General features: G+C 39.4%; 3 protein-coding genes and 2 long non-coding RNA genes across 11 annotated transcripts in view; 2 read left to right on the top strand and 3 right to left on the bottom strand.

Annotated features, from left to right (window-relative positions):
- Positions 1-21,677, bottom strand: part of LOC124861683 (gamma-aminobutyric acid receptor subunit gamma-3-like) — a 190,925-nt gene extending 169,248 nt beyond the window's left edge. Inside the window, exons 1-2 of one of the 3 annotated variants that reach the window (XM_047355593.1) lie at positions 21,051-21,677; positions 20,607-20,761 (exon numbers count right to left, since the gene is read on the bottom strand). In XM_047355593.1, coding sequence (XP_047211549.1) covers positions 20,607-20,761; positions 21,051-21,214 — 319 coding nt within the window. In that variant the 5' untranslated portion in view covers positions 21,215-21,677. The remainder of the gene's footprint in view (positions 1-20,606; positions 20,762-21,050) is intronic. The other 2 variants (XM_047355595.1, XM_047355592.1) reach the window with 2 other exon arrangements.
- Positions 21,678-26,264: 4,587 nt separating this feature from the next.
- LOC124861345 (gamma-aminobutyric acid receptor subunit alpha-5-like) lies at positions 26,265-58,807 on the bottom strand. Of its 2 annotated transcripts, none has more exons than XM_047354973.1 (10): positions 58,459-58,807; positions 57,939-57,999; positions 57,226-57,350; positions 56,341-56,408; positions 53,843-54,063; positions 49,211-49,293; positions 44,875-45,018; positions 30,217-30,369; positions 29,886-30,097; positions 26,265-29,739 (listed from the first exon to the last, which is right to left on the bottom strand). In XM_047354973.1, the coding sequence occupies exons 1-10, from the start codon at positions 58,472-58,474 to the stop codon at positions 29,440-29,442; spliced, it is 1,383 nt and encodes a 460-aa protein (XP_047210929.1). In that variant the 5' UTR covers positions 58,475-58,807; the 3' UTR covers positions 26,265-29,439. The 2 variants fall into 2 exon arrangements, with proteins under 2 accessions (XP_047210929.1, XP_047210930.1); XM_047354974.1 differs by having other exon boundaries at positions 58,559-58,807.
- Positions 32,236-127,615, top strand: LOC124861343 (gamma-aminobutyric acid receptor subunit beta-3-like). Of its 4 annotated transcripts, XM_047354969.1 has the most exons (11): positions 32,236-32,952; positions 64,640-64,687; positions 66,917-67,008; positions 67,103-67,170; positions 88,282-88,502; positions 95,208-95,290; positions 96,487-96,624; positions 109,758-109,910; positions 114,887-115,134; positions 116,121-116,189; positions 122,178-127,615. In XM_047354969.1, exons 1-11 carry the CDS (start codon positions 32,801-32,803, stop codon positions 122,547-122,549), a joined length of 1,644 nt encoding a protein of 547 aa, XP_047210925.1. In that variant the 5' UTR covers positions 32,236-32,800; the 3' UTR covers positions 122,550-127,615. The 4 variants fall into 4 exon arrangements, with proteins under 4 accessions (XP_047210925.1, XP_047210926.1, XP_047210927.1 ...); XM_047354970.1 differs by lacking the exon at positions 116,121-116,189 and having other exon boundaries at positions 32,280-32,952; XM_047354971.1 differs by lacking the exons at positions 32,236-32,952; positions 64,640-64,687 and adding an exon at positions 66,281-66,798.
- Positions 125,391-129,011, bottom strand: LOC124861346. The gene is made up of 3 exons (XR_007036600.1): positions 128,905-129,011; positions 125,911-126,000; positions 125,391-125,613 (listed from the first exon to the last, which is right to left on the bottom strand). It is a non-coding gene; the product is annotated as an uncharacterized LOC124861346 (long non-coding RNA).
- Positions 129,012-135,736: 6,725 nt separating this feature from the next.
- On the top strand, positions 135,737-136,163 carry LOC124861258. Its single transcript, XR_007036571.1, has 2 exons — positions 135,737-136,028; positions 136,100-136,163. It is a non-coding gene; the product is annotated as an uncharacterized LOC124861258 (long non-coding RNA).
- Positions 136,164-144,179: the final 8,016 nt, after the last annotated feature.

Raw genomic sequence — 144,179 nt, 5'->3', positions numbered from 1 at the left:
AACGATTTATATGAATTAATTTCCTCCAGGGACCACACACTTCCGGAAACTTGTTTGCAGCAAAGAGCTCATAAAAGGTTATGTTTGCTGACTTGTGTGTGCGCAGGATAAGTGCCGCTTCACGTGTGCAGTGTTTATACATTTGCATCTTGTGTAAAGCTCCCGCCAGTAGGACACCGTCGGCTCTGCTAACCTGGCCGCCTCAGATGTGAGGAGAAGCATTTGCCAGGACTCTAAACTCCTTTTCATCTAATAAAATGTCACTGGACTTAAAAAAATGAGGAGGCTTGTGTGTGGTTTGTCCTTTAAGCTGGTGAAGTGACACCATTGTGCCAAATGTCAGGTCTGTGAAGATCAAGGAGAGGAGCCCAGCCGGGAAGAAGTTTCTTCAAAAAAACCAAGAGAAACATCTGAGTGGGAGATGCAGAGGGCGCCTCTTTAACTATGTCCGAAGTCTTGTTATTTTCTCAGATTATTCCATAATGCAGCTGGTAAATGTTAGCTGGCTCTTGAAAAAGCTGCCGACACAGCAGGATCACATGAACAACCAGTAACAGCTAATTTTTTAAAATAGCAAATATTGTGGAAACACAGAAGTGCCAAAGTCAAAAACATAAATCAAGTTTATTGTCATTATTTAACGTCAAACAAATAGATGAAATAAAATTAGAAATTTAGAAATGCATCAATTACATAACACATTTAAATCTTAAATTTACATAAAAAACTTATTGACCTTATTGATTCTTTTTTAGAACATTTCCTGTCCGGCAGAGTAGTACTCAGAATTGTTGTCCGAGTGCCAAGAAGGAGCCCAATAGATTTATTTTCACAAGAAAGAAAAAACAAAAAGGACAAACAACAAACATATATATAACGACAACAAAGTTACTGAAAAGTGCACAGTACTAACTAATACAAGATGTATTTAGTGGCAACTGCAGCTAAATATAGAGTATATCTGTGTATCTGTAAAAACCTGAATTGAAACACCTGTGGGTGTATGTGTAAGCGTGCTTATGTAAATAAAGTTTCTCCATAAGAACACTCAATAAAAGGCCTGAAATGCCACAAACCAACCCCCCAGGACCCGAGGCAGACACTGAGTAGATTAGAGCCACAGACATCCAAGCTCCCCCCCAGAGCACGGGAGCCACAGGATGAACACCGCTGGGACTACTGCACCCCCTTCCCGGGGGAGCCCCTAGGAGCTGCAGCGACAAGCCCACAGGCCTTGCGGGAAGCCGGCTACGGCAGAGCGGACCCAGAGACCCGAGACTAAAGGGATCACCACCCCCCAGCAGAGGCTCCACAGAGCCAGGGGGACCAGGCCCCGCCAAGCAGCCACTGGGTATGAGCCAGCACACACCTGAGAACACAGCCCTCAACAACCACCAGCGCACCGGCAGGCAGAGACACCAGCCACCCACAGGGAGTGTGACAGGGGGGAAATAGGCCCGACATTTGATGGGGGTCCTAAGATGATCCAGGAGAGGGGACAGCCCAAGATCCAACCGAACAGAAAAACAAGCGCTCCGAATCACACATTCCCACCCTCATGCGCATACACATACACCCACACACCCAGTGTAAACAAACACAAGAATGAAGAAGAAGAAACCGTATATTCACTCTTACTCCCTATACACACTCCATTCTCCCAGGTCCAGGTACTAATGCCCCAGAGGGGCAACCAACCCCTGGACCCCGGAGGTTGTCCCCCCTGATTCTGGGGCGAAGATAGGCAGACCACCCAAGCCAACACTCTAGGCACCACCCGAACCCGAGCAACCCTGTCCAGAACCCTTACCCCTCAAATGTGGTGTTGATCTGTGTTGTTGTAGAGTGCATTTAAATCAACCAGAATCCTCAATGTTTCCATGCAATTTAACATTTAGAGCTGGGTGCAGGCACCAGAGATGAGGCTAATTAATTAGATACTCCCTGGATGCCATTAGGTGTGCACACCCCCAAGGTTTTAATTGTGCATGTCATAAAAATGTTATAAGTGAGAGTGTCTAGGTTGTACAATAAAACCGGACCGAGAACCCCAAAGAACTGAAAGCACCAGTGCCAGCCAGGGTGCCACCCTGCCCACCACCTTGGCCAGGGGAAAGACGCTGGCCCAGCAAACCAAAGAGTGCCACAGCCCACACTGCAAAAAGGCAGCACCACCTTTCAGATACGGAATCATCATCATCCAGGCCAGCCAAGAAATACCTCCCACCGAGCCAGTGCCACACCAACAGAGACACCACACATGTATAGATATTTCTCTTATTATAAATCTACCCTCTGAATCTGTAACTGTATCTATTAGAGTGAATTTAACATTTTGTTGAATTAAAACTGCTACTCCCCTTTGACTAGAGTTATAGCAGGCAAAAAACAAATTAGAAAACTCAACTGATTAAAGATCATTTGCAGCTGTGGCAGACTTATGGATTTCCTGTAATAAGAGAAACGTCTTTAAACATCTTTAAATGTTTCCTTCTGGTGTCGGCTCTATGCACATTCCATGTGACAAACCTTAATGTGCCAATAGTGTGTGTGTAGTTAAAGTTGGACAGTGCATGTCACCACGGAAACAGATAGACCCAAGGGAAATCAGAAGCAGAGATTTAGGAAAGAGACAAAAAATTAAGAAGGTGGTGTGGGTAAGATGGGGTGAGAAGATATAAGGTTATTATATGAAATGTTCGTGTGATTGGATATGTGTGAGTTTACATGTTTTTGTGTGACAGAAAGAAAAAAGACTGACAAAGGGATATCTCTATTTCACAAACAAGCTTGGGCAGATCCATAAAGTGAGTCTTTTTAGATCGAAGCAATCATCTCAAGTGGATCAACCAACTTTGATGGAGAAGGCTGACAGAAAAAAATTACTTATTGAAATGCAGCTCAAAGCTATGAATGAATTCATTTAAATTGAAACATGTATAAATTCATACATGCTTCTAGTAAAGGGGAAACATTTATTGGTATTGGAAATGTTAAAATGTATTAAATAATTATTTGTCTAAACTTGTGTATTATTATAGTCACCAAAGAAAACACTTAAATGGATCTTTCCTCCTTTTTTAACTGTTCCCTTTAACTACCTTGAAAATATCTTTGACAAGACTGTTAGATTAGTCAAATACCTCATATCCTATCCCAAAGGCAGCCTATATCTTGAAAATGCAAAAATTATTACTATGATGTTATTTTGACCCAAAAGTGTTTTGCTTAAAGGAGGTTTTGTCTGAATCTCTTGTATGAATGTCCTTATTTTATAATTTAGGAATGCTGAAAAGACTGCTTGTTAAAATCCATTATTTAATTTTAAACGATTAACGTATTGAATCCTGAAATGTAAGCCTGTCTTTTTATTCCACGTATTTGGACTCCCTGCATGAAAACAGCACCAAATGATAGCATATTTTTTCAAGCAGTGATTGCTTACATGTTTGGATCTCTCTAGCGATTGAACAATGTGGCAAAAACAGATACTTCCATCAGTTTCCCCATTGGCTGTGCAACGCAATGAGACCACATGTTGTCCAAAGCCTATACATGATTGGGCTGATCAGGCTGGTGTCATACAACTTGATTTTTAGCTTAAATAGAGTCAAAACAGTAAACAGAATTAGCATAAAATATCGGCTTGTCCAAGTTGAACCTAGCCTGATCAACTTGCCAGATTTTGTATGCAATTCCTGCAACACTTTCCTCTCCTTATGCCGTAATGTGTTCAGCATCTCTGGAGATTTCATTAGCATCACAGAGCAGTTTTCTTCATATCCAATTTTGTTCTAGAGTGACCCAAAGTGAGGAGATACCCAAGGTATACAATGAACCTCAGGGTTTTAATATAGACTGACATATCCAACCTGAACAGCAGCTGTTGTGCTGAAATCTGCTTCCATCTGGCTTGTTCTAGTCAAATCAAATCAAGACATAATGATAACATACTGTAATAATTTTGATCAAAACTCCAGTTTCCTATTAGCAGCATCTGCCTATACAGTGCTATTGCTTTACCTGAAATTTCAGGTCACTTAAGAGAAGGGATCGTTATCTATTCAGTTTCACTCAGTTGCTACCGAACATTGACGCAACAAGGCGCGTAATTTACAGAATCAAGTCACTTCAAGGCTCAACTTAACCAATGATGTAACATAAATCAATGCCAATTTAATGTCAAAACTCTCCTGTAAAGAGCAGTAAATAACAGAAATAAGAAACGAACAAGCAAAATCAAAAAATCACTACATATACTTAAGAGTTTTCAGTTCAAATCGTCCCAACTTAAAATAAACCAATGAAATTTTTACAACAGTTCATACAGATGGAATTCCTTACAAAGATTGTGTTGATAGCCTGGATCAATGATAAACCTGATATAAGGGGGGGGGGTGGGGGGGTGGGGGGGGGGTGGGGGGGGGGGGGGGGGGTATTTTAAGTCTACTCTCATTTACTTGTTTTAAACAATATTTGTAAATTATGCATGCCTAAGAAGGTTTTTCACTGACTCCCAAGCAGGGGGTACAGGTAATGGCTGAATACAGACTGTAAATATTTCATTCAAACGAAAAGCCTGAGGAGCATTTACAGCCTGTCTTATTACAGCTGCTGGTTTCCTGCCAGAACCTGCTGTTTTAGACTGCATATGTTCTATGCCAAATTCTGCAGGAACAGAGTATGTTCTGTACAATAGGCTAGTATTAACAGCAGACACCATTTTAAAATGATTTTAAGATGGATTTCTGTAACTGTTTCCTTTTTTTAGAAGCCAGAAGATATATTTAAATTTAATTATTACAGCTATTAGTGAGTTTTTAATTCCTCCCACATTTTCTTGCCTGTACTGATCAAGCTGGATCGTCACAATGATGAGACCGACACCCTGTTAAGAAAATAGTAAATCAATTCATTAACTGTGTAATTATTTGAATGTGAGACGGTTAAAAGACATTTCAATCGGAAAATTGGTAATTACCAAAGAGGACTGCATACAGTTTTTCAAAACGAGAGCATGCATACTTTTACATCTTTAATGAGGTTCACGGTTACTTCATGTGGTTAATTGAATCTGTCTTCAGAAGGTTGTTGATCGTATCACTGTTACAAACAGAAAACAAAGCAGAAAAGAAAGAACCACACAGATGCCACGTATCCCAAGGGATTTATAAGCATTCTCTGGGTATTTCTTCACACTGTAATGGAAACTATTTGACGATATGAGTTTTAAACCACATTCAAAAAGTATTTGCTCTAAACTCAGTTATTCTGTAGGCAGGATTGCTAGTAAGTGTCTTAGCTGCTTACTTTTCCACAACCAAAATCAGAGCTGTTAGCTTAAAATCAGACAGTATCAGCTACCATCTACTCTTTTTGAATGCTGCCCATCAAAATATAGTGATTTGCTTCATAGTGAAAGTTGTATGTTAAGATCTTGTATTTTAAGCTAGAGAAATTATTTTAACATTTAAGCTACATGTAACTGTAAGTATTTAACATGACTCAATGCTAAGTCTATATGATGCCCTACTTTAAAGTAATTCTCCCTTTAGAAATTTATATTGTTTTTGCTTTTTTGTCATACTTACATAGGATCGGATTTAAGTCTAGACTTTGACTAGGCCACTCCAAGACCTATATTCTGTTTTTTTTAGCCATTTAGAGTGGGCTTGCGGGTGTGCTTTGGATAATTCTTCTGCTGTATAACTCATTTGCAATTAAAGTTAGGGTAAAACCTGGATTCCCAATATTCACCTCCAGTATTTTCTGATAGAAAGTAGAATTTATGGTTCCGGCAAGTTGTCCAGGTCCTGAAACAGCAAAACAGCGCCGGACCATTTCACTACCAAAATGGAATGGGACATAAAACTTAAAAAGGGATTTTGTCTCCACTCTCCACAGAATATTTTCCCCAAAGTCCTAAGGGCTCATCAAGATGTTTTTTTTTTTTTTTAATGAGATGGCCGTTTGTATTTGTGTTGCTCAGCAGTACTCATTTGACCTTACGACTCTCCTATAGATGCCATTTTTCCCAGTCTCTCTCTCATTATTTAATCATGAACACCTTAGCTGAGGTAAATGAGGCCAGAAGATCTTTAGATGTCGCCAGGTTCGTTTGTGACATCTTGAATGAGTCACTGACGCGCTCTTGGAGTAATTTTGGTCGGCTGGCTATTCTTGGGAAGGTTCAACACGGTTCCACTTGTGGAAAACTGTTCTCACTGTGGTTTGCTGGAATCCACAGCCTTAGAAATGGCTGGGAGACAGTGACTGAAAACCTGGCCCAAATCATCCGTTCTAACAGTTAGTATGAGGTGTTGCTGCTTATATGCTCGGTTTGATGCTATGCTCCAAATTTCATTTTTGGACCCATCTGTCCAAAGGATGTTGTGGTGAGCTCAGATGCAACATGGCGAACCCAAATTCTGCCGTCATATTTCTTTTCTCTTTTTTTCGAGAGAAGAGGTGTTCTACTGACAACCCTTTCGAAGACTTTTTCTAATTGTCAGATCACGAACTTTAACCTTCAACAAGCTAACTGAGGTCTGTAGAGTCTAAGATGGAGCTCATGGGTTTCTTGCAGTTTCTCTGAGCTTTGCATGATCTTAACTCATGGGGGCTGTCTCATAAGTATTCTCTTGTCTTCAAACACTTCCCACATTGATGGGTATCAACAACATATTGCTGATATTTGTCCAACTTGGCAGCGTGATAACAAGCTGCCAAATTTCCTGATTTTTATAGAGATAGTCACTCAAATGATGATCAAATATTCAACTGTATTTGATTTGGAGTACCTGGCTGCAACTTTCCCTACTAAATCAGACTGAAGTAGCATGATGGTACTTTCAATGACTGTACTGACAAACATATATAAAATATGACAGCTTATTAGTATGTTATGTGCAGTATCTTCAAAAAATTACCACACTGTGTTCCACCAAAAAATGATCAATTCAAACATGACTTCTGACTCGGATATATGAGATTTTAATACGCGATCAAAAAGTAGGTCAAACCTTCACTCAGTTTTTGAAAACTGTAAATCGCAAGCATTAATATGCACATAACTTATATAGCTAGACACAGACATTGATGGCAAGCAGAGGGGAGGTTTATTGGATGAAAAAAAATGGCAAGATGATAGAGGGAGTAAGAGATGGGCTAAAAGAGGAAGGTGATTGAATGAGATGCAGAGAGTGAACCAGATGGAAATGGAGCAAACGAGACAGGAAACAGCTGCAAAGTAACAATGTCTGAGCAGATTCAGGTTTCTATTTCTGCCTCACACCTGGCTTTCATCTGAATCCTTCTGAAGTCCTCTTTAGTGACACACACACACTCATTAAGTTATTCACAACCTTTGACAAGTGTACAGTAAACAATAAAATGTGATCATAAAATAATATATGAATAAAAGCACAGCACAAATAAAAACAGCTTCAGAAAGGCAAGTGATGTCTTATTTAAACACATCAAGTCCTTTCCTGCCCGCTCACAGATTTAATTGCTACTGTCAGACATATTTGACAAAGCAATAATGGCCGATATGATAGAGGAACCTGGTCACTCAGTGTAAATCAATAACTTGGTAGCTGCAAACAATTAGCACCTTCAGTTGCAGTCACCTTCTCTCATCCGACATAGAAAGGTTCTGGATCAGGTACGTGGCCAAGCTCAGAACCCATCAGGCTGGGTTTATTAGCATGCAGCCTTCTGCATTGTGTTTATCATCTAAATGTGAAATGGGAGGCAGACCTTTCAGTGAGGAATGCAAATGGATTTGGATACTGGAGAAATTATGTTTCTGGTTGTAAATGTGGAAAATGACAAGAAATCATTCAAGCGTAAATGTAAAATATTTTATTATCTCATTCATGAGTTATTATAGTGATTTCCCTTCAGGCCCCCATGATTTTTCTTGGAGCAAATGTCAGCTGCTTTAACAGATATCAGTTTCTGTAAGTCAGTCTCATTGGTTCTCAAAAAATCTAATCAGTCTCGTAATTTGTTAAAGAAAATTAATTCCATCTGAACTAAAATACCTCCAGAATATTTTTAGAGGAAGAGGAGATTCTTCTAGTTTTTAGGATTAACATTTATTGAAATAATCAACCTGCAAAAAGAATAATATATGGTTTGTAGAGGAAAAGATCACATCTAACACTAAACTGTAGATGAATGCCTCTCTTGTAAAAAAAATTAAATTGGGTTAAAGACCTAAATATGATCGAGAATCTGCTTGACTCAGGTTTCAAGAGGAAGGTTGTTTTAGTGGTTTACTTCCGCGTTTTATGAGGTATGTTAATCTAAGAGGGGAAATTAAAAGGGGAAATTGGGAGGGAAAAAAGGAAAGTTCCAACATCAAGATTCATCAGAGAATCTGCCAGAATTCAAATCAGAATCTGCTCAGAACAAAGACGATGTGCTTTTTGGGGTCTAATGCATGATGATGTTTTTAATGGTCGACTTTATTCCAAAAGATTCACATATTTGTTTTTCATTATGCCCGTCTCTTTGGCTTAGACATGCATCTGGACACATGGCAGCACAGCTTCTATAGCCCAGGGAGGTCCCATTAAAGGTAGGACAGCAGAGGTGGTCCATTTTGCTCCAAGTTCAGATATCTGGAGGGTTCTAACTTTGGATTCATAAGTAACATGCTTGGGAAAGGGTTCTGAATGTTCAGGTGGTGTCCACAGAAAGTGCTTAATGGCCATTAACCTGATCATTTCCTGTTTTAAAAAGCCTGATTCGAGAGATGGTTCATTACCAGGCCTCTGCAGAACCAGATATGTTGAGGAAATAATTCAACCATTAAAATCAGCTGTATTGAAGCAGAGAAACAGCCACAAACTGTAGGCCACTCGTCATTGAGGACTGGAGTTGGACAGCCCTGGTTTAAACAAATGCCTTTAATGGGAGAAACATTACAGAGTCTTGCAGACCATCTATCAAAAGTAGACAGCTTAACATAGCATAGGATGCAAACAACTATTTAACACAACTGCAGGACCCCAAAGATTGATCAAGTCTTGGTAGCTCAGTTGGGCAACTTTAACATTTTATCCACTGAATGACTTTCCACCAAACAAACTGTGTTGTTTTGCACATTCAAGGTATTTAAAAATATAACCATTCCACTGAAAAAAAGCAGTTTCACATTCAAGATTTTGTCACGAAGAACCTTCACTATTAAAACTTGACTGATAGTGTCCTTCAGACAACTACATTACTGTAGTTACTATAAAGTATAAGTATTCTGCTGACTAGGGTTGTCACGATATTAAAATTTCAAACTTGACCAAATACTAAGAACAAAACTCAATACCATTTTGCAATACCACAACAACATTTTCGAAGGCTCAGGCTTTTTTCTAGTTAAGAGAAAAAAATATGTTACAACATGACAATATTTTAAATTCTTTTATTAGAGCAAAACCAAGTATGGAACAATACAGCCCTCATAAAGAAATATATGTTTTAAGTGTCACTTCCATGTTTGGCAAAGCAACAGACAAAATAATTATTGTATACACAGTGTAAGTGTTAATATCATTTATGGAAGTTTGCACATTTGATTCCATTGTGTAATTTATGTATTTATTTATAATTGCTCATATTTAGTGTGCCACTGCGTGCTTCAATTTGCCTGTCAGTTTGCTGTTGATACAAATACATCGAGGGTTCAAATAAAGAATCACTCTATACTAAAATAAGTGATGTTTCAAAACAAACATGGATCTGGCACATTCAAAACACATTTTTTACAGTGTAAACAAAGATCTTGCAAATGTATTTTGCAGCACCCCTGTACAATTTCTGTTTTTCTGGTAGTTTTACAGAATATCTTCTTTAGTGATCAACTACAGCAGCAGGATAGGTGTACACGCCATGTTAGCAGAGTTAAAAACCTCCAGCAGCAGCTGATTGTTTTGGTCAATTGAGCGGCTGTAAGAGGGGAAGGGAATGAGTGTCTCTGTTACTGCAGAGCTGCTGCTGAAGGAAGTCTGACAATTTGGGCAAATGTGAATAGGTCAGTTTGTATTAGTTTTGATGCAAATGAGTGTCCTTAAATAATTCATTATTTTAGTACCGATTATATCAAAATATTGATTATTTTGACAACCCTACTTGTGACACAGTTGTTGGGGAAGAGATGATGTCTTTAAGCATCAATACAAGAATGCTGGTCAGAACTGGAGCAAAAATTTCAACAGCTATCTTAATGTTGGCTGAATGTTTTTTTTGTTTTATTCTAGTTTTTGTCACAAGCAGTTGTTGTCCACTGTGGCAAATTACAAGCAGGTTAGATTCACCACAGGGAACTTTTACATCTCTGGGTAAGCTGCCAATGTCTAAAGACTTCCTTCTCCTCTCTAGGTAAATTACTGCATAAATCTGGACTTGATGTATTCAGCTACGAGCCATAGACTTAGCTATCATTACTTTCGTCTTGAGTGACCATTTTATGATACATTGATGCCCAAGTTTAACATTCCAGACATACAGTAATATCATGACTCTTTAGCCACTTTAAGCTTCCTTGTCATTTTTACACATTTTCCAGTTTTGGACACTGTGGCAAATAGTATTGTTGCTAAACACAAGCCTGAACACAACTGAAAGGAAACGTAGTAAAAGTTATGATAGATGACCTTCAAATAGGTGTTTTATTAGTTTTACTAAAGCTTGGACTGCTGCATTGTTCTTTAATTTTGATTGTCAACTAGCTTGCTCCCTCTATTAAAAAAAAAGTTTCACAATCACTCAATCTATTGTCTACTGTATTTAATGGACCCAAAACAATTTGCGATTTGAAAAACAACAAAGGAGGAATTCAGGCATTTATTATTGTCTATCCAGCCTTATGGACTACTGGTGCTCGGGGAAAATTAATGCAAGCGGTATGATAGATGTGGCAGTGAATACGGTTTCCTTTCTGAGTTTTCTTTTTTTATAGTTTTTGAACACACACTTTTAAAGCTTCTCTTAAATGGTTCTCTGTGGCTTCAGTTCTCATGGGCACAAAGACTTAAATCTGCCTTAAACATATCTTTTAATGCACTAGGGGACTGCTGCATTTTCAGTCTTTAATTAAGCTCTTTGAATAAATCTGCCTCCCAAACGCTGGATGCGTGTCTTAAGAGCAGTTTGCATCTCACTCCAGCCCACTTTCCCCTTGATTCCCTAGTGAAGACACACACACATGCTCACACACATCTACACATCTAAGCACAGGATCACTAGATCTCCCACAGTGATCACACACTCTGAACCCAAAAGGAAAGCGACACAATAGGGACACAAAAGCGTCTCATCTCCATCCAGTCCGCACTGCTTCTTACTGGCTAAGGTACAACACAACACAACACAACACTAGTTCTGCTTGGGGGTAAATTTGGGTCACTGTTTCTTTTTCTTAAGTGGACCAGTCACCCACATCATATGAACATTAGGTTCACTGCTGACTTCACGAGACTGGAGGAGACAGGAGGAAAACAAGATAATAGTCCTGTTATGCTGTAGTATCTTGGATTACTGTAGTTTCACTTCAAGTCTGTTTAACCAATTTAAACCTTTTATTTTTTAGTAAAAGTCACAACTCACTTTAATTAGGTTTAATTAGGTCAGTTTACTCATCAAAACAATTTTAGGCCTTGTTCTCCATCAGTTAATCCTATTTGAACATCACTATATTTAGTTTTAAGTGACAATTAAATTCCATATAAGCTTTTTGTTGGTCAAACTACATCTTTTTATCTTCTTTCACTGCCATATGCTAATCCATTCAAGATAAAAAAAAAAGTGTACCTATGTGTAATGACAATTTGTAAAAGAGTTGCTAGAATAAGATTTTAGGCCTTAACTTGAAAGGTATATACCATAAAACCCTGAAAGAAATCACCCTGGCCTGAAGGTGACAATAAATTCAACAATAATAAAATGTTAGCATAGTTGGCAACCAAGAAAATGTCATTTTACTGTCATATTTATAAGAGTTGAGTGGCTCAAACAGAGATTGGAAGAACCAAAGGAAATAGGGCATATTCAGGAACAAGATTCTAAATTTATTAACTTGTACTTTAGATTTGATCATCTCTGTGATTATTCATCTCCATAAATAATCAAAATACGAAACTATCTGGTAAAATAAATTGATAAAATAAGTTTGTTTAGAGGTGCAGGATGGAAGCAGATTAAAAAGAAGAGGCAAGGCACAGATAAACTGGGAAAAGGGGCAAAATGTCCAAAGATATTATTTTATGTGGAATTTTGGAGGGATCTGTTAACTAACTATTATTGAATAGCAAAAGTAATACAAAGCAATTTAATAGTTTGTTTGAAGTTGCTAAGCTTGTTGAGTTGTAAAGTTACTTTTTCTTTAATGTATGTAACTGTCATCCAAATACAAAGAGCTTTTGGATGAAAAACAGTTTAAACACCTCAAAAAATTTCAAAAACACAATCCAGACTCAAACTCAATTCCTTTTTAGCAGAAGTATAATGGTAACAGGGTCAGAAGAGGAAGCTAAAAGGCTCAGGACAAAAAATGTGGGAAGAAAGGAGGCCTGTAAGTACCGTTGTTCCCAATCAACAAACTCAGTTTGTCAATTAATACTCTGGCATACACTAATCTCAGTTTTTCAAAATCTAGAATTTTGTAAAATATTAGTTATTTGCTGTTTTGGTAATGTCAGATAAGATTATAGTCTCTATTATGAAGCTAAAGCTAGCTAAACCTAGCTTTGCACGTAAAGCAAAAATATGAAACTGAGGAAAATGGCTTACTGTGATTTCAAAATAGATTTGTTTTATTTCATAAATAAATTACTCTAACTCTCTTCCTTAATAACAAGCTTACAGTATATAAAAACATTAAATTGACCAACAGCACTTTTAGTTAAAACGTTAAATTCCTTTTTACATTCACCAGTTCAGTTATTTCCAGCGTCCTCTGTTTGATTTTAACAAAGTGAAATAGGTTTTTGATGCAACATGAGTTCTGACCAGTAAACACAGATTGAACATGCTTGAACAGAAAGCACTCTGCTTCCACAGCAAGCAACTCACAAACAAAACAAGAAGGTTGCTCACATTGGCAAAAACTTACAAACAGAGAAGCCAGTTTGATTTAGTCTAAATCACTGTGTATTTGTGTGTTTGTATAGGTAGAGGGCTACTTTGATTTAGAATAAATCCAGGGAAATGAGCCGATACTTCAGTAGCTGCCTGTTTATGTGAACATCGTTGTTACTGTGTGTGCCTTTTTTCTCCCAGATTTGTTCTCAACTCCCCACTCCTTTTATGACGACTTTAATGTCCCAGATCTGTCGTTGACTCAGCACCATCTCCAAACAAGTTTTCTCGTTGCCTCACTTCATCCTTCCAAGGTTTTAACATTTCATGGGTGACACTGATGTTTGTTAACTGGATCTCATCAAATTCATCCTTAATTATGGAAGCAGAGCTGTGGGGAGGTTCCCCTCCTGAAAGGTGAGCTATAAGAAAATCCAAACTGAGGAAGCTGCCATGGGAAGCCAAAATGCAAAAAGTCAGATTCGGGTTAAGCTGGTACTTGGGCATTTTAAATGTCCCGAGAAACACAACAACAATCTGAAGATAAGCCCTCCTTAAAGATGGGAAAATTAACTTAGGGCTTTGGGGTGGTTTTATATCCTGTTAATTATCTTCAAGTACTGTATTTATTGCACTCTTTATTTTGCTATGGGTGTCTTTTTCATCAGTTTAGGACATTACATTAAAATGAATATAAACAAATGGCCTTTAAAAGTGCTATTGTACCATTTTGGCTCAATTTAATAAAGTCCATGCAATTTTTACTGTCTAAACCACTTGAACTGTGATGTTTTGGGAAAACTGCACAGCAAAAAGAAAGAAACTCTAAAAGCATAAAACTAGTATTTTTAAGGTTCTGATTTTATGATTTTGTGAATTTTAATTTTTATGTTTTTCACTTCAGCTAACCAGCAGAATTTTACCTAGGCATCCTAAAAACACCACGTTTTGCAAAGGAAAGCCTTCATGGGATCTTCGAAGCCGTTGTATCATTATCATCTGTTTATATAAAAGCCAAAACAAGAGATGATGAAGGTTATCCGCTGTTTATCCTTTTTCATTATTAATTATTGTAAGTTTCATTAGTGAATGTTTATTATGTCAAAATGCTTTTATCTGTATGAATTGCCTTGATTATGCACAATGGTGCTCAGCAGATGATTTGTTTTAGTTAAAAAATAAAGTCACACATCTGTGAAACTCTACGGCAACAGGGAGGAAGAGCTGTTAATTGGCTAATCTCAGACTCCCTTCAGCTCATTGGCTGTGAGACCTCACATCACTCTCATAGTGCCTTAAAACCCTTTCCTAATTGGCTGCCACCCCTATATGGGTGTATCAGACCATACTCCAGAACAGCAAAGCTTCCATCCAAGTAAAAATCCAGACCCAACCTGCAGTTGTTATAAAAGTTTGGTTGACATCGTACAGTGCACTTAGTTTCCTTAATTTTTGCTTGAAGAGTTTTTTCCATGCCTTTGACTTGCTAAGCACCCTTCAGTGACTTTCTTCAAGCCAGTCCCAGCAAACACCCACCCTACTTGTCTTTTTAGGAGCAGACGCTGCAATTGCTTCAGCCAAGAAAAGGATTTAGATTCCCTTCCTGTTTCCTCTCGCAACCCTTCCCTCAAATGTACCGTTAGGTCATGAGATCTCACGGTTAGACTGTTAAAAAGTGATCTTTCTCTTGACATCAAAGAGTCAAATATAGTCAAATATAAAAGTTATTTAAAGTAGATGATGCTCGCTACAAGGCTTTTCAGCAGTACACCTGAGAACCAAGCTGCCAGCTTCAAAATGGAGCTCTGGAAATGTTTCCTGCTTCTCTTGGTCCAAGTCCATTTATTTTAGTTTTATTTAATGAAAATGTAATGCGCTGCAGGGCTAAGGGGAGTAAGGACCACCGAGATTATGTCCACACAGTTAAAAAGCCAGCATCAACGATGATGAGCATGGTTAGCCGGAACCCTTGTGACGGCGTGCTTCATGCAGAATAATGTATGCTGGTTGTGGAACAATGTATGTCACCATCCAGATGATGTATTAGTCAAAAATAGATCAAAAACCATATTTTTCACATTAAAACACAGCATGGTTCACAGTAAGACATTTGGGTATTGTCGTTTTATTACCTATTAATGTTATGAAATGACAACAAAAGGCAAAAGCAAAAAAGAATTGAACAAAAGTGTTTACAGAAACCTCTTTTTTAAAACATTTCTCTATTAAAAACTACATAATTTGTAGTTTTGCTGCAGCGGCCATTGGATTAAAAAAACCCTGTCAGCAAATATGAAATGTCTACACAGATTTTTTTCCAAGGCAAGGAACATTTGTTTTAAGCCTTTATTTTTGCTGTGGTCTGCACCAAGGTGATTGTTTAAGTTTCACAGTGTCTCCTGACTTATTTTGGAAACAGAGCTCTTTGATAGTTGGCAGCAGCTCTTCTCAAACACATCTCCTCATTAATCAAGCCCATGGTTAGATTTAAATAGCATTTGCTAAAGCAAAAACTGGCAAGCAATGATAAATAAATGAAGTGCAAATATGAGAAAAGCTAAAGTAAACATAACTAAATCTAGCTTATAAGTCATTCAATTAACATTAGCCTTTTAATGGCAAACAATAACCTCAACCACCAAAATTACTTTCCCTTTATGGAATATGTAAGGATTTGTCAGGTATTCTGTATGCATTTTGCCTGTTTTTTATTTTTCTCATATACACCTTTAATATTAGTTGAAATGCCCTACCTCAACCACAACTATAATTCTCCCATAATTCTAGTTGGATTTTTTTTCTTGCCAGAACTGGTAGAGCTTGTTTAAATTAGTTGATTTCAGATCAGGTTTTAAGAATATTTGGCAAATTCTCTGAAGGTGACCTGCATTGTCCAGTCCATCGGTTTTGATGTATGTGGGATAATTGTCCTGTTGGGACACCCAACGGCATCCATGTTTCAATCGCCTAGCTGTTGATTTGAGGTCAAGTTGGAGATTTTGAAATATTCCACCCACTTTGTGTAATGCAATAGTACACTGGCAGCAAAACGATACCACAGCATCATGCTGCCATTAACAAGGTCATAGCAGTATTCTGGATGGATACTGGTCCACAGTTTTGGTAGAATTGGTAGGGTTCATTTAAATTAGGGGTCAGACACTTTTACAGCTCTGAGAACCACTTTTGCCCTCAGTCCAGCTAAATAAAAATTGCTCAGTGACAAAAGCTACATGAAACAAATCTACTATAGGTAATTTGTTGTTTTTAGGTTTTAATATAAAGAACATCATCAAACTTTGTAGATAAAGTGATTGAATACATGTTCATAAATAGAACATTCAGTTTATAAAGAAATTAAGTCAAAAGAGCATTTAAATTGCACATAAAGGACAAAAAAATTACTTCATAAAAAAGGGATATTCCTTACACTATTAGTGTCATTCTTTGCAAAAAAGCTAAACAAATGTTGCACAAAATGCCTAGGAAAAAGTGCTAAAGCCAGCCTTTATTTAATGCATTTACATTTTAAATGATGCTCAGTTCACTAGCCTTTTTGGCCAAAGTTATTAAGATCCTCACTGAAGACTCTAAAGAGCAGCATGTGGCTCTGGAGCAGCAAGTTGCTGACCCCTGATTTTAAATGATCTATTCCAACCAATGTGGGTGTCTTAGGATCCTGGTCTTGTTCAACCATCTAGCTTTTTATGGAGGCGAAGTTGAAAAATGTCTAGGTATTTTCATTATTATCCCGCAAACGTAAGTAACCCACTAATACCACTGGAACCAAAACAGCCCACAGCATAATACTACCACCTCCATGCTAGACAGTTGGTAGGGTGTTCTAAGCCTCACCATTGTGACCAAACAGCTCAATATTTTCTCCATCAGACCATAAAACCTTTCTTGAGAAGCATTTGGCTTCTAAGTTTAGTCAGGCACAAAGGTGTTGATTTTGGACCAAGTGCAACCTTTCAGTCCAGGTTGATATAAAAGAGAGTTCACTGTACAGGGACTCTGGTGTTCCAGCAGGTTCCAGTTTATGTTGAGCCTTGATGATTCCAGGTTTATTCCTCAGCACCCTGACCAATCTTTCTTGGTGGAATGATGATCTTGGACTTTTATAGAAATGTCTACAAAAGCCTTTCCTAACTTGTGTAAATCTTATTTCTCACTTTTAGATTTTAACAGAATATTCAGTCCAGTAAGTTCTGTCAAACAAATCATTTTAATTGTGTCAAAGAGAAACTACCAGCTATGTCGAACATGATCTCTAACAAGTTCTGGCCTCGTCAAGTTGAGATATTTTTGAACTTTCAGCACAAAGTTATATTTTAGCCTGGATTTTGACCCACTGTGTATCACAACTGGATATTTTAAGAAAAAAATTGGTTTATTTTAATGCATGACACAAATACATGTTTTGCCACTGTTGTTAGTCTGTCCTTCATTTAAAACTCATAGGAAACCCTGAAATCTGTTAAATAACCTTTTTACATAGAGGCTGTTCACTTAAGATCAGTATCTTCTCAGGAAGCTGCAGGATGCAAAGCAAGCAAACAAAGATGAAACAAAAACTGCATAATCCTAAATTTTAATGTAGGGCAGCTCCCAAATGGTTTCCATATCGGATTCTATTGATTCTGACTGCAAGCATAAAATAATGAGGCATAATAAAAGGGCTACCAGTGACAAGCCCAGCTGGAATGTAAGAAAAGTATTGTGACAATGCCTACATTTACAATTAAATGCCATACATATCTTGCAATCACACTAAAGCTGAGTCACCAGCAGCCACAACCTGCACTCAACACTCAGGAATCCATGTGACAAACTACTATGATTTCTGCTTTCTTAAAACGGAGCAGTAACAATATCCTTCATGGACGCTCATCACTGCCAGTTTTTCCAGACAGCGGCCCACCAGTGAGAACCCACCAGGTATCACCACCAGGTATCAAACCAGTAACTGGTTTTGATTAGAAGGCCTCCGAGAAGCTCAGAGCCGTGATTGCATTGTAAACATGGTAGAAATGATGGGAGCGCAATCAGCAAAGGATTTGAACTGGAGGTTACCAACTCTGCTTCTTTCTGTGAAAACAGCACAAAGCTATTTGATGAGTTTCAGACTCAGACTGGGGAAGAAAACCACCTGAAAAAGTTGGCCTGTTTTTCAAGAAGGTTTTTATGTTTTTATTTGTAAAGAAAATATGAAATTGCCCTTTGAGATAAAACGTCTGCCAGTGGTTAGTATCAGAGCTGATTAAAGCTAACTGGGTGGTCCTTTTGTTAAACCCTGTTTACAACAGATATTCTTCATTTTTTCAGACTTTCAATTTATTTTAATGTTCCTCTTCTAAAGTGGTTCTTTAATATGATATACCTGTGCATTTTTTCTAATACCATTTCACAGATTCATTGGCTTTCTCAGCTGCTACATTGGAGCCTTTTAGGCTCCCTGCAGGCTCTGCTAAAGGCAAAAGGAACACTGCAGATTCCTTTGAGTGAAATTTGGAAAAATTACTTTGTGTTGTAATTTGAAATTGAAGAACAAATACCGTATTATTAGTTATTAAGCCATATTTCTAAACTGAAATTATTCTAATTTTGGGTGATGGTACCACATTTTCTTCAGAATCTGTTATATCTAAGTGGGTGGGTCTGCTTCTTTTTTGTAATATAATACAGTTTCTATACATACATGAAATAACCTCCTCTACCCCCACCACTCCAAACTAGACGATCACATTGTACTCTTTCTTGTACTTGTTCAAACCTTCTGAAAAGTTTGAACATCTTACAGAGATATCTGTTTTCATTTAGACAGGAAGAATCTAATCTTCCTGTATGGGGAAGTCCTCGGACACTCACAGTATTACCCGCAATTAGTTCAAATTAATGCGCACAGCATAACCTATGCCGACCAGTCTTCCCCTCTCTCTCCACCCCTGTTTTCTGTCACTGAAAAAAGGCCGTTAGTGCCACAAAAAATAAATCGTTAAAAAACCCCACAGAAGAAGAAGATAGCAACAATAACAATGGCAGATGGCAGAGTACTGTTTGTTTTGCTGACTTTTGAATATATTGATGGATGTTGTGGGACTGTCGTGACACACCTCTACCATGTCACAACTATTGTGGAGTGGCGGGCCAAGGTGTTGTTCATCATTTTTACATAGGGGAAAAAAGAGACCAGTCTGTACCTATATAGGGATCACACTTCTCAGTCTCTTTGGGGATGTTCACTCTGTGGTGATGGACAAAATGCTCTCACCAATCATCAAACCTCACATCCAGAAAGAGTTGTGTGGCTTTTGTCCAGACCATGGAACAGATGGTTTTAAAGGCCTTACTGTTGTCGTATACCCAACGCAACAGCTCTGCCTGCCTTCTTGGAACAAAGTCAGGCTTGTTTCTAGTGCAGTTGGACTCTGCCAGCACAGTCCTTTGTCACCGATCCCTTTTGTGGTGTTAAAGGATAGGATCTCTGAGATATTGATCATGACCTTTAAGAGTAGGATCCAACATATAAGCGGCTCAACTGAGATTCGTCTGCAAGGTGGCTGGACTCAGTCTTAGAGACATGGTTTGAAGCTCAGCCATCTGGATGGAACTCGAAGTAGAACCCCTAGTCTTCTACATCTCAGAGTCAGTCGACATGGCTTGGGGTCCTGGGCACTTCTCAGAAGTTATTCAAGCATTTCCCACTGAAAGGAACAGGGCAGACCCAGAACTTTCTAGAGAGAGTATTTATCCCTGGTGGCCAAGGGACACCTTGGGATCCCCCAATAAGTGCTGGAGAGTGGAAGATGAATGTTAACAGGTCTAAGTTACACTTAGACATGTAGCCCCCCACTGCCAATCAGATAAGCGAAAGACAATAGATGGGTGGGAGTTGTATACACATAACTTCAGTCAAAGGGAAGTGGCTCAGTTCTGCACCTTGTGGCAGAAATACATTTTACAACAATAAAACAAATGATCTGGGTTGGTTGTTTTGTACCTCACTTTCAGAAATCAAACGAAGAAAGAATAAAAACAAAGTAGAAGGAATTAAAGTTTTTAATTGTTGTTTACTTTGACTAGACCAAACATAAAAATAGCAATGATAATATTTTTTTGTTTGTTTTGATTTGCTTACCTTGTTCTCAAGGCAACACACCACAAAAAGAAAAAAAAGGAATTTGGTTAATCAAAATTGTTTTCAACTGCTGAAAAGGCTTAAAGGTGAAGGACCAAATTGGTCATTTATTTTATTTTTTTCTTTCTCATTTTTTTTACCTGTCTTTCAGGACTTCCATGCAGCTGTTTGCAGATTTCAGAGTAAAAGATTTAAAAACAGGCTATAACCTAAATAATTTAAGGGCATTAAGTCCAGATTTGTCTTGGGGTCAACCACGAAGCCTTAGCATCTGGATCACTGAAGAGTAGCTATGCCCAAATGTAGATGGTAGTGGTGGAGGTGGGTGTGTGCTCCACCATCCGGCAACATCAGCATTCAACTTTTGCTTTTCTGCTCTTACCACCGATGTCCGGCCGCAGAGTCTTATCGTACTCCCTCAGCAGGTTGTTGAGGATGAGCGTCGCGTCCTCCTGGTGCGACCGGGGCACCAGCATCTGGTTGACTGTGGTGTCGTGGAGGTCCTCCTCGTCGTTGCCATATTCCAGTAAATCGGAACTGAAATGGGAGCAAACCAAAATAATAATAAAACAAATAACATCAATTGATAAAATAAAACGTGGGTGTTGATTTGTAATGAAAAGTTTTGTCGCAGTCGAAAAAACAGGGCCACCAGTGATGCGCGTATTTTGACTTTAACCAGGTGAAAAACGCTTGCCAGACCTATTTTTCCTCTTTGTTTATTTGGGGGAAGCCCTGATACACAAAAAACAAAATGCGCAATTGGCCTCATCTGGCCAACTTTTTAGACCCAGCTGTTGATCAGTTACAAGCAGAAAGGACTCACCGAGCAGCCTGGGCGAGCAGAAGAAGTGTGAAGAGGGTGACCGCAAGCCTGACTGTCATTTTTCCACGCGCGGATTGCAGCTCTGCTCGCGGGAACTGCTGGACGGGGACCCCGGCGCGTGCTGCTGCCACCGCTGCTGCCGCGTGCAGGAGGTGTGTGCCCATCAATCCCGCATCTGAATTCCCTCATTCGCCCACGTACTTTGTACCCCCACGCGCGGTCCTGCTCGCTCCTTGCAGGAGGGCTTCCTCCGGGAAGACACCCGACGATCAATCAGGACGGGTGATGAGTCCGGAGGGATGAGGTAGAAATAGGAGGTTGAAGAAGGGGACAACTCCCTCCTCCCTTTCCTCGGTAGAGACTGTGGGGGCCAACACACCGGTTGGGGGGAAGATTTTGTCTGCCGCCTGAGGACCTTTATCAGCGAATGCGTGACTCATATACACCGTGCGCACTACCTGGGTGTCACTATCCAGATGAAAACAGCAGGAGACGTCATAAGCGTGATTAATGTCCCCCCTCCTTAAACACCTCTGTGACCGGAGATTTTGCAGATTGCTGCCCCTTTTTACCTAAAACAGCGCTTTTCTCTAAACAAAACAATAAAAATAAAATAAAACCAAACACAGGTGCAGTTTTACTGAAGTTGCGGCAGTGATGTTCTCAGTTTGCTTGAAGTTGGACTTTATGAAGTCATGTCTGAACGGGCGCACTGCTCCAGCGCGAGTCGAGAGACTTTGTTGCCCCCTGGTGGGGAAAACATGAATGATACAGAGCAATGAGCAGGATTCATCACTGTGGCTATAGTACTATCTTCCTAACTGGCAAATAAATGTCTTATAGATAAATAATTTTTAAACAACTGATGCAGTTGTACATTATGTAGTCTAAAGTAACATGGTAAGGATGAGTAGTTGTGAAGTAATCCAATCATTTTGGGCTAAAATAGGATAGTTATAAATGGATGCATTTAGCATCCATTTATAACTATCCGGTACCTTGCACAAATACTCCACAACCCAGAAATGACTCCAGGTTTGTGACTTCTGAAATCAATTGGTTGCAGTGGATTTTATTACCTCTTCATTACAATGTTTGTGTTTCTCACATTAAATCCTAAATGCATGCATTGAACTTTGTTTCCACAATGTGAAAAAATGTGAATAAGTTAAGGAGAATGAATACTTCTGCAAAGCCCTCTAATTGGATATTGGATATAAATATCTACATCCCAAAGTGGTGTGGAGGACTTTTGACCTTAAATTCTATATGCACACATATTTTTTTTTAACGGGGATTTTTCATGTAATGGGGATGTTTTGCAAGACCAACGTGTGAACAGGAGCGTCGGAGCCTCATGGTGAGTAGCAAGATGTTTTAATAATAGAACTCGTAACTTACAGGAAGAAATAGGCCATTGAACGCAGGCAGAGTAACTGGTATGGAACAGGCAGGTAAACAGAGTAATGGAGGCAACGGATATGGAGATGGTGAACTAACAAGCTGGGCATGCCAACAGTGTCACTGAGATAACGGCAAGTAACCAACAGGAGGATTCAATGGCAAGCAATGAAAAACCGTACTGTATGGATACATAAGGAAGAGTGGAGAAGGGCAGGGCAAAACAGGTGGGAGCAATCAGGAGGAGATGAGACACAGTTAAGACCAATGAAGAAGAAGGAGAAAAAGCTGAGAGAGAAGAGAAAATGGTAGGAGCAGACAGGGATGAACACAGAGACACTAGAATACAGAAAGACATACAAGAAATGAGTAAACCATGGGGATGAATTAAAATAGTATCAGTGAAGAACATAAACAAGGAAAGAAACTGACATCTACAGAAATCCAAAAGTCAAACACCTAAGGATCATGACAGGGTTAGGATTTAACTACTAAAACATGTTCTTTTCACTTGGTTATTTTAAGCATTTAGATATATTTATATATGTATTAATGCTGTGTGACTATTTCACTGCCAGTGATAATCAACGTCTAGATTATGTGTGATCTGAGCATGACATCCTGAAAAAAATAACGGTTCAATAACCTGGAATAATATGGAATTAATGCCCATGATGAACAGATCTAAACTATGCTATTGGTCACAAGCTTTAGATACACTTTCTCACTTAATGGGTCTCTGTATTTTAATGACTATTTACATTGTAGATTCTCACCAAAGGCAACAAACCTGTGAATGAAAACGCATGGAATTATGTAGTAAACAAAAAAGTGTGAAATAACTAAACATTTTTATATTTTAGATTCTTCTTCAATATCCACCCTTTGCTTTGATTACTGCTTTGCTCCCTTAGCATTCCCTCCATGAGCTTCATGAGGTGGTCACCTAAAATGGTTTTCCAAAGAGTCTTGAAAGAACTTGAAAGATTAATATTTCAGTCATTACAGCAAAGGGTTGCTACTTTAAGGAATCGAAAATAAAAAACATCTAAAGTTCTTTAGCATTTTTGTGTTTTCCACATAATTCCATGAGTTCATTCACAGTTTTGATGCCTTCAATGAGAATTTATGTACAATGTAACTAGTCATAAACATAAAGAAAACCAGTAAATGAGAAAGTGTTTCTAAAACATTTGACCAGTGGTGTATAAAAACTCTGAAAAGTGTTACAGTCTAATTATTGTGAAAGATGTACGATGAAATCTAGTTTTACAGACAAGAAAAATCGCGTCTTGCTCTCATAAATTGAACAGTTTTTATTCATCAAATACAGCCTTGAAGCTAATCAGAGCTTTGGGAAAATCCACTCTTAATGGCAGGAGAAAACAAACGAAATCAATCGTCTTTGGAGACACTGATGGCAGATCCACAGTATGTAACAAGCAGCATACATCAGCAAAGAATAAAATCAATACCATTAACAAGTGCTAATGTCAGATTTCGTTCTTATATTAGCAGCTTTAATCAGGGTTTAATGAAGCCACATTTGAGCTACAGCAGTGCTTAAATATATGGTGATGTATTATACAGCGTATTTATTGATCTCTCCTTTTTTTTGTATAATACACTACAGAAGATAAAACAAGTATGTGGCACAGAATCAGCTACATTGCCTTTGCTGCGATTTTGTAAAATATACGGAAATATTTTCTAAACAAATGCCTCAGAAATGTAGTTTTGCATGCAGTTGAATGTCTGTTTTAAGTAGAGACAACTGTTGCAGTCATAACTGAGATTTCCAAACTTCAGTCTGCCTCACTACCCATGAGCTAGCATTGGATAAGTGTGCATAATCAATCCAGAGGTTGCCCCCGAACACGCACAAATCTGTCCAGACTCCAAATTGAGAAAAACAAGCAGTTGTCATCAGGCTTGGGTGCTGCTCGGGGCTTAAACTGTAGAAAAGTGCTTTGCTGTAAGGCCTCCCTCCCTGACCAAATGAAAGCAACTTAAGCGGAACTAAATCCTTTTTCTAGCAGATGTATGGCAGATGAGTCTGTGACAGGGGCTAAGGGAAGATGCTAGAGGCGGGCAGTTGTTTCTTGGCTGACAATAGGGAGGAGGAGAGTTGAAAGGCTGGATAGGTCCATAGGTGCACTTATTTTGGGTTGCCAAGAAAGCTCAGCTGTTGTGGGAATAAACTCTGCTATCCGGATGCCTTTTGAAAGGGCAGTTGGGAAGGAAACAATGGGAAGACAAAGGTTACTATCTGATATCATGAAAGAGATTAAAATATTAAATAAAATGCTTATTACAGTTCTACAGTTCAACCCAACAGTCTTAAGGACTCAGTACTGTGTGCAGAGATGCACACAGACAGTGGTTGTTACCCGGGAGCATGTCTGCTCTGCTAATCTTCTCTCGGCTGCCATGTCGACCCAGGCCAGACAGTCAGATGGACGTGTCAACCTTCAACTGCATTTCATTCCACTTCCATTCACCCTAACAAGCACAGAAACGTCAGCCCCGCATCACTTTTAGTATCCAGAAGCTGTGGCTCACCAGGATGGATCAGTCCTGCACAAATATCCTGCCACATATCATGTCATGAAAGGCCATCTTAGAAAGAACTTTAAACAAGAAGGTTTGATTTTGTTTACTTTAGGTCCACCTGAGGTTCACAAAGCCAAGATGATGCTGTAGGAGCTGATTGCCAAGCTAGTTATCGTATAGTTTCATCTTTTAGAATATCGTACAAAAGCCTGGTCTTTATTAAATGTTAAGTTTAGGTACAGATGCGGTGAGAAGTTGTCAATTAGAAGGAAGAAAACTAATTAGCATGTTCCCAGCCAATATTTACTTATACATTTAGTAAGGAAATGGGCTAAAAAATGGTCGCCAGATGAGTTTGCCCATGACTTACATAATGACCCTGTTAATTGCCTACATAGGTGTGATGCAGGAAAACCAGTGGTAAAAGTGGGATTCACAAGGGTCCTCAATGTGTTGTGCATTTCAAGCTGTTTTCCTAAAACCCATTTGAGTCCCAGTTAAGACCATCATCGACTCCTAACGGATTTTACTAATACGTTTCATTTAGTCAAACCAAATGAGTCCATCCACACTGAGCATAGACATGCCTGCTTGGTTCAGAAGCAGATAAGGTATTGACACAGCTCAGGAAATAGTGTGAGCCCTGTACCAAATGTCAAGCAAGATGGTGGTATCATTATGCTGTGGGGCTGCTTGGCTGTCAGTGATATAGGGGGGTTACACAAAGTGAATGAAACATTTCTTCAGCTGCCTTTCACACCAACAGCTTAATGATTTGAACGTTAGACAAAACTGGATATTCAAGCAAGGCAACAATCCCAATCACACATCAAACATGTTTTGGAATGCATGAAGCATGCTAACATTAGGCCTCTGGTATTGCCTTTTTCAAAGCCTGACCTCAACTGAAAATGGTGTGGACTATGCTTAAAAGCTGGGTCTGTCCCATGAAACCAACCAATTAGAAGGGGTTCTACACACTCTGCTAAGATAAGTCGTCAAACATTGAGGCAGAATTATGCCCAAAGCTTGGTGGCAAGAAAAAGCCTGATGTTGAGGTACAACTTCTTAAGCAATCCTTTTATCTAACATTTATATTTGGACCTGTATTTATATTTTTATACATTGAATTTATGTGCACCTAATTCCTATTTTTAAAATTCTTTGAATATGAATGTCATATATTTTTCAACTTGGTATTAAAATGGTTGAAATATATCAACCCAATAACACAATATGGTATTAATGCCCATCATGTTACAGACTGCTACTGTATAAACATACATAATTCATTCATAAAAACAACACATACCAAATGTTAGAATTTATAATAAGCCTAGAGCTTATAAAAATTCACTTCCTGATCTAAAATTTCCCTAATAAAAGTATTTTGCCTTAGATTTTCTTAAATACATTAACTAATTTGGCAAGTGTAGTTGTTCATCTGTATTCACCAACTTTTCACAGTTAGTGAAGACCAGATGTTTGGTCATTTATCTTCATATGTGAAGCCACAAAACTGAAACAAGCTGTTTTTACTTTGTCATGACCATATAAATGAACTCTGTTAAGTGCCCTGAAGTTCATTAAGAAAATGGCCTCAGCGGCAGGTGAAAGGGAACTACGGTTTTCAGTGTGATGTGATTCATAAAGCATAGACTGAGAGGCTTCTCTTCGGCTCCAAACATTGGTCCCTTTGATCCTGAGTATGTCCCAACACAGACTGTGGTCCTCGACCTTAATCCCAAATTTGTGCTGAAAACCTCGAGTTTGAATAAGTTAGAGGAGAGAAAAACACACAACAAGCTCAAATGTCCATTTTTGTAACCCAAACATTGAGAACAAAATAAAGTAAAAGCAAACAAATCTTCAGAAAAAGATCCAAGACAAGAACATTATCTTCATAAATCGAAAGTCAGCATTGGCTTGTCTCATTGGCTTTTTTTTTCTTGTGAATGCCTTAGAATGCTAGCTCAAAAATCTGAAAATTGTATCTACATGTTTCCTTTATACCACTTGAAATAATTGCTTAAAACATTAGGGAACATTTTCTTAAACATAAATTTGTCACAGTAAAAGTCTGTTCACTCAGAAATAAATGTATGCAAAAAGTATGCATGGACCTCATTTTTCTTGTTATTCCACTAGTTTTAACCCAATAGCTAGCAACCTTTAACATACTGAGCTCTGAAGAAACAATAAAAGCGGAAATAAAAAAATTGAGGATTATTGCTGGCTATGGTGTTCTTTGACTCCTAAATGTCAGAGGATAACCTACAAAATAAAAATATACTTAGTAAAAAGTTAGGCACAAAGAACCTCTTTAAAACCAAATTTGATTGACCTACTAGCAACTAAGCTAAAAAGCTTTCTAACTAAACAGCTAGTAGGAGGCCTGTTTGCCCTCTTCTGTAAACTTCTCTTTAATTGACATTTGTTTTAATTTTTAAAATAATTTTATGTACATTCCTAAATAGTTGGATGCTGGGAAAAATTAATAGCATAATAAAGAGAAAACAAAACGTTTGAGGTGGTCCAGGTTTATGTTAGCATGTTCTGTTCCCATGTATAAAACAGCTGGCCTTCTCTAGTAGACTGAGCTGTTAAGTAACAGTAAATCTAAAAATCCAAAGACTAAGGTGTTAAATTTTACTCATATGTCAGAGGATAACCTACAAAATAAAAAAAATGTTACAAGGTTCAAGAACCTCTTTATATAAACAGGTTTTATCAACCTTTTTGCTTCCTAACTTGCTATCTAGTAAGGAGGCTTTTTTTTAGTATCGTCTGTGTAACTTATTTAACAAAAGTTTTCAAAGTTGTTATTTTATGTACATTCATTAATAATTAGTTGCTAAAAGTACAAGGGCATATAAAGAAAGTAGATGAAGGGTGAAGCAGGCTAAAGTTGGCATATTATTGGCTATGGTGGTAACTTTTAGTCTAATTAAAGGATAGCCTACAAGATAAAAAAAAAATGGTTTGTAGAAGGTCAGGCACAAAGAACGTCTTTAAAAGCAGATTTCATTGACCTATTAGCAACTGAGCTAAGGAGTTTAAAAATTTGCTAGCTAGAAAGAAGGCCTGTTTTACTATAGATGTATAAGAGTAGCCACATTAGCTTCATTGATCCACAAAAACAAATTAAAGAAATACTAAAGAATGTGTTCAGCTAATTTTGAATCGCTTTTAAATACGATCTTTTTTTGTGGTAATGACATGATTATTGAGGCAGAAATGAACGATACTACAGAGCACTTGATATGAAATACAGTGCCTTCAAAATGGACTCTAAAGCTGACTCTAATTTCCCTCTAAAACAACCACTATATTTTATTCAGTTGTAGTTATTACAATAAAACCATTTTAGTTCCTTTTTTTTGTCAAATACATCACTTTAGGAGTGGATGCAAAACCTTTTAATGTTGCTGTTTTTAGATGCAAGTTTTTCTAATAATAATAATAGGAATAACATAAAGTATCTTCCAAACCCTGTTTTTTCTTAGCTGGAGTCAAGTTGAAGGTAAAACCAGCTCCTGGAGCTTTTATCGCTACAGTGTTTTGCTCAAGGATGCTTAAAAGGCACCTTGAATCCAGGTCACTTCACAGAATTACAGTCTTTGAACTCTCCACATCACTCTGCTGATTTGTATGTGACACACTGCTTTTCAGGTAAATGGCCTCTCAGGTGTGTATATTAGTTTCATGGCTGAGTTACCAAGGCTTCAATTTTAATTAAATCACATATATCTACTCCCAGATTTGTGCGAACACGTCACTCAATTCTATTTTTTCACCATTTAGGTCAAAGATTATCAAGGATTTCTTTTTCCATGTGTTGCTTTCCTATACTTTTATATAAATATTAATGACTTGTATTTTACTTTCAGGTTCTATATTGTGTTTTTTAACTTTTAGGATTCTAATTTGACATCTGAGTTTTTGAAGCAGTACAATGGAAAATACCTATATAAAGCAAAATTAATACTCTTGCAGCATTACCCTTTAAATTGAAGGTTTCAACTCAAACTAAGTAAGCCGCTGCACTTTAAGTGATGATTGACAATATACATGGTCAGTGTTCAAGACAAAGGAGTCCACGGTTTCCTGTTATGGAGAACATCATGCAAATTGCAGCAGGATAGACGAGAAAGAAGCAAAGCAGTCGCTCTCCTGTATCTTTGAAGCAGTTTCTTCAGTATCAAGCAGTTTTTTTAGGCCACGGGAAAAGGAAAGGAAATGTCGCAGCCTTGCATCAATTCAAAGTGCCTGAATTAGTTAGATGAGTATAGTTTCTTTGTTCTTCAAACGCCGATGTTTGTTTTTTTATCTTTTTTTCTAAAGCAGAAATTGATTAGGCTTAAGCCCCTTCTTCTTTTTCACAAATTCAGTTTCAGAAAGAAAAAAATCCCATAACAACAACAAAAGAAAGCGATTATGTTGAAGCGACAACTCCTTTCACCATTGGTTCTCTGTTCAGGTATGTGGCCCAGTAGACGAGGTTGAAGGTTCCGAAGAGGACAGGGAACACTATCCTCGACATCTTGTCGATCTTGCTGACACTGTTGTACGTTTTCTTGGGGTCCACCAGTTTGCTCTCTGAACCTCGTAGCTGCACTGACGTCGTGTTGGAGATGGTGGAGATGGACACGTCCTTGGTGAGGTTCGGGGTGTAGTTGACGCCAGCCGAGCAGACATTGTTGGCCTTTTTCGAGAGCACCATCGGGTCTCGTTTCTACAGCGGGAAGGAGTACAATAATTAGTTTCCACTGTTTACCAAGATGGTATGTTACTCTGTTACTAGTGTGAGATCACTGCATTTAAATCTGTGAGAAATAATTAGTGGTTGTACCACAATGAAAAGGGTCTGGCAGATGTTACCTTAGGGTGCTGAGCTTCCAGAGCTTTCTTGCCGTCCCAGGCCCAGCTCCTTTTGGTGAAGTAGTTCACTGTGGCAAACTCAATAAGAGCCGAAAAGACAAAAGCATAGCAGACAGCAATGAACCAGTCCATGGCTGTTGCATAGGCTACTTTGGGAAGAGAGTTTCTGGCACTGATGCTGAGTGTGGTCATAGTCAGCACCGTAGTTACCCCTGGAAGCAAACGAAAGGCATGTTAAGTCTAAACGCATCACTCAAAGTCACTACGAAACAACATGCTTTGATATGTGGAAGGGAAAAAAAAAAAAGTGTGGAGAAAATGTTTCACTCACCAAACACTGTCCGTGCAGGAACTGACTCTCTGTTAAGCCAAAACGACACCTGGGACAGGATTACAGTCATGAAACATGGCATGTACGTCTGGATGACAAAATATCCGATTTTCCTCTTCAAGTAGAAGTGCGCCATCATCACGGTGTACTGTCCTGAGTGTGAAGAAATAAATAAAAGGCGTCTAAAGTTAGTGAGCAACATTAAACATTGTCATAAAAAAGATAAGTGCCTTATAATAAACCACACGGGTTATTAGATACGGTACTTCATGGACAAAACAGTGTAATTCTTCTTTATGAAATGCAAGTATTTAAGGAGCACTGCTCAATACAACTTTTAATTTTAGGATAGGGAACACCAAAAGTTTTTTTATACTTTTTCAGTTACTGCATCCCAATATTATTTCTATCAAAGCCCATTTATCATGTGACATATAGTGAGAGACCATGGGACTTCTATTCATAGTCCCTTCGTCTTATTGTTTGTGTCTAGGCTATTTGTGTCTATCTCAGGGTAAATTAAATAGTTTTTTGAACAACTGAAGAATCAAAGTGCTGTTGCTTCTTAATTCACAGAACAAGCCACAAATAACAAATTTTCATTCTCCTTGTGTAATAACTTCATCTCTCCACGTGGGGGTGCTAAACAGAATGCTGACTTTTGAAGAAATTTCTCCACATCTGTCAAATTGTAAACACATCTGTTGTTCAAATCCATCATCACATTACCTCACTGACTTTCTGTAAGATGTAGTTGTGGACTTTTAAGTAGGTCACTGCAAAACTCAAACTTTCTTAAATATCAGTTTAAGACATGCCAATTACATCTGAGGAGAAGTAACCTCAGGTCATGAAACTGCTACCACCATGCTTCATTTTAAGTGTTGACAGTCACTTTTCAAATTTTTTTTGCTAAACATATCTTTTGAAACTGTGGCCCGAATATTTAAGTTTGCAACAAGCTGCCTCTGGGCTGCCTCTGTGGAGCTTGTTAATTAGATTTATAATAGCTTTAATAACTGATGGGAGTTGTGTAACAAAGATGACTTACTGATGAAGGTGCCTAAAACAAAGTATTATTTTAATTGCATGCAAACTTATCCAACCAGGTCATTGCAGCTAATTTTTCACGTTCTCCCTTCAGGTTTGTATGTTTTTCAGCTGTATTATACAGGGTAAAACGCACATTATAGCTAGAAATTATTTTAATATTTACTCAATTTTTACATCACACTTTTGATGTCCACTCTATGAACTAATCCAATTTGGAGTGAATTGTTCCACACTGACAACATATTTAAAGCAAGGTTTATAATTTGTGAAATTTTTTACTAAGTGTGAAAACAGACAATATCTTTATGACAACAAATCTATATGAGATAAGCGCTCTAATGTTGCTCTATCATTGTAAAAAAACATCAACTCTCATTCCCATAACTTTCTTTCTTCATCTTATTTCCACAGAGACATAATAAAGAGGCGCTAAAAAGTGCAGAATAGCAAAAAAGAAATAGATGGAGCAGGAATGAACAGGACATTTCATATTCAGTTGAACATAACTGTGAAATTAAACCCACTTTGAATTTACTATTGAAGTGAAAAATGAGCACAAGTGGAGTTAATTACCTCGAGTACAGATTATTATGCTGCTAATGCTAGACCTTTGATGGTGGGTGAGGACAGTGGGGGGTAAGTTGAGGGATAGACAAAGCATAGGAAAGAGAGAAGGAGATGGGACACAATATTGCTTTTGAGGCTTTAGAGACAGAAAAATCCTCTCGCCATCAGCTGTTTACGACTGCAGGCGCTGGGAAACTATAAAAAATCCAGTGCATCTCCTCTTTCACACACACACACACACACACACACACACACACACACACACACACACACACACACACACGCACACACACACACACACAGAGTAATACACAAGGCTTTCTCTGGGCAAAAATCTGATTTTTCAACCTCCCTAATCCCTGGTTACAATCTGCATCCTGCCATCAGTGAGAGGGAGCAAGGGGGTGGGGGTTAGGCTTCCTGTCCCGGGATCCTCAATGAAGCCCCGCCCAATCCAACCCTGCCAATCGAGGCACTGACACACACAGACACACACACAAACACACACCAAGCATGATTTCCAACTGTTGACACACACCTCGGCACAGACTTTAAGCTGCGGAAGGAGGAAGGACGATTGCTGCTGCTAATCACTGCTGTGATGGAGGGGGGGTAGCTTTGTGGGTATTCCCTGTCTTTTCCTTTCTATCCTGCTGGTTCTTCCCCCTCATATTAATTTGGCAGCTTTTGTGGATTAATGATTAAATGTTCTTGACGGGATTGGTTGGCATGCAAGGGAAAAAGGAAGCATTTGTTGCAGCTGTCAAGTGACAGAGCATGGTCATTTTGTGTCCATTACATCCATTCCTTAGCACCCTGGTTATTGCAATGCCTCAGTCAGGAGAACCCGAGGATCATTATCTGGGCCTTCCGACGCCCTCATGACCCCAGGCTGGCTTGCTTGCAACCCCCCATCGACCTCTGCAGCTGCTGTGAAGAGTCCTGGCACCTTCTTCGTTGATGCATGGATCTCTACCGGACCAGGTGCGAAGGGTTAAAAAGGAACATGTTCCACTGCTGGATGTTACTCCTTTTCTCCCATGGATTTGTTTTCAACAATGTCCAAGGGGAACTTCCTTTCATGTTGGGAAACAACGCTGCAATGCTGGTCAACTTGTAAGTCTCTTTGTTTTACCTCAAACATAGGTTGGGCTAAAAGATTCATAAAGAGCTTTTAGGTAGGGTTTATTGTCTAAAAATGGAGGTCAAGAGAAAAGTAAAGCAGTATTATCTTAGTGTTAGGGAGTTATTTGGGGAAAGATATTGCTATCTGAGACAGAACGCACAGCATCTTTAGAGATGTCAGCTATCTAAAGTAAAACACATGGACTAATCTCTTTCATGTCCTCAAATAGGTGCACTGTCTAAAATTAGATGTGCTACTTAAAGTCTAACGCCGTCACATCCATCCAAAGTACTAAGCTACAAACTTAAACAAGAATCCTTAGCAAACACATAATACTCCAGAACCAGAATATTTTGAGATTCTAAGGTTTTGAGATGATTTGAGGAGAAATAAAATATCAAATTGTTCTCAAAATGTCGTAGTGACACTCATTAGTCTACAAAAACAAATCTGGTCCAATGAAACAGTTATTAGCCCACCCCTTGCAGCTAGAGGTCAGGAAGTGAATTTGCGCAGTTAAGCTGTCAGGGTTATGAACATAGGAAAGTCCAGACAGTCATTAACTGACAGCGCTTGGAACTTCAGAAGAATAATTGACTTAGTGTCTTGTCAGGACTGAATGAAATAGCAGGTGGCCACATGGCTCCTTTTTAAAAGAGCAGAGCAGCATAGGTAAACTTTAGTCGATAGCACGCTTTCTTGGCAGCAGATTTATTAAACTCAGTTGCACCTTAATTTGCATTATTCATTCCCATTTACTGTTACAGCCTCTCTCATTGCTTTTGCAATGCTGGACCAAGTAAGCCAAAGTTCAAATAATTGCTTTGTAATACAATACGTTCGCTTGTTTTTTCTCTACAGACTCCAACACCTGTAAAAAATTTCAGCTTCAAAAATGCTCATTGTGTTTCATTTTGAACATCCATTACTTTCAAAGACAGAGCAAAATGCACGTTAGGTCGGGGAGGTCTAAAATGTCATATTAGGCTGTAAAAGTTATTCATAAACTCTGACCAGAATCAATTAACCTACTGGACTGAATATGACCCAAGAGTTCAAACCCACCGGCAATATCCACCACTGATTTGGATGACTTCCAGGCAGAAGCCTTGGGTTACATGAATGATGATTTTCTGCCTTTAGTCCCCATAAGTATCTGCTTCTGTGATATTGTTCAGCATTCTTGTCAAAACACCAGATAATGGTTCAATGATTGAGAAATCTAGTGAAACCAAAGTGAGAAAACATACTGTGCCGTAAAAAATTCCAAATATTAAAATCAATTAAATTACATAAAGGCATACTACAGTCTAGATAATGTCAAGTCAGCTGAATGTGCTTTAAAAGAAAATGTCAAAGTACAGATAACCAAAAACAACTAATGCAGACAATAAAAAAAGAATATTGTTGTCTAATAATCTAAATGCTGCATTCTGTTATAGTTTACATTTATTTTGTGTTTATTTTATCGGTTAGTTCTAAAACCAGACTTCAAATAAAATGTTTTCACATACAGTACAGACCAAAAGTTTGGACACACCTTCTCATTCAAAGAGTTGTCTTTATTTTCATGACTATGAATATTGTAGCTTCATATTGAAGGCATCAAAACTATGAATTAACACATCTGGAATTATATACTGAACAAAAAGTGTGAAACAACTGAAAATATGTCATATTCTAGGTTCTTCAAAGTAGCCACCTTTTGATTTGATTACTGCTCCGCACACTCTTGGTATTCTATTGATGAGCTTCAGAGGTAGTCACCTGAAATGGTTTTCACTTCACAGGTGTGCCCTGTCCGGTTTAATAAGTGGGATTTCAAGCCTTATAAATGGGGTTGGGACCATCAGTTGTGTTTTGCAGGAGGTGGATATAGTACACAGCTGATAGTCTTACTGAATAGACTGTTAGAATCTGTATTAAGGCAAGAAAAAAGCAGTTAAGTAAAGAAAAACGAGTGGCCATCATTACTTTAAGAAATGAAGGTCAGTCAGTCGGAACAATTGGGAAAGCTTTGAAAGTGTCCCCAAGTGCAGTCACAAAAACCATCAAGCGCTACAAAGAAACTGGCTCACATGAGGACCGCCCCAGGAAAGGAAGACCAAGAGTCACCTCTGCTGCGGACGATAAGTTCATCCGAGTCACCAGCCTCAGAAATCACAGGTTAACAGCAGCTCAGATTAGAGAACAGGTCAATGCCACACAGAGGTCTAGCAGCAGACACATCTCTAGAACAACTGTTAAGAGGAGACTTTGTGAATCAGGCCTTCATGGTAAAATAGCTGCTAGGAAATCACTGCTGAGGACAGGCAACAAGCAGAAGAGACTTGTTTGGGCTAAAGAACACAAGGAATGGACATTTGACCAGTGGAAATCTGTGCTTTGGTTTGATGAGTCCAAGTTTGAGATCTTTGGTTCCAACCACCGTGTCTTTGTGCGGCGCAGAAGAGGTGAACGGATGGACTCTACATGCCTGGTTCCCACCGTGAAGCAAGGAGGAGGAGGTGTGATGGTGTGGGGGTGCTTTGCTGGTGACACTGTTGGGGATTCATTCAAAATTGAAGGCATACTGAACCAGCATGGCTACCACAGCATCTTGCAGCGGCATGCTATTCCATCCTGTTTGCGTTTAGTTGGACCATCATTTATTTTTCAACAGGACAATGACCCCAAACACACCTCCAGGCTGTGTAAGGGCTATTTGACCAAGAAGGAGAGTGATGGGGTGCTGCGCCAGATGACCTGGCCTCCACAGTCACCGGACCTGAACCCAATCGAGATGGTTTGGGGTTAGCTGGACCGCAGAGTGATGGCAAAAGGGCCAACAAGTGCTAAGCATCTCTGGGAACTCCTTCAAGACTGTTGGAAAAACATTTCAAGTGACTATCTCTTGAAGCTCATCAACAGATTGCCAAGAGTGTGTGGAGCAGTAATCAAAGCAAAAGGTGGCTACTTTGATGAACCTAGAATATAAGACATATTTTCAGTTGTTTCACACTTTTTTGTTCAGTATATAATTCCACATGTGTTAATTTATAGTTTTGATGCCTTCAGTGTGAAGCTACAATATTCATAGTCATGAAAATAAAGAAAACTCTTTGAATGAGAAGGTGTGTCCAAACTTTTGGTCTGTACTGTATTTACCTGTCATCGTTTTTCTAGCTGCTTTGACCCACATGCAGAAATACACTCAGGAAAACAGGAAAAGTTTTAACAAGTTTATTAAGAAATATTTTGTTTGCTGGAGAAGCAGGAACTCACCACTGTATGGAGAAGGGAACAATGGTAAGTGACAGGTAATATTCTGGGTTGTTGATCTTGATATATTTTTGTTTACAGAGGGTTATTAGGAGATCAGACGGGGGGAGGAGTAGTGAGATGATGGAAAACGCCGGGAGCATGTCGGGTAAGTGAATGGTCCAGGTAATTCTGTTTTACTTGCACTTGAGGTGGAGGTGGCACCAGGTGGATGATCTTGGAGGGAAGCACGATGGAGGATGAGCCAGGTTTGTTCACAGGAAGCCTGAGGAGACTTGAAACCCGAATGCAGCCAACTGAGAAGATAATCCGTGAAGTTCTCTTGCGGAGAGAGAGTCTGGATCTTCTGCATACGCTGACTGGATAAGAAGCTCGGAACTGGAGGTAACCTGGGAAGGAGGACACGAGAAGGTAAGTACTCACAAAATAATCACAAGGAGACTTGTCTTGGCCAGCTAGAGTTACCACTGCAGGTTAACACTCAGGTGCCGGAGTGTTGGCAACGTTGGGTACTTAAGCTCCTCTCCTGATGAGGCTGATGGAGAACACCTGTGGACTCAGCTCCTACCATGCGTCTGGTGCCATCTAGAGGTTGGACGGGGTTAGTAGCAGGTAAAACAGGTGAACCGAAAGAAACTCTCAGAACTCCGACATTACCTATGTGATGACGTTGGATGAATGCGGAGGCTCGAAGGAAGCTTTCTTGCGGACAGCTGAAGGACTGATAACTGCTTCAATCTCATACGGGCCAATGAACCTGGGGGCGAGTTTCTTGGACATAGATTTTAGAAGGATGTCACGTGACGAGAGCCAAACCTTCTGACCAGGCGGGTACTGGGGAGCTGGAACCCTTTTCCTGTCAGCATACCTCTTGTTCTGTTCTGCGGTGCATTGAAGGGCTTGTGCGGTATCTGTCCAGATGTGTTTGCATCTACGGATGTGATGACGTACAGAAATGAAAGAGATCTCTTTCTCGTCCGCGGAAAACAATGGTGGTTGGTAGCCCAGAGAAGCTTCGAAAGAGGAGAAACCTGTGGCAGCAGAAGTGTGAGAATTATGAGCGTACTCGACCCATGGCAGGAATTGGCTCCAGTCTGTGGTGTTGGTTGATGTTAAACAATGGAGGATGGATTCCAGGGTCCGCGGTCTGAGAGGATCTCCAGAGGTATTCCATGGAGTCTGAAAACATGCTTTACCAGAAGTTGAGGTGTCTGAAGGGCAGAGGGTAGTTTTCTGAGGGGAATGAGATGACAGGTCTTAGAGAAACAGTCGATAATAGTGAGTATGGTGGTCATACCTCTTGAGGTGGGAAGTCCGGTGACGAAGTCGAGGGCTATATGTGACCAGGGCCGGTTAGGAACACAAAGGGGTTCAACAGTGTTACGGGTGGTTGGTTAGAGGACTTATTTCTAGCACAGATAGTACAGGCTCGTACATACGCTTTAACATCCCTATGAAGGGACGGCCACCAAAACCTTCTGGAGATGAGGGCGATGGTTCGACTAGAACCAGGATGGGCAGAGAACTTGGATGAATGGAACCAGTGGATCAGGCGGGACCGGACAGTTGATGGGATGTAAGTCCGATTTGGGGGTCCAGTTCCGGGATCTGGTTAATCTCTGAGCACCTGGGTTACCAAGGTTTCCACATCCCACGTGAGGGCTTCAACAACACAACTTTGCGGTAGGATGGGAGCAGGCTCCTTGTCAGAGTCGTCCAGGGAGAACTGTCGAGAGAGGCTCGTCAGGCTTGGTATTTTTGGAACCAGGTCTGTATGAGATCGAGACGTTAAAATGTGAAAAGAAAAGGGACCAACGAGACCGGCGAGGGTTAATGTGTTTGATTGCTTGAAGGTAGGCTAGGTTTTTATGATCTGTCAATACCACAACCGGGTGTTCAGCGCCCTCCAGCTAATGACGCCACTCCTCCAGGGCCAGTTTTATTGCCAGGAGTTCTCGGTCTCCCACATCATAATTTCTCTCAGCTGGATTGAATCTGCTGAAGAAAAAGGCACAAAGGTGAAGTTTACCATCAGAGCCAGAAACTTGGGATAGCACAGCCCCTGCTCCAATGTCAGATGCATCAACTTCTAGTGTGAATTGTTTTGACGGGTTTGGATGAATGAGAATGGGGGCTTGAGAGAAACTGTCCTTTAGCTTATGAAAAGTTGCATCTGCCTGTGGAGTCCACTCAAAAGGGTGTTTAGTAGAAGTCAGAGCGGTTAATGGGGATGCAGTTTGTCTGTAGTTTCTGATGAATCTTCTATAAAAATTGGCAAAGCCCAAAAACCGTTGAAGCTGTTTACATGAGTCAGGAGTGGGCCATTCGAGTACAGCCTTAATCTTGTCTGGGTCTGAATGAACCTGCCCACCCTCTAGGATGAATCCGAGGAAGGTAACGGAGGACTTGTGAAACTCACACTTTTCAGCTTTTACATATAGACAGTTCTCTAGGAGGCGTTGATGGACCAGGCGGATGTGCTGTTGATGCTCTGAGAGGTCTTTTGAGTAAATGAGGATGTCATCTAAATACCCAAAAACGAAATGATTGATGAAGTCCCTCAGGACATCATTCACTAGGGCCTGAAACACGGCCGGGGCGTTACAGAGGCCGAAAGGCATAACCACATACTCAGAATGTCCTAAAGGAGTCCTAAAGCTGTCTTCCATTCGTCCCCCTGGCAAATTTGGATGAGATGGTAAGCATTACGGAGGTAAAGTTCGGAAAATATGGTAGCATCTTGTATGGGTTCGAATGTGGAGGAGATGAGCGGAAGAGGATATTTGTTCTTTATTGTGATAATATTGAGTCCCCCTGTAGTCAATGCATGGACGAAGGGATCTATCTTTTTTCCCCACAAAGAAAAATCCCGCCCCTAGTGGCGACAATGAGAGACGAATGATTCCTGCAGCTAGGGACTCAGTGATATATTTTTCGAGGGTCTGTCGTTCTGGGCGTGAGACATTATAAAGTCGACGGGAGGGCAGAGGTGCCCCAGAGAGAAGGTCAATGGCGCAGTCGTATGGCCTGTGAGGGGGTAAGAACAGAGCCTTAGTCTTACTAAAGACCTGTTTTAGATCCATATACTCTTCGGGAACTGAAGTTAAGTCAGGATACTCTGCTGTTCCAGAATCAGGTTCTGGTTGTTTAGGTAGAATGGTTGAATGTAAACAGGAGGAGAGGCAGTTAGTGGACCAGGAACTAATTTGACAGTTTGACCAGTTAACGAGTGGATTGTGCTTCTGGAGCCAGGGAAAACCTAACACTAGGGGGTTCTGAGATACAGGAAACACGAAGAAGGCTATCAGTTCACAATGATTGCCAGAGATTATTAATTCCAAAGGCTTGGTCTTGTATGTGATGTGTTGAAGGTTCTTACCGTTAATGGCACAAACCAGGTGAGGGATAGGAAGGAATTCAGTGTCGATTTGAGCCTGTTCCACCAGAGGTTGGTCGATTACGTTTTGCTCGCTTCCTGAGTCAATGAGAGCTGATAAATGGAGTGAATCTTGGGAGAACAAGATGGTGGCTGGTATGGTGAATCGGTTATTGGTATGGGTGAAATGGTGGTCTGTCAGGTTCCCCGTTGCAACTGGCGGACCCTCTGTTTTGGTCACACTGAACAAGAGGCGATGAAATGTCAGTGTGTGCCACAGTATAGACGCTGTTTGGATTCCATTGTTCGTTGACGTTCCTCAGGGGAGAGCCGAGTCGACCAATTTGCTTGGGTTCTGGGGAAGGTGTAAGTGGTTCAGGGCGAGGTGCTGCAGCTGAGCTCTGAGGTGCTTGTGATCTCACAACAAACCTTTCAAAATGTGACTTTCTTCTATCTCCCAATCTATTATCAACTCGAGTAGCTAGAGCTATGAATTCATTTAGAGTCTTGGGTTCATCTAGCAAAACTGACTCAGCCTTCAAAGATTCGTCAAGGGACTGAGAAAAGGCTTTAAGAGCGCATGTATCCCAACCTGAAGCTGCAGCTAGTGTACGAAATTCTATAGAAAACTCAGAAATGTGTTTATTTCTTTGTTTTAACGCCCACAAGCGGCGGGCTGTATTGGTCTGGTCTAACTCAGTGTCAAAAATCTGCTTGAATTCACTTATAAAATCATTATAAGTGCAGCCGAAGTAATTATGATTGGTAAAGCAAGCGTCAGTCCATCTTAGTGCCTTTCCAGAAAGGAGTCCTGAAATAAAAGAGATTTTAATGTCATCATGGGGAAAAGATTGTGGAGAGCGATTAAACACTAGGGAGCACTGTAGGAGGAAACCTCCACAACTACCAACATCCCCGAAACACTTCTCCGGATTGGGGGAAATGACATCACAGGAATGAGGAAGTTGCTGTGAGACGGCAAACTCAGCGGCGCCCCCTGGTGCAGCGGGACTTAGACTGTTCAGGGCATGCTGGAGTAAAGAGGACATCTGTTCAATCTGTTGGTTTGTGTGGCGTTGTTATTCCAGGAGTGATCAAAGTGAGTTTCCATGGGACTGTATCTGGAGGCTATGATCTGAAAGAGTCCTCCTGAGTGTATCAGCTGGGTCAGATTGGCCTGAGTGTTCTGTCATTGTTTTTTTAGCTGCTTTGATCCACATGCAGAAATACACTCAGGAAAACAGGAAAAGTTTTAACAAGTTTATTAAGAAATATTTTGTTTGCTGGAGAAACAGGAACTCGCCGCTGTATTGAGAAGGGATCAATGGTAAGTGACAGGTAATATTCTGGGTTGTTGATCTTGATATATTTTTGCTTACAGAGGGTTATTAGGAGATCAGACAGGGGGGAGGAGTAGTGAGGTGATGGAAAACTCCGGGAGCATGTCGGATAAGTGAATGGTCCAGGTAATTCTGTTTTACTTGCACTTGAGGTGGAGGTGGCACCAGGTGGATGATCTTGGAGGGGAGCACGATGAAGGATGAGCCAGGTTCGTTCACAGGAAGCCTGAGGAGACTTGAAACCCGAATGCAGCCAACTGAGAAGATAATCCGTGAAGTTCTCTTGCGGAGAGAGAGTCTGGATCTTCTGCATACACAGACTGGATAAGAAGCTCAGAACTGGAGGTAACTTGGGAAGGAGGACACGAGAAGGTAAGTACTCACAAAATAATCACAAGGAGACTTGTCTTGGCCAGCTAGAGTTACCGCTGCAGGTTAACACTCAGGTGCCGGAGTGTTGGCAACGTTGGGTACGGAAGCTTCCCTCCTGATGAGGCTGATGGAGAACACCTGTGGACTCAGCTCCTACCGTGCGTCTGGTGCCATCTAGAGGTTGGATGGGGTTAGTAGCAGGTAAAACAGGTGAACCGAAAGAAACTCTCAGAACTCCGACATTACCTATGTAATTGGTAACACCTTCTCAATCAATTTTAATTAAGTTAAAATGAATGCAGAGTTCAAGATGAAAATTGATAGTCATTATATTGTTTATGGTATGCCTAGAGTAAAGTTAACAGTAAAGGTAACATTTCCTTACATTTTATGAAGAGTCCATCATAGGTTTAAATTATGTTAAATTATCAAACTTTTTTTTTTGCATGTTTTTATATTGTGGTTGTAAAAATACAATTTATATCTGTTGAAAAAAGTAGCTCAATGTGAAAAAATAATAATAATTTGAGCCTGCACCATGTTTTAGCCTTGTCGCTTTGAATTAAATTCTAGTCAGAAATTCAAGCTCCGTAGTTTGGCTTGAATCTTGCATTAATTCAAATGTGTCGAATTTGCGAACTAGGTATAAATAAAGCAAAATTAATCATTTTTGGGCCAAGACCTTTAGTGTTCAGTTATTGTGATGATTACATGATTTATGGTGGTGTTGATTAAACAATAAAATATTTAAAACAGGTCAGAGAGATGCTGCAGACTGGGAGGTTTATGAAGTTGTGGTATGCATGAAAAAGGTGTTTTTACACTAAGTTACTTCATACACAGATTCTCAGATAGCAACAGTTAATGACCATTCAGTACAAGGTATTCAACAGTCAAACATTCCTGGAAAAACGCACATTTTTCTATTTAGAAATAAGAAATTGAAACATTTAGATATGCTAATGCTAAGATATAGCATTTTTGCATAAACAATATAATTTCTGGTCTTTAGTAGGAAAAACAGCTTTGTGCTTAGCATTTTCTATTCCTATTCTAGATCTTTTTATCAGTGGTGTTTTTGCATTATGCTATTAGATTTATTAAACTATTATGTTTATGGTCGGGCATTTTTTGACTAAATCATTCGGACAAAAACGAATAAAATCCCTCAAATCTTACATTGAATGTAATTCAATTGTGTTTTTTTTTAATAAGACAGTATACTACATTGTATTTCATTTGACTATCCCTGTATGGACTAGCCGGTTCTTCTGACACTCAAGAAACCACATTCCTTAGAGTAGACTGAGCAGAAGTTCAAAAAGCTACAAAACACCTAGATTTCTGCATGGTCAATATGAAACATCCAGTGGGAAATAACTCTTTTTGAACCTTTTTTAACTTGAAACGTGGGTACAAAGTGAGAACAACTAAAGAAGTATGACATGATGGAGGGCTGAACCAACTGTTTTCCAGTATATTTTGACTAGCAAAACAAAATTGTATTATGTTGTTGGGAAAACACACATACAGGGGAAATCTAGACTTTTATTAAACCCTCTACTAGAACCTAAAGGGAAATGCGCAGTTCCGCTTTACATAAGAGTATTAAACAGCTGCCTCTAACCCCCCTCAACCTCCACATCGGTGCAAAGCTGTCCAATTCTAACACACAAACAGTCATGCTCCATCTTTATGAGGATCTAACCTATGTACGATTCAGCTTTTTCCTTTGTGAAACATGTCTCCGCTCATGATTATTTAAAAACGAACCGTACACGTCCCCCTGACTCTAGCTCTAAAACCAAAGAGTCTAGAGAAATACCCAGGTTCATGACCTCTTTTGTATGTTTCCATCTATCCCTGTGAGGACATTTGGTGTTCACAAAGATAAATTTACTCATGCAGATCCACTCAGTGACAGCCACCCAACCAATCTCTAACTGATTTGTGATGTCATCTTCTTATGCAAAGGCTGATGGGTGGTTGGATAGATGTTGGGGGAGGATTAACCCTTGGTCTCAGGTCTCTCCAGCTCAGTGTGTTCGTGTGCTCGCGCATCAGCTCATGTGTGGATAAGTGTTGTATGACAGGGCTGTCCGGGGGTGTAGACAGCTGGTTCTGTGACGGATAGGCTACTTTCCTCCACTGGCATCCACTCAGTGATTCTGATCCTCCTGGTAATGTTTGATTGCATTTATCATTCACTCCAAGCATCCACGTTAGTCACTGTACCACTCATCAAGAAGCACTATGTGCTTAAAAATGAGGCATACAGTAAAGTCAAGAAGAAAAGCAATTACAATTTACCATACTGATGAAAATATATTTGCCCCAGGACAGATTTCTGAAGTTTTTTTTTCCATCAAATTTAAATTTTTCAGACCATTAAACACGTTTTAATATTAGGCAAATGTAACATGAGTAAAGATAAAAATCAGTTTTCAAATGATGCTTTCATTTATGAAGGGAAAAAAAAACTATCCAAACCTGCCCAGCACTATCAAAAAGTCATTGCCTCTTTGTTAAATCATGAATTAACTGGGTTGAGCGTAATTTTTCAGAAGGATGAGTGTAATTTCACTGACTTGACTCAGGCCTGATTATAGCCAGAACTGTAGAATCAAGAATGAACTAAGAGAAAACCTGTCTGACAGCACTAAGTAGGGTAACTGATCTCAAATGTCTCTAAACGTCTGATCTAAAGACATTTAAAAACAGATGAAAAACAAAGTCAATGACATCTATCAGGGATAGAAAGCCATTTCTAAGGCTTTGGGACTCCAGTGAACTACAGTGAGAGCCATTATCTAAAAATAAAGAAAATATGAAACAGTGGCGAGCCTTCACAGAAGTGGCTAGTTAACCAAAATTACTCCAAGAGCATTTCCACCACATATCCAGGAGCTCGCTAAAGAACCCAGGACAATTTCAAAGCCCTACCTGTCTCATTTGCCTCAGTTAAGGTCAGAGTTGAAGGGAAAAAATGGAATCCGTTAAGGTTCCATGGCCAAAACTACCGCTGACCAGAAAGAACACAAAGGTCCACCTCACATATGTCAAAAACGATCTTGATGAGCCCCAAGACTTCTTGTAAAATATTCTGTTGACTGTCATATAGCAATATATATTGTATTATATTATCTTGTCATACTGCACTGTATCATAACCTATCAGCATTCCCCTGCACTGCCTTCAGCTGCTTCAAATTATATTACATTGAATTGGATTGTTTTGTATGTCATTGCGTCAAATTGATGACACTATTCATCATTGTATCGGTTTACATTTTATAGCAACGTAACAAATTCACTGCATTCCACTGTATTAAATTATATTTTATTACACTGCATGGAAACGCATCAAACAGGCTGCACTGCATTCCCTTATATTGTATTTTATATTGTCATATTGTATTATATTTTTGCGAATTGCATTGTTTGAATGTCATCATATTGAAAGATACAATATCTTACCAAACCATTTAGCATCATATCATTAAGTTTAGGTCTGTATTATCTTGCTATACAACAGTTACTTAATGTTTAAACATCCTCACCCACCTCTGCTGGTGTGTATGTCCTCTGTGTCGGCTGTTTGTCCAATTAGATGGTACTGGTTGAGCCTGGAACCATCTTCTGCCACCACAACAGACTTGGCAGCTCCTTGAGTCCATGTGTAGACCACCTCTGATACTGGATATGCATCTGAGAGACAGAGACAGGCTTTAAACATAAACCTGCTTAAATACTTGAATATCAAAAAAGAAACATTTCCACCTAATGGAAGCTTAAGGATTTCTAGTACATGTCTGTGATGTAAATGCGTGTGTTTGTGTGGAGGCAGATCTGATTGTGCCAATGCTCTTGGGGTCAGAGGGTTGGCTCCTGTGTCAGCAGAAACAACAATGTGTCAGATTCACCGAAATGTGTTACAATGCAGTTGTGATAAAATATAAGGAAGTCAATGAGACTTTCATTTGTATTTAGTTTATTTTTTTGCTTGATGATGCACCAGTACCAGACACTGATCTATTGTATGCTTTTGTGTAATAAAACGACAACAAAAACATCCCACATGGATAAGAAATCATTTCTGAATATGTAGTAAATCAAGAATGAAAGCATCTAACTCAGCAGTGCCTTTTTTCACTGTTGATGGGAATAAATTGTAACAGAGGAAAGCTGGGTCTGCCCTTTAAGTTTAAATTGATTTCCTGTAATATTCTTTATTCATTTGTTTGTTTGTTTATGTATTTATTACAGTCATTAAGGTTTAAATGCAGAATGATGTGGAGAGACAGCTAAAAATATCATGCTGTAGCAGGGTATCTTTTAGACAATGTCCTTGGTGAAATTTGTACTTGTCCTCCTTCATCATTTATTTGTCATATTTAAGAATGAAACAATGTACATTGTTTTAAAAACAAAACAAAACAAAAAACAAATAACAAGATAGTGCCTCTTACATTTTTTTGAAACCTTTGTAAAGATATAAAAACAACACATTTGTTTTTGTTTTTTTTTTAAAACAGTAGCATAATCACATTGTAATTCAAGTAAATGTAGAGAGGTGCAGACATCTAGGAGCCCTTATGTAACCGTAACAGCCTATAGATACTATCAACAGGCTAATGGCTGCTTGGAAAGCATGCTAGGAAAAGTCCGTTTCTGTCCCATCTCAAACAAACATTTAAATTTTGCGAAACATTTAATTGGAACAATGTGCTTTGGTCAGATGAGATAAAGAATGAGCTTGTTGGCCACAAACGCACCAGGTGGGTGGGAGGGGAACAATGGATGAATATGTGTAAAAGCACCTTGTGCCCAGTGCCAAGTACAGTGGAAGACCATTGATGCTGTGAGCCTGTTTATTTTCTGAAGATCCTGGGATCCTTGTTAGAGAGCATTGTGTTAGGAGCCATTTCAAATAGTAGGACATTGTCTATAAAAATCTATTGGCTTAAAAGAAACAAAAAATCATACAGACAGTCAAACATGGTGGTGGTGTGATGGTATTGGACTGTTTTGTTGATTCAGGACCTTAACAATGTGACACAATTGATAGAACCATGAAATCTGCTCTCTCCCATAAAATCCTTAAGGAGAATGAACTGTCATGTTTTGTGTTATATTAAGCTCAAGCACACTTAGGTTATGAAGCAGGGCAATGATTCAAAGTACTCCAGCAAATCCACCTCTGAATGACTTAAAAATACAACGTGAAGGTTTTAGAGTGGCCTAGTCTGTGACGGGGTCTAAATCTGATTCAGATGATGTGGTGATGCTGTTCATGCTGGAAAACCCTCCGATGTGGCTAAATTTAATGTGACATAAAAAGCAAAATCAGTAGAAATGTGTAAGGGGACATATTCCTTTCTGGGTGCTCATTTGGCAGCTAGATGCAGCTGTTGACTGTATGCTTAAATGTAATGACTGATGGGCTAAAGGCCACGGCCTTAACTGAAATGGGAGATTGCAAAAAGGGATTATTGGTGAATTTCATTATGCAAACGAAGAGCTAAAGACTTTGGCAGGCCACACAGTCAACCTCTGCCAACTTCTCAACACTTTGAGCTTAATGCGATGCTGCTCCTGCCTCGCTGAGTGAGGCAAAGGGAGCTAATACTCGGCCAAACTCATCACCTACAGTAGGTGAGTGCACTGAGTTTAGCTGTCGGGAACGTTTAATGAAGTGAAGGAGTGCAGCTCAAGGTTCAATCCTAGCTTTATGAACTGAAAGAAGAACAGAGTGAAAAAAAGGACATAAACGATATCTGCATGTAGGGTAATTTAGAAACACATGGAGAAGATTAATATAAGGCGAGTGACTTTAAATGTTTGCTCACTGCTATCACTATATATTTGTGTGTGTATATATATATATATATATATATATACACACATACATAATGCACATAGGAGCAAATCAGCAGTTTCAATTTTAGTACCAATAAATTGAGTCTGTAAATTAGTGTGTCGCTTTATAAGTTCCCCACATTGCTTTAGAGGAGTTTTGGCCCACCCTTCTTTATGACTTTGCTTCAGTTTTTTCTGGTTTGCAGAAAAAAAGGTTTTGCATGGCCCTCTTAAGGTCTACTACATCCTTTCAATTAGGTTGGGGTCTTAGCAGGGTTGATTTTTTTTCTATTTTCCATTCATTCTGTTGTAGATTTATTACAGTGTTTTTTAGAATATTGTCCTGCTGATGATCCAGTTTCAGTCAAACTTCAGTTGTTGGACAGATGACCTCAAACTTGCCTTTTTGATATTTTTGTGTAAAGATGTGTTCATGGTTGGATCAAATACTGCAAGGTGCTCAGGGTTCTGTGGTTGCAGAACAAACCCAAATCACCAGCCCTCCACCACCATGCTTGATGTATGACATATTTCTGCTTTTTATCAATCATGACATTGTGCATTATGATCAAACATATCTACATTGGTCTCATTTGTTCCAAAGCCATTGTTCCAAAAGTCTTGTTAGTCACTGAAAGGGAAATCTAAGTCGTACTGTCATATTTGTTTTAGAGAGAAGAAGCTTTTTCATGGAAACTTTTCTTAGAAGGCCATACTTATTCAGTTGTTTGTAATTGTTCTATCAGGAACTTTAAGACCTGACATACTAACTGAGGCCTGTAGAGCCTGAGATAGAGTTCCTGGGTTTCCTGTAATTTATCCGAGAATTTCACTATTATCTGTTTTTGATGAATTTGTTGGAAAATCCACACTTGGGGGCTTTATAACCTATCCCAGATTGATGGGTAGCAACAAATGCTTCTCACAGATCATTTCTGTTGTCATTCCACCATGGCACTGTCATAAAACACATCAGTGAACTCCAAACCGACAAATTACTATGATGGAAACTTTCTATACGTCGTCATGCGCTCCATCAAATCTAAATACAACTCATTTATGCTTCTAACTTGTCCGTGTATCTCTGACAACTGAGCCCTTACAGCCCAACAGTTAAGTATGTGAGGCAGAATAGGGGGATTAGCAGCCCTTCACCTGAGCTAACCTGCTTTAATTGCCACTCTGTCAATGAGGAGTAGGTGCATGGATTTCCACAAGATGGGTTTGCTAATGCAGACTAATTGTCACAGGAGGCAATCCCTTCTCCTTTAAAAAATATAAAAATATAGATGAGCCTTACCATCCGCTATCATATCCTCCACCTTTCCCCTGCATTGCTGCACTGGGGGTAATTAGGTTGATGCTGACCCCAGGACGGCACAGCAATTTCTCACAGTATAATTGGATTACGCTCCAAAGTGTAAGGTGACATAGTGAAGTTGGGCGGAGCACATCTCATTGAGATCTGGGGATAAAGAGCCTCATCCTTTAAGCCCAACAGACTCTCTAGGTGGGGGCCGGGCTGTCTTTAAGTACCACTGGGGGCCTCTTGTGTTTCTATCACAGGAAGGACACGTAACAGACCAGGCCCCTGGTCACTAATCTGCTTCAAAGGAAACCTGAGGAAATCTATTTTTTAGATATTTTTGGTTGTTGGAAGGAAAGTAGCACAAGTATTGACTGAGAAAGTTTGCAGTGTAACTTTATTCCAGCATGCCCTGGATAAAGTTTGGTTCATATTTAGCTTATGCCATTGATTTCCCCTGAATTAGCCAATAAACTTCTCTGGGAAGAATGGAGGGATAAAAGCCTCTTTTTGAGCCAGTTTATGACTCTAATTACTTAGCATTGCAAGGGCAGGCCTTAAAATTTACTCTACATGTGACAGACAAGCATTAATTAACACTAAACAGGGACTAAAGTTAATTGTAACTAGCTGCATTGGACTGTAAAGATGCAATTATGTCACAGTGATTGATCAGGGATTAGCAAGCACTGCAAGGGGATGGATATAGACGCTTGTTGCAGGGATTTTACTCACAGCTGCCAAACTTCAGCGGGCAGGCGTGAGCGTCCATGGGGAAGTCCTCCAGCTGCATGGGGCATTCTGCTGAGATCGTCAACCTTAGATGAAACACATTTATTTTTTAGGAAACGTTCTTTGATTGGATGATTTGAGCCAAAGATGCTTTCTTTTGCTTGATTTCATCAAATAATAAAAACATCTTTACAATGCTTCGTAATCATATTTGTAAGGTGCCAGATCTTGCAATGCAGCAGTGTTCAGTTTAAAAATGAAAATACCGCCGTCTAGTGGTCATAAAGTGTCTCTGCAGGTGTCTTTCCCAGTAAAGATAGAAAACCTCATTTCCTGAAGGAAATAATTGTTAGTGTCAGCTTTTACTTTTTTAAAGCCTCACAACTGCAACAAGAGCCTTTTCTTCGCAAATCTCATCTCCTGTTAGTGATATTCACAATCATTCTGAACCTGATCATTGTCCCTGTGCAGGATTAACTCGATCGAGCACTCGCACACCACCTTGTAATTCTGTCCTTTTTTTCCCCGGAAGCGATCTGTCCTAGATTGAATTAAATCCCTGAGGGTATTTCTGCTCTTTACATGATGATGAATAATACAACGTTATAGTGATGTGGGTTCACTAAAGCTAATGGGCTGGCTGACAGAGAATGAGCCACAACACAAAGACTCATTATATTAAAGGTTTTGTTTTTTGCTCCCAACATCAAGGCATACCTCTACGTTAGTTACAGAACATTTTTGTTCTTCTAAACCGTGCTCTTAATTATGCCTATCCTGCCTCGGTTGACACAAACCCCACTTGGGACATGTTTTTACGCTCTAATGGCACCTACATGTATATTCTGTAGGAGGTTTCCCCATTAAAACAATAAGGTGAACAAAGCACAATAAAGTGGGATGAGAAGCCAACTCTGGTTTCTGCAGAGTTGATGGTTTAGGGCCCTGACTTTGTTATTGTGTTGACACAACTCAAGGTTTCTCTTTGGAGGAGAGGAAAATTGCGTCTCTGGGATAAACTAATGAGAACATGGCTGGCGGCAGTTGTACAGTGTTCTAATTATTCATGGAGCAGTGTCATATTAATGTGGGGTTAGTAAAGAGAACAAATGTCTAAATCAGAGCCTTTAAGTTAACGTGGAACCCTGACAAAAAACACGAAGTCACTACTCAGTCAGTTGTTTTACTTTGGTGCAAAAAGGAAAAACCGTATGAATGTAAAACAAAATGGAATTACTTAATATTATTAAGAAAAATAATGGAATATATCAATGTAAAAAAAATATCAAATGGTTAATTGTTGCAAATTGAGTCCCTGAGCAGTAAATTATCCATTTGTTTCTTCTCAAAGTGTTTGTTATAACACGTTTTATTGTTGTTTTTCCTTCTTCTCATAATCTGACCTGTTGTTTACTTAATCTGCTGTGTTTTTGGCGACATTCTGTGACTGAGACTATGATGACCCTGCAGAGGTCGTTACACAGGCACCGGGGTCTCAGAAATCTGTTGCTGCATACAAACGTCTGCTGACGCCCCTAGTGGGCCAGTACAGATGCCGAAATTTACATCACACAGGCTTTGCTGCTTAGCAGCTAGCATCGTCTCCCTGGCCAGTGCCCATTTGGCCATTTAACTATAATTTATTTTGTGGTCAAACCAATTCATACTGGGTTGAATTATCTATCTTGTTTGTGTCTTCATTCGTCTACGTGAATGGGTCCAATGAGTGTTTTCCGGTTTAAAATTACACACATAGTTTAGAGGGAACAACCAATGTTCTTCTTGAAGGAGTTTCGTGAACCTTTCCATTGCTTCAACAAAGACCTTTCTTGCTGAGGTCATGCGTAATGCCAATTAGCCATGCACAACAACGTGTTAAGGTCTGCAAGCACTCTGCAGACTAATATCCTGAATTAGACTTGTGCAAGTAGGTGTTTTAGAGATTCAAATTGCAAGCTCAACTGTGAGTAATTCCATAACTTGTTTCCTCAAACTTGAATTTTTTTACTTTCTTTTCTCTGATTCTGTCAGTAAAGGCTGGGTGGATATCCTTTCATCATAGAGCACAAACTCCCTGAACATAACGGCAGACAGACAGATGTTCTTGTACCGATGGGAAAACTTGAAAAGACATTCTGATCTCACACAAAAGTAGAGAACTTGGCAAAAAAAAAAAAAAAAAGGCTAGAGCTTGTGCTTTGTTAGCCACCATCTGTCTTTTCACACGAACAACCCAATTTTTTAATAAATGTGTGAGTACAGGCTAATAGAAGAACTGTTAGAGCTTTTCAAGTGTTAGTTGATTAAAAAAAAACAGAAGTGTGAATGACTTTAGCGATTCTCTTCTGCCAAATGCTAAAGGCTTACATTGCTGTATATCTAGTGTTTGCATATATATTTCACCTACGAGTCTGTATGCATTAAGCTCGCAGTGTGTACCAAGAAGTGGCAACTCCTGAATTATCAATGGGGACAACTAGACACAGATTTGCTCAGTAAGTGCTTCTCCTGTGAGTAATGGTTTTAAGATGAGGCAGCGGCGCAGTTTCATTCTGGAGACGGAGGACATGAGCTGTCACCAACACTCGTGTGCTGTGGTGTTAGGAGAGTGTTTGTGCAAGACGGGTTGTGCTGATTGTAATGTGTAATGTGTGCTTGACTGTGAGTGTGTTTGACTGGCGCATGCTGGTGTTAGCCAAAACAGGGAGGAGCGCAGGAATTTTACAATGCCCTGCAAAAGTATTCATCCCCCTTGTCTCACCAATCATCAATATATTTTAATGGGATTTGATGCAACAGAGCGACACAATATAGTGCATAATTGTGAAGTAGAAGGAAATAATACAGGGTTTTGAACATTTTTACAAACAAAAATCTGAAAAGCAGGATTTTGTATTTAGCAGAGATGGGCTCAAATAATTCTTTTGCAAGTCACAAGTCAAGATCCAAGTAAACGCATGAAGGTCCCAAATCAAGTCAAATCCTAAATTAATTGCAAATAAACAAATAATTTAACCAAAAATGGAATTGATTAATACATTTAAGATTTTTAAATTATTTTAAAAAGTGTTTTTGTTTGCCAGAACAACCAATAAGAAGAACTGGACTTCTAAATCATCCTAAAATCAGTGCAGACGTTATTCCTTTTTTTTTTTTTAAATCAATGTTGCTCTTTTTCTTAAAACGTTATGTGCTGAGTCGACACAGCCACTCGCAGCGTTCGTGTCACTGTCTCCAGACTTGAAATTAAGACTCGGTGTGAGATATTTGCTCTTGTCTGGATTTAAAAACTTAGTCTAAACATTGTTGTTAAGAGTTTTGCTGCAAAGTATACTACCCGTTATTTAGGTGATGCCTCGCACAGCTTTTTTTTTTCCAACTGTGCGCACACTTCCATGATAGCGCTGGAAGACAGGACCGCCATCAGAGTATGTGGTGTCATTGTATGATGCAGAAGACAAGCAGGTTAACAGCAAAGTAGATTTAGCGTGCTTGTTATTAGCAAGAGGAGGAAATGTTGGCAAATGGCATAGGGGCGCGCCTGGCATGGGTCCATCATTGGACTTTTCCTTTGTAAATATCCAGTCTTTCAAAGTCAAAGGGTTCAAATCCAAATGAAGTCATAAGTCACTGGTGTAAAAGTCCAAGTCAAGGCCAAAGTCTTTTATAAAATCATCAAGTCAAGCCTTAATTCTGTAAATTTGTGACTTGAATCAGACTCGATTCTAAGTCAAATGACTCAAGTCTACATCTCTGGTATTTAGCTTTCTTTGGACAATACTTTGGACAATTGTTGCTGCAAGTCTTTTGGGTTAGAATGACTCTAAATATGCCTGTTTTTGTGATGATTTTTTTTAACTCTACTGTGACACACATTTTGTTCAACATAGCTGAAACAAACTACTTTGTGAAGAGAGGAAATGTAAAAAATTAAAAAAGGTGCAGACCCCCTAAGCAGCTATACACATTAAATCTGTTATAGTAAATCTGATGAATCAAAATTAATTCATGGTATGAATGTATGAGTCAGGAGAAGCACACTCAATGTTATGTTAAGCTCAGAAAAATTGAAAACCATGTGTTATATTCCTTCTATCTATCTATATCCCTTTAAAATACATTGGGGTTTGTAGTTGGAACATGAAAACATGTGAACAGGTTTAAGGAGAATAAATACTTTTGCAAGTCACTGTGTGTGGGTGAAGTAAGCTGTAAAAAACATGCTCTAATAGTGTCAGCAAAAGAACACACCCTTATTGAGATATGTGGATAGGCAGTTTTTTAATTCCTTCCTGTTAGTTGCTAAAAATTTGTAAATTTTAGTTATTTAAATAACTGCATTTTTATTTAGAGATTTGCTGGATGACCAGCGCAATAAAACACAATTTTCCAGGATTTCTGCAATTCATCAAAAACGCCACTAGGTGCTGCTAAGTTCATTCAGTCTGAGACAGCTTTCCAATTTGCTTTTCAATATTACAGGTGGATTCAGAATCCGTTGGTTTAATGTTTGTCCTTCTGCTTGCTTCATATAGCTACATCTTGAACACTTTCAAAGATAAACATTTTTCAAGATGCAAATATGCTGCAAACCAAAGAACATCCTTGTTTCTGTCATACCTTGAGGTGGCCTACCTCATTGTGTAGAGCAGGGTTCCGTCATCCTTCAGCCTCAGCAGCTTGTTGGGCGTGGTCATGTTATGAGCGATGGACTTCTTGCCGTTGAGGAAGAAGGTATCAGGAGTCCAGATGTTGCTTGCCAACAAGTTGTTTAAGGGCAGCATCTCCATGGGCCCTTTGAAGCAGAGACGCTCATCCTTCCAGCTTTGACGAAAGAACACATCTATGGTGTATTCCTGAGAAAAATGGCCATGGTGGAAAAAAGAAAAGTCAAAAGGTGAAGAAACTCCTAAAGCAAAAAAACCAAAATGTGATACAGGTGGACGTTCAGAATCTGCAATGCCTATTTCACTTTTAAGCTTCTAAATAGCTTTCAGAAACAGAGACTGGACAGTGCACTTCATAAATCTGTCATAAACTTGCTTGTGTGCAGTATACAGGCTCACTTCAAGCTCTGAAAAACAAAAGACCACGTTAGCCGACAGAATGATGACGCTGTTTGCGGGCTGACACATTGGCTTTAAGCGACTGAAGGGACGTTTAAGCTTCCTGCCATAATCTATAAATCAATCATCATACTGTGACAATACCTCTTTCAAGTTCATTACAGCAAAAAAGGCAAGTTTGATAAGTGCGGTGTCAAAACTGCAAGGATATGGGGGATGGTAATAGAAAATTCGCTGAAAGATAAGATTTAATGCTTTTCACTGTCCAGGTAGAACCTTATAGTTCATTAGAGAAAGTAATACTGAAAATGGCGAATCATTCAGAGCAAATTGGAATGGGGCAGCCAAACTGAAATAGGTCCCATTTCCTGAGGGCTGCACGGTGGCGCAGATGGTATCACTGTTGCCTTGCTCCAAGAAAGTCCTGGGTTTGACTCCCGGCTGGGGGCCTTACTGCATGGAGATGCATGTGTGGGTTCTCTCTGGCTACTCTGGCTTCCTCCCACAGTCCAAGTCACATGACTGTTTGATTAATTGGTCTCTCTAAATTGCCTTTAGGTGTGAATGGGTGTGTGCATGGTTGTTTGTCCTGTCTGTCTCTGTGTTGGCCTGCAATGGATTGGCAACCTGTTCATGGTGTACCCTGACTCTCTCCCGTAGACTGCTGGAGATAGGCACCAGCTCCCTTGTGACCCACTATGGAATAAGTGGTATAGGACATGAATGAATGAAAGTTACATTTCCATGATTTACAGGTATTCATAATGGAGCTAATCCTGAAATACACAGCCAAGACATGGTGCGATATGTAAGAAATACCCGGGGTGCCTCCAGAAGGTTATTTTACAGGGTGACCAGATGAGGTCCTAGGACGATCTTGCACACCAAAATTCAATAATACGGAAAATGTATCACTGTCATGATATACTTCCAATATGCATATCTTTCTACATGTCAGGTGAACTTGACATAGGTAGGTATTTTTTACTTTGTGGAGCGGAGTGGTGGACTGGTATTCAGAAGTAGCTCACGGAGGAGGAAAAAAATAACAGCAACTTACTAAAGCAGTCCTATCCTTAACCTCTCTTAAATTAATATTTAGAAAGAAAATATGCATATCAGACTCTCTAACTAGTCACTGGGATACCAGCCAATGTATCCTACAGTAGTAGGGGTGGTCACTGGCCCACATGAAGGTGATACTGATAGATGTTTTGATCTAAAACTAGTGACATACAGGTCCGGACAGACACTTACATACATTTAGCATGTGCATGAAAGTCACTCGCTTCTTGTAGCCATCAACAAGCTTCTGACATAATCCTGACTGGAAATTTGATCGCTCTTCAACTGAAAAAACTGGTAGAGTTTTTTCAGTTGTTTAATTTCAGCTTTTGAGGACACTCAACATATTTTTTTAACAGGAATAACATTGGGCTTATTCCAGAAGCATAATATTAGCTTCCTAGATCCATTCAAAAACCAGTACGGATGCGTGTTTGGGATAATTGTCATGTTGGAACACCCAATTATGTCCAAGTTTCTACCATCTAGCTGTTGATTTGAGGTGTTGAAAAATCCACTATGCTTCTCCGTAGTGAGCAAGAAGACCCAAACCGTCCCTTTTAGATGTCAGACGATTTGTTAGGATGTTCAGCAACAACCCTGAAATCATCAAGGTTTAACTTCAACTTTACTGATATGGTGCCAACCAAAAAGACAAACCCTTATTCTTGAACCAAAACCTTCATCTTGTCTGAAAATGACAAGAAGTATGTTTGGAAGAACTCAAGGCCATGCAAGTTTTTAGTCCTAAAAACACTTTACCAGCTGTCAAACTTGGTGGGGACAGCATCATGCTGCAGTGCTGTTTCTCTGTCAGTGATGCTTGTGCATTGCACAAATCGCCTTCCGAAGTTAGAAGACGATCTAGAACCTTCAGCACCCCATCACAAAATATTTAGATGAATTCTATATGTTCAAAATCATATGTAGACTTCTGACCCTGCTAGAACTGGAAGTATAAAAGGGATTTGGGTCTGCAGCGTTTGCTCTGGAAGAACTCACCATCTCTGTGTCGGACACGGGGCCGAAGCTGGTGACAAAGATGTTTGTCTTGATCTCTGTCACGTTCTCTGTGGAGGGAGCATGGATGGGAATGGATAGAATGGCAATGGAAATGAAACATGTCATTACACAAGTTCATACAGGAAGCATACACTTGTATTTACATGGCGATTGCCAGTTACTTACAGACCAAGGTGACAATTTAAAAAGACCAATGAGAAACAGTGAGAAAAGGCGCAGAACCTTTTTGTCTGGTATTTGAAAAAACAGCATGAATATGAATCTAGTCCTGGGTCACACAGTTTTTTAAGCAGCTTGTTGAATGCTGAATTGAAGGCCTGTGTTTTTCTGGTATGTATTTTTAGGCCCTCTTGTCGAGGATAGCAACCGTTACCAGGCTGTGAGAGCTGCCTTTCGCCGTGACACATCGCTGTTAAAAAAAAAAAAGGAAGAAAACATCGGCCTGGTTTTCTTTCCATTGTTGGACAACTTATGCATGCACATGGCAACAAGGTGAACGCTAACAGGGATGGAAGGGGTGCAACATGAAAAGCTCTGAGAAATTTAGAGGGAAAGTGCAATAAGCAGCAAGCTGTTAGGAGACGGAGTGAATAAAATGCTCTCATTTCCAAAGTCCCTCAGGAAAAAAAAGGAAGATCTCCATTTCTGAATGACAGTTTGCTGGCTCTCAAGGTTATCTCCTGTTGCCAGGGTAAGGACCATGAATAAAACACCTCATTCTGGTTGTGGTGACAATAGCTAGGTTGATGGAGACTGGCCACCCTATGTCAACTGGTACTGTTTATAACCCCCGAATCTGTACCCCGAAGAATAGCTCAGTCTGAATGGACACACTGGACATGACTGAACAATCAGCCGGCAAACCTCCGAGTCCCGGGCGGAGCCTGTTGTCGTAACCGTCCAGGAGGCCATCCAGGATCCTGGTGAAAACCGTGCTGTCTTCGTTGGCACCTGCCTCCTTCTGAGCTTCCGACGACTGCTGACAAAGACTAGGAGGAAGAGGAGAGATGAGGAAAGGAATCAAAAATGGAGTGGGGGAGAGAGAGATGATCCTGGCGTTAGTTAAAACTCAAATAGGACATGGTTATTGTGATTAAATAGCCAGCTGTATCGAGGCCAGACTTGTTGTGATTAATTATTGAGCATAAGTACTGCTTACAACTACCAGTAGGGATAATTAGGGCTTGGGTAAACAAACGAGCTCTCCCTATAAATAAAGCAAGAAGCAAGGCATTATGAGATGAAGAAGAGCCTTTTTTTGTTAATCAAGGAAACACAAAAAACTTTCTAAACAGGCAAATTTTAATGTCTCACAAGTTGCTTTGTAAAGGAATTTTGATTTGTTTCGCTTTTCTAAGCATTTAAGCAACACTGTAGCAGCTTGGATATGTGGTCAATTAACGGGAAAAGGGCAGAGCAGACTGGAATCTGCCGCACAATATATAACTCTACAGACTTGAGATTTTTTTTATTTTTATTAAAGAAGTTCAACCCAGAGCAGTCAATGTGTGTGAAAAAATAAACTTCTTAATAAACAACATGGTTTTAGGTGGTTTTATTTAGTGGCATCACTTTACCTATTTTGGCATTTGAGCAGGAGCAGGAGGGAATATACAAGCCAAGTCATGTTGTTGAGAGCTGCAACACACAACAGAAAGAGCCAGAACAGAGCGTGTAAATGTCTTTTGTTCCATTTTAATGAAAAACCAGAAAGTTATTTGAACATGAATCCCATTTAAGAGGCAGAACTCTTTGTCTGTCTTCATCCTGAGGCAGAGCAGCACTAAATCAAGCGGTGGGACAACGTGTGTTCACTGAAGCTGCAGTCTGCAACTCCTTTAACAGCCAGTATTTACAGGCTGGAGTGGTATTAAAATACAACCAACAGATTATGAAAGAGAAAACAGACAAATTGTTTTCCACAGGGCAATTTTCTATTCCCCCGAATCCAGGGCATTGCAAATCATTTGGGCAACCCCCCACCTTCCCCCATCCTCTGTAAAATCTCTTCTCCCGCCACCTATTTGCTTCCTATCCGTCTAAACACATAAAAAGGAATTGTATTTCTTTCTGAGAATAATGATAAAAAGCAGCTACCTGAATGCAGATCCATCTGTATCGAGCTCCTGGAAACTGAGGGTCTACAGTTGGACTGTACCACCACCTATTCTATGCCGCTGCTAATCGCTTGTCTCACCTCCTCCTCCTCTTTGGCTTGTTAACCATGGACTGTTTCTGCGCTCTCTTGTTCTCCTTTTTCTCGCTCTTTCAATCAGCAGTTCCCCATCAGGAGGCGTCTTTCCGCTCCTCTCTTCCTCCAAGGCTTCACCGCATCTCCAGCATTGCCTCCAGGAGTGTTACACCACCAACAGTAGCAGCAACAGAATAAGGGGCTGCCTCTTCTGCCTTATTAGCCAGCCTCTGAGGAGACTGGATTCACTCCACGTTTTTTTCCTTCTTTATTCACTCTTTCTTTTCTGCACCGCCTACTGCCGGTGCGGGAAAATACAGTGCTGCAGCAGCCGCTAATAATTTTTTTAATTAGATGCTCTCCATCGATCGTTTGGGAGAAAAAAGCACTACAAGCAACAATAATGGCTTTTTAACCTTAAAGTCAGTTTAATACAGGAAAACACAGACCTTAAATTGTCACCAGGCATTTTTTCTTTGAATAGACATAGAAATTATCATGTTGCTATCTGTCTAAACAACATGGAATTATAGTTGATAGGTTTAAGGGCAAAAGAGGTCCATAAAAATACACTATAAGTCTACTGACATTGTCTGTTGACTGATTTTAATCTAGAAAGAACAATGTGGGAGAGATCTGCTGGAGTTTAAATGGGCTTGACAAGTGCAACATGAAGAAACATCCACATAAACATCTCCTTTGTTGTCTCTGTCAGGTTGAAAGGGGAAAATACATCCACATCAACAGATCTATTAGCATCCTAATGTTGTTGAAGACTGAAAGGTTAAAAGTTGTCTGCACAAAGCTTCTATAGATGTCTAAAGGTGGTTGAAGAGTGAAATGTAAAAAGATGTCCACATAATGATTTGTTGAAAGTAAAGGGATGTATACTTAAAGATAAATGTGGGTAAGAAGTTAAAGGTTAAATACAGGTCCTTCTCAAAATATTAGCATATTGTGATAAAGTTCATTATTTTCCAAAATGTAATGATGAAAACTTAACATTCATATATTTTAGATTCATTGCACACTAACTGAAATATTTCAGGTCTTTTATTGTCTTAATACGGATGATTGTGGCATACAGCTCATGAAAACCCAAAATTCCTATCTCACAAAATTAGCATATCATTAAAAGGGTCTCTAAACGAGCTATGAACCTAATCATCTGAATCAACGAGTTAACTCTAAACACCTGCAAAAGATTCCTGAGGCCTTTAAAACTCCCAGCCTGGTTCATCACTCAAAACCCCAATCATGGGTAAGACTGCCGACCTGACTGCTGTCCAGAAGGCCACTATTGACACCCTCAAGCAAGAGGGTAAGACACAGAAAGACATTTCTGAACGAATAGGCTGTTCCCAGAGTGCTGTATCAAGGCACCTCAGTGGGAAGTCTGTGGGAAGGAAAAAGTGTGGCAGAAAACGCTGCACAACGAGAAGAGGTGACCGGACCCTGAGGAAGATTGTGGAGAAGGGCCGATTCCAGACCTTGGGGGACCTGCGGAAGCAGTGGACTGAGTCTGGCGTAGAAACATCCAGAGCCACCGTGCACAGGCGTGTGCAGGAAATGGGCTACAGGTGCCGCATTCCCCAGGTCAAGCCACTTTTGAACCAGAAACAGTGGCAGAAGCACCTGACCTGGGCTACAGAGAAGCAGCACTGGACTGTTGCTCAGTGGTCCAAAGTACTTTTTTCGGATGAAAGCAAATTCTGCATGTCATTCGGAAATCAAGGTGCCAGAGTCTGGAGGAAGACTGGGGAGAAGGAATTGCCAAAATGCCAGAAGTCCAGTGTCAAGTACCCACAGTCAGTGATGGTCTGGGGTGCCGTGTCAGCTGCTGGTGTTGGTCCACTGTGTTTTATCAAGGGCAGGGTCAATGCAGCTAGCTATCAGGAGATTTTGGAGCACTTCATGCTTCCATCTGCTGAAAAGCTTTATGGAGATGAAGATTTCATTTTTCAGCACGACCTGGCACCTCCTCACAGTGCCAAAACCAGTGGTAAATGGTTTACTGACCATGGTATCACTGTGCTCAATTGGCCTGCCAACTCTCCTGACCTGAACCCCATAGAGAATCTGTGGGATATTGTGAAGAGAACGTTGAGAGACTCAAGACCCAACACTCTGGATGAGCTAAAGGCCGCTATCGAAGCATCCTGGGCCTCCATAAGACCTCAGCAGTGCCACAGGCTGATTGCCTCCATGCCACGCCGCATTGAAGCAGTCATTTCTGCAAAAGGATTCCCGACCAAGTATTGAGTGCATAACTGTACATGATTATTTGAAGGTCGACGTTTTTTGTATTAAAAACACTTTTCTTTTATTGGTCGGATGAAATATGATAATTTTGTGAGATAGGAATTTTGGGTTTTCATGAGCTGTATGCCACAATCATCTGTATTAAGACAATAAAAGACCTGAAATATTTCAGTTAGTGTGCAATGAATCTAAAATATATGAATGTTAAATTTTCATCATGACATTATGGAAAATAATGAACTTTATCACAATATGCTAATATTTTGAGAAGGACCTATAAGGCACGTGTAAAGACATCTCTTGGTGTCCTTAATGTAATTGTAGAGTGATAAGTGAAAAGGCATTTAGGTGGAGACATTGACTGGTGTCTAAATGGAGTTAAAAAGAAAATGTGATAAGAGTTCCTTGTGAAGACGTCCATCTGAATATGGTTGAAAGGTGAAAAGACACCAACATAAAAACTTCTATCATCATTTAAAATCATTTAACTTCATCTGTAGCTCAGGTGAAAGTTCCTCATCATGACCCTGATGATGCTCATTAGAGTGAACCTCCACCTCATGTCTTGCTGGTGAATCAGTGATTAGCTGTAACTTACAATTAGCCCATTCTGAGTCAGCATTCAGGTTTTACTGCTATCTTCTCCTGGTTTATACCACTCTGCTTCCGCCTGTTTCAGAACACACACATGCACCAGGTTTCCTCTCTCTGGTTGGGTCCGCGGTTGCTCTGAAATGAGCCCTGTTTGAGGCGCTCAGTGTAACTTTTCAGGTAATGAAGGAGGCAGGTCGACCTGGAGTGAACTGCTGTTCTGGACTGCTCCAGAATGGAACCCGTCTCTGGCTATGTGCGTTGTTGCGCAAATAACTTTTTTGTCTTCTCCTTTTAACTCATTGTCAGGTTAGGTGAAGCAGGACGTGGTTATATGGAACACAATTGTAAAAATCAGATTGTTTTTAAATAAAAACGTGAAGTCCAATACCATTTTGTGGCTGCATCTTTTTAATACTTCTAAATTTCTTCTATAAAGAAGTCTGGGTCTATTCTGAAAACATCCGGGGCTTCCGCCCCGGAAGCCCAGGTCTAACTAATATAATAAATGTATCTAAAAACATATAGAACTATTAAATTACTTACCTTTTATGATAACAAATTGTTCAAACAGTTTATATAGTCCTATTAGTAATATTTTAATTAGTTAACTTATACTGTTTTATAAATTCTGCTGTCTAGAAGAAAATCCTGAGGAGAGTGTTCAGCCAGCAGTTCTTGACCTTAAGCTCAAGCACATTTGCTATGTACAGTACAGACCAAATAACTCAAAGAGTTTTCTTTATTTTCATGACTATGAATATTGTAGCTTCACACTGAAGGCATCAAAACTATAAATTAACACATGTGGAATTATATACTGAACAAAAAAGTGTGAAACAACTGAAAATATGTCTTATATTCTAGGTTCTTCAAACCTTTTGCTTTTATTACTGCTCCGCACACTCTTGACATTCTATTGATGAGCTTCAAGAGGTAGTCACCTGAAATGGTTTTCAATTCACAGGTGTGCCCTGTCAGGTTTAATAAGTGGGATTTCAAGCCTTATAAACGGGGTTGGAACCATCAGTTGTGTTGTGCAGGAGGTGGATACAGTACACAGCTGATAGTCCTACTGAATAGACTGTTAGAATTTGTATTATGGCAAGAAAAAAGCAGCTAAGTAAAGAAAAACGAGTGACCATCATTACTTTAAGAAATGAAGGTCAGTCAGTCCAAACAATTGGGAAAATTTGAAAGTGTCCCCAAGTGCAGTCGCAAAAACCATCAAGCGCTACAAAGAAACTGGCTCACATGAGGACCGCCCCAGGAAAGGAAGACCAAGAGTCACCTCTGCTGCGGACGATAAGTTCATCCGAGTCACCAGCCTCAGAAATTGCAGGTTAACAGCAGCTCAGATTAGAGAACAGGTCAATGCCACACAGAGTTCTAGCAGCAGACACATCTCTAGAACAACTGTTAAGAGGAGACTGTGTGAATCAGGCCTTCATGGTAAGATAGCTGCTAGGAAACCATTGCTGAGGACAGGCAACAAGCAGAAGAGACTTGTTTGGGCTAAAGAACACAAGGAATGGACATTAGACCAGTGGAAATCTGTGCTTTGGTCTGATGAGTCCAAGTTTGAGATCTTTGGTTCCAACCACCATGTTTTTGTGCGGTGCAGAAGAGGTGAACGGATGGACTCTACATGCCTGGTTCCCACCGTGAAGCATGGAGGAGGAGGTGTGATGGTGTGGGGGTGCTTTGCTGGTGACACTGTTGGGGATTCATTCAAAATTGAAGGCATACTGAACCAGCATGGCTACCACAGCATCTTGCAGCGGCATGCTATTCCATCCTGTTTGCGTTTAGTTGGACCATCATTTATTTTTCAACAGGACAATGACCCCAAACACACCTCCAGGCTGTGTAAGGGCTATTTGACCAAGAAGGAGAGTGATGGGATGCTGCGCCAGATAACCTGGCCTCCATAGTCACCGGACCTGAACCCAATCGAGATGGTTTGGGGTGAGCTGGACCGCAGAGTGAAGGCAAAAGGGCCAACAAGTGCTAAGCATCTCTGGGAACTTCTTCGAGACTGTTGGAAAACCATTTCAGGTGACTACCTCTTGAAGCTCATCAACAGAATGCCAAGAGTGTGTGGAGCAGTAATCAAAGCAAAAGGTGGCTGCTTTGAAGAACCTAGAATATAAGACATATTTTCAGTTGTTTCACACTTTTTGGTTCAGTATATAATTCCACATGTTAATTCATAGTTTTGATGCCTTCAGTGTGAAGCTACAATATTCATAGTCATGAAAATAAAGAAAACTCTTTGAATGAGGTGTGTCCAAACGTTTGGTCTGTACTGTATAAGAAAAAATTATTCAAAGCACACCAATAAACCCACTTATGTACTGCACACAAAAGCAAAAACGACCAAACAAAAAAAACAAAAAAAACATGAATGGTTATGAATGGCCTGGTTTAAGGTGGGACCTACATTTGATCAAGATGCTTTCAAACAGGCTGTTCATGCTTGAAGGTGCTTCCGTGTGACTGAATTAAAACAATTCTGCAAAGAAGAGTGGTTCAAAGGTCCTCCACAGTGATGCATGAGACTGCTTTACAGATATGATGGCAGTTGCTGCCGCCAAGGGTGACACAAACAGGGTTTATGGGGCAATTACTTTTTCACCTTTCCGTTAGAAAAAAGAAATCATCATTTAAACTATTTTTTTGTATCAATTCATGTTCTGTTTTTCTTATATTGATTTTTCCCCAATCTAAAACAAATATGGTAAAAGACAAAAGCAGAAGACATCTGGAATAAAAACCTTTTTTTTTTTTCCACAGCTTTAATATACATACGCCTTCATCACGGGACACACTTATTATCCTGACGTCTACCCTAAGAGGGTAGCCGAGTTCCACGTTTAATAATAATTAGTGGATGACGTTTAAATTCCGTCCGCATTCTTTAATCCGTTCCGAGAAGCGGACAAGTCAACCCTGACTATAAGACTGAGTTCAGCACCACAACCGGTGCGGACAGCTCCTACTCTGTGAGGAGACGTGTGAGGGGCGTCTCCCAGAGGATACCCAATGTCCTTCAGTATTTATCCTGTACTCACTCCAATGTTCACCCTTATGCTTAACTTGAATAATAAAAATATGAAACTTTAGTAATATTACATATACACTATGACATTGATGGAATTGACAGAGCTGTCAATTTTTCATTGGCCAAATTCTCTTCATTGATGAATGATGTCATCCCACCTCTTCTTTCAGGAATGCTGTTGACGGAAACAAGAAGTTGTTCGCCATCTATGACACCAGGTAAGGAAAGCCCCAGCCCTATTCCTCAATCCTCTGTTTGGACTCTGAGTCCACACGGACACGCACCATTCAAATTACACGCAATTTCTATCATCTCCTAACTTCCTCTCAAATCAAGCAAAAGGACACAGTGCGAGCTTTGAGGCCACATAAATACCAGGCTGTCATGGGCGATTAATGGGTGGCTCAGTCCGACATGGGTTAAAATATTGATTTAAAAACAGCCTGCCTTATCTGAATAATGTTCCGCTCGCGCCATTTTTATTGGAAACACGGGGGAAAGGGAATTGGCGCTGGTGTGGAGCACACTGTAAAAAATGTCCATTTAGAGAGTGGATCACCGCTACATGAAAAAAAAACTAGTAACAAAGGTTTTCATTAAATATTTCTACTAATAATTCAACAAACACACGAAATGTTTAACAATATTAATTACAGTTTAATGATAAAAAATAAATAAACTGGAAAGAATAATGACATAAAAAACACACATTTTTAAGAACATAACACAAAACATAATACAGACCTTAATTCTAAAGGAATAAAACGAAGGATTGGAATTTAATAATTCTAACCCAACATGGCTGCCTTGTTTATTACGCGGTATCCCATTTAACTGGGAAGATGGAAGTTAAATCTTGAAATTATGTAACCTACAACTTAGTTGTGTCCCAGTTGCAAGTTGGAAAACGAGTGGGATTTGCTGACAAATGTGCTGAGTGACTGACAGGCTAACTGATATTAGCAGAACAAGATACTACAAAACAAATACACTGCAGCAGCACTTTCCCTATGTAGAGATTGTTTAGTACTGATTTAATGAGATACAAAATTTTAGAAGTACAAATGAAGACCTGACTACTTGAAATATTGCTACCTTTTAAGCACATGGCAGCTATATTGGATTTTTTGATTTGGGCCAGTGAAGAACTTGCGGCAATCCAATTCGAAAAGCCGACATTAGGGCAGGCTGGGGTTAATTTGGGCTTGGCTCCTCTGGACTAGCTGTTAGCTTCTGACAACAGTCATTTACATAGGCACTGAAAGGTTGCCCCACTTTTTAACTGTTCATATGCACTATTTTAAACACTTGGTAAAACAAAAAGGGTGATATAGTGACAGATTAGTTATAAACTATTTGTAAGTACTGTGCTAATACAGTAACTGGCTTGCTAATAGCTGCTAACTGTGCTAAAATGGCATCTTCCAGTTTCCTGTTTGTCCTAAAGGGATATTTCAAAGTTTTTGTAAAGACTGGACTGCATTGAATGGGATAGGGTCTTTAAAAAAAAAAAAAGCTAAAATCTTATCTCATTAATAGTCATTAACTAAAAAGGTTTAGGTTTTCTTTAAATAAAATTAGCTACAAATGTAATAATCTCTTATTTTCTAGTGATGAATGTGCTGTTATGGTTCACAAATCACCAAAAATAGTTCCAGAATGTGAGAATTTAGCTTTAGTTGAAATGTCTTAATTACAACAATTTGACAATTTTTGTTAACATAACTTTTATTCTTAGACTTCATTGGAGAAAAATGTCTAGTATGAGACATTTTTTGCAGTGTGTTAAGTGTTGGGCTTCGTCTCTCGTTTGAACAAGCCTAGTGCCACCACCACTACCAGCAGCGGCAGGAGCAGCAGCATCCCTCATCATCAATATGCGCTGCAGCTCCTCAATTTGACAGCCTCTCGCACATTTAGACACGGGCAAATAAAAAAAAAATGTATATATATAGATAATATATATTTAATACCCTAGCGAAGCCCAACATTCCCGCCGGGGGAGGCGATGTCAACCCATATTCCACATCTGACTCCGTCCGCAGCAGACTTTTTCTGCGCCTCAGTCGACTTTCTCCTGGTGTATTATTATTTTCTTTTTTTTTTGCGAGGGGGGAGCTATCCATGGATTTGCGTGAGAAAAGACTGTTGATTGCGGCGTAGGAGGTGTGTCTGCAAACAATAGGGGATAAAGAATATCACTAATTATAGCAGGTAACAATCAAATCAAATTAAAGCGGAAAAGGAAAATGTTTGCGCTACCAAAGGTTCGTCAATTTCGCGTCTTGTCCGCGCTGGTTGTTGGAGCGATTGTGTGCTGCGCAAAAAGGTGAGTGCTTTTTGGCTTTTTTTGTTTTTGCACCCAACAAGTCAAGATTATTGCTCAGGTTAATTGGCACAGCAGCCATTGGGTGGTGCTTCCTCTCATTCCCCCGCTGTCATTTCAGCGTCAACGAACCGGGCAACATGTCCATCGTGAAGGAGACGGTGGATAAACTACTGAAAGGGTACGACATCCGACTGAGACCGGACTTTGGAGGTATTCGGCCCCTCATTATTAATCATTGTCGCTCTGCTGTGGTGCCATGCACAGTGTGGTCGTCAGGTACATAACACCGTTTAACCTCTTCCAGGGCCCCCAGTTGCTGTCGGCATGAGCATAGACGTGGCCAGCATAGACATGGTGTCAGAAGTTAACATGGTGAGTGGATTTCCATGTGGTTTGTAGCCCAGCTATGGGGGTCCAGTACTGCCACACTTCAATAAATAAATAAATAAATACTCAACATATTACAAATGTATTACTTATCAATTTAATTTGGTAGAAACTACGTGAGGATGTTATTAGGACTAATATGTTTGGATGTTTGGATGAGCTTAAAGGTCGCTACTACAGACATTGTGACCAAGTCAACATGGTGAGTGTATTTCCATGTGTTTATTTAAACTTTGGGTGTCCAATACTGCCAAAATTATCGACCAGTTAAAATTCAAGCAGTTACATTTATTTGAACTGCAGCAATATGCTGTTGAAAATATCTCGAAACAACGTGCATGAGTTTAGACCTGGCGAGGAAGGAGATTGTGTCAGAAGTACACATAGTCAGTGCCCCATGAGCATTTTTTTTACTTTGCAAATGCGTCTAAGCAATGATTAAGTGTTATATGCATATCTTGGTGAAAATGTTGTTTGGTGTGATTTTAGAGATTTATTAGAAGATTAAATGTAGACATGTTTTAGCCAAGCTCAGGAAAAAAGTTGAGGATACACTGCTGTTAAACTGAAGACCTGTAAGTCACTAATGCAGCATGTTTACTTGATGGGCGACAGATTCACACACTTTCAAAGACACAGACATTACATAAGCCTAGGACTTTTGTTGTGTATTGGTCATGGTTTTACTGTCATTGTTAGAGAATTAATGACTTTTCTTTTACGCATACAAATTCAACTGCAGTTCTCATCTGCCTCTAAGATATTCTGCCAGTGCTGCGTCATCTCTGTTATCAGCAACTAGGTCACAGAGGTGCTGCCGCTATATACAAGTGTTGTAGTTATGCTTGTTAAACAACGCCAGTTTTCTTCTTTTATAGAAACAAACTGAGCTTCGTCTGTGGTGTTACAGAGAAAGTCTCTTTTTGTCAGGGCACGGCCTGTATAACTCGTGTTTTTTTCCATCTAGCAGTACAGTACAAATATATTTCTCAGTTTTTTGCTTTGTGTTTTGCAAACTAAAACACATTGTTATTCACAAACATGTTATTACTGCAATATCACATCTTAAAATTATAAAAATTATTTCATATTGAATTGATTGAAGCTCTTTAAATTTCTGTTCAGACTTTTTGCAATCTTTGCAATTTTCCCTTTTAATTTAAACCCCTTTTATGTAAGGCCTTTTTATTTTGTTTATACCTAGATTAAATATATAGGGGTACAAATCTGTGCTATATACAGATTAAACATTGACTTATGTCTAAATGAGCCTCAACTTTAAAATCAGTTCTGTTGCCCTGTTTGAAAGTGTATATATTTGGGTCTGTGTTTGTTTCCTTTTTTTCTGTACCTACTTGTTGCTATTTCATCACTTTTTTTACTTGCATTACATACCTGTAAACAAAACTGTTAATTTCCATATAGTGTAACCCTGAAGTAGGAGTTAATTTTTCAGAAATTTACTTTGAAATTGTTGACTGTCAAAGCAGATAATAAAAGTCCCCCTGGTGATATGAATTTATGCAAGGTCGGTCAGAAAGACAGTAACATTTTGTACTCAAAAAAGTCAGGTCCAGAACTGCAAAGGCACAAAATGACAAAGAGGAGAAATCACTTGCACCCCCACTGATGATAGCCAGACAAGCAGTGTGGTGGGTCTGGTTGCCTTAGGGTGTCAGGGCAGATTTGTCAGTGCTATTGTTTCTTTGTTGTGTGCTGCAGTACATTTTTAATTGATTTGTGGGCTAACATTAATCAATGTACTTGGTCCAAAGCGGACTTGATTATGTATATTAACCAGTCAGATGTTGGGATCAATTGCTCCATGGTGCACTTCAGTGAGGAAACACTGAAATATTTGTTTATGATTTTACCAGAAATTGGCTTAAAATATTTATTTATGAATTTCACAGTAAATCGTTTTATAATAATAATAGCTGTTATTCAATAAATAAATATATATTAATAAATCAAATTAAATTCTAATATAAATATTCTCTTCTAAGTACTAATACATTTGACATAATTATTCATTAGATCATGTACAATTAATTATTTAATACTTAGTTATTTAATACATTGTGGCATTTTTGTTACACCATACTGTGCATGCGGTCCTGCTTCCTCCATTACTTGCTCCATTCCTTTTTCCCCCCATCACATAAAATGGTCATGTGAGCTTTTGGTCTCGTTATCTCTAACGTTGGCTGGTGAGAGAGAAGCAGCAGCAGCAGAGCTTCCAACAATCCTCAGACAGAAGGCTCACTTTGGAGACAAGATTAAAGCTGGAGCCCTGCTCTCACAATCGATACACTCCAAGAGCTCTCCATTCAGATCTTTTTATGCAGAAGAATTCACAGCTCTGCTTGTTAACCTCGGCTGTTACCGTAACACTGTTCTCCCTGGAGGCCCCTCCATGCAGACGGCTATCATAGGACTTGTTAATTCATGAGCTAAATGCTCCCCTTTTTACCCCACCCCCCCGCTTCTTACCATGACGACACGTACACCCGCTTGCAAGAAAAGTAACTTCAGGCTGTTGTATCTTAAAATATCAGCTGATGATGACCCAAATCGCAGTTGGAAATGATCTGCCAGTAGCTATGTTTTCGTGTTCTTTGCAAGAACAAACATAAAATAAGAGAGAGGTTTTAAGGCTCCAGCGCTGAGCTGAATTATAGACATTGCCTTTTTTAACTACAAGTCTCTGGTCCCACATCAGCACCTCTGCTCTGACAGCTTTCACGGGCTGCTGCCTGCACAGGTGCTGCTATCATGACTTTCATTAGAGCTGATGGCTGCCAAACCATTGAGTTTTTCCCAAAACAAAGCGCTGCAGTCAAAGACAGTTGGTTGTAGGCAAGGATTGGTTGCTGATATTAAAATATATCAAGGTTGTAAAGAGTTACAGTTTAAAAGTTGTTAGAAAATGTCTTTTTATTGCTATTCCTACAATTTAAATCACATCAATGAGTTGCCAGAGAACATGAAGTTGAAGAAGCACTACCTTGCCCACACCTTTTGCTGAACACTGTTATGCAGCTAGCTTTAAACATTCGTAAACCTTTCATTTGCTTACAGTAAAGATAAAATTCAGCGGTTTGGAAATGTGGAAGCCTAAGTGGTAATCAGCCCATGTCTAAAAAAATAATTATAGCTAATAATACAGGCTATGATACAGCATATATTGTATAAAGTAACTATAACATGTCACACATTTTCAATCTTTGTGTAAATACTGTGATACCGTAAAGGCGTGGTATTTTTTACTAAAGCTTATTATACCACAATAAGCCAATTCCAGCCAAGCCTTGAAGGTCTGTTCGGTCATCTCCCCCTTGCTATGTGGACACGTCATCCGGTCAAATATCCTAACAGCTTACATCATATGAGGATGAAAGTCCTGCTCTGATGTATCTATTTTCCTTCCCTGTAAAGCACTAGAAAGCAATCCTTTGGAATGGAGGAGATGTGTTTCTGTGTGTGGGCAGGTGCTGATCAATACTAAAGACTCAGTGATTAGCTCACCAGGTGACTCCTGGCTTTAACTATTGATTTGTACAGCTTGTGCTGGTTTTCTGTGCATGCATTCCTCATAGAAACTCTACAAATGTACACAAATGCTTTCTATTAATGAAAACTTGTTATTATTTGCTAAAATAGGAAGTCTGAGAGATTTTGTGGATTTGCAGATTGGTACTGAGCCACAATCTTGAGAGCAGAAGGCAAAAATGTCAAAAATTACTTTAATCATAAATTTAGTTAAGGTCAGTCGTTTCATACCTGCTTTGACATACAATCATTTTGAGTCATTTTCTATGATCTACTCATATTTCCAAGTTAGATTGGTATGATAAACGGTTATAGTCACTTATATTTCATAAGTCAGCTGGGCTATATGGGGAATAGAACTGAAATCTATGAAAATGTACAATTATGTTATATTTTTGTTAAAATTAATGATCTCCACAATTCATCAAAAATACCAAGCTATGAAGAGAAATATACTGATATGGTAAATACATGAGTGTAATAGTTTGTTTATGGGTACAAAATCGAAGTAGTAGTAAAATAGTAATGCTTGGGCATGACACCTACTGTGATCTAATAACTGGTTACACTATTTGCAGCAACAACTGCCATCAAATATTTGTGATAACTGAGAATAAGTCATTTACATCACCGTGGAAGAATTTTTACCCTCTCTTCTTTGCAGAATTGCTTTCATTCAGCCACATTTGAAGGTCTTTGAGCTTAAACAGCCTGGTTAAGGTCATACCACATCATCACAATTAGATTTAAGTCTGTAATTTGACTTGGCCATTTCAAAACCTTGATTCTTTTTTTTAACTATTCAGAGGTGGACTTGCTGGACTGGTGGAGTGGATCATTGCTCTATTTGCCATTTGCAGTTTTTATTCTGTTGTGCGACTGATTAAAAGTAGCCCTAAAGACTACAGAGTTGTATGTAATTCAGAATCATATAAGATGTCAAAAATCACCCAAAACTGAGCCATTCCCTACATCTATTGTAATATAGCGAAAATAAACATTTAAGCAAATGCCTATTATTTTGCAGTAAGTTTAGACACAACATAAAATAATATGGGATCTACAATAATAATGTAAAAGTCACATTTGCAATACTTTAGCATAGCTGCAGTAAAAAAAAAAAAAAGGGCTTTGTCACAGGTTCATATGGTCTCTGGTTAAGCAGTTGTTAAAAATAAGAGTAATGGCTGCTCAGTTTAATTTTAAATGCGCCTCCCGGTGACCCTTTGACACCCATCAGGCAGATGTAGGTCTTGCTGAAGACTAAACATGCTCAGCCTCCCACAGCATGAAGTCTTCAATGTTCACTTTGTAAGTAAAAATTAACAATCATTCTGATAACTACTAATTACATCATTCTGATAGCTATTAATTAAATCTATGGCCAATTGTGTATTAACCTCTCACAATAAATTTTAAGTAACTCCAAACGGATTTCAGCAGACTTATAGCATGGTATTATATTTTGCCATTACTCTAGAGGTTCAACTGAACTTGTTTTAAAACATTAAAATCAGTAAATTTCAAAATTAGGGGTTTTTAAAGTAGGTTTTGGAAAGACTTGACATATATAGTTCTGTTTTTGTTTCTAAAATATTTTTAAGAACAGGTTGTGTATACACACATATATATTTATATATATATATATATATATATATATATATATATATATATATATATATATACAGGGGTTGGACAATGAAACTGAAACACCTGGTTTTAGACCACAATAATTTATTAGTATGGTGTAGGGCCTCCTTTTGTGGCCAATACAGCATCAATTTGTCTTGGGAATGACATATACAAGTCCTGCACAGTGGTCAGAGGGATTTTAAGCCATTCTTCTTGCAGGATAGTGGCCAGGTCACTGCGTGATACTGGTGGAGGAAAACGTTTCCTGACTCGCTCCTCCAAAACACCCCAAAGTGGCTCAATAATATTTAGATCTGGTGACTGTGCAGGCCATGGGAGATGTTCAACTTCACTTTCATGTTCATCAAACCAATCTTTCACCAGTCTTGCTGTGTGTATTGGTGCATTGTCATCCTGATACACGGCACCGCCTTCAGGATACAATGTTTGAACCATTGGATGCACATGGTCCTCAAGAATGGTTTGGTAGTCCTTGGCAGTGACGCGCCCATCTAGCACAAGTATTGGGCCAAGGGAATGCCATGATATGGCAGCCCAAACCATCACTGATCCACCCCCATGCTTTACTCTGGGCATGCAACAGTCTGGGTGGTACGCTTCTTTGGGGCTTCTCCACACCATAACTCTCCCAGATGTGGGAAAAACAGTAAAGGTGGACTCATCAGAGAACAATACATGTTTCACATTGTCCACAGCCCAAGATTTGCGCTCCTTGCACCATTGAAACCAACGTTTGGCATTGGCATGAGTGACCAAAGGTTTGGTTATAGCAGCCTGGCCGTGTATATTGACCCTGTGGAGCTCCTGACGGACAGTTCTGGTGGAAACAGGAGAGTTAAGGTGCACATTTAATTCTGCCGTGATTTGGGCAGCTGTGGTTTTATGTTTTTTGGATACAATCCGGGTTAGCACCCGAACATCCCTTTCAGACAGCTTCTTCTTACATCCACAGTTAATCCTGTTGGATGTGGTTCGTCCTTCTTAGTGGTATGCTGACATTACCCTGGATACCGTGGCTCTTGATACATCACAAAGACTTGCTGTCTTGGTCACAGATGCACCAGCAAGACGTGCACCAACAATTTGTCCTCTTTGGAACTCTGGTATGTCACCCATAATGTTGTGTGCATTTCAATATTTTGAGCAAAACTGTGCTCTTACCCTGCTAATTGAACCATCACACTCTGCTCTTACTGGCGCATTGTGCAATCAATGAAGACTGGCTACCAGGCTGGTCCAATTTAGCCATGAAACCTCCCACACGAAAATGACAGGTGTTTCAGTTTCATTGTCCAACCCCTGTATGTGTGTGTGTGTGTGTGTGTGTATTTCATTTATTTATTTATTCAATTATGTATTCACTTAAAGAGTTATTCTTTTTGTTCAACGGGTTAGCTGGGCCTTAAAAAGAGTGTAGTGGGATTTGACAGTATGGGAGTTCTGTTAACGGGAACTAGCGGGCCAAGCAGGCTACTCTCCACCGAGCAGATGAAGGCGACTGATAAACCAGGGAATCAGAGAGATGAGATCACACCTAAACTGCTAATTAATTAGGTCCATGTCTCATTGCCACCAATTCACAGAGGGACTGCACATGTGCAGTTGTGCATCTGTGCTAGTTAAATGCACAATTTGTGGCTGTTATCCAGTGTTGAAGCTGAAATAAGACGGATCAAGCTGTTTGTTGTTTTCAGCGTTGGAAATTCGGTGGATGGTACTCATCCAATGCCAGAGCTGTCTGTCGTTCTATCATAGGGATGCTTGCTCCAAACAGAAATAACAGTCAATGCTTTTGTGTGAACCTTTGATCAATGCTAAATAGCAGATTAATGCCGCTCTTTGCTTTTCCTCTTGGAAAAAAAATACTTCTGACACGTTTTCCAGAACTCTGCTTATAAATATCTTAACATGTTCGATTCTTGTAAATACAAACGAGTTTTTACCTGAAGCTGAACTAGTAGCCAGTCCGAGTTTTTCGAAGATCAAAGTGGGTTTTTAGCATCTGGACACCTTATATCAGATATGACAGTTTCAAGTAAACACTAGTTAAGATTTCTTTTGTAATATCTTACTTTTTTCATTAAATGTTATCTAAATATGCTTAATGTTCTGTTCTTAAACAATGAAAATATAAATTAAAATGACTTTTTTTCACTAACTGAACTCAAAAACAAAATAACAAACCTCATCTGAAATCTTACCAAGAGTGGAAACCGAAAGTTGAGTGGAAGGAAAAACTGCAGTTCATACCTTATATAGATTTATTACACAAGGAGTAGTATGTTTCGAGTTAATTTTGATGAATATGATTTACAGTTGATGAAAACCCCAAATTTTGTTAGAAAATTAGGAGTATTACAAGACCAATAAATAACATACTTTTTATCCATGTTATTGGCCTACTGACAAGTATGTCAGTATACTGTACAGTATTTTAACACATGCATGCAAAAGGTTGCGCCTCCTTTTGCATGAATTGCTGCATCAGTGTGGCATGGCATGGAGGCGATCAGGCTGTGAATCTGATGAGGTGTTAATAAAGCCCACGTTGTTAGATCTGGGACCTTGATTTCTAAATAAAATACAGTATTTACTGTCATCTGAAAAGAGGGCATTGGAGCACACTTTTTCCTTCCACTAAACGCTATGTTGTTGCTTAGATACAACACTCTGTGAACAGACAGTTTGTTTTGCAATGACCTTTTGTTTCTCACACTTCTTGTAGAGGGTGTCAATGTTGTCTGCTGGACAACAAGTCAGTAGTATGCACCATGATTGTTGATAGGCTACAACCTGGCCAAATGTTAATTTAAATCAGTAACCCAATTTAGTAAGTGAAACACATTATATAGATTATTTACATTTAGACTGGTGGTTTCAAGCCTTTTGTTCCGTTAATTATGATTATTTTCCACTTATAGCTAATGGAAACATGACATTTAGAATTAGAACATTACATCAGCCCAAATGAACCTTTTTCAATACAGAGGTGTTGGCTAATGAGAGCTAGGTTTAATACCTGCTTAAGGGTCATTACTTTAAAAAGGTTCTTTTAATCTAACAAACAAGCCTCATCAGAGCGGGTGCTCTAATTTGTTGAATCAACTGAGTCGACTGACCCAAACAGGGACCAGAATAACAATCAATGAAAATGGGGTCCACCACAAAGGATGTAATATAGAATGAACAATAAATATACATTTTATTTATTTTCATCATTAATTACAATACTTAACTACTTAAACGGAAATACACTGCTAAAAAATAAAGGGACATTTCACTCATTTTTACATAAAAAGAGTTTTAGTACTCGAGAGTCCCTCATGATGACTACAGAATCGAGGCACGTGACGGTACGGCGGAGCCGGGGTCCCACCCTGGAGTCAGGCCTGGGGTCGGGACTCGTCGGAGAGCGCCTGGTGGCTGGGTTGCTCCGCGGGACCCGGCCGGGCGAAGCCCGAACGAGAGACGCAAGACCATCCCCCAGTTGGCCCACCACCTGCAGGGGGAACCGTGAGGGACCGGTGCGGCGGACGAAGGTGGAGACCTCGGCGGCCCGATCCCCGGATGCTTAGGCTGGCTCTAGGGACGTGGAATGTCACCTCGCTGGGGGGGAAGGAGCCTGAGCTTGTGCGGGAGGTCGAGAGATATCGACTAGAAATAGTCGGGCTTGCCTCCATGCACAGTGTGGGCTCTGGAACCCATCTCCTTGAGAGGGGCTGGACTCTCTTCTACTCTGGAGTGGCCCGCGGGGAGAGGCAGCGGGCTGGTGTGGGTTTGCTTGTTGCCCCCCAGCTCAGCCGTCTCGTGTTGGGGTTTACCCCAGTGGATGAGAGGGTTGCATCTCTGCGCCTTCGGGTTGGGGAGAGGTCTCTGACTATCATTTCGGCCTACGGGCCGAGTGGTAGTTCGGAGTACCCAGCCTTCTTGGCGTCCCTGTTGGGGGTGCTGGATAGTGCCCCTCCTGGGGACTCCATTATTCTGCTGGGGGACTTCAACGCCCACGTGGGAAACGACAGTGACACCTGGAGAGGCGTGATTGGGAGGAATGACCTCCCCCATCTCAATCCAAGCGGTGTTTTGTTATTGAACTTCTGTGCTAGTCACGGATTGTCCATAATGAACACCATTTTCAAACATAAGGGTGTCCATCAGTGCACTTGGCACCAGGATACCCTAGGCAGGAGGTCAACGATTGACTTTGTTGTCGTATCATCAGACCTTCGGCCGCATGTTTTGGACACTCGGGTGAAGAGAGGGGCTGAGCTGTCCACTGATCACCACCTGGTGGTGAGTTGGATCCGCTGGAGGAGGAGAAAGCCGGACAGACTTGGCAGGCCCAAGCGCATAGTGAGGGTCTGCTGGGAACGTCTGGCAGAGCCCTCGCCCAGGGATGTATTCAACTCTCACCTCCGGGAGAGCTTTGACCAGATTCCGAGGGATGTTGGAGACATAGAGTCTGAATGGACCATGTTCCCCACATCTATTGTCGATGCTGCTGACCGTAGCTGCGGCCGTAAGGTCTGCGGTGCCTGTCGCGACGGAAATCCCTGAACCCGGTAGCTTTCTCTTCGCCACAACGGACAGGCACAGTGCCCCCATTACTGTGGCAGCCGCACCGATCCGTCTGTTGATATCCCGCTCCATTCTTCCCTCACTCGTGAACAAGACCCCGAGATACTTAAACTCCTCCACTTGAGGCAGGAACTCCCCTCCAACCTGAAGAGGACAAGCCACCCTTTTCCGGTCGAGAACCATGGCCTCGGACTTGGAGGAGCTGATCTTCATCCCAGCCACTTCACACTCGGCTGCGAACCGCCCCAGTGCATGCTTTAGGTCTTGGCTAGAGGGGACCAGCAGGACCACGTCATCTGCAAAAAGAAGAGACAAAATCCTCTGGTCCCCAAACCAGACCCCCTCCGGCCCTTGGCTGCGCCTGGAAATCCTGTCCATAAAAGTTATGAACAGGACCAGTGACAAAGGGCAGCCCTGCCGGAGTCCAACATGCACCGGGAACTGGTCCGACTTTGTGCTTGCAATGCGAACCAAACTCCTGCTCCGCTTGTACAGAGACCAGATGGCCACTAGTAAAGGGTCACCGATTCCATACTCCTGGAGCACCCCCACAGGGCATCACAAGGGACACATTGGAATGCTTTCTCCAGGTCCACAAAACACATGTGGACTGGTTGGGCAAACTCCCATGAACCCTCGAGTACCCTGTAGACGGTATAGATCTGGTCCAGTGTTTCACGGCCGGGACGAAAACCACACTGCGGAACTTTTTAACCACCTCGGTGACTTCAGCCTGGGTGATGAAAGAGTCCAACCCCCAGTCCCCAGCCTCTGTTTCCACCAGGGAATGCGTGATGGCAAGATTGAGGAGATCCTCAAAGTACTCCTTCCACCACCCGTTAATGTCCCCAGTTGAGGTTAGCAGCTCCCCACCTCCATTGTAAACAGTGTTGGCGAAGCACTGCTTCCCAATCCTGAGGCACCGGACGGTTTGCCAGAATCGCTTCGGGGCCAACCGGCAGTCCTTCTCCATGGCCTCACCGAACTCTTCCCAGGCCCGAGTTTTTGCCTCTGCCACCACCCGGGCCACGGCACGCTTGGCCCCACGGTACCCGTCAGCCGCCTCAGGAGTCCCACAAGCCAACCACAGCCGATAGCACTCCTTCTTCAGCTTGACAGCATCCCTTACTGCCGTTGTCCACCACTGGGTTCGGGGATTGCCGCCGCGACAGGCACCGCAGACCTTACGGCCGCAGCTACGGGTGGCAGCATCGACAATAGATGCGGAGAACATGGTCCACTCCTACTCTATGTCTCCAACATCCCTCAGAATTTGGTCAAAGCTCTCCCGGAGATGAGAGTTGAATACATCCCTGGCCAAGGGGTCCGTGACGTTCCCAGCAGACCCTCACTATGCGCTTGGGGCTGCCAAGTATGTCTGGCTTTCTCCTCCCCAAGTGGTGATCAGTGGACAGCTCAGCCCCTCTCTTCACCCGAGTGTCCAAAACCGTAGGTCTGATGATACGACAACAAAGTCGATCATTGACCTCCTGCCTAGGGTGTCCTGGTGCCAAGTGCACTGATGGACACCCTTATGCTTGAACATTTTGTTCATTATGGACAATCCGCGACTAGCACAGAAGTCCAATAACAAAACACCGCTCGGATTCAGATCGGGGAGGCCATTCCTCCCGATCACGCCTCTTCAGGTGTCACTGTCATTTCCCACGTGGGCGTTGAAGTCCCCCAGCAGAATAATTGAGTCCCCGGGAGGGGCACTATCCAGCACCCCCGACAGGGACGCCAAGAAGGCCAGGTAATCCGCACTACCATTCGGCCCGTAGGCTGAAATGATAGACAGAGACCTCTCCCCAACCCGAAGGCGCAGGGATGCGACCCTCTCATCCACTGGGGTAATCCCCAACACTAGATGGCTAAGCTGGGGGGCGACAAGCAAACCCACCTCAGCCCGCCGCCTCTCCCCGTGGGCCACTCCAGAGTAGAAGAGAGTCCAGCCCCTCTCGAGGAGATGGGTTCCAGAGCCCACGCTGTGCGTGGAGGCGAGCCCGACTATTTCTAGTCGATATCTCAAGCTCAGGCTCCTTCCCCCCAGCGAGATGACATTCCACGTCCCTAGAGCCAGCCTAAGCATCCGGGGATCGGGCTGCTGAGGTCTCCACCTTCGTCCGCCGCCCAATCCTCTTTGCACCGGTCCCTCACGGTTCCCCCTGCAGGTGGTGGGCCCACTGGGGGATGGTCTTGCGTCTCTCGCTCGGGTTTGGCCCAGCCGGGTCCCGCGAGGAGCAACCCAGCCACCAGGCGCTCTCCGATGAGTCCCGACCCCAGGCCTGGCTCCAGGGCAGGACCCTGGCTCCGCCGTACCGAGCGACGTCACGTGCCTCGATTTCGTAGTCGTCAAATTGAAACCTAGCATATGGCAATCTGATGGAAAAAAGACAAAGGCTAGAAGAGTTGGAGTTTATTTGAAACAGAAAATTACAGGGAGGTGGGAGCTGTGAGTACGACGTGAGAAAGGAGCCAGGCAAAGAGAGGCAGCTGATCAAAACACCTCTGAATACTTGGAAGAGGGCATGTGGCTCATCCACATCAAAAAAAATCCACCTGGCAGGGCAGGTCAACGTAGTCAGCCTTGGTGCACAAACAGATGCTAAAATGTCTGAGAAAGGCTTATTAATTACCTCTGAGGTTTGCTTGTGGTGTTCTGCGGGCCTTTCTTGATGAGAAACACATACTAGGACAAGATCAGAGCGAGAAAAAATGTATTGTGTGTCTGTGTGTGTACTATGGCAGTGCGTAGGAAAAGATTGCACACTTACAAAGAAGTCACTTGAAAATGTGTCAGTTGTTAGCCCCAGTTTTAATCTGGAGCTAACAATTGCAATTAAAAAAACAACAAGCTATAATTGACTGATTAAAATCAGTCAATTATAGTTTTATCCTTTAACCTAACCCTTTATTCTTTAACTTTTATTCTTGAACTTAACTTTTAGGTGAGGTTTGGAGATAAAAATTAAATAAGAACTCTCTCTGTCTCCGTTTCAAACACCGTTATTAAGGAAATGTGGGTTAAGAATAAGGGCACTGTGTGTAGGTGTGTGTTCACTACCACCGTGCTTCACCTGCTCCAGGTGTGAATCTTTTTTGCAACTAGAGCTACCCCTAAAGCACTAATAACCATTTAACTGTTCCTCATGTTGTCACAATTCTGCTTTACCTTGTGTTGGTCTTTCACATAAAATCCCAATAAAGTACACTTAACTTTGTGGATGTTGACAAAATTCGAAGGGTTCGATAATAATCTTCGAAGGCCATTTCCTCAACCAATATTTAGACTTTATGGAAGTTATGTAAGGAGATTTAGTGTCAGGAAATGAAGTTTCAGCATGACAAAGGTAGAGCGAGCCACACGCACAAACAGAAATGGTCATAGCATGCACAGTGAATGTAGTCACAGTAACAGGCTGAACAAGCCAGTCATCTGTACACCCACGGCAGTGTGTGGGTGTCGAAATAAAGAAAAGAGGGCTGTCATTTTGGAGAGGTGAAAAGATCTCTATCTTTCCATCTCCAAATGTTGCAGCTCCTTGCTTACTTTTTTTGCATCTTGCACCAGTGCCACAAAAAACCTGCTTCTTATGTAAATATCTGCTTCCAGTTTTCAGATTCCTTCTGAAAGATGTCAAAGAGATTGTATCTGGAGTTATGGTTAGGTCTTAAATACCTGATGTAAGGCTGACTCAGGATAAAGTACATCTTGGATTCAGATGTTGTCAAAGCGATAACTATGTTATCCTAATTATCTTGTATAGCTCTCCCAGCTATGCAGCAAGAGCATATCTTTTCTCTACATCCTCATAGTGCAGCTTAATATACCCCATGTCTTTTATCCTGCATCCGGCTTCCTGCCTGATGGAATGTAATTGGCCTCAGGAGAAAGCATGCTGTGGGTTGAAGTGATGATCACTAAGATTTAGAGTGAGCAAGGAGAGCTCTTCTTGGCTTATGGTGCCAGCCAAATGACAGGACACATGATTTGAGGTGGGTTCTTCTGACACTACAATCCCCTTGTGATTAAAGCTAAACTCAGTTGCATACACCTTTAACACATGGCAAGCTTGGGAAATGTACAATTCATAGGAGCCAACCTAATTTCCTTCATTCAACTCACGAGGTCCACAGACAGAAAGATTCCACCTACTGTAATGGATGAATAGTTGCAATCAAAAAAAGGGACACTATGTTCTAGCTTTTATTAAGGTTGCCCTAACAATGGATGAAGACTCTGCTACCTACGACCTACATGACCTAAACAACCTACACAATCTTTTAGAACACGGCTGAAGAGCTGCAAGTTAGATTCCAGTGTGCATGATATCTTGACCTTGTTATATCTTTAGTAATCACAAAAAAGCTTTTCTCTGCGATTGCAGATTAATAGACAAGTAGGAACAGCTTGAATTTAGTTACGTATCCTGTGGACCATAGGAGCTGTTCATAGGTGAGAAAATTGTCTCTTGCTCTTCTATTTTCTATTTATGAGGTAATACTTTATCAAAGTATTAGACAGTGAAAAAATTATCACATCCATTTCGAAGGCAGATACAGTCATTTAGCAGGAAAGAGCCATTTCAATTGCATCCCTGTGTATGCCCTCAATAAGAGATAATGTTTTTACTATTTTATAACTGTGGAAGGAGGGGTGTAGGACATCACTGAGGGATTCCCCCGCACTGCGGTGCTATACCACTGTAGGGCCATCCCGAGGGGAGAGAGAGCTCTGAAACTACATTAAAATGACTAAAACAGCTTTACTGGACCAGGGTTCATATAGAGTACAGAGTATATACAGAATGTTTTTCTTCTGTCACTTGGATTCTTCTTTCTTTTTCAATTTATTGACAGGCAGCATGTGACAAACAGAATATTTCCTTGACGCTTTTGCTTGTGTTGCTACATAACATTTGCAGTACTGTGGAGAGGGGGAGATTAAATTGAATATGGGTCAGTTCGCAGCCAAAACTCTGCTTATCTGAACTCTCCACACACCCTGAATAGAAATGATTGTCCCTTCCGGTTAATTAAATAATTAAGGCGTGCTGGAAATCATTTCCACTGGTCACCGTCTTTATTATAGCTGAAAAACATATGCTAATGCACAAAGAACAGCAGTAAAGCAGAGTGTAGTGGGAATTGGATGAGGTGTCCATAATTTATAATGTGTGGTTCTAGTTCATAGAAACCCAGAGCTCACTTCCTTTAAAATCATCTGGCTCCTGGACAGGTATTGCAAAGCTGTGCTTGCTTCATCAGAAATTCATTTTGATTGTCTTCATGCAGCATTAATGAGGACTTCTTGGCCGCATGTTTACACAGGCTATACTGTCGGTTTAAATCATTTATGATCCTACGAGGCGTTTGCAGAGCTGCCCACCTGCTGACACGCTGAGTGGAGATAGCACCCTCAGGCGTAATGCCGCTGGAGGAGAGAAGGAGGTAGAGCCATAAGGGAAGGGAGAAATAAGGGAAGTGGATGGGATGTGAGAGTCAAAGCAAGGCAGTGTGAAAGGCATTGGTCACTCAGAGGGGATGATGGAGGGTATAAAGTTACAGTGGTAACAGAAAGAAAGAGCAAAGGTAAGGCAATAGGATGGATTCAGACAGCAAATTTAACAGGCGAGTTCAATAGAACTCAAACATTTGTTATTATTGATGGAAAGGTTTTAGTTTGTTGCAATCCATTTATAAGCTGTGTCTTTCTATTGCAAGACAATCACAGAAACCAAGCACACATTTTTCCCATGGCTGAATATGGGTAGAAACACATACCTATTCTCAGTGACTATTTTCATTTAGAATACGAGCTTTTATTGATGATTTCAGTAGAGCTGGGGTTTTTGTTGTTTTGCTCAACATCACTGACCAGATCAATTATTGTTTAGGTAGAGATCATACTTCTGCTTGGCAAATAAATTACTAATAGGTGATGTAGACTAGTAAAAATGTCACAGCTGATATGGCAGACTTATACAATGGCTTGCCTCAAACAACGCAACTTCACATAGAAACTAGGGCATGACAAGTTCTTGTTAATTTATCATTGACTGTAGCTGCTACAGGTAAGGGAACTGTTACCTGCAAATAACTACTCCTTTAAGGACAAAGGCAGCAAATGTTGTACATGGTGGTTATTTTGCATTCCTCTTACAATATCTGAGTAAAATTTAGCATTCCAGTCATTGTTTAGAAGAGCAAAGGGAACTTTGTTGGGCACATTAAAATGTTTATTAGAGAGGCTAACACATATAAAGAAGTCCCTAAACAGACAGATCCATCAACTAAAATTATCTTAAATGAGGACAAATAACAGACGCTTAGCAGTTTGATAAAAATCACATTAAAAGTAGCCTTTTTAGATTAGTTCAGTGTAGTCCAAATTCCCAAGTGCCAGGCCTTTTGAATTTAAATGAAAGGCATCATTGGTTTAATAAGCTCTCAGGTACTGTTCAACCTTGTGAATCATTGTTCCTCTGCTAGAAATGTTCAGTTGATGGGGAGATACATTTTTTGAAAAATGTCTATGAAAATCTTCACAAAAGCTGCAGGTAGATGAGTCAGCCCTCCCATACGAAGTACAGTGGCACTTTACCACCAGTAAAGTACTGACCAGTGTTTTCCCAGGGGGAGGGTAGAGAGACTGTCAGAGAATTTGACTGCAGTTAGGAAACCAGTTTACCTCTAATTTATATGAAATATTAGAGCTGAGGTAAAGGCAGACAGCATAGTATAATGTGATTTAGAGTATTATTGGGTTATTCCTGCCATATTTGAGGTGAAGCTGTGGTGATTCAAAGGTCGTGGGTGATACGTATGTGCAAGAGCTGCCGAGCTCAAGCACTGACAGCCTGGCTTACCTTGGCTAAATAGCAACAGTTACAGGCTGACATAGATAAGCCATAAAGGATGTTTGTATGTTTACAGTTATTGGAGTTCTAATTTATCAGTATAACGGGCAAAAAAGTCCCTTATAAAGGACAATATGTGTGGCTTGGATGATGATGATCTTTCCAGTGGGACAACTGAAACACGGGTAATAAATACAGTCTTGTATCTTACCCTTTCTGGAGAAGCGATGAAACCAGCGATGCACCAAAATCTTCCTTGATTGGTTCTAGCTGGTAAAACAAAAAATCCCCTGTTCATTAAATGCATCAGATTTAAAAAATCTCTCTTCTTTAGTTCTGTAAACACATCAACGAACAGCATCTTGGTCTTTTAGGTTGGTTGATTTGATGCATAAATGGGGGTCATCTTGACATCTCTATATTTTCTATTGGACATCATTTTCAATAAAAATGAGATTCCTAATTTAACAAGGTAGTTGGCATTGGAGTATTTTACCCAGTTTGCAAAAATGGTAGAAAAAAAGAAAGCAGGAAATATACAAGGATATACGTACCATATGTTGGTGGAAGTTAAGTTGTTGCTCAGCTATACGAAAAAAGAGAGCCAAACAAACTGACATTAATTTGGTAAGGCTGAATGAAATGCTGACGTGACGTGACGCTCGCTACGCGAATATTACAGACAGTAGAACTAATGTTGTCATTGCATATGTTCCTATCAGCCAATCCGTGTCTGCTGTTTTTGCTTGGACCTCACTTTACCCTAAAAACAGATTGTTTTCTTTTCTGGCTTGCTGATCAGGACGTAAAGAAACCCAGATCTTTTGTTCCCCTTGTCTCATGTTTTTATTTTACCAAACAGTACCTACATACAAAAAAACAAAAGAAAATCTATGTATTTGATACTTGAGCACAGGAGTAAGGTTTGTTACTTAAAAAATTTTACTATATTTATTTTTGAAAAATAATGTAAGAAGAATGTCATAGGTTCAAGAGAACTATTTACGCTGTTTTTAGTGGTGAAAATATAACACTCTACAGTCAGAAATGTGGGATTTTGACTGAGAAAAATGACTGTGTTTTCTTTTCTTAAGTTTTATTCAATAAAAAGCAGTATGAACCATCTTGCGAATGAAATCTGCTATACAAATGAACTTGCCTTGCCTTGTCTAGCCACTAAAAACGTTTATAGCAATAAATGACAAGGTTTTGGTCTTTTGGAGGTAATAAAATATTGTCAAACGTGTGTTGCATTAAATGATAAATGGAATATAAATTACATGAATGAGTTTGGATGTGTTTCTATTTTTAAAATTAAATCAGTTGCCCGAAATCGAAATTGTCAGGTCAGACCTCCTAAACACCAAAAATTGGTATCAGCCTGATCGGTACAACTTTTGTTCAAAGAATTAAACAAATTGTATTTACTAAAAAAACAACGACAGTTTTACTTATTGTTCTTATAAAAAGCCTGGGTATGGTAAACTTATTTTGTAAGTTATATAGTTAGAAAATGTGAAGGGAAACCAAACTAAATAAATGACCAAATCACTGGCATTTTTTTTTTTAATTCAAATGTGTCCTAAACATTGATCCAACAACTGCAGATCAACATATAAAAACAGGTTAGTTCTAATAGAGGGCTTTAATATGCTTTCTACTGAATGCAGGAGCCTGTTGTTCAAACAAGGCATAAAATGATGATTTGTAATGGAAGATAATGGCAGTACACAAAAGTAATTGCCACATTAATTTCTGACATTTCTTCCCACTTGCTCTCTAAAGACTACAATCGGAGACTGATTGGGGGTTGCAGGCTACCAAACATGCCAAGGTTCTATTACTGTACAACCATGGCTTGGTGCCAATAAGCTTTCTTTGTCATGCTGTTTCCAATCTGTGTCCTGTGCTGACTAAGATCTACATTTCCTCATATCTGCAAGCTAAATAAAATATTTCCTGATTATGAAGTAAAAAAATAAGAGATTTAAAAAATAAGACTCAGGCATTAGTATAAATATGCATGAGTTTATCTTGGAATTATTTTTCCCCCTCATGAAAATGCAAAACCTGTTGTGCATTAGAAACAGTGTTTATGACTGCACAAAGAGACAAATAACTACTCTTATGTAACAGCTTGGTCACACATGAACCTTTTGGAAAGCAACACTCATTGCAGAGGACACTTTTAATCTTGTTCTGGTTTCCTTTGGCACCACAGGGACATGTGTGCCTTTACCAGCACCAGCTTGGTGCAGGCAGGTTTGTTTTTAACACCACAGCGGGTATGATGAGGATCATTGCAATGCCCAGAGAATAAAGCGGAAAAAAACAGAGGTGCAAACAGAGAGAAATAGATATGGTGGAAGAGTTAGCTTGAGTAACAGGATTATGTGGTATGAAATGAAGGGGGGGAGGGCCTGTGTTCTTTGGTGCAGCTTCTGCTCTGGTCAAAAATCACTTGAATTAATGCAAAACACAAGCATTCACTTTAACTGTAGGATTATGGGTATTCTGTGATGGGACTGAGTTATGTTTTGGTTTTTGTTATTTTTGAGTGCAAAACCTTGTTTGTTTGATACACAGAAAATAACAGTGATATAACAGTATTGCATTGATGCAGTGAACTATTACAAAAAAGGAATATGTAATTACTGCTAAAAGTGTAACACTGTTTTCTATGCAGCCATGTATTAAATACATGCATTACGCAGATCTAAATATGAAATGCGGCGTATTTTCTGGAACATAAAATCCTGTCATGCCTTTGAGGTGTGTGTAGCTTTGAACATGCTCGAGCTCTGAATAATACATAGGTATTGGGATTAAAGGTGTGGAATTCACAGCATTCTGCTGCATTAGGATGGGGCATATAACTAATGTTATGAAGTTACTATCTCCGTTTTTTTTGTTGTTGTTTAATTTCCTAATACTTAAGAATCAGCTAATTGAGAAAGAAATTTCAGTGCTCTATGGATGCCCTACAGTGGTCAGATATTTATTACCAAAATCAAAGTAGGCCAAAATGCTAGTTCCATTGTCATTTTCAAGCTTTGGCCATACTGAGCTGAGTGAATCTTCATTAGCACATATAGCACAGCTACCAAGCTTAAAATCTGCTGCAGCATGGCTCATTGTAGTACTCATGTGTAGTAGGGCAATGCTAGAGCCTTATTTCCTATTGCGTTGAAATGGAAGGAAGTTATGCAATAGTGTGAAAGTTATATCATTGTTTTATTTAAAAAAATATGAAATGTGAAACACCTGCTGAAAATAGAAATTTTTAAATGTGCTAATTCAACCGAATATTGTCCTGCTTTTTGGTTCTGCTCTGTCTCTAGTATTTATGGCTAAAAAAAAGCTAATATAATATTTCATCGGCCTGTAGTCTGCTGCTTACCACACCTGATGCAATGGCCTCTTAACATGCCAACTGTAACTTTTAAAACTCTGCTGTTACTCTAGATCGGTAACCGGCCTATGCTTAGTTCGCTTAAGTGTGCGCAGAATAATTCTGCACAATAATTCTTAGAGTGAACATAGAGAAAGAAATTACATGCTGTTGCGTAAAGAAGATAGATAATATAAGGCTATTTAGTTTGTTTAACAAAAGAAAAAATTGAGGGATAACCTTAAAGGACTTCTGTTGTGATCTAGCGCTAAAATTAACTTGACCTTCAAGGGGGGCCGTGATGCAATTGTGGCCAGGAGTGGGTATTCTGTAATATAATCTGAGAATTGAAAATCCTGATTTTCCAAACAATGACTAATTGCAGCCCCCTTTGCACAAGGTCACTGTGACTTTATCTATTGTAGCAATTTATACATTTCATTTACAGCTACTAAATCTAACCACATACTCTGATCTAGTAACTATGTGGTCACCAAATGTTGTTACTGGCTGTAATTCTTCCTGACTAGTGTAATTTATTTAAATGTAAAATGAGTAAAATAAATAAATTTAAAAGGTTGCAAAATTCAACAACTAATCCTTCCTAGTTATTTTGTTTCAAGAATAAATAGAAACATTTAAGGATGCTTGCATTTTACAATAGACGCTTATTGTAATTACATTTATGGAACAAAATACCTGCAGGAAGGATAGCGTAGGAATGAGGTAGAGACAAGAAGCCATCTGTCTTGTTTCTAAGTAAGGAGCAAATAAATACAGTTTGGCATTTTGTAAAAATGCGTTAAAAAAGTATTTTCAGAATAATTCACTGTGATCCAAATGGCCAGAGTGCCAGTCCATTTAAATTAAAATGAAAGGCGTCATTGGTTTAACGAGTTTTCAGGTATATTACAATTCAACCTTGTGAATCAATGTTCTTGTACTCAGTTAATGTCATCTGAATATTGGAACATGCAGACTTTTGGTGACAAAATAAAGACTATGAATCAAAATACAAGTTTTTATTAACATGTTTGACCGATTCTTCTTGTTTTTCCATAGGACTACACGCTGACCATGTATTTCCAGCAGTACTGGAGGGACAAGCGTCTAGCCTACATAGGAATCCCACTAAACTTGACTCTGGACAACAGGGTTGCAGATCAGCTGTGGGTACCCGACACTTACTTCCTCAATGACAAGAAGTCTTTTGTTCACGGAGTCACGGTCAAAAATCGCATGATTCGCCTGCACCCAGATGGGACTGTCCTTTATGGGCTCAGGTATGCTCTCTATATCTCATTAGCTTCTCAGTCTATATCCTCTTTAGATCATCTTTGTCTCAGAGAGAGGTCTTAATGAAAAGTGGACCATCTTTGCACATGTAACTGTTCCTGTGATATATTTTAATACGCCACCCACACACCCAAAAACATCCTTCTCTGACAAAAAGGCTTTTACCTATTTCCTGTCTGCCTGCTTTCAAAGGAAAATTGAGAAAATAAAGACCACTGGTCTTGCAATACTAATCTTTAAAAAAAAACACTAAAGTGATATTAACAATCTTTGTTTAAACTAATCATCATTTTAATGGCATACCATCATGAATGCAGGGATGTTGCGGCCTTAGGTCAGTACACCCCAATTGTCATTTGATACCCCCATTTTATACCCATGTATTGCCATTTTGTCCCTTGTTACTTTCCTTTCCTTTACCATTTGCACCCATACACTTAAACAATGGAGTCTTAATTTATCTTTCATTTTAGTTTATTATTTTCATGAATTATGGCAGTAAATTGTCATGAACATGTTAATTTTATCATCTTTTGCTGTCTTTTGTATTATACTCTGTTTCCATAGATTAGAACTTTGACATTGACTGAAACATAATGACTAAGGGACCCGAGAATAAATAATATTTACTGGAGCCTTATAGCAACACTTCTTTAGCAGACTATGAGTAAAATATAGAACATTGCTTACAATGGAGTTGATGCAAACGTTACGAAAACATGGAAGCATTTCGTACCTGAAAAAGTTTGATACACAGCAACTAAAACTGCAAAGGTTCGAAATGTTGAAGCAGCGAGAGGATCAGCATCTATTTTATCTATAGCCACATGCACCAGGTTCTCAATTATGTGACCATAACCTGGTCATGCAAACATCTAACAATTTACAGCAAAGGCGGCGCAATGGACTTAAGGTTTGCTGTGTTTTTAGTTATTTCTCTGTGTGATGTTAATTCTGTGTGTTTAAAACCATATTATAGCCAACTGAGAATCTGGTAGTCCTCCACTACTGCCCACCAGCTCCCAGATGATTGTGTCATTCTTAGGGGCACATGTGGATTAGAAGCAAGAACAATGTAATGTACGATGCAAAGTTCAGCTTCCAGGTGTAGGTGGATACTTGTTTTATGAAGCCCTTGTTCTGAATTTTTCATTGATGCTTTTGAACAGGCTGGTTTAGAGGAGTCAGCATGACCTATGAAAATGGATGCAAGCTCTGAATTGTCAGAGTGCACAGCAAGAAATGTGTGTGCATCTTTGTTTGGATGTGTACTAGCATACCTGCATTTGCATATGTCAGTGTTTGTACATAAAAGTCAAACAGCGAAGCTTGATTATGCCAGTGAAGTTCAGAGAATTTAGCCTGGTGGGCTACTTATAGACCTCACTGTGCATTTAAGAGATCAAAGTGAGGATGACATATGACGTGGTGTTATTTGATAAGAGCTGTTACATAATTTAAAGTCAGGTAAAATTTAATAATATCTAGCTGAAAACAGATTACTTTAATTGTAATAAGAAAATACTACTATATTTTATGTGGGAGCTGTTGTTTCAAAGCAACATAGTAAACAAACCCAGATGTTTACATATAAAAGACTAAACTCTTCCTGTTTTAGGTTAGAAATACCAAAATGATTTCTATTTGATAAATGACTTAATTAGAAACTAAGAAATTCATAAATTACCATATATTTTGTAAATATTTTGCCTTTAAACTGTATGAATTGGGTCAAATGTTTTGGGTTTCCTTCCACAAGCTTCTCACAGTAGTTTGCTGTAATTGTGTCCCATTCCTCCTGACAGAACTGGTGTAACTGGGTCCGGTTTGAAGACTACTTTGTTCCCACATATCTTTTCATTTCTGCCTACAAATCTTCTGTGACTGCTACTTTGTTGCTACTTCAAAACATTGACTTTGTTGTCATTAAGCCACTTTGTAACTAATTTGGCAGTGTGCTTTGGGTCATTTGATAGACCCGTTTGTGCCCAGGCTGCACGTTTCTTGTTTATGTCTTGAGATGTTGCTTGAGATGGTTTTTCCCCAAATACTATCAATTTTGTGAACTGCACCAGTCCCTTCTGGAGCAAGACGCTCGCCACGGTATGATGCTGCTATCTCAGTACTTCACAGCTGGGATGGTGTTCTTAGGCGTGCACGTTTTCCCCTTTTCTCCTCCAATTATGGGCTATAAGGGGCACACAATATTTTGTTTTATCAGACCACAGGACATGTCTCCTAAAATTGAGTCTTTATCGATTCAAACAATAGATTTTTACCAATTTTAATAATAAACAGAACATGCCTGCATCGCATCATTTCATAACTTGGAGGGATTTGGATTGTATGCCAATCAAGTTGTTATGTCACTAGTTGATATCAGATGCAGTGTCATTCGTCACCAGTCAAGGATGTGGAGACACTGGTACAGTTGTCTTTTTAATGTAAGTTTTTAATTTGTTTGTTTTTATTGTTGTCTGTTGTGTGTTTTGTTTTTGTTTTGTTTTTGTAAATATTGGACTTCGAGTCCATAATAAAGTTTGAATTGAATTGGAATCTACTTGTGGGATTTGATTGAAATCTCTTTTTGGTAAAGTGCCTTGGGATCACATTTGTTATGAATTGGTGCTATATAAAAAAAACTGTTCAGTTTTTTTATATAGCGCCAATTTAATTGGAATGACATGAGTTCTGTTTCCCTGAGATGGTGGTTTTAATGTGAAATGTACGTATCAACCCCAGAACAAAGGCAAAAGACCTTGTAGAGATGCTGGGTGAAGCTGGTTAGACTGTGCCATAATCCACAGTGAAAGGAGTCCTTTACCAACATGGCCACAGCTGCTCAGCAATAAAGAAACCACTACTCTGAAAGCAACATGAAAAGACCGATTACATTTAGCAAATGCACTGGACAAAGACAAAGGCTCACAACATCACAGATTATCTACCATACCTAACAGTGCCAGGAAGCTCAATGTTAGGCTAATCTGATTTTTAAAATGCAGTTTCAGTAACTTTTAGCAAACCCCATATGTTTACATACAGACTTGGTGACCCCAAGATCAGAATCAGAATCAGCTTTATTGCCAAGTTCGTACATACAAAGAAGGAAATAGCCTCCGGTACACTTTGCTCTTTTGTTCTGTTTTTGCATTACAGAATATACAAATTTACAATTTAAAATTTACAATGTACAATATACAATGTACAATGCAATATTCTGTATTACAGAATATACAAATTTACAATTTACAATGTACAATATACACATATCTAATAAAAAAGGTGCATTTGCAAATCTGTATGCTGTTGTTTTGTACTCTATTGAATGTTCATCAGAGAAACAGCCTGGGGGAAGAAACTGTCTCTGTGGCGGCTGGTTTTAGTAAACAGTGCTCTGTAGCGGCGGCCTGAAGGTAAAACTCTAAACAGTTTATGTGCAGGGTGTGTGGGGTCTGCAGAGATTTTAGCAGCTCTTTTCCTGACCCTAGACCTGTATAAGTCCTGGATGGAGGGAAGGTCAGCTCTGATTATTCTCTCTGCATTCCTGATTATTCGTTGCAGTCTGGACCTGTCCTGTTTTGTGGATGAGCCAAACCACACTGAGATGGATGAAGACAGGACAGACTGAATGATGGCAGTGTAGAAGATGACCAACAGCTGTGGAAGGTTGAACTTCTTGAGTTGCCTCAGGAAGTACAGTCTCTGCTGGGCCTTCTTTCGAACAGTGTCTATGTGTGAAGACCATCTCAGGTCCTCAGAGATGGTGGTTCCTAAGAACCTGAAGTGGTCCACGGCCGATACAGTGTTGTTAAGGATGGTGAGGGGGGTGTATGGGGGTGGTGTTCTCCAAAAGTCCACCACCATTTCCACAGTCTTGAGTGGGTTCAGTTCAAGGTAGTTCTGACCGCACCAGTGTATCAGCCGATCCACCTCCTGTCTGTATGCAGACTCATCACCGTCCTGGATCAGTCCAATGACAGTGGTGTCATCTGCAAACTTAAGGAGTTTCATGGACAAGTCCGATGAGGTGCGGTCATTTGTGTACAGAGAGAAGAGGAGTGGAGATAGAACACACTCCTGGGGGGCACCAGTACTTATTGATCTGGATCGGGAGAAGATGCTCCCCAGTCTCACCTGCTGCTGTCGGTCCGTCAGGAAGCTGTTGATCCATTGACAGGTGGAGGCTGGGACGTTGAGCTGTGTGAGTTTCTGGTGGAGGATGTCTGGTATGATAGTGTTGAAGGCCGAGCTGAAGTCTACAAACAGGATCCTGGCGTACGTCCCTGGGTGGTCGAGGTGTTGCAGGATGAAGTGTAGACCTAAGTTGACAGCATCATCTGCCGACCTGTTTGCTCGGTAAGCAAATTGCAGGGGGTCCAGCAGGGGGCCTGTGATGTCTTTCAGGTGCTTCAACACCAGCCGCTCAAAGGATTTCATGACCACAGACGTCAGGGCTACAGGCCTGTAGTCTTTTAATCCTACGATGGTGGGTTTCTTGGGCACCGGGATGATGGTGGATTGTTTGAGGCAGGAGGGGACCTCACATTTCTCCAGTGACTTGTTGAAGATCCTTGTGAAGATCGGAGCGAGTTGATGTGCGCAGGCTTTCAGGCATGATGGGGAGACATTATCAGGTCCTCCAGCTTTCTTTGTTTTCATGCACTGAAAGAGCCTGTTTACCTCTTCCTCGGAGATCTTTAGTGCAGGCAGAGGATCTGATGGTGGGGGGTTGGTTGCTTTATGGGAGGAATGTGTTCCTGAATGGGATGTGGAGGGGATGATTTGAGGTGTGAATGCCTTCTTGTCATGTCTGCAGTAGAAGCCATTCAGACGGTTGGCCAGGAGACGACTCTGTTCAGGATGAGTGGATGAGTAGGCTCTTGTAGGCAGTCAGGTTTCTCACACCAGTCCATACAGCTGAAGCATCACCAGTAGAAAGGCTGTTCTTAAGCTTCTCACTGTAGCTTCTCTTAGCTGCTTTGATCTCTTTTGTTAGTTTGTTGCCACAGTTTAACAAGGAGCTCAGGAGCTGATTTTTTGCTTCCCTTCCTATCCTTCCATCTTTCTTGCTGTTTTAAACTTTTAACATATCGCTCTGGCTGTAAATACGGACAAGTCTTGTCTGCCGATGTGTGAAGATCAACATGTTTTCTCATCCTTCCCATCTCTGAAATGTTTTTGTCCCTAAGTGCATTTGCTAAATGTAATCTGGCTTTTTATATGTGGAGTAATGGCTTCTTTTTCGCAGAGTGGCTGTTCACCCCATGTTAGCAAGGAACTCCGTTTACTGTGGATTATGACACACTCCAACCAATCTTTCAGTCAGCATCTTTCAGTCAGCATCTTTAGCTTTTTTTTCCTTTGGTTGATATATACATTTCACACCAAACCATCTCAGTGAAACAAAGCCTTCTTCCTGATTTGTATGTTGGCTGGACATTTGTTCTGATATGTTCTTGTTTGAACAGGCATTTGGAAATTGCAATCTTAGTATATGCAAATGTCTGATGCTGAAATAATAAGTTCTCCTAAACGTTCTTCCTTTATTCTTCTAAAATAAGAATAGTTTTGTCTGATTAATAAGGTGTATTTTTGAAGGCTTGTTTAAGCCTAACGCCTTGAAAATCTAAAGCTATAAATCTGAGAACTGTTTGACAGATATAAATGTAGACATTGCTCCGAGGTGTTTTAATGGACACCTGATCACTCTTCATTGCAGTTGGTTTGTCCAAATTAGATTTAAAATAGATCCCAGTGAACAAAGATATTTACACAAATTGCATAATTTATACCTAAAAAGATTATTCCTTACAGTCTATAGGCAATATGATCTGTATCTGTAGGTTGCCACAATAATGACAATATGTCTGTTCCATGGAAACCCACTTTATTGGTGTAAATTCAGCTGCCTAATAACATCAGCTAATGGCTTTTCATAGCCTCATCTGAGTCTTAACTAAATGAAGACATCCAGTGGCTAACTGCCAAGCAGCCAGCTTTTAATCAGGCCAGACTGAGCTGAAATCATTTTGAATTTGCATTTCACTTTGCTGCTCGTTTTAACTGTCTGATCATCAGCCGCCGGAGCACTTGTGTCTCATAAACAAAGCGAGAACTCCTTGCGACCCACTTCAGATGAGCAGGCATTGAACAGTGCCAGAATTTGCTGTCGTGTTTGCGTTTTTGATTTTATTTTCACCTAATCACATGCTGGAGGGCAGCCAGTTTTTTATGCTGAGGAGATAAACTGATTGTGTAATATCAGTATGGACTGTCAGTGACTTATAGTTTAATTATGTACATGCTTACAGAGTCAGCATTTTGACTCGAGGAGGCTGCAGTAATCTGTTTTTGAGATGACAATGCCAGTAGCCTCCTGTAATGTGAAACCAGCTCAGAAACTTGATGTGAAAACAAGTGGATGATTAGTTTGCTTCAAAGATTACAAACACCGTCGGGTTGCTTTTAGCTTAATGCTTTAGCCTAACTGAATTACTGCTGTTCCTTATACCCTTAGGTTATTCTTGACTGCTTACAGTTCAGAAGATCTTGTACCTTCTTACTCTTATCTGCAGTGCTTGTAAAAAGTATCCATGACCCTTGAATGAATTTATTTTAATGTTATGGACCAACACAAAATACCAATAATATTATAACTCTGAAGTGGAAATCTGTGTGTTCTTCTTCAGGATAACAACAACAGCTGCTTGCATGATGGACCTCAGGAGGTATCCCCTGGATGAACAGAACTGCACTCTGGAGATAGAGAGCTGTGAGTACATGGGTGGTTTTAGCACCTAAAACTAGAATCATTTAGTTAATGTAATACAGCACCTTGATGACGACTGTGAACCAGCACTGGACAAGATATGAGGAAGGTTGTTTTTGCAGGACAGAAGACATTAGCCGATCTAATATAACTGCCTTATGTTAAGTTTTATTAGAATTTTGCCATTTGTGGCATCAGTTTATCATCTTTCAAGCACATTACCCTTGCTGCTTTCCCCTTCTGGTTGAATAATTTTATTAAGTAGCAGCTGCAGGAGAATGGCCAGTTCTAGAAGTTCAGCTCCTAAATGTGCAGTAAAGATGTTTAACCATTTTGCATTTGATTTAAAGCCACTGAGAACATTCCAAATACCATTTTATTTACACTGTTTTCCACACCTAATGGCAGCTCTTGTAAAGAGGCATAAAAAGCCAAATTTTTTTTTTTTTTGCAGAGTATTTAGATTTGGGAACTGAGATGACAACAGAAGGAGGATGATTTTGTGTCTGGTGAACCATTTCTTTGTTGATTTGATATTTTGGATCCGTGTTGTGCTGAAAGACCCAGTCGTCTGGCAGAGGCTTCTTCACAAAGAGCTCATGATGTCCTGTAATTTATCAAGACTCTCAGATTTAGTTTTTTTTTAAGATCCTCCACCATCTTGTTTGCTGTGTTAAACTTTTAGCCATATTACGCTAACTGTAGATATGGACAAGTTTGGGAGAGTTGCCGATTTCTTGTTTCCTGATGTAAGAGGATCAACACATCTGCTTTATTTTTAGGAAATGTCAAATTCTTTTCTTAAAATGCTATATTTAGAACCTATTAATAGATATACCTAAATTTAAGGTTGTATTTTATTATTAAATTTAGCTACTACATAAAATATAACATCATTTAAGGCTTTTTTATTTATATCTGAGGTGGCAGTTGCTGTATATATGTGGAAATTGGCTTAAATGATTGTATTTGACTAAGAGATCCATAACTGTGAATTACATTCTCCTGAAGAGATCTATAAAGCATCTTAGTTTTCAAAAGGAACGTCTGGTTCTTGGAGGCAACTTCAAACATGTTCTTTTTTCCTGTTCCCAAACGACAGCCCAGTTGGACGATCAGCAACACTGCATATCTTGGTCTCCTGCGATGGTTTTGACAGATGGTTACACCTTGGTGTGTTTGTGTTTCTTCTCCCGCAGATGGCTACACCACAGATGACATCGAGTTCTACTGGAAAGGAGGCGAGTCGGCTGTAACAGGGGTGACGCGCATCGAGCTGCCACAGTTCTCTATTGTTGACTACAAACTGGTTTCCAGAAATGTAGTCTTTTCCACAGGTAATTGCTAGACTGGAATTTATAAAGAGCTATGATATGTTTTGCATGAGATTAAGGCATTTGTACAACTTTTAATGATGTGGTACAAATTAAGCTTGGGTCGGTTTTGCAGCTGATAATTTAATCAATTTCAAAGCTTAATGGGTTGTTATTAAATCCTCAGAGCCCCAGTTGTGTTTGTCAGTGCCTCTAATTGGGTTGAAATGAGGAAAGATCTGCCTTTGAAGTTTCCTTGAAGTAGCTACAGTTGGTGCAAGCATGCTGAAGTGGCACTTAACTGAAACAGACATTAATCACTTAGCAAATGTCTTCTACACCTAGTAGTCAATCACCACATGAGGTCAAGCTTCACTGGGATCAAAAGGTCAGTTATTGCACTGACGAAGCTTGAGAGGCCACTCATGTCAATTAGATGGATTATTTACCCACTAAAGTAATCCTTTGTTATAGTCACAACTAGTTGTTGAAGCCTAACATAAAGCCAAGTTTTGACTTTGATGATCTAGTTGCTGTTTATAGTTGTGTTAGTAAAGTGTTTTTGCTGTCAGAGTTGCCTTAATTTTTTGTGATATATATCCAAAAGTGGTGTCAGAAACATTCATCAGAGAGAGTGGTCCGTATTGACATGAATGCATCACACAGTTGCTGCATACTTTTCGGCTGGACCTCCATGATGCGTTGAGGCTTTAGGGTTAAGTGGTGATCAGTTAGTACCAAGGGGCCAACAGTGTTCCGAGAAAATATGACACTATGGGCGCGGCGATGGTGGTGTGGGGGTTAACCGCACGACCCATGTACGGTCTTAGTCCTCTACACAGGCTGTCGCAGTCCCAGCCCGTTAATGCTTACTGAATGTCTTCCTCCCCTGTTTCCACCCTATTTCCTATCTACTCATTTTCAAAAAATTTGAAAAATAAAGGCCAATAGTGCCTAAAAATAAATAAAAAATAGAAAATATGACCCAGTCACCACCAGCCTAAGCTGTTAAAAAAAGCAGGATGGTTCCCTGCTTTCATGTTGTGTATGTCATACATACCTTAGTTGTAACCAGTGATTACTTGAGCTACTCTTACCTTTCTATCATCTGGGATATGACATTTTCCTTTGCATTCCAACATCAAAAGGCGTTTCTATCCACACTTCTGCAGCTCGCTGGATATTTTTTCTTTGTTGGGCCATCCTCCATAGGTTTCTGTATATTTCTCAAAATAACCATTTATTTAGGACAAATCCTAAAATTATTAGTTAAATTCAAATGAAAAAAAAAATCATTCACACCTGGTCATCAACGTAACCACATCTCAACAGAGTGATAAGTTCTGTCTCTGACTCGGGTGGGCAATGCTTCTTGCTGGATTCTAAGGTTCTCAATCTCTCTGAACACAGAGCCCTGGAGGTTTTCCGGAGAGGAGACGTAACAAGGACCTAATCAGTCATTCAAAGGTGGACTTCTGGAAATGTGCAGTCTACGTCTTGTTACACACTTTTCAACCACAGTTTTGAGAATAAATAGAGACGAAAAATATCAACAATATAAATATAAAATACTATCTCATGAGTGGGGTTGTTTTCACCTCCAATGTTTAACACATTAATTAATATCAAAAGTTTGCAAATCAGAAATTATATTCAGAGCTTTCTGAATTTCTAAATTAACAAAATAAGATCATCCACATTAAAGATAAAACCTTTGGGCTTTACACTTCGAGGTAATAAGAACATTCATATTTTAAAGGTTTTTGTACGCCACTTGCAAGGAATAAGAGGTGGTTGTGAGCAAATGTGCTTGTCCAGGAGACTTTTAATGGCCCTGTTGAAAAACAGTTGTTGGAAGTGAAAGGTAAACTCTGACATGTTTTTTACATTACAGTCGATGTTTATTTCTAAGAACAAAAGGTAGCGTCACACATCTACCTGTAACTGCAAATAAGGTTCTCCAGATTTCTGAGCAGAAACCATTGCACAGAAATTTTAACATTTCATCCTTCTCGTACCTTTAGGGAAAAAGTAAAAAGAAAACTACTTGTATGTTATGCTCAATTGTTGATCATTGGATCGGAAGTTATGAAATTATTCATTAAATCTGGCATATACACAGTTTCCCAAAAGCATATTAAAGATAAGGCAGTTGGATAATTTTCCACGCTAATATTAAGATTTACAACTTCCAAAGTGAAAATTAGGCTTGGAAGAATTTTTTTATTGCAGCCTCATTTGATTGTGTGTTTTTTTTGGGGGGGGGGTTTATAAAAATGTTTGTAGAAACAAAATTCATATAAATACATACCAGCAACCAAAAAGCAGTCATTACTTGGGAGGTTCTCTGTTCTGATTGGTAAACAGGGAATGAAGACCCTCCCATCAGTAAATATGTCATATAAACTTTATTAGTTGCTCAGAATTATCTCTGTTCTCATAGGTAAACACTACTAATAAAGGTTTTCTGCAGGAAAATTAAATAAAGCTGGAATAAAACATAGACCACACGAGTAAAGCACATGAAACATGAAGCTTACATGTTTTCCAAAAGCTTCTAATAAAATGTTCACCCTGCAAGGAAAACAACAACAGGTTATTCATAGTGCTTGTAAATGTTTTGACATTGTTGCTGTCATTAGCTGCTGTTACAAAAAAAAAAAAAAAACACCATGTGGTATTTATAGGATCACAACAGTGATTTTCTTCCCATCGCTTCATCTCTTGGGGCCAGTAATTAGAAGAGAAGGCGACCCATAATGGACAATTTGCCAGATTCCTACATGTGAAAAACAGTCACCATCTCCGTTTTTCTTATGTTGTAATTAACGCCTCAGTGTAATTTGACAATATTTTGAGTGAGTCTATTGATATATGCGCTGAACTTTCATTTTTTATAGCGTGCAGCACAAGTCCTAAATAACTTGGATTTTTATGTGAACATTTACTGGGATAGAGTTTTTTTTCTAACACCGTTCAGCATAGGCAGCAGTTGCACAGAGAAGTAATTTCTCCAGAGCTGTGGTGGGAACATAAAAGCTGTCTGACATTTAGAAATTTGTTTCAGCAGAATTTATGGTAAAAAGAAGAGTCATGCCAGCCCTGAGAAGATTTGGAAAACTAAATCAGTCTTTTGTGAGCTTTTTGGTTATTTTTAACTCTTTCATCTATTTGTCGATCAAGGTTGTTCAGATTTTCTCTTGCCAGTATGCTTGCCTTCCTCTGTATGTTTACCAGCATTCCAAGCTGTTTACAGAACGGGGCGCCTCTGTCTGTCTTTGGAGAATCACACGTGAATGTGTCAAGCCGGGTGAGCAGGAGTTCGCTTGTTTGCAGAAGCAGCTTGTCCCCCTGCGGGTGGAGACCATTGAAGTTTAGTGTCCAGTGGTCTACTGCGCTTGCTTCTTGAAGCACATCAAAGGCTTGCTGCCTTGCTGGCTAATGATCAGATTTCCTCCATTACATGTGCTACAACCCAGCCTTTAGTTCCCTTTTCCTTTCTCTCACTCTCTAACTCAGCCTGTCACTTTCCGTTTTACCTTCCTTCCTTCCCTCTTTGTAGCTTTCTTCAGTGCAACTTTTCCTCCAACTTGAAAAAGGTGGGCTCAGATTCCAATTATCCAGCTCTCTGACAAGAGAAATAACAAACTAGAATTCAGAGCATCTCATATTTATGTGCAATGAGGCACGCATCAATTATTCTGCAGACGCAGACGCTGACTTCTATGTCCATACATGTGGCCTGTGCGTTCACATCCAAATGCATGTTTGAACAGCCACTGTATCTGCTTGGTGACATTTAACTGCATGTTTAAGCTTCATGTGTCACAGAAATATTCATATTTAGAATTGTAATCTTTTTTTCTGTTTAGACAGCTATTGTTTGAAGAGCTTTAAATATTTAATGTCATCCATTTTTGATAATTTTTGCATATTTTGAAACTGCAGGCGGAGAATATTCCTTTAAATGTTTTAGTTTTATCACACATAAAATACTCCAATAATACTTGGAAATCAAAGGGGTGCTTGAAATTCATAAACACAAAAGATATCACTAAATTCAGCAATGTTGTTTTTCTCCTTAATTTATGTGATTATGGCTAATAGCTAATAAAAACAATTATGAATATTTAAATATTACAGAAGCCTTAATACAGAGATTTTTATGTTATGGCAAAGCACAAATGGCCATTGCTAAAACACCTAGCTGTGTGCTTGCATATTATGGTGAAGTTGAGTGAAAGGGAAAAGCGTGGTAGAAAAAAGCTGTACAAGCAGCAGAGGCAACCGCAGCCCTGTGACAATTGTGAAGAGAAGGTCATTAAACAGTTCAAAATTCAAATTCAAAAATACGTTATTAATCCCAAAGGGAAATTAAATGTTGTTGTAGCTCATTATGAAGGTTTCTTCAAAGAGCCGTTGTAGATGCTGATGGCTGTGGGCAGGAAGGATCTCCTGGGGGACCCCGTCTTACAGCACATCTGAAGAAGCCTCTGACTGAAGACACTCTGTTGTTGTAGGACAGTCTTATGAAGAGGATGCTCAGGGTTCTCCATAATGTTCTTCATTTTATGAAGAATCCTTCTTTCCACAATGATCTCCAGAGGTTGCAGAGGAGTCCCCAGAACAGAGCCAGAATTCTTCATCAGCTTGTTGAGCTTCTTTAAGTCCCTGGCTCTGATGCTGCTTCCCCAGCAGATGATGGTAGAAGAGATCACACTCTCCACAACAGACTTATAGAAATATGCAGCATCTTGCTGCAAACACCAAAGGACCTAAGCTTCCTCAAGAAGTACAGTCAGCTCTGTTCCTTCTTGTAGACGGCTTCACTGTTGCATCTCCACTCCAGTCTGTTTTCCAGGTGAACACCGAGATATTTATACTCCTCTACCACCTCCACCTCTTCTCCCATGATGGAAATAGTGTTTGACTTATTCCTGTTTCTCTTAAAATCTAAAATCATCTCCTTTGTTTTAGTCACGTTCAAGATGAGATGATTATTTCCAAACCATGCCACAAAGCGGTCCACCACCTTCCTGTACTCAGCTTCTTGTCCATCTCTGATCCACCCCACAACTGCAGAATCATCTGAGTATTTCTGCAGATGACAGGAGTCTGTCTTGTACTGGAAGTGTGAGGTGTACAGAGTGAAAAGGAATGGTGAGAGTATGGTGAGAGTACCGTCCCCTGTGGTGCTCCTGTGCTGCTGACTACCTGGTTAGACTCACAACCCTTCAATCTCACAAACTGTGATCTGTTTGTCAGCTAGTCTTTGATCCAGGAGATTGTTGAGGAGATTGTCTCTCTAGGACCTTCATGATGTGGGATCTCAGGGCAACAGGTCTATAGTCTGATGGGTGAGTTTTCGTTGGTACTGGAACAAGACAGGAGGTCTTCCACAACACCGGAACCTTCTTCTGGGCCAGGCTAAGGTTGAAGAAGTGCTGCAGAATCCCACAGAGCTGCTCTGCACAGCCCTTCAGGACTCTAGGGATGACATGATCTGGACCTGCAGCCTTATTCCGATTCAGTCTCTCCAGTTGCATATTCACCTGACTTCTTGAGACACACAGGTGGAAGGGGTGGCAAAGGAAGCATCAGCATCTTCTGATATGGTTGAAGGCAAACATGTAGAAGAAGAAGGGTCTAGGGCTGAGGTGGAAGATAAAACATTTGAGGTGTTACTGGACAGCTGTGGGTCAAGGGAGGGTGGGATGTCTGTTTGGCTGTGAGCAGGAGAGAAGGATGCTGAGCTTGTTTCTGAACTGAACCTATTAAAGAATGTGTTCAGTTCATTGGCTCTTTCCAGACCTCCATCGGTCTGATCATCCTTCTGCTTGAAGCCTGTGATCTTCTTCATCACTGACCACACATCTCTGATATTGTTTTGCTGGAGCTTGCTCTCCAGCTTCTTCTTGTACACCTCCTTGCTGTCTCTTATCTTGACTTTAAGTTGCTTCTGTATACTCCTCAATAATTATCTGTCTCCCTCTCTGAAGGCTCTTTTTTTCTTGTTAAGCAGGTCCTTCAGGTCACTGGTGATCCAGGGTTTGTTATTGGGGAAGCATCTCACAGTTCTGGTGGGGATGATGTTATCCACACAGATGTTTATATAGTCGGTTACACACTCAGTCATGGCATTGATGTCCTCTCCATGTGGCTGTCACAGTGCATCCCAGTCTGTAGCCTCAAAGCAACCTTGCAGAGCTTCTTCAGCTTCATGTGACCATTTTCTCACAGTCCTCTTTATTACAGGTTGTCTCTGAACAAGGGGCTTATATTTCGAGCAGAGAAAAACAAGATTGTGATCTGATTGGCCTAGAGGAGGTCTTGCTGTAGAGATGTATGAGTCCTTGACATTTGCATAAAACAAATCCAACGTTTTGTTTTCTCTGGTAGAGCAGCTGACAGACTGTTGAAATGTTGGAAGTGTAGCAGAGAGTGAAGCGTGGTTAAAATCACCAGAAATTGCCACAAAAGCATTGGGGTTTTGTGTCTGTAGCTTAGCAACAACTGAGCTGATGGCATCACATGCAGTGTCTGCAACAGCAGAAGGTGGAACGTAAACTGTTGCCAAAATAACACTGGTGAACTCTCTGGGTAAATTATATGGACAAAAACTTACTGCCAACAGTTCAATATCTGGACTGCAGAGACGACACTTCACAGTAACATGTCCTGGATGACACCATGTGTTGTTCCCAAGTACTGCCAGTCCACCTCCTTTACATTTGCTGCTCCTCTTTAAATCTCTGTCTGCTCCTATGGTCAGAAAGCCAGGCAGAGAGACGCTGGGGTCTGGGATATGATCCTGCAGCCATGTCTCAGTAAAACACATAATACTGCATACCCGGTACTCTGGCCGGGTCCTTTGTAGGGCTTGGAGTTCATCCAACTTGTTTCCCAACGATCTCACATTGCCCATCATAATCGACAGAAGAGATTGTTTGAACTTCTTCCTTCTCTCTCTTCTCTTAGCTCCTGCTCTGCATCCACTGCGTCTCCTTTTCAACTCATCAGGGATTTGGGGTTGTAATTGAAGTATTATTTGAGCTTTTGAGATATTAATCAGCTGCTCCCGGTTGTAAGAAACAACCCCGTTGCCATGGCAATGCATCATAACAAATGTCCAAAAGTAGAAAGGTATCCTCCAAGCTGCACAGCATCCAACACCGGAGAGTCCAAACAAAAAATCAACTGTATCCATCACAAGAGGAAGAGGTCCAAAATGGAATAAATCAGAATCAAATGTAACATAACTACTACAACCTGCTGCCACCTTGAGCGGCGCAATTCTAGAATTTTAGTTTAGGGGAGACGATCTGTCAGGTTAGCAGTCTTCCCCCAATGATTGTGTTGCCAACTGATCCAGACTGAGAGACAGCTTAAAGGGGCTGAGGAAACTTTTGCAGGAGTTAATTAGCTGATTAGGTTGTGGCACCAATATTTCCACAATATTCTAATTTTCTGAGACACTGAATTTAGGGTTTTCATCTTCTGTAAGCCATAAAAATCAGACATAAAGGCTTGAAATATTTCCCTTTATGTGTAAAGGTAGTTATGCATATAATGGTTTCCAGTGTCGGGGTTTACCCAAAGTAAGGTTTTTAAAAACCTCAAAGATTTCTCAAATTATTATTGCAGTTCCATGTCCTTTTAGTTATTATAATGTGTATTATGTAATATTGTGGATGATGACTTGAGCCGAAATTTTAGAGGTACCTGCGATGTGGTTCTCAAACTATCTTAGTGTAAAAAATACAATGGCAGTTTTTTTTATGTACATTACATCATAGTAGAAAAAGCTTTCCATTGTATCTGGGCACACTTATGATAAATGAAAATAAATATGCTTTCTAAAGTTTTTATTAGTAGTAAACGTCCAGCCCGTTAATAAAAGTCTTTCTTTCTGGTTTTTATAAACTAGCTGTTAGTAATGTCATTACATAAATTTTTTTTCATTTAGCACTAGAATCTAAAGTTATAACATTATTGACATTTCGTCAGAGTTCTTCATTTTTGTTTTTGTTTTTTAGCTAACTGTGCTTATAAGCTTATCATAGCATTTTATCTTGATTGTGAACTAGCTTAGTGTTTACCTTGTAATGTTTTTTTTTAACCTATATCACCCCACCTACACACGCACTATTTCTTTATTGGTCATTCCTGACCAGCACTTAGCTATTTATCTGGAAATTCTAACATTAGTTGCACATTTAATTTAGAAATACTTTATTAATTCTAAACGGAAATTAAATGTTGTAGTTACTCATGGTATCTGAATTTTTACAAAGAGTCTGTGGATGCTGATGGTTGTGGGCAGGGAGGATTTCCTATAGCGGTTTCTATTACAGCGGATCTGAAGAAGATCCTTCCTGCCCACAGCCATCAGCATCTATTAACAACTATCTACAACAGGTTAGCCAATTTTATTACACCTTATCATGTTACTTTTATTTTATGGCTGAATAAACCACACATCTTAATGCAATATTAAATCTGTTAGTGAATACAATAATGCATTTTATGGTTTGTAACTTGACTGCCAGACCTCTGCCATCTCAGTGAAAAAAGACCTTTCATTCTGCGGCGCTCCTATCCATCGAGCCATCCTCACAGACTCTTTTCTGGTGCATCACCATCATCTGCTCAACTTTGCTTTTTTCCCTCCTCTTCATCCCTCTCTTTCTCGCACATGGTGTTCCTCCCACTCACGGATGTTGTTTGGTGTAGCCGTTACAGCCAGAACTGTTCTACACCTACATGCCAGTGTACCTCAGCCTCCTCTTTTCTTAAGCCACTTCGGCTTCTTTTACAGTCAGATTTAGTCCAGAAGAGCTGAATCACTTGTAGGGTAAAACAAGCTTCTTTTTTGTGACTGTCCTTTTTTTTCACACTATAATATATGTAAATGATGTGTTTAGTTCTTTTAAAGCTGTCAGTACTGTTATTTAAGAACTAAAAATAAGAGTCCAAAGGAAAAAAATATTGTTTGAGTATTTATAGTTTATGAGTTGTTCTTCCTGTCAGTCAGATTTCTGGATTTTTACTGAAATAAACATAGAACCTTTTGAAGCTGGAGGGCAATAGCACACAGTGAACAGAATTAAATAGTTATTAAAATGTTATTGCCTATACAAATTGTCAGACCGAGAACATCAACATCCCCTCTGATAAAATCTTTGTGAACTTTAAGAAGTGTATAGTCACGTTCAGGTATGAAATTCTGCCAGTATAAAAACTGGTTTCTTTGTATTAGATACTGTTACTGTGTTACTGCTGAAATAATATCATACACTCCTATAATATTTTCAATGTAGTTGTGGTGGTGAATTATTTATCTTAATGCATTTGAAGCATCAAAGGAGAGTGAGTGAACATACTGTAGGTGATGCCATTACAAAGACAGTCTACTCCTCTTTGTCCCAGCCATCTCATACAAAAGGTTTCTAACCCATAAAACCCCATGACAAAACATTTTATAGGTTTGGATATCAGGGCAGACATTTAGCCCGTAGATGTTGTTAATCAGAGTAAGAGAATAATGCTGTCCCCTTTGAGTTACCGTAGGTTTTACAAATGACATAATGACATTACAAATGGTGTGTATGTCTTCTCGGTAATGTTCCTTGACAATGCATGCCAGTGAAAGGGGTTATCTGTTTTATTTAATGCTATTATTGAGCAAGCAATTACAGCAAGTGACCCAAAGACCACAGCCCCGGCAGAGGTGCCCATATTCTCCTGTTAATGACTGCGCTTGATCAGGGAAGTTTGGGAACCCTGTGTTATTAATCATTCATAACAACCTGTTCGTGTTATCAATGGCTTTAAAATGATGACCAAAGACATAAGACTTGATTTAGGCCTATGAGAGATGTGGTACCCGACTTTGACTTGGGCCCAAAGATGTACCTTTACTTGGGACACATTAGACTTAAATTGGACTTGGGCCTAAATATGTGCAGCACATAGGTCACCCATGTGTTGTTGTTTTTAAAGGGCTATATAAATAAACATGGTATGGTATGGTATGGTATGGTATGGTTTGGTTTGGTTTGGTAAGATGTGTCTTGACTTAGGTCTGTTCCTCAAAGACATGAGACTAGATTGGGACTTGCAACCAAAGACACGAGATCTGACTTGTGCCTGTCTTTAAAAGATATCATACATGACTTAGATACATCCCTCAAAGACTTGAGACTTAACTTGGGTCTGCTGGTGAAACATTTGAGACTTGAGTTGGACTTGGGGCCAAAGACATAAGCTTTCATCCAGTGGATATAACACAATTCAAACTGATTTGCTTTGTCAGAAACTCCAGAAGACTTGGGTTGAGTCCTCAACAATTTACTGGATCAAAGACTACTTGACAAACAGACCACAGTTTTTGAGACTGAAGGATTGTGTGTCTAACCAGGTAGTCAGCAGCACAGGAGCACCACAGGGGACAATACTCTCACCATTCCTTTTCACTGTGTACACCTCAGACTTCCAATACAAGACAGACCCCTGTCTGCAGTCGTGGGATGTATCAGAGATGGATAAGAAGCTGAGTACAGGAAGGTGGTGGACCGCTTTGTGGCATGGTGTAGAAACAATCATATCATCTTGAACATGAATAAAACAAAGGAGATCATTTTAGATTTTAAGAGAAACAGGAATATGTCAAACACTAATTTCATCATGGACGAAGACGTGGATGTGGTGGAGGAGTTTAAATACCTTAGTGTTCATCTAGACAACAGACTGGACTGAAGATGCAAATGTGAACCAGTCTACAAGAAGGGACAGAGCAGACTGTACTTTTTGAGGAAGCTTAGGGCCTTCTGTGTTTGCATATCTTCTATACGTCTGTTGTGGAGAGTGTGATCTCTTCTGCCATCATCTGCTGGGGTAGCAGCATCAGAGCCAGGGACTTAAAAAAGCTCAACAAGATAATACACAAGGCTGGTTCTCCCTGGAACCACTGGAGATGACTATGCAAAGAAGGATTCTTCATAAAAAAACATTATGGAGAACCCTGAGCATCCTCTTCATGAGACTGTCATACAACAACAGAGTGTCTTTGGTCAGATGCTTCTTCAGATCTGCTGTAAGAGGGACCGCTACAGGAGATCCTTCCTGCCCACAGCCAACAGCTCTTTTAAGAAACCTGTATAAAATGAGCTATAACAACATAAAATTTCCCTTTGGGATTAATAAAGTATTTTTGAATTGAATTTGAGTTTGGACTGGGTTATGCTCCTCAAAGACTTAAGACCTCCCTCTCAAAGACATAACATTTGAATTGGTGAATTGATATGAGACTTGACTTGGCCCAGCCTCTCAAAGATGCAAGATTTGATTTGGACTTGGGGCATCAAGATTTAAGATTTAACTCAGGCCTACTTCTCAGAGACTTTGCTTAAACTTCCCCCTTGAACAAACCTAAAACTTGCCTTGGGCCTACCTCTCAAAGAGGTTTGATTTGAACCTGCCCTTTAGAAAATTCATATTTAACTAGGGCTTAAAATGACTTGTAAACATGTCTGGTGTGTGCATGACAATTTAAATATTTTAACTGATTTCCATGATTCCTGTTGACTTGGATAGCTGTACATTATTCATCTCTGCCAAGTCTTAAGTCTAAACTTTGTCACAAGCAGCTACTGTTAATACTTGCGAAATGGAGGACCCCGGAATGCAGGCTAGCAGGCAGCATGATGGCAAGTGAAAAAGGCTTTAATTAACAAAAAACTCACTCATAAGAAGAGGCAGGAACAAAAAAATAAACGGGCTTGGCATGATCCAAAAAGCAAGACATGAGCATGATCGAGACAACTAGGCATGAGCATGATCCAGAAAATGTTTCCACGAGGAATAAACAGAACAGGTGTGTATATATGGAGTATGAACCAGGTGAAGCAAGACAGATTAACTAGGTGCAGGTGAACCGAATAAAGTTTGATTAACAGACAGGAGAGAACAAAACGTGACTGGAGCAAAACAGACTATTGAATACAAACTAACAGAAACTAGAAAAGTATGAAACTAAAGCATAACCAGATCCAAAAACCAAACTTGACAAAACATGAACAAGACTAAAACATGACCAGAAAAATAAACAGCAACATGATTCAAATCTTCAACTGTGAAATAAGACCAACAAAACCCTAAAACACCCACAAATCATAACAGCTACAGAGGATAACATTGGATTTATGGCCTCTTTTTAAAATCACATCAAGTCATTTTTATTGCACTGTAATTTTATTGCACACACATTACTGAATCGTAATGAGATGAGTGGACCGTTGTTTTTTTTTGGTTTTTTTTTTTCCTAGCGGCTCTCTCTTTATCTAGCCATATACACAAATGTGCAGTTGGTGGACCCACGCTCACCACAAGTAGCTCTGGCTGAAAACCCATAGAGCAGAAATTACTCCATAATGGGTTCCACTTCTCCTCCAATATGAAACCAAAATGGAAAAACAGCTAAAAATAGTGTGAGTAACGAGTCATAGATACATCCCATATAAGGATATAATGCAATGAGATTGCTGAGAAAAATCATATATCTTTTCTATTAACATTTCATGTGCACACATACACAGATACTGTTCATATTTAAGTTTAATGGATGAAAATAACGGCAGAAAAATGTTTCATTGGATAGAAATTTTGAAGTCCTGACTCATGCATCATCAGAGGCACTTTAACATGTGCTTCTAAAGCAGATGTTCATGAAGCCATGCAGAACCCTTGGAGTCATCACTTGAGAATTGTGTGTGAATGTTTGAAAAGTCAAAATATGGTCACATTCTTAATATTGTGACAATCATCAGTTAGGGTTGCAGTTGCGTGTTTTTGTGTGTGTGGTCTGTGTGAGGAAGAGTTGATGTGTGTTGGTGCTTTTGTGAAGGGGATACTTGTTACCATGGTGATACATTCAGTCCATGCTGTCGGCATTACTATGGAAACTGAAACAAAAACATAAGGTGTTCCTGCTTGCTGCTCAGACTATCAAAGTTTGATGCTTTTAGGGTAAATCTATCATTTTTGTGATGTTTTCTGAATTAACTTGGTTCCCTGAGAATTGTCAGCCTATCTCATACTTCTTCATTGTCTGCAAATGTTTCAAATACTGTACTTTTTTCCTTTCTCTCTCTGTTCAGGTGCCTATCCTCGACTGTCTTTGAGCTTCAAGTTGAAGAGGAACATCGGATACTTCATTTTGCAGACGTACATGCCCTCTATCCTGATCACCATCCTATCGTGGGTATCCTTCTGGATAAACTATGATGCATCTGCAGCCAGGGTGGCTCTTGGTAAGTGAAGTCAGTTTACTTTCTTAAATTACAGAGTTCCTTCTGTTTTATCACTTTTGAAAGTGCTGTTGTGTGTATCCTTTCATGAACGATTATAAAATGTGATCTACCTGGTTAGGAGTTTAACATCAGCCGTATGATGTTGTTGTGCTTACAAATCATTAGTGCCCTGGGGCAGGTGGAAGCTTATTCGCTGCTTTTGTAACAGAGTGTTAGCCAGACAAGAGGAGTTTATTAGGGACTCAACTGGACAGCTCAAAATTATTTCTTTTTCAACTTCAAAATAAGAGTCTCAGGCACAAGAGGTTGTCAAGTGTAAAGTACCATTATTTTCCTAAATGAGGTCAAATGATGACAGCAACTCAATAGTGCTTCGCAAGACAGGCTTCACTTTGTTCAGAAATATTGTGGAATTTTAATATTGAGATCTCATGAGATTTATTCAAACATCTACCAGTGACTGTTTTATATAGTTTTTTATGTTGAAAAAGTTAAATTCTTCATCATGCAAGGCAGCAAGATTCACTTAACTTGACATATGAGAAATTGCAAGGCAGTTTGACCTTAGATGATAACCTGAACAATCATGCTTGGATTGATTGCTTTGCTTTGTGGTATTTAGCTTTTGATCAGCAGGGGGTCTTGTAGTAAACCTTGACCTCTGGAAGCAAACAGTGCAACCCAACTATGTAAACTGATTGCTGCTCTGGGTCTTCAATCATATAAGTGTGGATAGATAATGGAGCAATAAAGCTCTTGACACATGATAATGCTTTTCGGAAAAAAAACATGCTGCTATCCATTACCTTGATGCATCATTTATCTTTCTTTCCTAGTGCTGCTTGCTATCTAAAAGTGTGTGTTTGTCTCTTTCTTCTCTTCGTTAAGGCATGCATACAATATCCGGTCATTACTGTCTGCTCTTGTGTGTTTGTGAGTGAATGAATACCAGCAATATCCAATTAGAGCTATGACAACTGAGAGGGATCCGGAGGTACACTCAGTTCTCGGATGGACTATTGTGAGTTTCTAGTATATACCTTGATTGTAAAGAAGAATGTGTGTGTCCAGTGCAGACTATTCTTTCAAGTCTGCCAACCTCCTGGTAAGAGCAGAGTAATGATTGAAGGGGAAATCAATTCGAGCAGGCAAGTAGGCAAACAATTGAATTGTTTGAAGGGGAATCTCATTTTCCTGAACAAGTCTGAAGCTATCCAAACCAACTGTGATGCCTAACCTAATAAATGGTTGTGTCATCCCTGGTGATTTCAGCTGTCTCAAAACCTTCACCTTCACTTCACTAAGTGTACCCCACCTATAAGATTTAAGATGTGGATTAACAGTGAGTCATTTGGTTCCTGAAGCAGCCCCTGGCCATTATACTACCTTAAAACAATCTGGGGTTTTTATGTTTGACTGTCAGTTGTTTTTCTTAAATGCTGTGTTTTACACCAGATTTAATGTCATGCATTGCTACCAAAAAGTTCCATTTTTGTCCTCACTGTTCTTAGAATATTTTCATAAAGGTTTCAAGGATACTCAAAATGTTTTTTTGGTAAATATGAGATGAGGCCTCTAGGTGTTTTTGCCAAGCAGTGGTTCTAGTCTCAGAACTATCCCATGGATGCCGTTTTTGCCCAATCTCTTTAATGCTTATCATTATTGCTGAATCATGAACACTGACTATATCTGAGGTAGGTGAGGCCTAAAGTCCTTTTCAGTAGATGTTGCTCTAGGGTTCTATTGTGTCTTCCCGGATGGTTCGTCGATGGACCTTTTTTATTTTGGTAGGCTGTCCTTTCACGTTAATTTTCCCCACATTTCAATGTTTTTGGCCAATTGTGGATAATGGCACCTGACTTGTTCACTGGTGTCCCATAGCTTTAGAGATGCCCTTGTAACCCTTTCCAGACTGATAGATGTCAATAACATTTCTCTTCTTTTCTTGAATTTCTTTCAATTCTTTGCGTTATCTGTAGATTTCCTAGATCTGTTTTGCTACTTGATGTTGTCGAACAGGTTCTGTAAAAGGGATTACTTGATTCTAACACATCTTTTGAACTGCAGACTCATAAAATAGCAGGCGTGAGACTTTGTGCTGTCTGCAAGTGATGAATTTAAGTATCCAAGTAACCAGCATTTCCATTTTACTTGCTTTATTGTTTGCAATGTGAAACGTCCTCTGTGTAGTGTTGAGATATGCTGCTAATGGTACACTGGCCTATGATTAGAGGAGATCTGATTGGCGAGCACCTTTGTTTAAGCAATTAAAGAAACAGAAGAGATTTGGGGACGTGTAAGAAGAGGGAGTAAGGGCAAAGTGAGCAGCCCCCGCAGCCCCCGGTGGGGGAATGAAGAAGAGAAAATGGGAGATGAGGAGAACGAAAGGACAAGCCAGACCGAAGACTGAAAGACAGGAGCAGTGAAGCCATATTTATGCCCCGGAGAAGGCAGCGTTGTGATGGAAAAGCAGCTTGGCCCACTGGTCCCTTGATTAAATTGTCCGATTGGAGACTGAGGGAGGCAGCAACAAGAAAAAAAAGAGAGAGGGAGTGAAGGACAGAGAGTAATGGCCCAGCATTGGGAACATCTATAAAGAACAAGGCTGTTGTTAAGCACAAAAAGGACACCATCCAATTGCACCATCTAGGAGTGGCTGAGACATGAAGCATGTGTACGTGCACGCTCGCACTCACACATACATGCACCTACACGTGTGCAAGTGGTGCTAGCTTTGTAATGGGCCAATAAATCCGACTAAAAGCCACAATGACCTTAGCTATCCTGCTGGCTCCTCCCAACCCCCTGACTGTTCCCTGTCTCTTCACTGTAGTGTATGACACCTAAACACCAAAAGTGATGTCTGTGTGTGTTATATGGGCAGCCGCGCTGTGAATAGACTTAGATTTATTTTTGGTGTAAGTAAATGAAGTTGTGGTAAAGTGGTTGCCTTATATGTATATTAGTAGAAGGCGCTCTTATTTGCTCGTAGGATGTCAGTTTTGTGTGAATGTGTGTGAGATACAAACTCTTACTAAAGTTTTCATTGGCAATTAACTTTTAAATTTTGTCCTTCAAACCACAAACTTCATTGTACTTTATTGGGATTTTATGTGACAGAGCAACACAGAAACTGGAAGGATAATAATCATTCATGGATACAAATCCAAAACGTGTGACGTGGATTTGTATTCGGTTAATCCTTTGTAGGACCACTTTTCTTTGCGGTTACAGCTACAAGTTTAAACAATTTTCACATTAAGAAACTGACATTTTAACTAAAGCTTAGACAGAATTGATTAGCAGCATTCGTAAGCATCAAGTCTAGCCACTTATTCTCAATAGGATTAGATATGGACTTTGACTAAGCCATTCTAAAACACAAATATGCTTTCACCTTAACCATCCCATTGTAGCTGTCTTTTTTGGCCTTTAGTAGCTTATTTTCCAGGATTGCCAAATACTTAGCTCCATCCTCTTCCCATCAACTCTGACCTGTTTCGCTACTGAAAAAAAGCACCCCCAAATTCCCGGTTCTTCAACTATGTCCTGAGTCCATGAGTTGGTCTGTCACATAATCTCCTAATAAAATACATGGAGGTTTGTAATGTAATAAAATGTTACATCACAAAGCACTGTAAATCATGGTCTAACCGCTGCCTCAGTTTCCTTTCTACAAATCGTTTGTTCGGTAATTGCATTATCTTTTCTTATTATTGCTGCATGTTGACCTTTTCAGGCCATTGCTGATGCTGATGTGTGTCAACCAAGTGTACTTTTAGGCATCTTCTCCTATCGCGAAACTCTGGGATGGTGCCTTATATGTGGAGAACCATTTTTTAGCCTGACAGGGTAAGGTTAGCAGGAGCTGGAAGCGAGATACATGCAGCACTATTCTAATGAGTTATTTCTGCTGGATGACCGAGGGGCAGTGGGATGTTTTTGAGGGAGACCTTTGAATTTCAATGAAGCTGAAGTGAAGCACCCACCTCTATTGTTTGTACACAAGTGGGATAAGATCAAAGATGAAGTAAAAGAAAGGTGTTACCTTGCTTTCTGTCACTACTTTTTTACAATGTTCCTATGTAATTTGGAAAACCAGGGAATCTGATTTTAGTATTTTTCCAGTCTGGATAAGTATGGAAAAAGACTGGAAAAACATTTGTATTTTCTAACTTTATTCAATATCACAGTGTAGTTGTCCTTCCTTCCTTCCTTCCTTGTGTACTTCATTTCTTTCTTTCAGTCCCTCATGTCCTTCCTTTATTTACAACTCATTTTCCTTCCTCCTTTATATCAGTTCTTCCTTCTTCACTCTTTACTCCTTTATGTCCTTCCTTCCTTCTTCATTCCTTCCTCCCTTATGCCTGTCTTTACCATGTTACTTCCTCTCTTATGCTTTTCTTCCCTGCATCCCTTCTCACTCTTTCACCCCTCATTTCCCTTCTTCTTTCCTAGATTGCCCTAACTTTTTTTTCATCATGTCTTCACTTCTGTCCTTCTGCCCCCCTTCCCTTCTTGTGTTCTACCTAATTTCCTTACCCCTGACTGCTTCCTTTATTTCCTTCCTTGTGTCATACCACCCCCTCCTTCTGTCCTTCTTTCTTTCCTTTTGCCCTCTTCTTTTCTTCCATCCTACTACCCTTCCTGCTTACCTTATTTCTCTTCCTTCTTTTTGTCTTTCTATCTGCTCTTCCTTTTTGTCCCACCTCCCTTCTATCTGTCCTTTCCACTTTACTTCCTTTCTGTTTCTTGTTTTTGAAGGCTCCATATTTAGAGCCTGCCTGCTGTAGAAACATCTTACATAAAATCATAGCTAAGGCAAGGAAATTATGGACATTTTTTAAAATATGTGCAGGAATCCTGTTTTCACTGTTTTGATGTTGGGATTCTAGAAGTTGTTGTAGATCATTATAAGTCTTTGTGAATTATTATATTTTGGGGGGAAAAATACATTCGCTTCCTTATTACCATAGGAATCACCACGGTGCTGACCATGACCACCATCAACACCCACTTGAGGGAGACGCTACCCAAGATCCCTTATGTCAAGGCCATCGACATGTACCTAATGGGCTGCTTCGTCATGGTCTTCCTGGCTCTCCTCGAGTATGCCTTTGTCAACTATATCTTCTTTGGGAGGGGTCCTCAGATGCAGAAGAAGTTGGCAGAGAAAGCGGAGAAGGCCAACAATGAGAGAGCGGCCAAGTACGACGCAGCAAGGGTAAGCTTGGTCCAAACTATGACAAACCTCATCCTCAATTTACACAATGTCCTTCTCCGTTCCGCCACTGAACGAACTACGCTGTAATTACAACGCCTTTATAGTCAATGAGAGCATTTATACTATTTCCGCAGGGCAGCGTGCCATTTGTTGTGGACAATGGCAGTTCGATGCCATAGCCAGTTTGGGGTCAATCTATGATCACACTGCACCAACAGGAAACTGAACGAGCACCACATTCGTCTTTTTCAAATTATCTACTAAAGACAGACTTGCACATATTAGCAATTGTATACATTAGATTCAATTACTGGGCTATGCATGTTAACCTAGGTAATCAAAACCTACTAATTAAACATGAAATGCACTGTACTCAGTGTACTCACCCACTGTAATGGAAATATCTGGATGCAAAAGTGGAGCGAAGCAGATTACAGCACTTCCAATGTAAATCAGGACTGGTACGAATGGTGGCAAAGGGTGGGACAGAACAGAGCGGAGATGGACGCTGTGTAAATCCAGGGTTACATTTCAGGATAAAGATTGTTTCTTTGTTGAATGACAACACAAAACATTGAAAAAGTTATGCATTTAATCACTAGAAACATCTTATTGGGGATTTATCTTGTAGTGACATTTAAGGTCCCTGAAATCTGCATGTTTGTCTTTAAAAAGGAGATGCATAAATATAGCTATGAGGAGCAAAAGCAAATATCCTGATTACTTAAACTGTATTTCGTTCTATCTGAGTATACTTGGTGTTCATTAAAAAAAGCATAAAAACATATATAACGATAAGATATTCCTTTATTGTCAGAACAAGAATTCGTCTTGCATATTGTTTACAGATACATATACACAAACAGAATCAAGTTAGATAAGCAGACAATGGCATTCCACGCTGGTTAATGTTCCATGTTTAGTTTCACAAAGTCAATTTCCAGGCATTTATCCCCCAATGTGGCTGAATATTTTCATCTCCTCAGGAAGCAGGTAGTAGGACCGCATCCCTAAAACGGTCCAATCAGGTTAAAGGTCTTCGCCACTCACGCTCGGTGAGTTATTCTTGCTTTTTTTTTTTAATGAGGCTCTTCAATATCCTCAAGTCAACTCCGCCATCGCCCATCAGCCAACATGGATGTGGTTAATATCCGTTTTTTTGCCTTTGTGCAAAATATCATTATATCCATGTGAAGAAAACAGGCAACAACCAACATCTCCATGACATTAACTGAAGCGATGCTCATGCTTACATCGTGGGAACTGGTGTGTCCGATGCCGTGTTCTCTTTTCGTAGCTCATTCTTAATGCATGCTGTTTGTATAGGCTTTATCATTGAACTCATCAGTGAAAGTCATTTCTATCATAGCACATGTAAGGATATAGTGAATCAGCCTGACTTCCAGTAGGTAGTGACTGCATAGCTCCCTCATCAAGCATTTCTTTATACTTGAAATTACCAATGATCTTCTTGGTAATGACTGATCTATATGCACAATAAGAGACACTGGGAGATCCTACTGCACCTTTATGGGGTTGTGGCAGTCCCAGTAATGCTATTAATCTTATCTTGCTTTTCCTCAAGAAAGTGCTTCAGAAAATGTTGCTTTGGAGGTCTAAACATGAAAAAAAAATGTCTACGTGGTTGGGTTGTATTTCCTTACTTACAAAGTCACTGCATCTATATTTGTGTAATTTTAGAACTGAATTTAACAATGTTAGTTTTAACTATTTATTGTTCTAAGTACAAAAAAAAAAATTGCATGATTATTTTTGGCAACCATATGCTCACCATAATGGGTAAACTGATGTTTCACTAAATGTTTTTGTTGAATTTTAAGCTCTAAATACATTTAAAAATATGTTTTGTTAGCCTGGTCCTTTTAATCAAGAACAAAAGTCATATTTAAAAGATAAATCCTTTTTAATGAATGAAATCCATTGCCACGATTAGGCATGGGCCAGTATGAGAATAAGGAAGCAAACCTTAAGAAAGAAAACTAAAGTTTAATCAGTTTATATCAAAACAAACGTTTATACCCAAAATTGAAAAATCCATCAGATCTAATTGCATTTAATGAAAAACGTACAGATTGATACAGATTGCTAAACATTGCAGCTAACAGTTTATTTTAGCGACAGACATGCTAACTCTCACAGCTTATAAATATTAAAGGCGAATATCATCATTCTCATAACTTTTCTTTTGTAGTTCAATAATCATTACATATTTGTTACATAATATAACACTATATATAGCTAATATAAAATATTAGCAAACTGATCCAGACAAAAAACAAAAAAACAGAAATGTGGGACTTCACCAGTTGCTACATTTGCATGAGGAAATGAATTTGCACTTTTCATTTCCGTCGATCTGTTTTGTGAAACACTCATCACAGGCATGAATTATGATGTACAGTGTTGTATTTTTTGTGTTTTAAATAGATTTATAGACTGGAATAACGGGAATAAAGAGACCACAATGACACATTTTGTACCTTAATTGTAACATGCAAATAATCCCAGTTAAAAGTGTATATTTTTAGCAATATTATCACGGGTTAATAATTTTTTTGTATCTTAATTTTCCAAAATTAAGATACAAAATGTGCTGGCAACAGGTGGCAGTAATGTTTACCATAGACCTTTTGCAGGAGGGGGACTGATTTTTTTTAAACCAGGTTATGATATGGGCAGTATTCCTGAACGCAAGTTTATTTTATTTGACTGTTTTTGCTGTATTTGCAATGGATGAGTTGAAGGCAAAAAAAAAAAAAAAGGGTTGCTGTCCTTGAAATTTCTGTCCTTTATTATCACCTGAGCATTTAGTTGATGATTCATCTGATATAGTTCTGCCAAGGTTGAGGTCTAGTGTATTCCTTTAATACCTGTAAAAAGTATTACTGAGTCTAAAACTAGCATCATTTCAAAGAGAAATGCAGGGAAATCTGTGGGTTCCAGGAGAGTTGGGAAAATGCAGAGGTGGCAAAGATGTTATAGCAACTCCTGCATTATTGACTTAAACTGGTAGGAAAATGTTTGAGTGTTAAGTTTCTGTTTAATTATTAAACAATGTTTCACCAAAAACTAAAACACATTACCATGCACTTTGATAAAGGTTTAACCCATTTAAACCTTAGACATTTAGTGAATGATAAGAAAGGCAGTAGCAGCTTATTAGCTTGATAAGGAATGTAAGGAGGTATCACTTGGAGGAATTTGAAATCAGCCATTACACAGTACAGAAAATACTCTCCAAGTCTGACTGTTTAAGCAAGTTCACCCTCGGAGCAGACCGCAAGATGCAAAAAGATGTCTTCAAAATCCCTAAAACATCATCACAAGCTCTATAGCAGGCATTTGTTACTGTTGATATGAAATGCATGTTTGCAAAAAGGAAACCTTGATCTCTAAGAATACTCATACCAACCGTCATACATGGAGGTAGAAGTGTCACAGTTTGGGGATGCTTTGCTGCAGCAGGTCCTGGCCAGCTCTCTCTGGATCATAGAATCCACCATGAATTATGTCGTGTATCAGAGATCAATTAAGCAAAATGTGAGGCTATGTAAGCTGAAGCAGAACTGGACCCTGCAACATGACAATGACCCAAGACATACTAGTACGTTCATCAAGGACTGGCTGAGAACTGAGAAATGGAAAGTCCTGGCCAGAGTCTATGCCCAGATCTTATTCTGTGGGATGACTTGAAATGGGCTGAACATACAGGAAACCCCTCAAACTTTTAACAGATAAAGTGGAGGAGGGGGCTGTTAGATGGCTACCAGATGTTTCTCACAGTAGTTAGTTCAGCTTAAGGGAGCAATACTAATAGAGAATACACAATACACATTCTTGGTAATATTTCTGTTTAATTAGTAAAACAATGTTAATTTTTGTGTGTATTTGTACTCAAATCACTGTTTTTTGAAAGATTATGTGAACTTTTTTTCTGGGGCTGGGGAGGGAGTGAATGTTTAATTGAGTGTCCTAATTTTTTTTACATGTATATGTACTGAAGCTATAACATGTTTTTATGGTCTCATTCATGCCAGTTTCTTGTTTTGACAGGAAACACTATTATTACTAACACCAAAAGACTGCAGACGTTTGCCTTTGTTAGAACTATTTAATATGATGAAAATTCATAAGCTCACTAGTAAGAAAATTTGACCTTCTATATTCAGATACCATCAGAGAAATGTTGTGTATACACCAGTTTCCTCACAGCTTTAGGCATACTTACAATCAAAGTTACAAAACAGTAATTAGTTTTTGAGCATCACAGGAGCACGTGTTCACTATGGTAGTTTTGTAAGCAACAATTAAATAACAACCCTAGTAAGAGCTACTCTTCATTGTTCAAAGTTTTCTATAAATAGCAAAGCGTACCTGCACAATCAGCTACAAAGAGATACTGATTTTGATATGTGCAGCTAGCTTCTCTTTTCATCAGGATAACTCTGGTAAATTAGGCCACCTATGAATCATTTCTGCATCTCTGCATTCTTCCATACCTTTAAGATCATGGAGTGTTTGACTTTTTTTCATTCAAAGCAGGGATGTCTGGAGCTTATTGCAAACCAAGATGTAGTGTTCTACTTTGCACATAAACAATGTACCTTTCTGTGTTAGAAACCACTACAATGGAGTTATTTTTATATTTTATTTCCTCATCTGTCATTGGCCTGGCTCTGTTCCAATTCAACTTTAAATGTTATCTTCAAAATGTTATTGAGAGGAAGGGGGAAATAGTGCCAAAAAACATAAGCGACATATGCTTTAAAAGACCCTTTAGCTTAACAGTGCTTTAGTCATGTTTAGAATCCTGTTCTTTTGAGTGTTAAAGGTTGTTAATTTCAATGGTATTACCGCCTACTGGTGTGGTTTTACAGATTTATTATTTTTTTATCTCTAAGCTGATTTTTAGCCTGCTTAAAACAAACTGTTTTGTGAGTATAAGGCACCAAAACAACCATACTAAGACCGTTTGGAGGAGGTGATCACGTTACGGTTTCCAAACAAACTCTAGATTGGTTCTTTATCTGACACAGCTACCAGCTGTATGATGCAAGCTTGATCCAAATGTCTTTTGTAGCCAGGTCTGCATTGCATTGTGGGATGTGGTAGAGTAAACAAACTAATAAACAAAGGTGCGTCTTTTTCGTAAAGCATACAGCCCTATACAACTTTCAAGACGTCTCTCAAAGTCATTAGGTATACCTTCTCAGATAATTTTACCTACAATAGTATCCAGAAACAAACTAATGATATGAATGAAACAACATTTTCAGTGTTTTCTACTAGTTCAGAATACTGCATCTGCTTCCTGTATTTACATTTGGTACTCCTGTCCCGGACACATCTGACCAGTAAACACACTAAATGTTCTAGCGTGGTTTAAAATATAAATATGCATTTATGTTCAAACTTGGAGACATAGGTGTTAATATTAAATTTATCAATGAATCAAACAAGGGGTGCTTCAAGACCTTGAAGTGTCTTTGTAAAAGCAAGAGAGTAAAATGTTGAAGGTAAGAATCCAAAATCATTTAACACATTCAGTTTAAGAGACTTCAGTGTAGTCCTAATTATGATGCAAAACAAACAAACAAACAGGTTTTCATGATTGTTATTGCCCCATAGTTCACAAAGGTCCCAGTCAATGAAAGAAACGCACATGCCATGCCGGTGCTGCTGTCTGTTGCTTACTTACTGTAAACGGTTGCTTGATGGCAGTAATAAATGACACTAGACAAACCTAAATGGCTGCCATTAAGTCCTTTTACTGACACATAAGCCATGCATACTGTCCATTACGTTGCCATGACAATTGGCCATTTGTAAATTCTACAGTCACTCAGAAAGGACAACATTTTTCATTTACTCAAATTGTCTACCCTTACTGGCTTACTTTTACACCTGATTATAAGAGACGCAAAACTTGATTCAAGTCCCAAGTCTTTGGAGCATGAGTCCAACTCGGGCATATGCTGGTTCATGTGACCTAAGTGTCTGTCTTGTTGGAACAGTGGACACAATCTTTTACCCTCATCGAATTGCAAAAGGTGTCCATGGGAGTATGCTTCTCCTGTCTACATGTGTTTGGTGGATCTGGAGAAGGCCTATGACTGTGTCCTGCGAGGAAGTTGTGGGAAGTGCTGTAGGAGTATGATGTATATGGATGGCTTTTAAGGGAAATCCAATCCTTGTATGCCAAAAGCAAGAGCTATGTCCGCATTCTTGGTGAAAATTCGAGACTGTTCCCAGTGTGCGTTGGACTCCACCAGGGCTGCCCCTTGTCACCGATCCTGTTTGTGGTGTTCATGGACAGGATTTCAAGGCACAGTTGAGGAGAAGAGGGTGTCTGGTTTCTGAACCTCAGGATCTCAGCTTTGCTTTTTGTAGAAGATGTGGTTCTGTTTGCTTCTTCATGACCTCCAGCGTCCACTGGACTGGTTCACAGAGTGTCAAGCGGCAGGGATGAAAGGTAGCTCCTTTACATCTAAGGCCATGGTTTTCAGCCAGAAAAAAGTGGGCTCTGGTCTGTTGTGGTTAGGAATAATCTTTTACCAGAAAGCAAAGTTCTTGATTTACTGATCTGTCTTTGATTATAAGGTATGGATCATGACCATAAGAACAAGATCCCGAATACAAGCGGACAAAATTAGCTTCCTCCTGAAGGTGGCTGGACTCAGTCTTAAAGCTATGGTGAGGAGCTCTGTCATCTGTGGGGAGTTCAAAGTAGAGCTGCTCCTTCTCCACATCAAAGGAGTCAGTTAATCTTTTCTTGTATTTTTCTACACCTTAGGTACAAACATGTTTCACTAAAAGAAGACAAAATGCTTCTTCCAGGGCTGAGATGTACAAAACAAATTTTAATCATGTTTTATGAGGAACATCTAAAATAAGGGTGGGTCGACCTAGTGCAATATATTAGGATTTTATAGAAATCATCACTATTTTCTTGATCATGTTGTTCAAACAAACTAACAAATCAGTAATATATTTAATATTTGATCTCTTCTTTATTCATTCAGGCGGAACCGCATGGCCATGGAAACATCCTGCTGACCACCTTAGAGATCCACAACGAAGTGGCAGGAGGTGAGATCACCACCAGTGTGGCAGACATTAGGAACTCTCAGTCCATGGTGCAGTTGGACAGCACGGCCTCGTCACACATTCAGTACCGCAAGCAGAGCGGAGGGATAGGCCCACGCTCTGCCAGCCGCCACTCCCTGGATCGGTCTGCACAGATGAAACGGAGCCGTCTACGGCGGCGATCCTCCCAGCTCAAAATTAAAATCCCCGACCTGACGGACGTGAACGCCATCGACCGCTGGTCTCGCATCATCTTCCCGTCTGTTTTCTCCCTGTTCAACCTTGTCTACTGGCTCTACTATGTCTGATCAGAGCTGTTTTTGGTGTTCGTCGTTGTTTGACTTTGACTTTCATTTAATTTGTTCATTCTCCTTTTTTTCTGTTGCTTTTATACGTGATGGAATCTGTCAAAGACTGCAACTCACCAAGATTAAAGAGAGAAACAGAGTTAAAGATTACTATGTTAGAACAGGTTGTCATTGGAATTGTTTTATATATATATATATATATATATATATATATACATATATATATATATATATATATATATATATATTTGCAGTCTTTGAATCCGAACAGTTTACCCCTTATTGATCATGTGTATATAGTAAAATACAAAGCCAGCAAATTTTAAAAAACATTATTTAAAAAAAATGTGGAAGCAGTAAAGTCAAGACCTTTTTTAATTAAAAGTTGATCAGGTGCAAGCAATGTCTAAAATAAATGAATTAAAATTGGTACGCTATGCATTTATAATGTATTTAGGTATCTTGGAACCGTGGTTACGGCACAACTCTTACAGAAGCAGAATAACATATGCTTTTATAGTGTTTATATATATCTTGATACTATCTGCAATTTATTTTGCACTGATCTGTTAAGCAAAATAATTTTAATCCTTTCTTCAGGATGATTTTTGTCTCAGGTTCTGAATTTTTTGAGTTTGTTGGGGACAAAAAAAGAAAACAAGCACAATTTATGAATAAAACTGCCATTTTTTCCAATTTAACAGCAGGATTTCATGCAACTGCATGACAAAATTGCACTCAGATTTTCAAAACTTACAAATCTTTTTTTGTGTTGTTTTATATTCAAAACAACTGCCAATGGAGAATAGTTATTATTTAACCCATAAAATATTATGATATTTTTGTACTCCTTGTTTTCAGGTATTTATTCGATTTCCTAACTTACATTGTTTTATTGAAGACCAGTTCTTTTATTGTGACAGTATGGTGAAATTAATTAATCTTTTTGTACATATGTGTGTATATATGTCTATACATACGCTATGTGTTCAACCCAAAAATGAAAATAACAATTTTGTGATTGTCTCTGACTCTAAATAGTCAGATTATTTAATTGGAAAAGATGAGGATTAATGTGTCAAGTCAGTTTCAGGAATCTTATCCATTTTGAAGCATGTCTGAGCAGTCTCAATACATTCCCAACTTCAAGCATCCTTCACAAATATTGAAAGCCCTGTAAAGTTGTGTAAAAAGGAGTAAAATAAATATATCTTTTGTTGCTGGAGCAACATTTTACAGTGAAAATTTTCAAAAAGATAAAAATCCAGTGTTTAAGATGAGTACATTTGTTGAGTTGGCAAGAATTGATGTTATGAAATTTTAAATAATAGTTTTTACAAAATTAGTTGCTAAGCTGCTAGATACCCCTAGTGTTAGCTCTTTGTACAAGCACCTTTTGCCAATTTCTAATAGTTAATGATTCCATACACACTAACAAGGTTCCCAGGGGCCCATAGCATCAAATGTTTTCCACACATTCCTCCTTTTGTTTCACATTAGTTTATTCAGAAGTCCTTTCAAGACCATCCTTTCTTTCTATGATATACCTGTGCTCCTTAATTCTCGCACTTAACTGAAAGGTCCTGACACAGAAAACCTTGGGACGTAGTCACAAATTTGTAACCGCTATGATTGTAAGAGGAAACAGAGGATTGTGGACCAACTGTTTCATAGTCATACGATACAAAGGAAAGACAGCAGCAGCCACACTGTTGGTGCACTTGGAGCAGAGGCACTGGATAATCTTTTAGTGTCCTTATGTAATACGTACGTTGCTCAGCAGAATCTAATACAGACAATATGTTAAGGTTAGTGTGCAATACCTTTGCTTGTATTTAAAGCACTTCTTAGAACAGCCTGCATGAGGATCGCAGCACACATACTCATACTGCTAAGGTGAATGCTCCGGGTGATTAGCCACACCTCTTTAGTTCTGCAAGCCTAGCTATACATTTAGAAAGCATACAAGGTATGTAATCTGTGTGATTAACTATAGCTGATATCAAATACATAGTTATCCATACTCCGGGGTTCCCATTTGTGTTTTTATTGCAGAACAATGATTTAGTTTCATCTGACCAAAGCTCTTAGCTTCACCTAAGGTCCCAAACATTTAAAACAAAAACTCCACATATAGCCAATAGAACAGTGTCCAGATCAATTGGCTTTTTCATACCCCCATTCTGTCCCTTCATATGACTTTTTAGTACCTGTAAACAAAACATTTTGTTCCCGTATTCTTATATCATGGTGAATCTTTTTTTTGTTGTTGTCATAGTTATTTTTGTGATTAATGCAGATAAAACATTTTTACTAAAGCCTGATGTCCTTGGCAGGTACAAAAAGGTGGTTCAGAAAGTTCAAAATGGCAGAGGCAAAATGACCAGCTTCACACTGTATAAATGTACTCAAATTAAAGTTTGGATTTTTTAAACTTAAAACTGTAAAACTATAGAAGTGCAATAAAAGATTAATTTATTGTAAGGCTTTTTACACATCTTTATCACAGGCACCAAAAGGTGCAGTATGCTGACTCCAATCACTGCACGTACTGAAAAGTGAGCTCTGCATTTCTGTTACTAAGTAAAGCCAATGAATTTCACAGAATATGAAGATGGCTTGCGATAACCAGTCTGTCGGGTAATTTTAAGCACATACTAGCATTGAATGTATCAGGTCCATTCTTCAGGGAGCGGATAATGAGCCATGGTCATCATTTCTTCATTAGAATGTAACCCATCCCTACTGACATTGCAAGTGATTAGTAGAAATGAGGGCAGGGACAGCTTTTTACCATTTTGCATGTGTTTAATTAGAAAAATACACACAGAGACACCAAGATTGAAGAGTCTCTGCACACCTTTTATTTTCTGTGCCGTTTGCTGAGCTGTGGAAAAATGTCAACTTATAAGTTTTGTGGCTAAAAATGGCTCCCTTGTCCAGTTCTTCCTGACAAACTGTGTACCATTCCCCCGAAGGTCACAAAGCAATCAGTTACAACCGGGTTGTGCTCATTCGAAGCATTCCTGTTCATACATTCGCTTTTGTGCATGCAAGAGAATACCTGTTGAGGAAAGAAAAAACAAAGGTACTTGATAACAGTGAGTTTGAGCAAAAGGAAATAATTGTAACATGTACAGTCTAGAATATGACAAAGAACTGAATGTATGGTACTTGGACTATCACAGTACCAATGCAATTTTATTTCTGAGATAAGGAATTATTAAAATGGTGCCATCAATGGCTCGGTATAGGTGTTCCATTTTCTACTGTGTAGAGGCAGTTTATTAAAAAAAAAATACCACACTATATTGCCAACATTTTTGGGTCACAACACCAAATCAATGAACTCTGGTGTTACCATCACTTCCATGGCTGCAGGTGTATAACGTTTGGTGTGGAGCAACTTGACTGGCCGGCACAGAGTCCTGAGCTCAACCTTCCTGAACACCTTTGGGAGGAATTAAAGCAGAGTCAGCAATTCTGGTTTTCTTACCCAAGTATGAACACACTCCTAAACCTTGTGGGAAATGTTTACAGAATAGTTAAAGTTGCTATTGCCCGCAACGGTGGGTCCATCAACAAATTGGATCTTATAGATTAAGAATAGGATGTCATCAAAGTTCATGTACATGTAAAAGTAAACAGACAAATACCTTTGGCAATATAGCGTACCTATGAAATAATTATTTAAAACTGTGTGCTATGAAAATTCAAAGGGAGTTCTTCATTTTTTGCACCAATTTGACTGGACATAACCTTTAACAACTTCTTAGATCTCAAGGAATCACATGAAAGCTCTGCTTCGCTAGTCACCAGATTACATTTCAATCGAGACCCATTTATTTGGGAATCAGAAATCCGTTGACTTTGTGTGAGATTTGGCTACCTCTTAAATTTGATACGTGCTCTATGAACACTGTAAAAACACAAATTTTGACTATGATTTATGGCACAAATCCCTTTTTGTGTCTAAGGTTGTGAAATTCATAGAAACAGTCTGTCCAAAGACATTTCAAATTGGTTGGTGTGCATTTGTAGTTTCCATTGTGAAAAAAAGATAGCTTTTGCCGTGAAAGTCGACAAAATAATCTTCCAGGCAGGAAGGCTTCTTCAATATAAACAACTGCTTTTGGGTTGTGTGTTGAGATTTGAAAATTAGTTATTTTATGAGTCCTAAATTTATCAAACGACAAAGTGAAATTGTGACTTTAAGGAGATGGTTGTTATAAACTCTACTCTAGAAACTTGTTTATAAAGCATGCAGAAACCTTTAAGTTGGAGCGACTTAAAGAATATCTTTTTAGCCAATTTACTAACAACAGCTGCCAACTGCTCATTTTAGAGATCACTCTATGCCACGTGAGCCTACATTAAAAAGAAAAAAATAATCAAAAGACAAAAAAAAAAAAAAGGCCATCAAAGACTTCAAGTGTTGTATGGCCTTGGTCCCATATTGGAATGTGAAATGTTCTGTGCTGCCACAAATGTATTTAGGCTTAGATTTATACTGTATATCTGTTTGTTTAATCTTTTTCAATAGAGTACCATGTTATACCATCAAATAAATTGTATACATTGTACCTGTGCATTTGGTATTGCGAGCATGCATGAGACGCCATAAACTATCTGCCTATAGTGTATAAGATGATAATATAATACCAAAGTCAAAGGAATCCTTGCAGAACCATATGTTAATGAAATATGGAATCAACACAACCAAAGTATATTTGGTATCTAATAAAACGTCTTAGTGACAGTTCAAGACAAGGAACCTGGCAAAGTTATTATACATGCATGAGATAAGGTTCTTGAATGTAAACCAGAGGGACGGTGTGTAAAGGCAACAGTAGTTCCATGGTGAAATAAAATCTGAGGAAAAAAAACAAAAAACAATATGGAGGTTATTATTGACTATTAGAACCTGCATGTTTTATGTTTCATTTAGTTGCTACAAACTCCAAATTGCAGCTTGTAAACTTTAACTGAACAATTTTTTTTTGTCATATCTGCTGAAAGTTGTGATTTTCTGACAATAAAATATGGAACGATTTATGGATGAAAAATGTTTCTCTAGCTCCTCAATTTTTAACTGAAAAACAACCAGCTTGAGGCAGGGATTTCCAAGCAGTATCTATAGCTGCTTTTATTAACTGAGGTTTTACATATATCCATAGTAAACACATTCCGTAATAATTTCAGCCAGAAATCCAACTAATTTATGTTGAATATTAAAGTTTTGTTTTTCCCTTTAGTGATATGAATTTATACAGCTGCTTTCAGTTAAGATGATAGATCATTATAATTGTAGCCCTGCTTCTAATAAAAACGGAGTATAAATTTGTCCTCTTATGCAACTACCTTTCCGAGAATTTTAGCAGTAAAAGGAAGTTTCTAAATGAGCCTATTACTGCTACTAGCTGATAAAGATTTGTTTCAAAAGATGACATATGACAGCATTTTAGGGGATGTTAGGACAAGTGACATGTCATGAACCACCTTCAGAAACTGTTATATGGGGTATCGAGTGGTGTAGAGGTACAGCAGGCTCTATAAGCATCGGCTGTTAGTCCTCGACATAGCCGCCCAGGATTTGATTCCCAGCCTTGGGACCTTTGTTGCATAGCTTCCCCCCTTCTGTCTCTGCCAATTTCCTGCCTGAATTACTGCAAATAAAGGCCACTAGTACCACAAAAAAAAAAAAAAAATGTGCACCTTGTTTAACCCACGGGACGTTTAAACTGTAAAGTAACCGGACTGACTTTCCACATAGTTGTGCCAATATTTTTATTGGATGCCCTAAACTTACAGTCTAAGCATATATCTACCAAAACAATGCATTGCTAACATGCAAGGTCTTTGTATTTGCTTTTTTATGCTATTTTTGCTTATAGTGCTTATACTTTTTTGTAACTGATGGAAAATAGCTGGATGTTCTCAAATTTTCAAAGCAGTAAACCAAAGGTAACAAAAAATGTTCAGGTTTCAGGTTTTCAAGGTATGCTCAGTTTTACAGGAGCCAACTAAGACCCTGATTACACAACTGTGTCTTCTGGGGAAAATGAAAAAGTTGTGTTTTTGCTGTTCGTCTACACAACGGCGCATGTTTTCTCTGAAAATGGCACAATTTCAGAATGGGTTCCAGAGTGTAATGAATGGAAAACATCCCATTTTCGATTGTCGTTTAGACGGGAAAACTGGAATCTTTCTTATGGGGAAGCCCTGGCTCATGTGGAATATAACTGAAATCAGTAGAAATGAATGCGCACATGCACAACATAACATCTGCCGACCAATTTATAACCAACAGAAGAAGATATCAACAAATAACAATGGTGAATTGCAGGGTACTTACTTGTGATCGTGACTGCTTTGAATCTAACGACGGTTCAGCAAAGTGCTCATTCAATCTCCCTCATTTTCTTGCAAGCAGGAAGTGTTTGCGAATGTTGTTTATTTTCAAACAACATACTGTCAACTAGTGGAGTTGAGGGGGAATTACACCATTTTCACTGTTACCATGTAAAATGTTGTAATTATGAATATGAACATATTATTTTTTATTAATACTTTAATATTTTATTAAATAATATTTCGGTCTGTTAAGGGTTGTCCTGTGGATACCAGCCCAATAAGGCGGTGATATTGGGACCAAATTGAAAGGGATGAGCCAAGCTCTGACATTATTGAACAGCAAAACTCTGCACGCACAGAATGAATTCACACAATTTCTTAAACTACAGGAATTTAACAAAAATAAGTTAACAAACTCTTCACCATGCTAAAACAATCCACCTGAACTACCAAGGTGATTGTGGCTCGTAGGAAGAGTAGTTGTCTTACAATCAGAAGGTTGTGGGTTTGTTTCCAGCTTCCTCCTGCCATATGTCAATGTCCCTGGGCAAGGCACTTAACCTCAAGTTGCATATCGATGGATGAATGTGTGAGTGTTAGTGAGTGAGATTGGGTGAATGTGGCTCTAGTGTAAAGCGCTTTGAGTTGTCTGCATGACTGGAAAAGCGCTATATAAGATCAGTCCATTTACCATTTTACCAAGCAGAATTAAAGAATAAGGAAGACTATGTACAATATAAACAAGTTGATCAAAGATGGTTGAAAACCCTGACCAAAAGAGTGATGCAATATTATTTATTCAAGGATTATCTTGAAGAATCTGGAAATGACGTTAAGTTAGTCTTGGAACTAACTTGGGCAATAATTGGCATACCTTTAGACAACCATTCTCAATGCAAGATCAGATAAAATATTTTAATAAAATAATATTTTTAAGAATGATTCGCTGAATAAAACCAAACTTCTCGATGACCAATTCTCAATGGTGTTTAATTAGCTGCCTTTATTTATTAAGATAATATTTAAATAAATATTAAGGAAATAGTAAAATAACATTTAAGGAAATATTATTTTGAATAAGAACCAAATCTTTCTGGAGAAATGGGCTTCATTGTGTTACTTAGTTTTCAAGTTTGGTAAAATAATATTTAGGAAAATATTGTTTTCTAGATTGAAACCTTACAACCTTTTTGGGTAAATTTAGCAGGCAAGCATGTGTTTTTAGCTGTCAGCGGTTAAAGCTAACAAAAGAAGCTTATAGCAAATCATCAGAATCAAACACATACCTTTAAGATACCATTAATAAAAGGGTTAAAATGCATAAGCGTGGACGGCGCGTTATGGCCTATCTTCTGTGTTTAAAATCACCCTTTAAATAAAGTTTGTCTTAACTTTAAAAAAAAAAAAAAACACAGAACACAAACTGAGCACATGTGCTGAGCAGATAATCTGCTAGCACTAAGATAGCCGAGTTTCAACACAAACAAAACCAAACGTCATAAAACAAAAAAGGTTTAGATTATTTCATTCTAAACTACTTACTCTCTGCCCAACAATACTTTTACGTGAACCATGCTGAGGAAAAGTTGTCCGAGTCAACGAAAAAGAAAAAGAAGGTTGAAAATAGCACATCTACCATGCTGCCACCACAGAGGGTAAGGTCTATTTACAAGATAAAATATTCAGTTTTAAAGCTAATGGTTATAATTAGGCCATTCAAAGGAGGTCAGGGCCACCAAGGGGACCAACAACGAGCTATTTTTGATTTCACCAACTCACAACTACATACATGTACAGAATATGGAATATTTCTTGAAATAACACAACAAGAAACAACTTACTACAGGTCCTTCTCAAAATATTAGCATATTGTGATAAAGTTCATTATTTTCCATAATGTCATGATGAAAATTTAACATTCATATATTTTAGATTCATTGCACACTAACTGAAATATTTCAGGTCTTTTATTGTCTTAATACGGATGATTTTGGCATACAGCTCATGAAAACCCAAAATTCCTATCTCACAAAATTATCATATCATTAAAAGGGTCTCTAAATGAGCTATGAACCTAATCATCTGAATCAACGAGTTAACTCTAAACACCTGCAAAAGATTCCTGAGGCCTTTAAAACTCCCAGCCTGGTTCATCACTCAAAACCCCAATCATGGGTAAGACTGCCGACCTGACTGCTGTCCAGAAGGCCACTATTGACACCTTCAAGCAAGAGGGTAAGACACAGAAAGAAATTTCTGAACGAATAGGCTGTTCCCAGAGTGCTGTATCAAGGCACCTCAGTGGGAAGTCTGTGGGAAGGAAAAAGTGTGACAGAAAACGCTGCACAACGAGAAGAGGTGACCGGACCCTGAGGAAGATTGTGGAGAAGGGCCGATTCCAGACCTTGGGGGACCTGCGGAAGCAGTGGACTGAGTCTGGAGTAGAAACATCCAGAGCCACCGTGCACAGGCGTGTGCAGGAAATGGGCTACAGGTGCCGCATTCCCCAGGTCAAGCCACTTTTGAACCAGAAACAGCAGCAGAAGCGCCTGACCTGGGCTACAGAGAAACAGCACTGGACTGTTGCTCAGTGGTCCAAAGTACTTTTTTCGGATGAAAGCAAATTCTGCATGTCATTCGGAAATCAAGGTGCCAGAGTCTGGAGGAAGACTGGGGAGAAGGAAATGCCAAAATCCCAGAAGTTCAGTGTCAAGTACCCACAGTCAGTGACGGTCTGGGGTGCCGTGTCAGCTGCTGGTGTTGGTCCACTGTGTTTTATCAAGGGCAGGGTCAATGCAGCTAGCTATCAGGAGATTTTGGAGCACTTCATGCTTCCATCTGCTGAAAAGCTTTATGGAGATGAAGATTTCATTTTTCAGCACGACCTGGCACCTGCTCACAGTGCCACAACCACTGGTAAATGGTTTACTGACCATGGTATCACTGTGCTCAATTGACCTGCCAACTCTCCAGACCTGAACCCCATAGAGAATCTGTGGGATATTGTGAAGAGAACGTTGAGAGACTCAAGACCCAACACTCTGGATTGAGCTAAAGGCCGCTATCGAAGCATCCTGGGCCTCCATAAGACCTCAGCAGTGCCACAGGCTGATTGCCTCCATGCCATGCCGCATAGAAGCAGTCATTTCTGCCAAAGGATTCCCGACCAAGTATTGAGTGCATAACTGTGCATGATTATTTGAAGGTTGACGTTTTTTGTATTAAAAACACTTTTCTTTTATTGGTCGGATGAAATATGCTAATTTTGTGAGATAGGAATTTTGGGTTTTCATGAGCTGTATGCCAAAATCATCCGTATTAAGACAATAAAAGACCTGAAATATTTCAGTTAGTGTGCAATGAATCTAAAATATATGAATATAAAATTGTCATCATTACAATATGGAAAATAATGAACTTTATCACAATATGCTAATATTTTGAGAAGGACCTGTATATGTATATATGTATATATATATATACAACAAGGCATCTAAGTCTAAATAACGGTAAGGTAAACATGTCACTGACATTAGCAGTAAAAGAAGAAAACACCTCTTTCCTTAATGTGTTCAGTTTGAATGATGCTGTAATTGTTTGTGACCTTTCATAACAGTCCAAATGGGCCGATCTAATCCCTAGGTCAATTTTAGTGAGAGGACTAAAGGAAAAATTCTTAAACTGGGATGACTTAGAGAAAAAATACCACAGTTTCACTGTGTTTAATAATAACAAAAGCTTTGGTTTTAAATAAATATGTTATTTGTGCAGACTAAATAAACTTTTTGCCATTCTGCTCTCCATAGAGGAGCGCAAGTATAAAAAATTGCCGTTGGTTCCTTCCTTTCATTTCAGCCAGCTATGAGACAACAGGCAAAAACAGATACAGTATAAGAGGGGCAACGCTACATTATCCTAACCTCCATATAGCCAGATAAAAAACTTCAAGCACCCCAGCACTTTCTCTGGTATCTCACAGAAAGAACTTTTAACCCAAGGAACGGTCTGAAAGTCTGAAATGTTTAGCTGCCTAAAAGCAAAACTATTTAAAACTTTGATTCCTGTAACCATGCCTAAATTAGATGGAATAAACATAAACTTATATAAATGTAAAACTCTTGAATGAATCATAGCCACATCCCCACAGCCGAAGAGGAAGATGTACTTTAGTAATCTAACAATATTTATGCGAAGTGATATTGGAAATTGCTGACCCTGGCACTTCAGACCCACCCTGGCTTTCTACAACACAAGTCCCCTCAGGTATCACTTGATGGATTTCTAAATCTCTGGAGTTTATAATGTATATTCAAGGGTTCAGTCTGATGATGTACAACACCATTTATCATTAAAGTCAAGATTAAAAAATTCTTTGCTCAGCAGTTGTGTGGGAGCATGCAAGTGTGAATCCTGTTCAAGCAAATATCCAATATAGAATTGAAGCAATTCAAAGGTAAACAAGAGGTCAGAGACAGAAAAACTGTTTGGTTAGAGGAGGAAACAATGACTGTGCTTAAAGTGATTCATTTGGAGAAAGAGAAATTCTTCAACTGAAGTATCTTGATAAAGTATTTATACCCACTGAACATTTTCACATTTTGTCAGTGCATCATGGTGACGTAGAAATGTGATACATGGTTTTCAATTTGCTTTAGAAATAATAATCTGAAAAGTGAGGCATACATTTGTATTCATGTCCCCTGAGTCAAAACTCATATTATATTATATTATACATAGGCTGATTTAGCATAGAACACCCCTTTGCAATTAAAGTTGCAAGTTTTTCAGTGTATGTTTCTACAAGCTTTGTACATCTAGAGACTGAGATTTGGCCCATTCTTCTTTGTCAAATACGTTAGGCTCAGTCAGATTGGATGAAACAACATTTTTTAAAGTCTTGCCACAGAGTCATTAGGATTTAGGTCTGGATGTTGACTGGGCAATTCTAAAACATAAACATACTGGCACAACCTGCTGGTTGTGTCATATACAGGGGCTGTAAACTAAAGGTGAAACCTTTTTCAGCCTTGGACTTTGAAACTCTCTGCCCTAAGCTATGGGGCCTGTGGACTCTGTTGAGCTTTTTAAAAAGCAACTAAAAACTCATCTTTTTACAATTGCTTTCTGATGTACTGATGTTTAATGTTTTTAGTTTTCTTCTGTACAACACTGTGATCTATGTCTTGAAAGGTGCTATATAAATAACGTTTTATAAATTGAATTTATTATTAGCATTGTCTGTTTGTTTAGGGTTGTTGTCTTACTGGAAGTTGAACCTCAGGGACAATGTAACGTACAGTATTTGGTAGTCCTAGGTTATTTTTCTTCTAGGATTATCCTCCATTTAGTTCCATCGATTTTACCATCAACTTTGACCACCTCCTCTGCTGAAAAAAACGTTTTGCCAGCATGATAAACAGTTTTTGTCTCACCACCAGAGCACCTGCTGTCACAAGTTAGTTTTCTTTTCAACAGATTCTCCCACCAGAGCTGTGCATCTCTGTAGCTCCTCCAAAGTTACCATGATGAGCATGTCTGAATAGGTTTGTGTCATAATCTTCGCATTTTCGGATAACAGATCGAACAGTGTTCCGTTACGTCTTCCAGCTTGGAATAATGTTTTATAAGCCGACCCTGCTTCTCCACAACCCTTTCACTGAAACTTCATCTGTGTTCCTTGGTCTTTGTGATGCTTTTTGTTCACTAATGTTCTCTACCGAACTTTTAATGTGTACACAGAAAAGCTGGATTTATACAGCGATTAAATCACACACATTTACAAAGTAGGTGACTTCTGAACACCATTGGCTGCGCTTCAATGCGGGCTACACTTTTCTAAATGTAACATTTTTCTTCTAGTTCACACTTATGTACTGCTTTGTGTTGGTCTATCACCAAAATCCTAAAAAAAACATTTTTTATGGTTATGTTGTGACAAAATGTGGAAAGATTTCAGGGATAATAATATATTTGCAAGGCACTGTATGTTTTGCAGTAGGTTGTTGAAGACCTTGAAAGGGTTATCAAAGCAAATCCAGTCAATGTTGTTTTCTGTTACCCAACTTCTTCCGGTACAAACTGTTCTTGTTGAAAAGTTGAGATTTACAAGAGACTTCTGCTGTCAAATTGTCTCTGGTACACTACATGACATCCCCAGATCATCTCAGTTCTGAGAGGATAAAAAAAAAGCAAATAGAAAACACTCTTAGTCTTCCTCTTTGTCACTTGCATTTGCTGGGTTGATAAAGATGGAGCCCTTCAAGTGTTTGTGAAAACCTGCCTACAGATAAAAGAAGGAATCCAGTTCATCCAAGCTGCTTACAGTGACTATTCCTTCAGGGCATGGTGGTTGTGGAAAGGTCGACCTGAATGTTGTGATTGATGACCCCTGGTGAACAAGATGCCATTGCACTAATAAAAAACACTCAGGAGGGGCAGTGAACTACTGTAAGTCAACCAAAGGTCATGTCGACAAAATAAATTGTTTATTTTATAAGCTCTTTGTCTCCCATCAATCATTCTGCTTTTATTGATCTTGATGCTTTAAAAAACTCTTCACATATGAGGCGAAGTACCTGAGATTTCATTAGTCATCTTCTGCTAGCTCGATCCTTTCTCAAAGAGCAGGCATGTACTGTTGAGTGTCAGGATCTGAACTGCTGATCATGCCAGTAACCAGTTTTCTCACTAGGTGTTGCAGGAGTCCTGAGATCTGGAGGCTGACAGCTGCAGTCTATCTGGTCATCAGCCACGGAGCAATAAAAGGGAGGACTGCCAACATATCAGTGGCTGACTGTTTTGCCCCAGTGGTATTACAACCGGCTCTCCTCGAATCGCACGTTTTAAAGTGTTCTTGTCAAGCCAAGCTCTCAGTAACCTTTGCCTCTCTTATGCAGGTATTGCTCTATGCTTCGCTACTTTGGTGTAGAAGAATCTCATGGACCGGGAACTTCACCGGACATCTTACCTGGTTGGCAGTCCGAACGGATCAATGTACTGCTCCAGCTGCGAATCCTGTCCACCCCTCCTGAAAGGATTATTTCCCTGCCTCCTGCCAACATCGTTCTCTGGATCAGCTCTCAGTCCTGACGCGTCCTCTCCCTGGCGGATACCGACGCCCCATCAGTAAGCATTACCTGCACCTAGTCTATTCGTGCCAAGTTACTATTACTTACCTTTGTTCCTTCCCATCACAGCCTAGCCCGGCCTTCATGGTTGCCAGATCCTCAATCCTGTCTTTAAATAAAATAATTAAAACGTTCTTTGTTCCTGAGTGTTCTCTGCATGTGGGTCAAGTCGGCAATCAAAACTATGATACTGAGAAACAATAGAAACAGCAGACTTCATTTTAGTAGTAAGTCTAAAAAGGTTAGCTAATTTTCAGGAGACTAGGTATTACCTTAGGGAGAGAGGAGCCTGGTACATGAAGTGCTCCTAAGCTCGCTGTTTATTATTTCTTATTGTTTGTGAGGAATCAGACAGATTCTGACAAATTTTCAGCACCAGAATAAAACAATTAGGCTAAAGAGGCAACTGGCAATGCAGTAAATGACAATGAATCAAGGATAGAGAAATGTTTTAAACATTTATAGAACTCAAATGTATTTATTAATCTGGAAATGCAGAGAGCATGGTACATCTGCAGACATGGCAGTGCACCCCATAACTCAGGTGGTAGAATCTGTTGACAGGACATTTAATAGTTGGCACAAATTTGGCCTTTGTGTAAGAGTGGCAAGAAAAAGCCATGAGAAGTCATGTTTGGAGTCTACACAACCCATGTAGAAAACTTGTAGAAGATGGTGAAATTCAGCTTTTCTTCGTCAAGGAAAGAAACACTAGGCAGAGTTGATGTAAAATTGGGTGAAGCTAAATCTGGTGGGAAATCTTTGATTGAACCTTGACCGCAACCTTACACCCAGAGCTACAAATCATATTCATATGTTGGCAGCAGCCAAAAACGTCAAAGCTGGTAGAGACATGACCAATAAGACGTTCTGAAAACCATTTCAAAGCCTTTTCCTCCCACTTCAGAATTATGCACTACTTTGTGTTGGTCTGTTACATAACCTAATGCACCGAAGTTTATAATTCTAATGTGTCAAAATGTGAAAACATTGAGAGGAAATTGCTACTTTAATAAAGCACAATAAGTGTTAATTTCACCAAAAGGTCTTTGGAAGATCTTTTTTTTGTACACCTTAGGTTCAACAGTTCCAGAGCCAGCAATATGACTTGAGTTGCATAGAAATAAGTAAAAGATAAGACATTGCACACATCTCATGTCATTATTTTCTCAATTCTGAATGTAGTCTGTGCTGTTGAATGTTCACCAAGTGGACAGAATATATCCTGCCATGACGGCAGTTCCCCTGGTCCAGTTTCTAAACAAAAGCTACAGTCTGACGAAATAAGGGGTTACAAAAGCAAGGAGATTGTAAAGGATTGCAAAGGAGGATCTTTAGGGTGGAGAGACAAAAACCCAGGTGCCTGGTGTTGATGATCAGTGGCAGAATATTGTTAGCTACCAACATGCATGCAGTTAATGTAACATAAAAGATTTTTCAGTTTTCTTTCATAAAGAAGTAAAAAGATGTAAACAGGAAAGCATAATGTATAAAGAAAGTGGCTGGGCCATGTCTCAGAAGTTACCGAAGAAGAGATGCTAACATTTTTTTTTTTTTGGTTGTAGCACTGTTTTAGAAATATAGAAATAAAGAAATACAGCAATAAAAACTGAGTTGAGACTCGATCTCTAGTTATTTTTCCTGTTTCACTGAAGTTAGGGTCAGGAACAAATTTGAACTTTTTGGAAGATGTGCGTCCCCATTACATGTCGGGAAAAATTGGCAAGGCATTTCAGAAAACAACATCATACCTACAGTCAAACATGGTGGTAATGGTTGGATGATCTGGGGATGCTTTGTTGCTTCATGACCTGGATGTCCTGCAGTAACTGATGTAATCATGATTTCTCCTCTCTACAAGGAAAATGTCTGGCCAAATCTGACTTTAGGAAGAAATCAGGATAAGGGCAAAGACGCTTTTACAGCTTGTTGAGCAAATTTCCCCCCAATACATCATTAAAATTTTTTCAAATGGAATTTTAATATGCATGTTGAAGTCTTCTAGTTTCTCACAAATAAAACATTGCAACATTTAAAGTAGCTATGCTGTCCTTTAAACAGGCCTTCACCAGTCGCATAGCAACAACAGCTTTCACAGTCAGCCATTTCTTTAAAAGCTGTTTAGTTGCTTGTAAAGATAACCCTCCTTCAACATTAGACAACAAGCTCAGGTTGTTCTGAAGTGAGTGTTAGGGCTCTTTTTGACGCATTTGTCAGGGTGTGCTAAGCGGACAGACCCAGGTGAACTTTAAACTGCAGGGCTGACCCAAAAAAGATTGCTCCAAAGCACTGAAGACTCACGAGGCGGTGCAGACCCAGCCCCGTGATTCTTGCTGAGAAACTTGCCTGCTGAATGAATTCTTTCTGATGTTTTCTTTCCTTCACTTCTCCCTCCCGCCTTCAAACTGACATACTTACTTCTAATTCGTCGGCAGCAGGGCGAGAGATGGAGGGAGCGTGGGAGGGAGTTGGAGTGAGGAGGGATTGATGGAGAAAGAAAGAAAGAAAGAAAGAAAGAAAGAAAGAAAGAAAGAAAGAAAGTCTGTTTCAGCATCAAAAGACTGTCTCAAAAGACACTAGGGGGAATACATTGACTCTTCTATGTGGGTTTTCATGATACATTTCTGTTTTATGAGCTCAATATTCAGCAGCAACAGAAATGTATATCTCTTGCATGTATTATAACCTGTGTTTTATTTTGTAAGACTCACTTCCTGGCCTGGTAGACACTGTAAAAAACAATATATACAAAGCTCACCTGTCCTGCAGTGAATTTGTTTAATTCCCTGGGCCAAAAAAAAAAAAAAAAAAACTTTTCTCGAAGAGACCTTATTCATTAAAAATTTAAAGGGCAATTTCCCAAATGTTCAATTCTGCAGATAATAGGCACCTTATTATATATGACCTAGAAACAACTCACTCATATCTTAAATTGCGTCTGCTCACTGCAGTAATTATTTAGAAAAAGGAAAGAAGCTCTTTGGAGACAGATTAAAGAGAATACAAACCTGCTCTTATTGTGATGATTGTGATGCAGTTTTGTTTAGTTATAATGCAGTGAAAGTTTTGGAACAGTATAGCCCCACATTAGCAGTAGTGATATAAGCCTGATCAATGTTGGGTTTAATTGAACATGACTGCATCCCTGCATTAGCGCTTGTTTAGCTAATTGAATTAAACATAAATTGCAAAGTAAGCTTTGCAGCAGCTGTTTTTAGGAAAGATTTATATAGATATGATGAACAGGAAACAGTATTATTACAAGGCAATGAATTTGTACCATGGACATAATTTGATTATCATTTTAAAAAAAGTCAGGTATGGATGTTGGCATTTTTTACCAATTAACAATATATAACTAGCAGCTATAGATAAATGTTTTTAATAAACCCTTCATCTGGTTTGTTCATTTTTTACTAAACAAATCAAATGGAATGAAGAATCTAATTTATTATTAAAACTAATATCTGCTCACTTCTAAAACAAAAAAAAACTAGCAACACTAATTCTATTATACTACTGCAGATTAAAGAATTAATTCATGACCCAGGGAATAAGCAATAAAACAATCATAACTGATCTGCTAAAAACAATGTACCAATTGCAAACAATCAAAAATACAATAATTAATGAATTAAAAGTCCAAATATTTATGAAGAGTTTGTCACTCTCTCTGAAGTCTAAATGACTGCTTATTTGGCCTTGCTCTAAGTTCTAATACCTACTTTAATCTTTTTTAATCATTACTTATGCAAATTAGCTAAATCAGTCCTAATTTGGCATAACTGACTAGATGGAGTAATGGGCTACCAATATGATCGTTGGTATGTGTTGGAAACACATCAACAGGCATTGGTGGCATGCATACATCATCTTTGCTTTGTGGCAGTTCGAAACAAATCTGACGAAAGTCTGCAAGGGTCTTTCTCAGCAAAGTTTTAAGAAAATTGCTTATGGGCAGCAAGTGTGCAGACATGTGGCCCTGTCAAGCGGTCATTTTGGTGGGATATGAGTGAGGACAATCAGTGGGCATCTGAAGGACAGCAGGTCAGACTCTAAAGCACTTAATACTGTGAACCATCATCTATCAAATATTACATATAAAAGTAAACTGGATAAATAGCACATTGTCAGGAAGAACAGTTAGGCAGTCTGAAAACTCTACAATTAGAAAATAACACACTGTGTTTTTTAATAATTTAGCTTCATTTATTTCAATGATTCAGGTCTCACTAAAGTCCTCTCAGACAGTACTTGGTTAGTGCACTCTATCGCTTCAGTTTCACTCGTTACACAAACTTTTCGCTAATGACCAGCTCTGCCAGATGCAGTGCAATAATTAAAATCTTGCTGCAGTACTCCCTCTTAGTCCATCAGTCTCTTACGACAAATAATGCCTTAAAAAACATTCTATGTTGAATTAGTAGATTTTATAGCAGAAAGAAAATTTCTTGTCACAGTCTTTTTTTATTATTATTTTGAGCACATTACATGTGTTCTGACAAGAAAACCCAACCAGACCACTGCCCATTATAAGCCTTCACCCCCCATTGCAAATAAGAAGAGCTCTTTGATCTGTTCCAGGAGAGAGTGTTGCCAATGTATTCTTGTTTAAAATGTCAGCAAAAATATTAACAAGCCTGTTTTGTCATCATGGTTCAAAACCTAATAAAGCTGAGAATGAAGAAGTTTCAGTTAGACTTATTGAGCAATTTAAACCTTATATCAGCCATCTGACTAAGCCGTATTTAGGTTTAAGAATAGGGTAGTGATGCATTTCGAGCTGATGAAAACCTGCCAAATGAAATAATAACCTTGTCTATTATGCACCCTGCTGGACAACTCAAGCACTTGCACCTTGCAGTCACTCCACATCCTCCGAGCCCCCCCATCTTCCCAAATCCACATTCACACACCCACACCCTCATCTGCAGACACGAAGAGAGGCAGGTGCTGTGATTGTCTTTGTTTTTACATTTCCTGCTAATTAGTAGCTGCCAATTTCTCATGGTGATGCTTATTTTTGTTTGTATTTGTCCAAAGGTCCTCATGCTGGTTTTGTAGTTATCTCCATACTTTTAAATGTGTAGGAAATAAATTCTTAATAGTATAGATAGATAATGAAATATGTTTAACTACTATTTGTAAGAATAATGTGTGCAACAGGTGTGCAAATAAATGTGCTTAGTTTGTAATTGAATACTTCTTAAGTTTGATTAAGAATGTATAACATGTATGTATTACAATTATTGTAATACATACATGTATTGTATTGCAAAACATTTCATGTAATAGGGTTGTCATGGTAATAAAATTCAAAACTCGATATTGATACTAAGAAATAGACTGGATACCTTTTTCGATACTGCGGCAACATTTTTTGAAGGCACAGGGTTCTTTTTAGTTAAGAGCAAAAATTATCTTTAATTACAATATGACATGGGGCAAAACCAGCATTTAGGGGACAATTCTGCCCTGGTAGAGTACTATAAGCTCTGGTAGAGTGTCACTTCCCTGTTTGGCAAAAAAGTACAAGACAACACTTAGTATAAGTGTTTATATCCTTCAAAAAAGTTTGTACCTTTGATTCAGTTATTTTATTTTATTTTAGTACAATTGCTTATCTTTAGTGTGCCAACGTGTGATTCAATTTGCCTGTAAATTAGCTGTTGAAACATATAAATTTTACTACTGATGGACAAATAAAGAATCATTCTATACTAAAATCAGTTGTGTTTCAAAACAAACATGGATCTGGCACATACAGTGTAAACAAGGATCTGGTCCTTGCAAATGTAATCAGCAGCAGACCTATACAATTTCTGTCTTTCTGGTAATTTTCACAATATTTTATTCAATTCAATTCAGTTTATTTATATAGCACCAATTCACAACACATGTTGTCTCAAGGCACTTCACAACAGTCAGCTACATACATTCCAATTAATCCTAATCATTGAACTGTGCAGTCAAAGTTAGTTATTTATTCAAATTGGATAAAAAGTTTTTCTAAGGAAACCCAGCAGATTGCATCGAGTCAGATTTGTAGCATTCCCTCCTCCCGGATGAGCATGTAGAGACAGTGGACCATCACTGGCGTTGACTTTGCAGCAATCCCTCATACTGAGCATGCATGTAGCGACAGTGGAGAGGAAAAACTCCCTTTTAACAGGAAGAAACCTCCAGCAGAACCAGGCTCAGTGTGAGCGGCCATCTGCCACGACCGACTGGGGATTTGAGAGACCAGAGCAGAGACACAAAGAGAACAAAGAAACACTGATCCAGGAGTACTTTCTATGGGAAGGAAAAGGAAATGTAATCAGCAGCAGACCTATACAATTTCTGTCTTTCTGGTAATTTTCATAATATTTTATTCAGTGATCGGGTACAGCAGTGGGGTAGGTTGCTTCGGGTGCTTTCTGCTCTAATTGTCAGCTTCGTCTGGCTCCACCATAACCTGTATTATTTTTAGGCAGATTAGCCGCCAACGTCTTTACAACTAAACAAAAAAGTAATGGAGTGGGGTGCACTGGTTTGCTTAAGTATTTAGTAGCCAACTGAGCCATCAGCTAATTAACTTTTTAAAACTTCCAACAGCAACTCATAGTTTTGGTCAGGTGAGAAGCTGCAGGGAGGGAAGGGCCTGGATGTCTCTGTTGTTGCAGCGTTGCTGCTGGAAGAAGTGTGACAATTTGAGCAAATATGACTAGGTCATTTTATATAAATTTGGACTCAAATGAATATCTTTCTATAATTAAATTTAGTATCAATTATATCAAAAATATTGATTGTCCTGACAATCCTAGCATGTAATAAATTACAAGTTTCATTTAATTTCTTTTAAGGTAATAGTTATAGTTAATAGTTAAAAATGTTTTCTTGGATTAAATATTTTTCCATCAGAAAGTCTGTATAAATTCTGAGACATTCAAACTAAGTTTATTTTTCTCAGTTTTTCACTTTCAGAATGAAGTCAATGTTGATGTAGGTAGTAACTACTGAATGTTATCCTTTTTGCTGCTATCTATAAAACACGACAAAAGCTGACTTATTGCGGGATTGCTGCAAATTTGAGGATTCACTACAATTATCTGGGCTTCCTTGTAAATACCTTTTAACCAGTAGGCATTATGTGATCGACTGAATTTTATTGTACTGCACCTTGTGCTGGATTAAAGAGAATGTAATTGAATCTGAAAACGACTACTATATGTGATAGTCATTATCATCAGTGTCAGACTGAATTGAATGGCACTGAGCAGATAGCTCACAAACTTTGTCGCTGCCTTTATTGATATTCAGTTTACCGCAGATGCTTTAACAACCATCACACATTTTTTTCTAAAGCTCTGTTAGTCTCATGATCCCTTAAATACTAAAAGGGGGGGCTATAAAGATTATCTCCAGAAACTAAACCAAATGTAAAGACTGTTGATAACAAATTATGTTTTGCTATAATTGTTCCAGAACGGTTGTTGCTTTTGTGTTTTCAAACAGTTGAATTAGCTTATCAGAACCTTTTTTTTTTGTGCTTCAACCTTTAGTTGAGGTTCCAAGACCACAAACCAGGTGATGAAAGAACAACAAAATGACACCACAAGGAAATGTTTGCCAAGCACAACTGAAAACCTTTATGAACTTTTTTTAACATGAGGCAGGTGATTAATATACAAAGATTAGTTGTGGAACAGGTGTGTTAATTAATACAGAACTGGTGTGTTGATTGAGATACAAAGACCACATGTGCTGCTGGAGTGTTCATTAATGTTAAATGAATTAAAGTAGTATTGTCAGTTGAGGGATCTGCTGGGATTGGATGTCACAGAACATTGGCTGGATGTATCATAGGAGCTGCAGTTAATTTGTTCACGGAAAGGTTTACACACATCCTAGATTTTTCTAAACTGGCATAGTAAAATCCAACTTCTGTCCATACTGCCTCATTCTCTCCGTATTCTTAAACATTAGGGTATAAATAAGCATAAAATGCAGCTCTGCCACCCAGTTAAACTACAGCTTGTAACCTTGCAAAACAAACATATCTCCTCAAACCTTGCAGTCAAACGGAGTCAAGCTGTAATGGCAGAAGAATGAGTCTGCCTCGCTAAAATCCTCCACCATCCGACAGAGACACCCACTGTTTCTTTAT

Source organism: Girardinichthys multiradiatus, chromosome 24, assembly GCF_021462225.1.
Source record: "Girardinichthys multiradiatus isolate DD_20200921_A chromosome 24, DD_fGirMul_XY1, whole genome shotgun sequence".
NCBI lineage: Eukaryota > Metazoa > Chordata > Actinopteri > Cyprinodontiformes > Goodeidae > Girardinichthys > Girardinichthys multiradiatus.
This window is presented reverse-complemented; position numbering and strand designations above follow the sequence as displayed.

Bases quoted from the DNA above. Each gene is read 5' to 3' on its own strand.
- LOC124861343 (XM_047354969.1), top strand. From the start codon at position 32,801: ATGGATCTCTACCGGACCAGGTGCGAAGGGTTAAAAAGGAACATGTTC. The intron at 95,291-96,486 runs GTGAGTACATGG...CTTCTCCCGCAG, and splicing joins CACTCTGGAGATAGAGAGCT to ATGGCTACACCACAGATGAC. The intron at 116,190-122,177 runs GTGAGTTATTCT...TTATTCATTCAG, and splicing joins GTCTTCGCCACTCACGCTCG to GCGGAACCGCATGGCCATGG.
- LOC124861345 (XM_047354973.1), bottom strand. The intron at 57,351-57,938 runs GTAAAGTGATGC...TCTTCCTCCTAG, and splicing joins CTGCTCAAATGCCAAAATAG to TCTTTGTCAGCAGTCGTCGG. The intron at 45,019-49,210 runs GTGAGTAAAATC...TCTGTCTCTCAG, and splicing joins CCCGCTGAAGTTTGGCAGCT to ATGCATATCCAGTATCAGAG.